At 43.8% G+C, this 144,179-nt stretch overlaps 5 protein-coding genes and 1 non-coding gene across 11 annotated transcripts in view; 2 read left to right on the forward strand and 4 right to left on the reverse strand.

Annotated features, from left to right (window-relative positions):
* Positions 1-872: 872 nt before the first annotated feature.
* rps15a (ribosomal protein S15a) lies at positions 873-5,924 on the reverse strand. 2 transcript variants are annotated; one of them, XM_063221562.1, is made up of 5 exons: positions 5,788-5,924; positions 4,950-5,087; positions 4,631-4,710; positions 4,393-4,478; positions 873-1,006 (listed from the first exon to the last, which is right to left on the reverse strand). In XM_063221562.1, exons 2-5 carry the CDS (start codon positions 5,080-5,082, stop codon positions 913-915), a joined length of 393 nt encoding a protein of 130 aa, XP_063077632.1. In that variant the 5' UTR covers positions 5,083-5,087; positions 5,788-5,924; the 3' UTR covers positions 873-912. The 2 variants fall into 2 exon arrangements, with proteins under 2 accessions (XP_063077632.1, XP_063077640.1); XM_063221570.1 differs by lacking the exon at positions 5,788-5,924 and adding an exon at positions 5,410-5,489.
* On the reverse strand, positions 1,314-1,449 carry LOC134443771 (small nucleolar RNA SNORA57). The gene has a single exon (XR_010033745.1). It is a non-coding gene; the product is annotated as a small nucleolar RNA SNORA57 (small nucleolar RNA).
* A 197-nt stretch (positions 5,925-6,121) lies between the features above and the next one.
* On the forward strand, positions 6,122-21,413 carry LOC134467682 (uncharacterized). The gene is made up of 4 exons (XM_063221539.1): positions 6,122-6,516; positions 12,790-12,951; positions 20,756-20,960; positions 21,245-21,413. The coding sequence occupies exons 1-4, from the start codon at positions 6,328-6,330 to the stop codon at positions 21,355-21,357; spliced, it is 669 nt and encodes a 222-aa protein (XP_063077609.1). The 5' UTR covers positions 6,122-6,327; the 3' UTR covers positions 21,358-21,413.
* A 1,806-nt stretch (positions 21,414-23,219) lies between these two features.
* Positions 23,220-31,489, reverse strand: arl6ip1 (ADP-ribosylation factor-like 6 interacting protein 1). The gene is made up of 6 exons (XM_063221550.1): positions 31,348-31,489; positions 29,686-29,819; positions 29,033-29,152; positions 27,289-27,406; positions 26,277-26,361; positions 23,220-24,340 (listed from the first exon to the last, which is right to left on the reverse strand). Exons 1-6 carry the CDS (start codon positions 31,381-31,383, stop codon positions 24,222-24,224), a joined length of 612 nt encoding a protein of 203 aa, XP_063077620.1. The 5' UTR covers positions 31,384-31,489; the 3' UTR covers positions 23,220-24,221.
* A 6,296-nt stretch (positions 31,490-37,785) lies between these two features.
* On the reverse strand, positions 37,786-101,329 carry smg1 (SMG1 nonsense mediated mRNA decay associated PI3K related kinase). 5 transcript variants are annotated; one of them, XM_063221617.1, is made up of 63 exons: positions 101,064-101,329; positions 96,998-97,209; positions 95,204-95,356; positions 94,621-94,757; positions 92,678-92,736; positions 91,607-91,820; positions 90,653-90,778; positions 89,775-89,847; positions 88,975-89,072; positions 88,363-88,536; positions 87,573-87,794; positions 87,211-87,312; positions 86,348-86,707; positions 86,086-86,216; positions 85,730-85,891; positions 85,198-85,316; positions 84,804-84,891; positions 83,925-84,026; positions 82,641-82,781; positions 81,707-81,906; positions 80,791-80,987; positions 80,137-80,298; positions 79,432-79,586; positions 78,828-78,979; positions 78,049-78,250; positions 76,267-76,376; positions 75,677-75,821; positions 75,041-75,197; positions 74,629-74,749; positions 73,892-74,140; positions 73,166-73,465; positions 72,575-72,719; positions 71,410-71,548; positions 70,676-70,897; positions 69,962-70,142; positions 69,247-69,408; positions 67,645-67,886; positions 66,512-66,666; positions 65,976-66,198; positions 64,056-64,302; positions 62,434-62,663; positions 61,828-62,076; positions 61,406-61,544; positions 61,088-61,197; positions 59,877-60,095; positions 59,329-59,522; positions 58,853-59,025; positions 58,267-58,546; positions 57,562-57,834; positions 56,525-56,759; positions 55,898-56,124; positions 54,684-54,840; positions 53,013-53,202; positions 51,668-51,897; positions 51,110-51,352; positions 50,670-50,807; positions 49,996-50,328; positions 46,526-46,753; positions 44,872-45,083; positions 43,694-43,791; positions 43,026-43,202; positions 40,034-40,140; positions 37,786-39,449 (listed from the first exon to the last, which is right to left on the reverse strand). In XM_063221617.1, the coding sequence occupies exons 1-63, from the start codon at positions 101,138-101,140 to the stop codon at positions 39,372-39,374; spliced, it is 11,136 nt and encodes a 3,711-aa protein (XP_063077687.1). In that variant the 5' UTR covers positions 101,141-101,329; the 3' UTR covers positions 37,786-39,371. The 5 variants fall into 5 exon arrangements, with proteins under 5 accessions (XP_063077687.1, XP_063077670.1, XP_063077660.1 ...); XM_063221600.1 differs by having other exon boundaries at positions 73,883-74,140; XM_063221590.1 differs by having other exon boundaries at positions 101,046-101,329.
* Positions 101,330-142,844: 41,515 nt separating this feature from the next.
* The window catches only part of LOC134443527 (interferon-induced protein 44-like), a 16,695-nt gene continuing 15,360 nt past the window's right edge, over positions 142,845-144,179 (forward strand). Inside the window, exon 1 of the mRNA XM_063193293.1 lies at positions 142,845-142,855. Within this exon, the coding sequence (XP_063049363.1) occupies positions 142,845-142,855 (11 nt within the window). The remainder of the gene's footprint in view (positions 142,856-144,179) is intronic.

Consider the following 144,179-nt stretch of genomic DNA (forward strand, 5'->3'; position numbering starts at 1 on the left):
ATTTGCTGTAGTTAAGTACTATTCATACATAGGAGCTTCCAAACCTCCAATAACTGTAGATGTATGGCAAATTCACACTCAAATTAAACACTATGTATTTACCACTTCATGTTGGGAAAAAAACCCCTGTTCCCATTCCCACCTTTTGACTGGAGAAAGAGACTACCAACATGCAGCGTTCAGTATCTGCCCCAAATTTGTTTGCTTTGGAATCATCAGTTAGAGCTTCAGCTCAAACCCCCCAGCCAACACCCACCCCTTCGAGGAGGCAATCCATTCTTCCACTCACACACCCCAACGTTAATTAAAGCAATTGTCCGACTGAATTGATTTCACAACTACTAGGATTTTAATTGCTGCTTTTCAAACGCCTCTCCAGCACCTTGCCAGAATGAGCCAAACTTTCTGCTTAATTAGCGTTTCCTCCTGCCTGCCCAGTGCTTGAGTTTAATGCTTTGGGGTGTGTGTGAGAGAGAGAGGGGCATCAGGTCTTTAAATATTCATGGCACTTGGCCTTTTCAGCCCCCGCTAACCAGCCACCTCTGCCCGTCCCTGAGGAGCCCTCTTGACTGAACATCCACCTTTCCAGAGCACATTGAGCCCCATTAGTGAGGCTCCCCCAAATTAGGGGAGTTGTAGGAGACACACCAGGATGCATGCACACTGAAGTGCTGAATCCTTTTTTGTTGGGGAGGCTGTTTTCGCTAAGGGAAAGACAGAAACGAATACAAATCTCTTTGTGCCAAGAGGCTTTTCTATTTAGAAAGTTATGGTAAATAAAACTGTTGAGAGCCTGTAGACAACCCTCGTCCATTCCTCGCCTCTGCGCACACACTCCAGTGGGGTCAAATGAATGCCAGACAACGGCAGGGTCCACTGAAACGGGCTTTATTTTTCACTGTCATTACATGGTTAGAAAAAGAAGCCGAGGATTTTGCCTCCTGTGTGTTTTCGTCTGGCCTCTTCGTGGTCCATGATGCCAGCTGAGGTCGTCAGGACGATGAACCTGCAGGAGGAAAGAAGCTTGGGTCAGAGACACAGCACGGACAAGACAGACACCAGCCCCACAAGAATATTACACATATACGGTGGGAGCACATGCACCGATAAAACAGCCACACACAACCAAATTGAATGTGAAACACTGCCACAATTTCAGACATTCGGCAGATGCCCCCCTCGACCCCTTGTCGGTTTGTAGCGCTACTGGGTCTTGATTGGGGGGCAATGAATCACTGGCTGTACCCGCCGTCATTCGCTATTGCTTAAGATGGTTAATTTTCATATTAGCAACTAATTCAAGCAGCTTGTTTGCGTGTCCCAGCGATTGAGGATAGAACCAGCAGACGATGAACACACTGGTACCGAAGACATAGCACTGGCACTCCTCTCCCTCCGTACATTACACACATGAGTACTGAAGAACCACATGCATGCCAAGAAAGGAGGTGGATGTTTGCATTTCTCAATGTTGATGTGAATGACGACAGAATAAACATGCATTACATGCAGATAGATGACGCTTGGAAACTAGGAATGACTGATTGATTTATGGATTCTTATTCAAAATCTATTCCCCCACCCCCTGCCATTACGGATCCAGTTCAAAGACGTGTTTGGAAAAACCTTTTCACATCACAACCAATTGCCGGCTGCAGTCTAGACCGCAACGTGCTCAACAGGGCTGTTCACTTCTGTTCCATCTGCACACACAGTAGCTGCTGTACTAGGCAAGGGCATCTTCTGCCATCTAGTGCAGGAACACAGACACTGACACACAGGTGCGAGCCATCAGCCTGCCGCAAATAAAAAGACCAAGACACAAAACACCTGCCTCAGTAGGCAGAAATGTACTGAAGCTGGATCCCCCTCAGCCCAAACATTCTTCATGTCCCTGCCCAGCCACCCACACACGCCCAACAAACCAACGTGAAAGATGTCACCGGCTCACCAACACCAGGTTCCAGGCAGGTTGAGTACGGGGTCACCCAGTGCGACCCAAGGCTGTCTGAGATCAGCCATTGTGGGGCATCGCTGCCACCCAGCCTTCGCTGCATATTTAACACCTGAGGGCATAACCCACCGACTGCTGACCAGACCAGTGGCACAACACTAAATACACAGCACAGGGGCTCAACATCCCTTTCACAGGCCCAGCACTGGCACAGCTCTATAAACACTCATTAATGTAAAACTTCTGGACAGACAAGAGAGACACTGAGGTCTGAAGGGCTTTCAAGCCAGAATACACACTGACTGACCTCAGATACCCTCAATTAATTACCTTATCAGATGAATACCTTAATATCCAGAAACTGAATGTGTGCATCCAGCTTTTTAAAATCCTACTGATCAAAAGTACTGTAACCAGCAGTGGGGATTCAATACACCAGTTTTACAAATTACTGCACTATGCATTAGTACAGCACTCAAATGACAATAGACTGATAACCAATTTTGCCACAAAATGGGAGCACCCGTGCTTGTACATAATGCCATTTCATCTCTGCCTCATCAAATAAATTAAAAAGCAAAACACAACAGGACGGACAACAAAGATGAACACCATTCTCCTGATATGGTTGGCTGCCATAACTCTATGCGAGTTCAGTTCAGAGTAGAAGCTCAGCAACAATCATACTTACAAATCAACGTTTCTAATATTTCAGGCACTTTCAAATCAAGCCACTCATACCGCAGAACTATGCAATAATTCATGATGCACTCCCAAAAACTTTCCTTTCTTTCTTGAACTTTTATCATTTACAAAACATCACAACCCATACTCCCAAAAACTTCAACTCAATGGATAACCCTTTGCCTGAAGAGCTTTTGTTTTATTTACTGCAATACTGCATTATCAGAATATGCGTAAGGGTATTTGAGTTCATCCCTGAGCCGCCATAGCCTGATGTGACAGACACCTTTGCATCACTTCATTTTGAACAAAGCCACTTAATACCCTCCACTGTCTGACACTCATTCACTGCATAGTGGGGAAATGCTCCAGCTTCAACCTAATGCAACAGTTTGGGAAATTAAACCTTTGCGAAAACACATCTTCGCCCCTCAATGACATACCATTCTTCAACGGCAGTTTTTGATTAAAAATCTTCCAATTGCACAAATTTATAGACTTTTCTCTCTCACCACCTTCCATTCAGTGCTTATCGATCAACAATGGACAAAAAGCATGGACTTGCCATTCGTCCTAGCCTGGTCCAGACCATCCCATAATACTACCATTTCCATTTCGTATTCATGGTGTGGACTTTGTTTGATCTGACGCGACTGCAGGAAGCAGGAAGGACATTTTCGGAAAAATCAGAATTTAACTTAGAACTTGTTCAACAAACATGTCTGACGTCTATCTATGGCGATTTAGGACCGTTTGACAGACAAGTCTGACAGAACATCCTACCTCTGTGATTCTCAAAGTGTGGTCCGGGGACCACTGGTGGTCCGCGACAGAGCTCAGGTGGTCCGCAAAGGGATTTCTACTTTTCCAAGACAAGCTAGCAGAATGCTATATTTGTAACATAATTACAAAGCCAAACATGCCTCTAGTCATATTTTCACCACAATAAGACAGGGTTGTAAATGGGAATAAAAAGTAAGTGATCTGCATCAATATTAACTGTCGAAATAGCACCCGTCAACTCTCAATTCAGTTGACAGGTGGTCCCTGAACATTTTTTGGGGGGACAAAGTGGTCCTCGGCCTGAAAAAGTTTGAGAATCACTGTCTACCTTAGGATAAAATTACAATGTAGGACCGTTTGTCAGAACACCGGTGAAAATCCTACCGGTCAACATCGCTCCACAGAAGACAGGTACCAGACGTAGTGCGGAGCCAAGTGTCTTGGCGGAAGTACGTAGGATGGCGCGCGAGGCTACATTCGTCCTGCATTCAGATGGATATTCAGACCAGGTGAGACTCATGTGCCCTGACAGAGTAACTGGAGGTGAATGATATGGGAGACAGCCTTCGCCTGCTAGTCCTACCCCAGAGCAACACCAAGAGCATATCAAGAGTACACCTCAATCCGGTTGGACCATTCTTTGCAACTAGGCATCACAACTTCAGACGGACTCCTGCAGTACTGTTGGTGAGAACCTGCTTGCAGCGAACAATGCATTCAGTACTTAAACCAGCATCAGTCAACACCAAATGGGTGCAAGAAAGTCAAAATTTCAAGCCCAGTGCACTCTGCTTTATGCCATTTTAACTGGAGATGTGCAATGAGATGTGCACGATTTGCCACATCTCTTCAATGCCCAATGCAGTCCGTAATCATCTATGGGCAGTCACAGTGCAGTCCTATTGGGGTGAAGGCAAGCTCCCAACTTGTATGAGAAAAGCGGCATAACGCTTGCCGCCATGAACACTCACCCAAACTGTCGTGAGGGCAGCAGGTTGTTCTGCCACTTCTCAAGGTCCTTCAGCTGGACATCGAATCGCGGGCTAATGACACCACACTGCCAAACACAAGTTCATGGTTAGACAATCGGGAGAACTGACGACTAGCAAACAAGTGAACAGACAGGGTGAAGCTGAACTGTTTACTCGTTCACAAGTTCATGTCCCAATGCAAGTTAACATATTGAACATTCCCATAATTACGACTCACCTTGTTCAGCCTGCCTGTGAGATTTACAACAATCTTGCCAGCTCTGTGATCATCGATGATCTCAAACTCGCCAATGTAACCTGGAAACACACAAAGCAAAAAGCACTTTATAAAACAGCAGTGCTCAAAACACCAACCCACAGTCTTCACACCAACAACATGAACACTGATCATCACTGGCTGCAACCAGGCCAACTCAGGCATTCAGGTAATCACCATACATGCTCGACACGGGTAGATGAGCGTTTCAATCGCACGTTTCTGCTCAGAATAATCAGTAGGATTTACAAGCAGCCTCAACAGAAGAGTCCACACTCACCATGCTTCATCATGACGGTGAGGAAGCGCACTATAACTTTGGAGCAGGGCCTGATGAGGACCTGGCGTTTCCCACGTTTCTCTGCATTGTTGATGCTTTTCAGCGCATCTGCGAGTACGTTCATACGCACCATGATGCCTGTGGAGAGAGAACCACACTTGTTATAAAGCCATAACCACACGCCAGGACATCGAAACAGGGAGAGAAAACTACTACTAGCATCGATGCTGTATTGGGGCCTGCATGCCTAAGCAAACTGTCAACAAGCGGACGGCTCCGATAACTACTGTATCATACAAAGTCAAATTGTCTTCCGCAAAATCATAATTCTTGATCGTTGAGGCGGCAAAAAACAAACGACACAGAAAAATGGATAAGAGGGGCACGAGCTCTTTGAATTACAACTTGCATACAGCTCGAGTTAGCGTTAGCCAGTTAGCTAATGGTCACATCTAGTTACCAGTTCTACGAATCGGTAACCTCTTTGACCAGCCTTGCTTGACTGCGTACAGCGTTTTCGCAACAGTTTTGCCTAAAATATTCACAATAGAGCCTCCGAAAGGTGTAATTTAAAGTAGTGGCATGCTTAACACGTTGTGAATATCACTGGAGCCGTATCACGAGCATTTGCCAGCCATACACAGGGCACCATAGGCTAGACCTCAGAGGTTCTCGGACATTTATTCAGAGATGAAGGGGCTCAATCAAACAAATCAACATATAGGTGGAATGTTCAAATGCTTGTTATTTATTTTCTGCCGAAAAACACATAATAATGTCAAGGATGGCGCCGATTTCACAAGGATTTTGAAGGGACCTAAGAACAGAAATGTCTTACCGGTTCTGCAATATGGCGGAAAGAGGAAGGAAGAGGAAATCGCGGTGCGATTTGGGAAATTTTAACTCTCGCGCGACTTATCATTGGACATTGAAGCTACGCGCGTACACTCAAAATTGTTTGTGGTGCACTCTTCTTGTGCGCAATATCTGAGATTGTTTGCGTTCATATCGAAGTCATAAACATCACCAAAAGAATAATAAAACATGAAGGCGATATTTGAAGATGGCAGGGACAATGGGCAAAATGTGGCCATAAGACATGTCAAAGTCTAGCCGTAGGCTATGTGTACTCAGTAACCATAACAATTGTAGTCGAGGATGATGTTGTGGAGAAACTTAGTGTGTGTAGCGTATCATGCTGTAAAATAATGTTGATAAACTTATGTAACACTTGTGAACTTGTTCTGACAGCCGACAGAATATACCGGTACGTAACAATAGTCTATGCATAGGCCGTTTACATTTCACAGTGTTCGAAGCTAGAGTTTGACAACAGTAACAGAAGAGGGCAGCCCTGTGCTCTGAAATATCCAGCATCATGTTTGATCAGCTGTATCTAGGAGCGACAGCGGGCCGAAAACAAATCAATCCAATACGAAACTGTCAGCTCGACGCGGTCGAAGATCCGTGCACATGGAAGCTAGGAGTAAACCGAACCATGCATGAGGGCAACCTGAACATGATAACAAACTCGCCTGAAACGAACTACACCACAGTCACGGCAGAGGTGAGGTGGGGAAAAAATGTCATGCTTGCTGATGGTTGGGTAGACCTACCGACAAAGACAGTCAGACAGACAGACATAGATAGGTATCGATAGATAGATAGATAGATAGATAGATAGATAGATAGATAGATAGATAGATAGATAGATAGATAGATAGATAGATAGATAGATAGATGTAGGCCTATAGATGGAGATGGATGGATACGTTGTGCCATCTATCTAGGTGATGATTGGAGAGGCCCGGGTTCAATTTGTTCTAGCTGGGCTTTAGGCTGGTTTATCAGGCTAACAGAGAGAGGCAAAATAAAACAAGACACAGGCACAGAAACAGATTGTAAAAATAAATAAATATATAGAAAATAAAATAAAACAAAACAGAGTTAAAGAATCATAAAGAATAGGCTAACTGAAACAGATGAGTTTTTAGTCTGGATTTGAACAGGGGTAAAGCGTCAATATTGTGGATGTCAGGGGGCAGCGCATTCCACAGCTGAGGAGCAGAGTGAAAGCTCTATTCCCCATGGTAGGCTAGACGGGCAGAGGGGACAGAGAAGAGAATGGAGGAAGAGGAACGGAGGGGGCGGGAGGGAATAGCAAGTGAATAAGATTAGATAGCAGGGCAAGATTGTGGATAGCCAAGGTGTGGAGAAGTATTTTAAAGTGACTGGGACCATTGCCTCTGTGGCCCCTGTGCAAAGCCAGTTGTCCCATCCAATAAATAAATGCACCCCTGGCCAAACAGTAAGGCAGTTGGGACCCAGTATTTGGGTGGTTGAGGTGACGCCTTGTTTTTTTCGTAACATTGGTTAAAAACCTACAAAACTGTTATTTTTCCTTTAAAAAACAAATGTCAATGAAAGAAGATGTGGTACATTATATTTCACATTAGTCTTAGATGAGAAGAAATATTTTTGATGAGAAGAAATATTTTTGTTAAGATTTATGTAAAGGTTTATATGTCAAATATCCTGCGGTGTGACTGTAACATTAATGAAACCTGGAATATGATATACCATAAAATGAACCTAAGCATTGCGTGACAGAAACATTGCAATATGAAGACATATTAAGAGGTTAATAGTCACCTTAAACTTCCACAGCACTCTCCAATAACTGAGGTACTGACTGGTTAGGAGCCAATCCTTTTTCTGTTACTTTGTTTATTGGTAGAATTGTTCACAAGGCTTACAGTTAATTTCAATATGACAAATTCATCATCATCATCATCACCATTTTTTTCTCTCTTCTTCTAGTTCACAATATATGCCCATACAAGACTTCAATTCTTTTCAATGACTTTTCAGCATACTACCAAATAAACTTTTTTTTTTTTTCCCCCCAAATACGTAAATGACAATAGACAGTTGACACAGACAAACATATAGACAAAAACAAACAAACCAACAAGGACAGAGAATAAATAAATAAAAATAAAAAAGCACTTCAACTCAAACCTTACGAGACAATGAGAGAGAGAGAGAGAGAGAGAGAGAGAGAGAGAGAGAGAGAGAGAGAGAGAGAGAGAAAGAGACATTCTATAGCTCACCTGTAGGTGTATGTGTGTGTGAAGTAGGTGTTGTATTGGCTGTATGTATGTGCTGATGTAGAGGGTGGGTGTGTGGGGGCATGCACAAGCTGTGAAAGATTTGGAAGCTTATGTTGTTCTATTTTCAAAGTAAAGGCACATATTATTGCAAAGATTTTCTGGATACATTTCTTCCCATTTGTGTGAGCACTTTCTAGAAAATAATATATTTTTTTCCATTTCCAAAACATTTTTTATTGTATTATACCATAGCTGGACATCTGGTTGTCTGCTTTGTTTCCATAGTTTTGTAATTTGCTTTAGTGCTGTAAGTCTTAGAATATGAAAAAAGTTACGGTGCGTTCTTTTTATCCTGTTCGGTAGGTCGATGCCTAATACATTTACTGGTGTTAGAGGTTGTTTGAGATCAAAAATGTATGTGACAGCTCGCCTTACCTCCTCCCAAAATGGTTTTATTATAGAACATGTATAGAATATATGTGTATGCGACCCTTCTTCTCCACATCCTCGCCAACATTTTATGTCAGCTCCTGAGATATGGGCACATTGTTTAGGTACCATAAAAAATCTTTGATTGACCTTCCAGCCAAACTCTTTCCAGCATTTGGACTGGGTTGTTTTGAAAGTCTCTTTCCATAATTCACTCCAGGAACTATCTGTAATAGTAACTAGTAATTCATTCTCCCATTTTTCTTTTGCCTTACACTTTGTTTTTGTCATCCTTTGTATTAGTTTATAGGCCTTCGCTAGAGCACCTCCCCTTCTACTTTTGTTTCTATTTTCTAACAAAAAAAAATAAAACTTCATTAGTTGCCTTTTCCGCCTTTTGTTGTATATAGCTCCTGACCTGTAAATACTTAAAAAAATGTTTTTGTGGTAGACTGTATCTCTCTGCAAGGGTTTGAAACGAAACTACTATATTTTCTTCAAAAAGTTGTGCAAATATGGTCAGTCCTGTACTTGCCCAAGCGTCCAAAATGTTGTCATCTTTTTGTGCTCTAAAATCTGGGTCGTGTCTCATTTTTCTTAGCCGTACGCTTTCACTATTGATTTTTAAATAAGAACATAACTGTTTCCAGGTCTTTAATGTGTTTCCAATGCAAAATGTTTGTAGATATTGCTTTTGTGACACTTTTTTAAGGAAAGGTAAAGAGCCAAGTATTCCATTTGACAATTCTCTTTCAGTATTGATCCATTTTATTTGTGATTCCTCTCCCATCCAATTCATTATTGTTTAAAATTTGTGATGCGAAGTAGTATTTTTGTATTTGTGGAGCCCCTAAACCTCCCTCTTCCTTTGGTTGAGTTAATGTCTCATATTTGATTCTGTGTTTTTTGCCATTCCAAATAAAATCTGCAAATTTTTTATTCCAAGTTCTAAAAAAAGTTGGAGGAAGTGAAATTGGAAGTGCTTGAAATAAAAAGAGAACCTGTGGGAGTACCATCATTTTAATTGTCTCTACCCTACTATAGATTCCATCAGGGATTAATTTCCACCTATTGATATCCTGATTTATCTTTAATTCTAAAGTACTATAATTGTTGTTATATAAATCACTCAAGTCCGAGCTAATATAGATACCTAAGTACTTTATTATTTGTGAGTCCCATCTAATATTATAATGTTGCTTTAGTTCTTGGTCCATTTCCCTGCCAATTGTTAAGGCTTCACATTTACTTTTATTAATTTTATATCCTGAAATTGTACTATAATTTTCAATTTCTCCCATCAGTTGGTGCAGTGATTCTTTTGGGGCTGTCAAGTAAAGTATTATATCATCAGCAAATAGTGCTAGCTTATGTGTTTCCTGTCCTATTGTAATCCCTTTAATATTTCTATTTTGTCTAATAGCTATTGCAAGAATTTCAATATAAAAGGTAAAAAGAAGTGGAGAGAGGGGGTCCCCTTGTCTCGTTCCCCTTTGAATTAAAAACCGTCTTGATAGTGTACCGTTTTTCTTTACAACTGATACCGGGTTTGCATATATTGCTTTAATCCATGTACAGAAATTTTCATCAAAACCAAAACTTAACATTACTTCAAACATGAAAGGCCATGAAACTAAATCAAACGCTTTTTCTGCATCCAAAGTCAATAAAATCAGATTTTCGTCATTTTTTTTGGAGTAATCAATTATGTTCAATGTTCGTCGTATATTGTCTGCCAGGATACGTCCTGAGATGAAGCCACGTTGATCTGTATTTATCAAATTAGGAATAATGTATTTTAGTCTTTTGGCAAGGATTGATGTTATTATTTTATGATCTGTATTTAATAGAGATATTGGTCTGTAGGATGAACAATTTTTCGGGTCTTTCCCTTCTTTATGTATCAAAGTGATAATAGATGAAGTCCATGTTGGAGCCCATCTGCCCGTGCCCAATGCGTGATTGTAGGCTCTTACCAATAAGCTACCAAGCTGATCTTTAAATGCTTTATAAAATTCATTTGGAAAACCATCATCTCCTGGTGTTTTTCCTTGCTGTAGACCTTGTATTTCCTCATTTACTTCTTCAAGTGTAATAGGCTTTGTTAATCCAATATTATCGTCTTGTGTTGCTTTTGGTATTTCAAGTTTTTTAAGATAATTCTGAATTAGTTCTTTATCATCTTTCAATTCTGTTTTATAGAGATCTTCATAATATTTAGCAAATTCTTCTGCAATTTCATCTTTATCCATTATAACTTTATTCTGACGGGTGTTTAGTTGTGTTATATGTGTCTTCTCTTGCTGTTTCTTTAATTTATACGCCAGTATCTTTAACGCCTTTGGTCCACCATCATACCGTTCCTGTTGTGTAAATTTCATTAGTTTCTCAATTTCCATCATGCGGAATTTATCTATTTTTTTTCCGTTTTTCTTCTAACTCAATCTTAACCTTTTTATCGTTTGTTGCACTATGCTGTTGTTCTAAACATTTTATTTCATAAAGTAGTTGTTTTTCTAATGCTTCTTTTGATCTTTTCCTTGCCAAGGAGTAGGATATTATTATACCTCTTAATACAGCCTTTACTGCTTCCCATAGTGTGATGGGATCTATATCTGGTGTGTCATTTATTTCTATATATAGTTGTAGTTCCTTTTTTATTTTTTCTACGAAGGTTATTTCCTCTAAAAGAGAATTGTTAAATGTCCACAGGGATTTACCTTTTTTACAATTAAGTTTTAGAGACAGAGAGATGGCAGCATGATCTGAAATATTTATAGAGCTAATTTGACATGAATTAACTAGTGTGAAATTGTGTTTATACATGAAAAAATAATCTAACCTATTATATACAGAATGTCTTCCTGAGTAGCAAGTGTATTCTTTTTTACTTGGGTGGAGTGCTCTCCATACGTCTACCAGTCCAAATTCTTGGCATGCCTTCCTTAATAAGTCAGCATTCTTTTCGGATTTATGCAGTCTCGTGCTTGTTGAATCTATTTTTGCATTCATGACAAGATTTAGATCCCCAGCTAATACAGCTATTCCTTTTGCTTTTGTCACTAATAAATCTATTAACTTAGTCATAAATTCTATACCAGTATCTGGTGGATAGTATATGTTTAAAAAAGAAAGTTGTATCCCTTCTATTTTACCTACTACAAGAACATATCGTCCATCTTTGTCTGTAAAAACTTCTTCCATTTCAAAAGCAATGTGATTCTTAATTATTATTATTACTCCCCTTTGCTTTGTGTTATATGAACTATAATATATTTTACTATTTGTTATTTTCTTTAATTTCTCATGTTCCTCTTTCTCCAAATGTGTTTCTTGTAATATATATTAACTTTATAATTAAGATGTGTGAATGTGAAAAAAAACTGAAGACAGTAATATTAACTACAAGTTCAATTTCGTAACACAAATTGCGTCCTGTGGGGTGACATAAGTCAATGTTTGTGAATGGGCAGCTGCAAGGCCAACTACAAGGGTCTTAAGGATTGGCTCCTAACCAGTCAGTACCTCAGTTATTGGAGAGTGCTGTGGAAGTTTAAGGTGACTATTAACCTCTTAATATGTCTTCATATTGCAATGTTTCTGTCACGCAATGCTTAGGTTCATTTTATGGTGTCCTGTGATGTGACTGCTCTTATAGAAGGAAAAAGTTTTTTTTATAAATGAAAACACATTAAGATTAAACACAATATCATTATCAAGTTAGCATGAGCTCAGATGTCAGTCATGTATACAAAAGGATTAAAATGGCCATAATGCAGTGAATTTCCTGTGGTGTGACTTCATTTTCCTGCAGTGTGACATGCCTATGCAATGTGTTGATGCAGGACACATTTTCCCAGAAATGGCAAAAATAAGGCGAAATTCCACGGACCACTAAGTGCTTTATTTTTTTTCTATATTTTTCAAATTTTTTCCATCATTTTTTTCAGGAATTGGAAAAAACTTTTTTTTTTTTTGCATTACGCCCTTAAACGTCAACCACCCATGTACATGTATATTGTTACTTTAAAAAAAGGTGCACTGGCACAGTGCACTAACCCGCCATGGGATTACATGCCCATGGCGACCCGGGTTTGAGAACCACCTGAATCCTTTGCCTGCCAGCCCTGCCCCATCTCTCTCTCCCACTCCTGTCATACTCAACTGTCCTATAAACATAACATAAGGCCACAAAAGCCCTTGAAATAATAAAATAGATAATGGATAATTAAATTCATAATCAAACATGGGCTGATAGTCTTCATTTTTAATATGCCTATGTCTTTCCTTGTTTTTAGGCCTTCAGTGGACGTGGGCGTAGAGGAGAGACACTGGTGTTCTTCCCCAGGGATGCTGAGTTTCCCTCTCAGCACAGCAGCTCACTGGACCTCAGCAACAGCCCCATCGCTTACATGGCAACACACAGCAGGGACGTCCATTCCCCAAAGGACATCACCCCGGTATGCATTTGAGGTCTTCTCCAATATCCTGAACGCCCGTCCTCGACCTATTGTAGGGCTTGTGGCCTCATGCTTCACGTGATGCCCCGTCTCTGTGGAGACTGGAGACACAACTTCATTTGGGGGACTTTTCCCCTTTCCCGATTGTAAATGAGAAAATTCAATTGTGCTTTTGTGAGAACTAAACTTCTGTCAATGATGTCATTACGAGGCCACAAGCACTTGGGGAGGATGGGAGTGGGTATTGTAAAGAACACATATCTGTAGCGCACATAATACTCTCCACACTCCACAAGCCAGACCTCCTCTGGTCATATGTAATCCCGGGGCTCCCAACCTTTTTTTTTTAAACTTGGGGCCCACTTAAAAATCTTGTAAAATATACACAGTCCACCTCTGACCCAATACACATGATTATCAATACAAATGAAGTAAATAGTCAACCACCAATGGGGGGTTGCTACGTTCAGGCTATCGCTCTGCTTTGAAAGTCGTATTCAGTAATAGCCTCGGCTTCAGTCCTCATGTCTGCAGATGGATACTGGACTTCCTCAGTAACAGACCTCAGTCTGTACGCTGGGGAAAACATAATTCGAGACCCATCACCCTAAATACAGGCGCGCCGCAGGGATGTGTGTTGAACCCTTTTTTGTACTCCCTCTTCACTCATGACTGTGATCCTAAGCACAGCACAAACACCATCATTAAATTTGCTGACGACACAACCGTGATTGGCCTGATCTCTGACAACAACGAGACGGCCTACAGAGAGGAGGTGGAGCAGCTGGCACGCTGGAGCCAAGACAACAACCTGGCCCTTAACTCCAAGAAGACAAAGGAGGTGATCCTGGACTTCAGGCGGTGTGGCCAGGGCAACCACTACCACCAACCCATTAACATCGGAGGGGAGCCAGTGGAGGTTGTACAGAGCTTCAGATTCCTGGGTGTGCACATCAGCGAGGACTTGTCATGGAGCGCCAACACCTCTGCAATGGCTAAAAAGGGATCCCAAAGACTATATTTCCTTCGGACTCTAAAGAAGGCCCAGCTACCACGAGATCTGCTCACTAACTTCTACAGGTGCACAATTGAATCAGTAATTACATACAGCATTACATCTTGGTACACCAGCTGCACACACGACAACAAGAAAATGTTACAGCGCATCATTAAAACAGCAGAGAGAATCATTGGATGCCAACTACCCACACTTGAGGAGATCCACCATACACGCTGCACAAACAGAGCATTAAACATCCTTAAAGACCACACACACCCTGGTCACAGGCTCTTTACCATGCTACCATCTGGCAGGCGCTTTAGGACTCTGCGTGCCCGCACTACGAGAATGAGGGACAGTTTTTATCCCACTGCCATTAGAGTTTTGAACTCAATACGTCACCTGCCCCCCCTCAATACTTCAGGACTATCGATACTGTGAGATGCACATGGATTTTTATGGATTTTTATGTATTATTTATTTCTGTGAATATATCTTTTATTTTGTGGGCATTTATGGGTTGCTACTAAACATAATCTCACTATATTTATATAGTGACAATAAAAGTCTACTCTACTCTACTCTACTCTAGCCTAGGCCTAATTCAGGGTAGAACTTTGCATTGAACGGAGAAGGGCTGAGCGCTCTTGTTCTCCAACTCTGTAGACTCCAAACTGTAGGTGCTCTTGAAGTAAGAAGACTAAAGTCTTTTCATTTAGAACTTGGTGGCGCTAGGGCCAATTTCAGCCAACTCCACAGGTCGACAAGGAAGTTATAATTTAAAACCCTTTATTTTATCTGGGGCATAGTAACACTGGTAAAAATGCCAACCGGTCATTATTCACACATCAGTGTTTTCCATACATTGAGGAAACTATGGCGCACTGCCATAGTTTAAATTTGGCCGGCATAGTTTCCGAAAATGTTATTTTAATTATTATTATTTTTTTTTTAACGATTTCCGTAAAAAAAAACAACAAGATTTTAAAAACGATTTCCTTCACATTTTCCTCCTGGAGTAAATACATCCTATACAAAAAACCATGATTGCTTGAAAGACAGAGGGATCAAAAGCCTAGTCAAGTTGTTGTAGTTAACTTGGGTTTGGGAGCAATAAAAAACCGTCAGAGAAGGGACAGTTGGGATGAGTTTACTGACCCTCCCCAGGCTTTGTTTTACAGTTGTATGATAATGAGTTAGGCGACAGGAATTCATTGACGCAGAGGAGACATCGGGCTGCATATTGAAATGATTGTGTAATGAATGTGAATATAGACATAAATGTGTAATATGTTGTTCAGCCCTGTTACTGGGAGGAATTTTGAAAAACTGGCCCTGTGACCAGCCCCCCTCATGTAGAATGTGTACGCCTATGTGTGTGGGGAAAAAGGCATAGCCTCTTAGACCCTTTTTGTCTATGCGTTAACAATTTCACAGTGCTCCTAAATTCTTATCTGTGCTCCTATTTTGTTTAAAAAAAAATTCAGACACCTGCATGAGGGACGAATGAAAAGTGTGTTGCAAACAGATGATTCACTGTACTGCATTTCTTATATAAATGACAATGTACTAAGTATATACATGTCATGGGTAAAATCTTATGTAATTTCTCAAAACATAAATGGCTGAAATGTAGGCCTATAGTTTCTCCATGCGCCAATGTCATACTTTACTCATAGTTTTGCCGTTTTGCATTTACGCCGCGTTCATTTCTACGCCGCATGAATTTCCACGGCACGCCACCCCCCCACCCCACAATGGCCCGCGTGAAATCCCAACCCCCCAAAGAAAAAAATCCCGGCTGCCCCCATAGTTTCCAAAACACTGCACACACACACACACACACACACACACACACACACACACACACACACACACACACACACACACACAGATCATTTAGATATTTAGGAAATTATTTCACGGCCCTCTAATGGGCTCCGACCCACATGTCTGGAATCATTGATCTAATAGATCTATGAATACAGTGTAGTGAGTGCACACAAAGTCTTTTCCCATATAGTGCCTCTGGTGCATACTTCTCAGGATTACATTTTCTGTATGTGGTCATGATTTTTAGCCACTAGGTGGCAGCATTTATTCATTTTGTTCAAAGCTGGGGTAGATTTTGTACACTGGTACAGGTAGAATTAGTGAACTCAGATTCTGTAAAGAGCTGCAACAGCTGTATGTTAGGCATGGATGAAGGGTCCCTATTTTGATTATAAGGACATTTGAGCTGGTATAGGAACAGGTAGAAACCATGTACTCTCATTGAGAACACATAGAGAGAAAACAATTGTTATGGTTAACACTAACAATTGTACCAAGAATAAAGTCAAAATGTATTTTATTGTAAAAAATCTATGTAACAAGGGTTAGCACAGAAGATTGAAATTGCGTTTGACCAGTCTCCAATGTGCCGTTAAACTAAACATAGACGTAGATAAGATATTGACAATCACACACACATAATGTGCAGTAAAAACTTATACTGATACATGAATTTACATTCTTTCTCTGACACATTCACTCACAAACACACACACACGCAAGTGCAAGTGGCATGGTGAATGGAATGTTCATGGAATGCTCTTCAGTGTCCTTGAAATGTTCACGTACAGTGCCTATAAAAAGTCTACACACCCCTGTTCAAATGCCAGTTTTATTGTGATATAAAAATGACATAAAAACAAATAATTTAACTTTTTTCCCATATTTAATATAAACTATTACGCAATGCAACTGAAAAATTAACTCAAAGCTTTAAAGGGAAACAAATAAAAAATAACAAAAACGTAAATGAACATGGTTGCACAAATATGCACTCTCTTAAACTAATAATTGTTGCAGCACCTTTGGCTGTTATTACAGCACTCAGACATCTTGACTGGGCGTCTATCAGTGTGGCACATGTTGATGTGGCAGTATTAGTCCACTCTCCTTTGCAAAGGCACTCCAAATCTGACAGACTGTCCTTCTCAGATCACCCAACAGATGTTTGATAGGATATCTGCACTCCATCTTGGCCATTCCAAAACCCCAATCTTATTCTGGTAAAGCAATTATTTTGTTGATTTAGGCGTGTGCTTGTGGTAATTGTCGTTCGGAAAGAATAACTTCCTCTGCATTTTCACCTATCTGACAGGGGTCAGAGCTAGGTTTTGTGCCACGTCTCCAGTTCCATCCGATGAAAAACAGTACAAAAGCATGATGCTGCCACTATCATGCTTCACTCTATATAGGCATGATATTATTTGGGTAATGTACAGTGTTGTTTTTGCGCCAAACTTCTGGAATTAAGTCCAAAACGTTCGACCTTGGTTTCATTAGGTTATAGGCCCTAACACATTTTCCCACATATATTTGGGAGATTACAGGTATCTTTTTTTGCAAAATTTACCCCAAGGTTCATCTTTTTGGACATAAGGTATGTTTGGTGCAAAACATCACCCAAATAACACCATACAGTACTTAAATTGAAGTATGGTGGTGGCAGGCAGCATTGTGCTTTTGTGCGTTTTTTTTCCAGCTGGAACTGTGGACTTAGTCAGGGAGGAGGGAATTACAAACAGCTCCAAATTCCAGTCTGTATTTACACGAAACCTTCAGCCCTCTGCTAGAAAATTGAAGATGAAGAGGAGCTTAATCTTTCAGAACGACATTTGACCTATGCATATGCCTAAATCAACAAAAGAATGGCTTCACCAGAATAAAATAGGCGAATCATGGTCCAGTCAGAATTCCGACCTGAATCCCATCAAACATCTGAGGGGTGATCTGAAGAGGACTGTGCACAGGAGATGTTCTTCTGTCAGATATGGAGCACTTTTGCAAAGAGGAGAGCACACATCACATGTGTCATGCTGATAGACTCTTACCCAGAAAGACTGAGTGCTGTAATAAAAGCCAAAGGGGCTGCAACAATCTATTAGTTTAACGGCGTGCATATTTATACAACCATATTAATTTAAAGCATTGAGTTTGTTTTTGTTATTTTATTATTTGTTTGTCATTTTTACATCTTTTACATGGGTGTGTAGAATTTTATAGCCACTGTATTGTACTCCAATTTCCAGTCACCAACCTCATTAATACAAATTTCCTGTTAAGAACTACGGCAGATATATAAGAGTAGATATTGTCAAGTTCTTTGACATTTTCAACCTATACTGGCTAGCATTCTCCTAAATGTATGGATTTGGCCTCATTAATACAACTTGTTGACTCAGTATATCTAGAGGCCCCAATACATCTAAAAGATACTCAAATCGGCCTGCATCACTGGCCTTGATCAGTGAAGATCAGAAAGAACCCTTAAGTCCTCCAGGGCCTCAATGTGGACAGATTTATTGTTGTTGGTCCACATCTGTGAATCTGCTCTCCTTGGACATTATTACATAGGTCTGCCCCCTCCATCCATCTCTGACTTTAAATAGGCTAAAAACTCACCTGCCCCTCACAAACTCTCCCGGCCCTCACCTTACTCGCTGTCCGTCATGACCCCGAAACTATACCGCGTTGTTTGTGTCTACATGGTGCACTGTTATCGCATGCCCACTCTTTTTGTACAAGGACTTGGCTGAATTGTTTATGTTGCATTGTGTTGCCATTTTACATGCAGCAGTTTGGTCTGTGTATGCTGTGTGGAAAGGTGTTGTATAGTAGGGTTCACGATACAATACATATTGCGATACATGTGCATCCCTATACATGGTCTTCACGGCGATATCGATATACTGTATGTATCCTGATATTTCAGATATTTTTTTACATTTTTAAGGAAACAGACATTTGTATAATAAAATGTTACTTTTTTGTATGTAAAACATGGCCTTCACAAAGCCGTTCAGCTACTGCATAGAAGGAGCTTACTGTCAGATGTAATTTCAGCAATTTACAGACATTTTGAACGATACTGTGAAGAGGCCCGCGATACTGTATCCCGATATTTTAACACACCCCTACTGCTTGCTGTAACTCAGTGTTTTCCAAACTGGGGGTAAGGACCCCTAAGGGGACCACAGAGGTACTGCAAGGGGGTCCCATACAGAAGGGACTGTCTGCATGAAACCTTGAATATACAGCATGAATATACTGTATGCTTTTATTACCTTTCCATACATTGATAGCAACAACATTCTATTGAATCGGTTACTTGTACAAAGCGGATTCCAAAAAAGTTGGGTCACTTGGTATTTTGCAAAATGCTGGTATTTTCAAAACATTCAATATGTTAATAAGGTAGAGCATTGTGTACAGACAACATATCAGTTGTTAAAGCCAAGCAGAATGATTGTTTTGGGGTAATTATGTGATCATTTAAAATTTCACCCTTGCAACAAATTCCAAAAAAGTTGGGACAGGGCCAATAAAATGCTTTTTATGTTGGATAAGACTAAACACAACACAAGGGAGGAGACTTAACATTTAAATACTTTGACTGATGGAATGTTTTGTTTAAAAAATAAATATTTTGATATGCGAGACATGATTTCAGCAGCTCAACTGATAGGTGTGTTCTTCAACTTGTTTACCTTCTTGTTATGCTTAATACATGGCATATCCTCACTGCAAGAAAACAATTTTGTCACCTATTTACTCTTATGATGGAACCACACTGTTAGAACATAGTAGAGATTGAAATTTGCCGTCATTATGGGGCAATATCTAAAGACTGTGCTCCAAAATATAATGCCTTGGTAGCTATGTATGCTGTTTAAAGTCTGAATATATCATTCAGCCCTCATTTTAATGCTCTACATGATTAAGAAGACCATAACCAAGGCATATCTGCACCCCTTTACCATCATATATGCTGTCTTTCAGACTGACCACTAAATCAAGCTGAAGTATTCATTTTCTTCATAACCTGGAGGGTGCATGACTCCATGATTTTAAAAAAGAATGAAATATTTTCCTTTCTGTAATCAGAGGACAGTTTCACATGTCTCCTAGGTCCATCTAGAATGAGCTTTGCCACTTGCAGCACTGTTTAATGTCTGCAACATGTGCCTTAATCAAGTGTTGTGTTTATGGTCATTTTTTTCAACAGCGGCCATTGTTGGAGTGTCATAGTTTGCTTATTGACGATGGGTATGTCATGATCTCATAACTCGTGCAATGATTTCACAGAACTCTACATTACAGAAATAGGCCTTATATGCCTGCAATTTTGAGAATTCAATATTTCTGTGTAATAGATCAGTAATTAGTCCCTCAAAATCTTCGCTTCTGAGTGCCACAGCCTCTCTGTGATGGTATTTTATCTGTGCATTCATGTTGGCAGTCAATATAGTTCCTTTCAAAATATTCCTCCTTGTGTTATTTTTTTTTAATTATTCAACTATTACAACATTTTTTGGCCCTGTCCCAACTTTTTTGAGATTTGTTGCATGGGTCGAATTTTACATGACCACATATTTCCCTCATAACAATGCTTTTGCCTCATTTTAACTGTTCCTATGTCAACCTTGTGCCATTGAGCATCTTATGCATGGATTGAATGTTTTGAAAATGCCAGCATTTTGATTTTATTCGCAAAATCAAAAAACAACTTTTTTGGAATCCGCTTTGTATTCAATTTTTCTGTGATTTACACAAAAGTTTAGCGAAAACGTTTTTGCAATTGGGAAATGGCAAAAATATTCTTAGATCCAAAACAGGGTCCAGCAGAAAAAGTTTGGGAACCGCTTCTGCTACAGAAGGCGGCCATCTTCACCTCGCTGCATTGTCGAGATGAGGAGAGGAGGGGACGGGGGAGCTATTTATAAACTCTGATTTTGATCCTTGATCCACACACAGCACACCGTCCTCCGCAGCTATGGTTTGAGGAACCTGACCCACAACCACCAGGGCTCGGCCATGAAGGAGGTGACCAATCCGCCTGGGTCCACTGTGTACCACAGCAGTTCCCACGATAGCCACCAGGGGGCCTACAGGAGCGACAGCCTCAGCATCACCACCATGGGCCACCCCACCACTTGGCACAGCCACAACATTCTCACAGGTCTGCATTGTACTGTATAGGGCCACCGTCTCCCACACAGTAGCAAAATACTTATAATCCCACTTAAATTGGGTCACAGTTGGAGCAGCTGCAACAAACATCTCATCTGTGCACAATTTGCCTACATCTTTACAGTTTTTTCCCCTCCCAGATACCTTAGTTTTAACCTTATTGTTGGTCAATTCACACAAGTAAAACTTTGGTGTAACATTTCTCCACCAATCCAGTCCATCTCCATTAGGCCTTATAGCCATACATGTGCGGGGTTTTTTTTTGTCTTATAGGAGAGGAAGTCAGACCAGCAGGCCCAGGCAAACCTCAGAGGGCCGGTAGGATTGAGGCACTCTGTCCACAGCCACGATGGGAGAAAGACTGCACTGCATTCAGACTCTACTAACCAACCTGGATCAGCACTGGATGAGGGGGATTGCCATTAAAGTTCTCCACAAGAGACTTAAGAATTTGTTTATGTAAAGCCATGGAACAAAATTGAGAGGCCTCTTTGAAATTCTTTTCTGATTTTACTGTTGATAGGTGTGTGTTTCAGTAAAACAAACATTGTTATTTCATTCTATAAACTGCAGACTACATCCCCTCCAAATATCGAAAGAAAATATTGTCATTTAGAGCATTTATTTGCAGACAATTACAAATGGTCAAAATAACACACATTTCCAGACCTCAAATATTAACCTAAAAACAACATAATAGCAATGCATTAACTTAGGAAGAGTTCAGAAATCAATATTTGGTGGAATAAGCCTGATTTTCAGTCAAAGCTTTCATGCATTTTGGTATGCTTTCCACTAGTCTCTCACATTGTTCATGGAAGACATTCCAGGCCTGGTGCAAGAATTCAAGTTGCTGGACTTGGGTTGATGGCTTGTGACCATTCCTCTTCCTTTTGATCACATCCCAGAGGTTTTCAAGGGTGTTCGGGCCTAGAGTTTGGGCTGTCAGTCCTCAGCATTAATGGACATTGTCAGAACAGAAAGAAACAAGTTAAGGCCCAAGACAGTGGTGTAGTCTACTTTTTTGAAGTGGGTATACTGTATATTTGAGCATTTTTTTGAAGTGGGTATATTGTATATATTTGCCCTATTCTAAATAATGGATCAATCAATTTTAAGTGGGTATACTGAAATCCCAGAAATTTAGAAGTGGGTATTCTCCGTATACCTGCGTTCTACGTAGACTACACCACTGGCCCAAGAGAACTGTGTATGGCTTCAGTGACGCCTTGTTCGCAAAGATGAATCTGCCCAATCCAAGCCGTGCTGATTGAAGCACCCTCAGATCACCCATCCTTGGCCAAATTTCAGATATAATCCAATAACTGGTCATCCAATGATTTGCTAGAAACCTGGAGAGGTCCACAAACCGCACCTGCTGTGAAATTCGGCAGAGGTGATGATCTGAGGGTGCTTCAGCAAGGCTGAAATCGAGCAATTTCATCTTTGCCAAGGGTGCGTTACTGAAGCCACACAAAGTTATTGGAATGAAGCTTTCTTACCTCTACACTGAGGATAGTCTTTTTCAGCAGGACAACGTTACAATTCTAAGCTGTCAATTAGTGGGATGACGGATCACCAGATCAGACCCTGTCATGGCCAGCCTGATTTCCAGGACCGAGTGCCATTGAAAACTCAAAAGCCATGAAATGAAACTCAGCAACTTGACTTTTTGCACAGGGAGGGAAATTAAGCCATCCAAGAGCAATGTGAAAGACCAGATAGAATGCCAAGGTGCATGAAAGATGTGATTAAAATCTAGGGTTATTCCAAATATTGATTTCCGAACTATTCCTACGTTCAAAAATTACTTAGTTCATAGCATGGTTCATTTGCCTTTAAGGTCTGACAATGTTGCATCTTGTTAGACCAGTTGTAATCTTTAGCCAAAAAAAGCTCCAAATGTCATTCATTTGAAATTGAGGAAATGTTGGTCGTTTATAGAATGAAACAACAATGTTCGTTTTACTCGAACACATGGTTCATGGTACAATCAGAAAAACAGAAAATTTGGAAGTGGTCTATATTTTTTTTCCCACGGCTGTGTAACACACACGACAAAAGTTGCATGGTGACAAATTACAGCTTCCATTTAAGTTGTTGTAGCCAGCAGTCACCTTTCCCCCTCTCATCAAGGACCCATCTCAAATGACCAAGTCTGATAAACGGACCACTAAACAGACATTAGCTCAAGAGCTGAGCTGTTACCAGGCACGCATCAGACGTCAACACTAAACAAACCACCAAGTTCCAATTTTAAACCAGACTTTATTAATTTCATAGTTGTCAAAAAAAGATTGAAAGAAAAGGGCAGGAAAACACACAGGACAGGAGGGCTCGAATGAGGTAAAACATGGATAAGACAAAGAGAAAAGAAAAGGTAAGAGGTTACATATTTACAAAAGTGACCTGAACGAGAGAGCGAATGAGCGCTGCAGAAGCATCACTGGGATGCTGAGCACAGGGCCTAACAGTGAACAGTACAGCAGTGATTCTCCACACACACACGGACAGCTTGGAACTCCAGTTTCATCTAGTGTCAGTGCAATCTTAAGTTTTTAAAAAACAATGATACCAAGCAACTACTGCTGTTGCAACCAACCCAAGTGGACTCTATATCAGCGTCACCGCCACCCAGAACACAGAAAAAAAAAAGCTAAGGCTACTGTCCATAGTTTAAAAACACACACGGGTCTTCTTAAAGGGCAATCTAAAGTATATTCCGGTTGTGGCTCTACACCATACTGCTATAGTAGTTGCCTCCCTTACTTTAAGAAATGGGAATGGCTTTGAAAAGAAAACACAAAACATTAACTTAGAAAAACAAAACAAAAAAAGAATTCAGACTTAGAAGTTACTTATAGCAACATGGGTCGATGTACATCAGATGCTGTAAAACCATAACCCGTGCCTAAGCTGACATGAGCAGAACTACGGTACTTGGATGGGGGTGAGACTGCTGCAGGCAGCAAAGAGAAACCCAGTGTGAATGCTGCATGCATATGCAAATCCTTTAAAAACCAAAAAAAAAGAGAAGTCAGCACACCCCACCTGCAGACTAGAGCAGGACTATGGGACTATAGTCTGGCTCTGGCAAGAGCTTTTCGAATTGGTCTTCATCTGAGCAAGGTGGTGTTGGGGAGAGGGTGGGGGGAGCGGCATTGGTTATCCATCTTCAAACTTTTTGCACAATTCCTTCTTCAAAAATCACCACAAAAATAACACCTCCACAGTTGAATCGACTTTTCCTCTACTCGTTCTTCTTCTCTTTCTGTTTGAGCAGTTTGTTGATCTCCCTCTTGGCCATGCCGGCGTACTTGGTGATGATGCCGTGCTGGTTGAGGCCAGGTAGAAGCAGCAGGAAACTCACTGCAGACACACAAAAGACAAGCTTCAGACAGGCACTGACGACATTACATTCAGGAAGGATATGTGCAGTATTGCACTTCCTTAACACTGCACCATGAACACAACCCAGTGATGCTGAGGAAATTTAGTCAATGTACACATTCAGCCAGAAAAATGATACAGCATTTTTACAGTTTACAGAATGCTGCCATTAGCAAAGCAAGTGGTATCTGATTTCTACACTTCAGCAGCCGCTTTCAAGAAACCTGTTTGATTAACACATCCTGCTGATTGCAGTAAATAAATGTTAAAGTAGGCACTAATGAGTGTGACGGGGGATCAATACTACCAAGTTGTATGTAAAAGGTGACCAAGACAAAAGGCATCAAGGTATGTTTACTGGAAGCAGGGAGAAGAAAAGCAGCCCGAAAGTGAAAATGCACACTACTCATGGCATGTAGGCCTTTCATTGCCTGAGGCCTTTTTAAACAAGCGGCCTGCTCACATTAAGCAACGAGGATTTACTTCCTTGTACCCTGTTAACACCCTAGAATGAATTTAAGCTCTGAAAAGCACCAACCGTCGATCTTAAGGAGCAGTTCAAAGAGGGAGACTTCGACTGAACACCACCAAGGCTAGCTCAACAGTCCATAACTACATTGCATTTCAATTATTTTTAGCATTCCATTTGTCCCTGCCTGTGCACAGCTTCAGGGTCAAATACAGGTGGCATGAATCATGGACTTAAGTCAACTCAAAGGGATCACAAATACTAGACCCTGTGCCTTGATCTTATCCTTAGCTGATAAGATATCTTATCCCTTGACTTTAACCAGATGCTCTTTCAAAAACCTGTTTTGTGCAGGACCACTGCATTTTTGATTAAATAACACAGGAGATGTTGTCTGTGAAACATAGGAAGAAGTCTTGATTGATCATTTCACAACTGCAGAAGTGTGCAGTGTTTACCCAAATTACTCCCCTGCAATCAAGGCATTCCAACAAGCCAACATTCCTTCTCTGGCATTCTAGCCTAGCCACATACTGACAAAACTTGCTATGGCAGAAATCCCAAAGACATTTCTCACAGGATGCATGAGCTAGTGCCCCATCAAATGTCCTTGTGCGAAACATCTGAAGATTCTGTCTCACAACTTGGGCCAACTTAGCCAAATCACACCAGTGTTTTCAATGACATCTGAGATCCTTTGTTTTCATGTCTTTGGAAAGGCTTAGACGGGCCGAGTTAAATGCAGACGTCTGTGCAGCATCAGTTGACCAGATTGTTCTGGTATTAAAATGAGCCCTACTTCGAACAATGCCCTGCGATTCACAAAGCTTCCACGTGCCAAGCGCGCACACACACACTGCACAGCCTTTGAAAGCCCTCTACCATGGGTGCTGCATGGCACTAATGAGAGGAAGGTAATAAGAAGTGTATTTTTGGAATCCAACTGTGACCTGTTTTTACGTCCTCATTATTGTGACCCGGTTTTCCTTCCACTTGGTTTTGTAGCATCAACACTTCAGGGCGTTTGAGAGAGAGGGAGAAGCAAATGGTGGCACTGTTCTCCCTCTCCCCTTCTCTCCATCCCAAGCAAACAACACACAAGCACATGACCAGCAGCATTAAGCACACTTGTTTCATTCAACTTAGTGCACAGCAGAGAACAGGATTTGCTTAGCACATTCCTGTCAAGCAGACATGGGCCAACTCACAGAACAACTTTCGCTGTCTCAGAGGGAGGAAGGGCAGAAGAAAACCATTAAAGGAATCCAGTTGACCGCCTATTCTTTACAGGTTTGCATAGACAGTTAGGAGATGGCGTCACTGACTCTGCCAACAATTGAACCCGTAACAATTCTGACTCGAGATATGCCACTTCATTTGCACATGCCAACTTCTCTGGTTGTAAAACATTGACAAGTCACACAAAAAGCTAGTTGAAATACTCACCGATCAGATAAGTGAGGAAGAGATTGTGGACCTGCTGTCCAATCCAGGCCACAACCACCAGGCTGCTGATGACCGACATGAAGTACTGGAGGAGAGAAACAGAATCAAGTCAGAGGACCAGAAATTCGACTAGAGGAAAGCAAAAGACAATCTAGTTACATCACTGATAGGAGAGGAGAATGAAGTGGTGACATTGAGGATAGGGGAGATGGAGAAAGGGGAAGGAGGGGAAAAAAAAGGAACCCAGGGCAACAGAAATATTCAGTCATGTGCACATCACTACCCTGCTTCCCACTAACTGCAAATTCTTGCATAGAAGCCAGATCAGCTGACTACTTTGCACAAGCCAAGCGAGGGGCAAAAGGCTGGGAAATCCCATTACACAAATTGGGCCTGATCAGAGCTGAAAATCGAATTTAACGTGAATAGCTCATAGTCATCATTTGAAAGTTGCGGAGAATAATGTTGAAATCAGTTACTCCATCTTTTCCTTAACAGACTAATGAAACTCATGTAAAAGGGGGTAGTGGCTCAGGGCATGCCAAAACTGTGGACCAATCAAATTGAGTAACATCACTAGAATGAGTATTCAACTCATGTACCATGTAGTGAGGGTAAACTAGGGTTCCCACTGCAAGCAAGACTTCAAATTCCATGAATTTCCCTGCCCAAAAAATGTCCATGACATTCCGTAAAAGAAAGTGCACAACATAGATTACATTTTTTGTGGGAGCCAAATGGAACCTGAGCCGAGAAGCTTCTTGAAGTGTTCAGCATTTTATAATGTTGCACATTTTAAAGCAGGAAGTGATTAATACAAAATTAAAACAAAGAGAGCTTGTATGTTTTGGTATTGCACTATATGCTACGAAATCCCATGATACACTGACTGCTCATGCACAAAATTTCAAATTCCATCTCTTGATATTTCATGATAACCAGGGTTCCCTCATGGATCGTGGCGTTCCTGGTACAACATTTTGGACGTGACCATAGCAAGCTATAGCTGTACCATTTTGGGCTTTTCCTCCTTGAGTGCGAACAGGCGCTTCCACCAGCCGAGCACACGGCGCTGGGTCTTCACCAGGTTGCTGCAGATCTCATGGAAGCGCTGCTGCTGCTCCGTCGTCCTGAAACGCACACACCACACATTTATATGCCTCTGGGGGAACACTCCTTACATACACAACAGCACCATTACTAAAGCAGCAATAGATACATTTCCTCACAAAAGCAATTCAAGGTTCAAGACCACTGTAACAAATCAGCGAAAATTACAATGTGTACCAAAATATACTTTGTAGTACAGCTGTTGGCTGACCTACATTTGTGTAGGTAGGGAAGGCGTACCTTAAGAGGAAAAGAATGTTCGAGGTGTGCTGTACGTGCAGACAGGTGTGACTTCAAGTCAGAGGAAAAATGTAGCAGAAGGGTGTCATTTATGGAAAAGGTTTTTTTTTGAAAGATGGGGAAACCAAAACGAGGGCCTCATTTTGCTCGACCTGGTTCTTACAGCGTGCAAGATAACATTTTTAGTATGGTTAGCAGCTGTGACAGCCAAATTTGGCAAGGTTCCAGACACTTGGATAAACCATATAACCAGATAACGATGCACAGAGCAGCCCTTTCACATGCCGGAAGAGCAATCAAGAAGGGGTTAACATTTAGCTGCAAAGCAATTGCATTGCCACGCTTCAAATGCAAAACTGATCTGCAAACATGATGCATCTGACTGGCAGATAAGTTAAATTGCATAGCCATACAATAAAACCAAAAACCTAGCCATGTTAAACACACATAGGATGACGCCACAGTACCCTGTGCATTATGGTGGCTGTAGGAAGATCACCATTTAAAGACATTTCCAAAACACACTACTATTATGACCAACATTTCTCCTCTTGCCAGTGTCTGCCTACTAGTCCAAGGGCTGGCAGTTGAAGGGGCAGGGAGTGTGGGCCCCTGGCCTTCAGCAGGGCTTGTAAGGGCTACACATCTTATTTAAGGACATGGAGTGCAACCATGCACCAACGCCAGCATCCATAGTTTGGCGGGGCAGAAACAAAAAAAGAACGAAAGCCATTCTAAAATAAGCCCGGAAGGTCAGGTCATCTCGCATGAGGGAGCACGAGGAGTGGCTGGACAGCAGAGACTGTCTGGGCCGTCTGCTGTTAGCCAGCGACAGGGGAAGGGGATTGTATGCGTGTGTGTGTGTCCCAGCTGAGCTGGTAACTGCCGAGTCAGGGCGAGCGTCCGGTCCCTGACACCAGACACAGAATACCAACTGCCCTCGTCACTGAATACAGGCTGGAGCTCTGGCTAGCAGAGCCATGGAGACAGGAGCCTGGAAGGCCAAGGAACTGACTATGCCAGCTGGACAGCACAGAGGAGAGGAGAGGAGGACACAGCTGACTAACATCTTCAGCCTACCAACTTATCTGCCGTCCTATACCAGTGCTTGAGGCAGAGAGAGAGAAAAAAAAAAAAAAAAAAGAGGGCTGAGGAAAGTATTGTTCAGACATGCCTCACTGCACACCAGGTTAGAGAAGGCCATTTAAGGCATGTCAATAAATTCTCAAAAGAATCAGACAGCGGGGTCGAGAAAAAACATGAAGGAGCAAACCATTCATCTGCGAACTCTATGAATTTCAGTCATGCAAGCGGTCTCCTTGACATGCCAGAACTGAAGTGTCCCAGCGCTGAGGTAATAATGGTCTTGACCTTTTCTCTCCCTCTCGCCATGCAACGCTACTCACCACTTGTTGGAGCCAAAGACCCGGGGAGCGAGAGTGGGCACCAAGTAGTCAGCCAGGCACATAATCATGACGGTGCAGGACAGCCCGGTCAGCACAGAGGGGTCCAAGTAGTAGACAAGCCTGCCAGTAAGACAGCACAGTCCATATCAGATCAAGCTGATCACATTACAACATGGGAAAGAGTGGGACATTTGATGTTATACCAAAGTGCATTGCAAATACATTACAAACATTTATACAGTTAGTTTGACTACAGGGAATTAGTGTGTATGCCTGATTTTCAATGCATGAATCAATAAATGCCAAATTATAGAGTTAACACCAAGTTGAATTTTACATAAAATGATGCATAACTGCTGAAGTTAGATTGTGTGCTGCTAAAATCCACAAACACTGACAGAGGAACCATTTAAAACATTAAAAATGAACTCTGCTGACTCGGCAGCCGAGTGTTTCAGATTTCAAAGAGTCTGGGCGAAGGGTCACGTGCAGGCACCAGTAAAATCTGTTTTTTTTTGTAAAGGCTTTTGAAGGTGGAACCTGACATGCTACTTTTCCACACCAACACCCCATGAGCTTACAAGACCACATGGTATTCTGGCATCATCACTAAAAGTGTTGCTCTAAGCAGCACATCTATGTGGTGAGCTCACGTGAAGAGGAGAGTGGTGACACCCATGAGGGCTCCAGGGAACCATGCCTTCTCCCAGCGCAGGACCTGGTCCCCGGCCAGGATCACCTCACCCCATCCCTGCAGCTGCTCCTCCAGCTGAGCTGTCTCCTGTGCCTGCAAGACAAAAACATGCACATTTAACACCATTTAAAGCCCTGTACATGATGGCAGCGTTCATAATCAGACATGTTTTGCCAGGAGACGCTGTGCTCCTTGTGGATGGCGCTTAGCCATGTCCCTACTCGGCTGCTTGAGTTTCTACGGGGGCTCAGTTTCTTGAGGTCGCCAGGGCAACATCATCATGCCTCAATTTAAAAGTTCGGCTTGGGTTTCCTGCGACTGAGCGGGCAAGATGGGGGCTTCGCTGCGGCGAGTAGTAGCCTAAAACCTGAGCGCGTTTGAAATGCGTCATAAGAAAATAAGGAAGCGAGTCATTACTGGGATGACATTGCACGATGAAACAGAAAAAAAACTTCACTGGGAAACAAAGGAGTTCATAAACACTGAGCATAACTCAGCCATACTCAAGCTTCCCTCCCACTCCCTCTATCCAAGCGAAAGCATTTCCTCCACGTTACGTTGTGCAACTGTCTCGAGAAACAATGCATCATTGTATTAGAATATCCCATGGCCAACTGTTTTCAGACCGTAACCCCCCGGACGAAACCGCTAATTTCGGCATATAAATCAACTGCATTGTTAAAGTAGGTTAATATACGTCGGAATGCTGGGACTGTATATTTGGAGTCACCAGATTGGATGGAGCCAATAAGGCAACGGCTAGCTAACTACAATGCAGCCAATTAAACGTCATGCAGAAACAGCTACTGCAGCTACTGCACGTCAACTCTTGTCCGGAACTAGTAACTAACTATTGACTTAATGTGGTGGCCAAATGACCAAGCTATTGATAACGAATCACTCTTAAATAGGACACACACATATTCGCATATACCCATATTATATGCAACGTGCAAAACAAACAATACAGGATTGTGTTTGTTTTACTAACGTCAAGTCACCTGTAGTCACCCAGTTATGCCAACAACCTTGATCTCTGCGTAGCAGGAAAAAAGGAACACACTGGTTAGAAGCTAAATTAGTTCTAGAGCTAGCGTTACTCTAAGCTAAGGTTGGAATTCGATGAGTGTTGGACGATAACCTTTTGTACGGCACCCACGAGGCCCAGGGGCCTATAAGTAAAAAAAGAAAGCACCTGGTTTGCGTCATGAACCCAAACTGGAATATCTGGCCAAATGACAGGCCTGGCGAATGGAGCAAATCTAGCTAGTTCCAGCTAATGATAACGGTGCGTAATTAGGTTACGGCTTTACGAGCCTCACTAATGCTAACGCCTTCACACTACACCCAGCCAACACTTCCCCTAGGCCGGGCAATCACCGGCAATATGAATATCTTGCAAAACTTAAACAGTTTCGAAGACACCGCCAGAAATGAATTGGCCATGGTTCACTCGACGTAAAATAGCTGGGCATCTGCACGCCCAAGCTGTCATCGAAAAAGCATTATCAGCTAACGTAGCTAGCATTACACACAAATTAGCTCCGGCATACAACGCACCTTGTTCACACAAAGCATCGCACAAAGGCTGAAATGAGCAGTTATTGAACTTGATACTTACCATGAGATTCGCACTTTTGTTGTCACCGTCTGCCATACTTCACGCTTGTATAGTCCCACACTTTGTGCTGTAACCCTTTTCTCTTCAGTTGCACTTGCACTGCTTGCACCCCCACCACTCTGCTGCTCCTTCAATTCGAAAAGCGCTAGCAACCGTTAACGGCAGGATGTTTTTATGCCAAACAGAGCGGCGCAGTGCTTCATGGGAATCGTAGTTCACACAGTTCAATTCTGGATTTTTTTTTTTCGGTGTGCTTTTGGTGTATCTGTTGTAATGATTATGTCGTTTGCATGACACTACAACCTCGATTTTAATAAAATATGTATTCATGGGCAGTTATATTATTTATACATACTAAAATTCGTGTATACAGGAGTTCAGTTCGTAGTCACATTAGACACGCCCCCATAGGCTTATACTGACAGGTGTAGCCCATCTTTAGAAAAAATATTGAGTCTGACCTCTGAGGAATTGACACCAACCCTGGCTACAGACAGAGAAAACCCTGTACGATATTTGATCAAACCAACTCTGAATCAGCTGATCAATATAATGGACATTTCAGACACTCAACTGTTCAGCAAAATCACCTGCGTTGAATGTCACACAGGTGTCTCTGACTGTCCACAGGAGCAGGCTATGTAAGGGTTAACGTTCGGCGAGAAGGTCGCTACCGTGGAATAGCAGCACGACAGAGAGAATCTTTAGACCCCGACGCGGAGCGGAGGGGTCTTGTTCTCTCTGAAGTGCTGCTATTCCACAAAGCGACCGACTCGCCGAAAGTTAACCCGCTTATTATATGGATATACTTAAATGATTCACACATGGCGGGGACATTTCTTTAGGCCTATTTAATGTGAAGTCTATTATAGTTTTTAATGTCAAAAGATTGTTGCTGCGCAAAACAAAACAGTGCCATTGAGGAACACCGCTAACAGCTAGGTAGCCAGGACAACAGGTGTTGTCTATCACAGCAGCAGATTAGAGTCTTGTTGAAAAGTCGCTTTAGCAGTGAAAAGTCTTGTTGCCATTGACAGCGGTCTGTTATAGACCAACCCGTCCGTTATCGAAAAATAACAGACGTGCGAACGTTGGGAAGCCCCGTTGAAATGAATGGAGCATTCGACCGATGACGTCACAACCATATAATAAAACCCATTAATATAGGCCTACCATTTCTTTCACTAGAATTTATGGCACGTGGGTGTTGGGAATCACAGGATGCTTTAAGACCTAAATTATGAACTTTAATTCTGATCTTTCTTCAATTCCCCTTCTGTATGCAGAATTTTAGGCCGGTTAAAAAAAAATATATTGAGTTTGGCCCTCGACTTTGTTCTAGATGTGTTGCGATTCTCCAGTTTTCTACCAATGAACGATTACATTGCTACACAAGCTTGACATAAAATTTAACAAACTCAAGACAAACATATCTATTGTGATACCTTACCGGACTATGTTGTATAATTATTTCATTTAACCCAAAGCAGTAAAAAAAAAAAAAGAACTTTATAGCAAAACGTTTATACCACCCCTGGCAAAAAGTAGGCCTATGGAATCACCTGTCGTGGAGGATGTTCACTGAGTTGTTTTAATTTATAAAAAATTGAAGGATGAATGATACGACACAAACCTCAAGTCATTTTTAAAGGGGAACTGTCTGGCTTTAAGAAACACCAAAAGAAATCAAGAAAAATAATTTCGTTAGTAAGTAATTGTTAATTTTTTAGAGCATGCATAGAGAAAAAAATATGGAATCACTCAACTCGGAGGAAAAAAATATGGAATCATGAAAAATAAACAGACAAAAGAACACTTCAAGACTTTTTTGCACCACCTCTGGGCTTCTAAACAACCCACAGACTCTGTGGAATGGCATTAGTGGATGAAAAACTGTACCCTTCATCTATTTTACTCACTCTTTCTCTGATTGCACCACATTGGCTTTACAGGTTGGAGCCTTGTCATGGACCATTTTCTTAAACGTCTACCTCAGATTTTCATTTTGGTTGAGGTCCAGACTGTTTGAAAGCTGACGATATGTTTTTCTTCAATGAATGACATCACTGATTTTACAGTATGACAAGTAAAGATCCATTAACATCCCAAGAAAAGATTTCATCATCTCCAAGCATCTCTTCAATTGATTGGATAAGAAACGTGTCCAAAACAACGTTAACTTGTGCATTTACTGAAAATGTAATGCTGTCATGTTCCCCCCAGTACCTTCACCTGACATGCAGCCCCATAGGCTATTGTCAATGACCGTGGACATTTGTACGTTTTCATTAGTCAGTCATCCTCATTTTCATTTTTCATCAATCCTATGTAATAAGTGCACCAGACAACACGTCCAGCATCAAATTGTTCAAAGAGGATTCATAATTAATCAATTAATTAGACTTCCATCCAGTCAAACTGTCTGAATGCTTTTTTTGGGGCCATTGCATTTTTGTTTTTCCAATTTGGGTGCATGTGTAAGTTCAGATATCCGTGAATGTTTCTGTATGTAAAGCCCATTTGCTTTAGGTGATTAGAGATGGTTGCCAATGCCTATTTAATAACTACTCAAGTTGATATTGACATTTTGACAATTTTCTGATCCAATCAGTTGAAAGGATGCTTCAGAATGAAAGAAATCATTTCTCGAAATGGTAATGTACACGATACCTGTCCACTGGCAAAACCTGTGAATACATTCTTTAAAGATAAACACATAAGGTCAAGTGTCATGGCCTACAAAAAGCCTGGAACTCAAATCCTAGACAATATCTGTGGTGGAAATTTGAGGAAAATGGTCAATGGCAAGGCTTCAATCCGTTAAAATGATCTGGCACTGTAATCAGAGAAAAAATGGAGCAAAAATGATGAAGGGAATGTTTTTTTCCTCATAAATGCCATGCCTCAGAGACTGTAAGTTGTTCTAAAATCCAAAAGTGGTATAAAAGCTTTTGGAGTGTTTTTTTGTTTGTTTTTCATGATTCCATATTTTTTTCCTCAGAGTTGAGTGATTCCATATTTTTTTCTCTGTGCATGATCTAAAAAAGTAACCATTCCATACTAACACAAATGTTTTTCGTGATTTCTTTTCGTGTTTCTTAAAGCCAGACAGTTGCACTTTGAAATGACTTGAGGTTTGTGTTGCATCTTTCATCCTTCTATTTTTTATTAAATAAAACGACTCAATGAACATTCTCCACGTCAGGTGATTCCATACTTTTTGCCAGGGGTTGTAGTGGTTTAACTTAATTTGTATAGCCTACTATTCAGATCCCGGCTACAGACTGCCTATGTATCAAGATACCCTTTGAGAATTTGTATAGCCTACTCTTCAGATACCGACTACAGACTGCCTGAGTGTGTCAAGATACCCTTTGAGAATCTGAGCTTCTCTTAGCACAGGGGTGCCCAACCAGTCGATCGCGAGCTACCAGTCGATCTCGAGGGGAGTGGCAGTCGATCGCGAGACATGTAATGTGACGGGGAAAATACTGTCTTTCAAAAGTAGGCTATGTAGCAAGCTGCTTGTACTGTATTGGTTAGATAATTAGTCCCACGGTAAAACAGAATGAGGGGAAAGCATTAGGAAGTGACCGTAAGGGTATTACAGTTGATTCATGTGTGCACACATGTAACATCGGGTGAGTAACAGAACATGATGTACGCAACGATGCGTTATGACGAGGCGATATGCGAGGATCTTCGTCCAAATCGTTAGTCGCATGCATCATCGCTAACTTCGGTTACATCGCGTGTCGCGTGTTAGGGAAATGTTAGTTGTTGACATATATGGAATTCACTTCAATTTGTGCTGTTTCTTGCTCCAGTTGTGGACAAAACGATTGGCCAAACTCACAACAGAAAGCCTTTGCTGTGGTACTGTCCCAGAGAGCTAAAAAAAAACCTTCATAGAAGAAGTAGAGTAGAGTAGAGTAGAGTAGAGTACTTTTATTAATCCCGAAGGAAATTAAGGTGTCTGTCAGCTTACATAAATACACAAATACAAAACATACACAAGACATTATACACATAATTGAACATTACAGGAAAAATATATCTTGAGTACTACCGCCACACATTATCTCACATACACACATGTTCTCTCTCTCACACACACACACTTCACACACACATTGTCCCACCCACACACACACACACACACAAACCCACCCACAACCCCCCTCCCACACCCACACCCACACCCACACCCACACCCACACACACACACTCATCCCTGCACAGACACAAGGTTCTGGTAGGGTGTCATGTTGCATACATTCACACTCACAGAAAAACAAAATAACCATGTTAAGTACACATACAAGAGCCAAAGAAGTTCTAATTATTGTCCATGCGGCAAAGCTGAGTAGTTCACGGCAGCTATTCCAGGGGTGAGGTAGGTGAGGTGGGGTGTAGTGGTTATTGTCCTGTATTGGGGCAACCCTTAAAGTGTCCAAGGTAGTGCAGGCGCTTGCTCCGGGGGGTGGGGGTAGGGGTAGGGGGTGGGGGTGGGATGAAGTGTAACTGTTCAGTAGAGAAAATAATCGGGAAGGGGGGGGGGGGGGTGTAGTGGCTGCAGTTTGAGTGTTTCCAGTGTGGGGGGCTAGTTTAAGCAGTCCAGTCACCAATGACAATCTCTTTAATTGTCTCTTTCTGTGTGGTGTTGAAGAGCTGGATGGCCCTGGGGACAAAAGACTTCCGTAGTCCGTGTCTGTCCGGCAGGGGGAAGGCCCCGGAGTCTGTAGCTGAACAGGCTCCTCTGGTTGGCCAGAAACGGGTGCAGGGGTGTCCTGTCATTTTTCAAGTATTGAGTCCAATCTGCTAAGGGTCCTTTTTTCGGCTGTGGTTGTGAGATCCTCCAGTTCCATACCCACCACAGACCTAGCTTTCCTCACCAGCCTGTCAAGGCGTCCAGCGTCCCTCTTCCTAACGCTACCTCCCCAACAGGCAATAGTGTAGGTGAGGACACTTGCCATGACAGACTGATAGAACATCAGCAGGAGCCTGTTGCAGACATTGAATGATCTGAGCTTCCGTAGCCTGCTCTGCCCTTTCTTGTAAAGAGCATCTGAATTGGCAGCCCAGTCCAGTTTGTTGTCCAGGTGTACTCCTAGGTACTTGTAGGTGTTGACAGTCTCCACTGTCTCTCCCTCGATAGAGACAGGCAACAGTGAGTGGGGTGGTCCCTCCTGAAGTCAACCACCATCTCCTTTGTTTTGGTGGCATTCAGCTGCAGCTGATTGTCCCGGCACCAACTGACAAAGTTCTCCACCAGTTCCCTGTACTCTCCTTCCTGTCCATCCTTGATGCATGCCACAATAGCAGTGTCATCAGAGAACTTCTGCATGTGACAGGTCTCTGTGTTGTAGCTGAAGTCAGAGGTGTACAGGGTGAACAACACGGGGGAGAGCACCGTTCCTTGTGGCGCACCTGTGTTACTGACAACAGTCTGGGATGTATGGTCACCAAGCCTGACGAACTGGGGCCTCCCAGTGAGGTAGTCAGTTATCCATGTCACCAGTCCTGTTCCCACTCCCATTCGCAGCAGTTTGTCCTTCAGCATGAGTGGCTGGATGGTGTTGAAGGCACTAGAGAAATCAAAGAACATGATTCTCACAGCCCTGTCTCTCTTGTCCAGGTGAGAATGCACCCTGTGTAGCAGATACAGGATAGCATCCTCGACTCCCACTTTCTCCTGATAGGCAAACTGCAGGGGATCTAGAGCATGTTGGACCTGGGGCTTCAGTAGGTTGATCAGCAGCACACGTTCAAAAGTCTTCATTATGTGAGAGGTGAGGGCAACTGGTCTGACATCGTTCAGTTCTTTGGGGTGTGGCTTTTTGGGAACTGGGATGAGACAGGATGTCTTCCACTGTGTAGGGACTCTTGACTCTTAAGTCACTCTTAACAGGGGTGTTAACCAATCGGTTCTCTCATTGCTCTCTCTCTCTCTCTCACCCACATAGTAAAGTGAACTTAACTAGCCTACTATTTACTCATAACAAATGGTGAATTTCTGAGCCCTTTTTTAATTTGTACCACTCAAGGCATGATAATGCTTCATCATATTTTAGAAATAGGGCATATGTGCCTATATGCCTTTTATATACCAAATGTTTTATCATTTTGAAATTGTTTCAGTTGTTTATGACTTGTGTAGGACTGAAATTATCTCTGCATACTATCAGTGCTGCATTGCTTTGTAAACATAGGCTATTCAGCAGACTTTGAAAACACACTGAAAAGATACGGCCATAGTAGCCTAAAAACATTTTGTTCATAATAATGGTGATTAATAAATGGTGATCTTAAATTTTCATACTGACATCCTTAAATTTGACTTCGTAGATCACGGCAGACCATCAATTTCAAAAGTAGATCTCGGTTAAAAAAAGGTTGGGCACCACAACCGTAGTAAATGATGGAAAATATACACAATTTGCATTTAGATTAATATTTATTTGGCAAACAAAAGCTGAATAAAATCTTCTAAGAATCAAAAATTATCACGACCACCACACATCACTATGTTTACTTGTTTCTCCCACTAAAAATGTAAAACTAAGTAAGGATCAATAAAAACAGGAAATGCTGCATCCAGGAAGACAGGTCTGTTGACATGACCAACTGGTCTTCCTTTAATCAAATGCAAAGAAAGGACAGGGAGAGTTCTTGCCACTACACACAACAAATACGTACTACAGATGCATATTATTAAGAAATTAGAAGTCTCAAGCACAGTTTTATACACATTTCATCATATTCTTTAGCCTTAAACATCCCTCAACAGTCCCCTTTAATATACTCTCACCCAGAATAAATTGAAAAGCAGACAAGTAGATAATTTTCTTAAATTTGAAGCATTACCTAACATTATGCTTCAACATCCAAAAAATAAGTGATGGTTAATTATGTTTTCTGCAATTTCCACCTCGACTTCGGAACAGCCTTTAATAGCGAAAAACCGTGAGATACATTGAAAGTGTTCAGTAAAACAAACAAAAAAAGCTTGCGAGTCATAAGTGTTCATGAAGAAGGAAAACAAAAAACAAAGCAGTCAGGATTTGAATGAATCTCTTGTTCTTCCAGACGAATTTCAGGCCCTCTGGAGTTTTGAGTCGTTCCGGTCGGCATTTCCCACTTCCCCCCTTTCACGCACTGCTCTCTGCCTTCTCTCCCGCTTGTAGACACATCGATGCTCGATCGCCGCTGGGCTGGGAAACTGCTGCACGACTCAAATCCAAGAGGCCGGGGAGAGGCCCGGAGAGGGCCCGAAAAGAAATAACAGCCCGTTCCCGTGCCCAAGGCCTCCAATAAATCTAGTCCGCAGACCTGCCGAGCTTAACCCCGAGCAGGACCTGACTCTGAATGAGGCCGAGGGAGTTGAGCCATCCTATCTGCCCCCCTCCTGCAGATACCCTGTAGCAAACCCCCTTTTGTAGTTTTTTTTTCTTGCTTTGATGAGTTGACATTTGGTAGTTGTTTTGTCCTCCACTTTTGTTTCATTTTTATTTTTTTGTTTTTCTGTTTGTTGTCGATTACAGGTGGAGGGGGGCGAGGGGGTGGGAGGGTAGTTCCAAATATGGCCACTGTAACCACAAGCAGGGTGGTTCCCCCCCTTCCCCCCAATACTTTACCAATTGCCCCCCTTTTCCCTCCCACCATGTCCCCAGAGAACTCCTCACAGACCCCCTGGAGGAGACACAGCAGGGGTGGGGTGGGTGCAGGCCCTTGTCGTGGTAGAGGTGCTGTATCGCCGCGGTGCAGCTGAGCTGAGCTGAGCTGAGCTGTGCAGAGCAGAGCAGGGTGCTACGGGAGGGCTTGAGGGTGAGGGGTGGGTTGTGCCCCTCATGTAGGGCGCCCCCTATGGGAGGGTCTCCATACCCACCATAACCCCTCTTCCCCGTGTGTTCCCCCGCATGGTGCACTGTGGCTCGGACGCCCCAGACCCCTTGGACTCTGGTGCATTGGTGCGCTTCTTTTTTATTTTTCCTCGCTGGACCAAAGTGATCTGTAGTCCTCGTTCACACCCAGGCGGTCCACCCTTCGTACAGCTGGGCCAGGTTGTCCACATGCGTCGCCTCCTTGATGACATAGTCCACCTAGGAAACGAGAGAGCGAGAGAGAGCGAGAGAGAGCGAGAGAGAGAGAGAGAAGTAAGGAAAGATAGCAATTGAAAAGCAGGGCCCTAAGGTCTACCCTACTGTCCAAAGCTGATTTTTGGCATCATAATTACCGTCTTTCACCCCCAGGAGACTACTCACAATAACCCAAGAATCTAAGCAAAGCAACGGATTCATCCTGTGTGGTTTAGAACAGTGTTTCTTAACTGGTGGGTCGGGACCCAAAAGTGGGACATGTAAGGGTCCCAGGTGGGTCGTAGAGCTGTGGCGTAATCATGTTAAATCCCCTTTTCATTGCCAGTCCCAAAATTGAGACAAGATGCACTGATGAATAGCTGACCATCATTGTTAATACTTCTTTCTGTTGATAGACATGTTAGCATAAAATGCAAATGTGGATGCAAATCATACTGTACGCCATCAATGCATACGTAGTTATCATAGTTTTTATAATAAATTGACCAATTCCTGACAGCGTGACAAAAAAATGGGTCACAATGTAATGTCTGTGTAAAATTGTGGGTTCTGGCAATGATGGAAAGGATGAATACTACAGCTCTTACCTGTTCAGTCACACTCATCCTCCGGTTGGGGTCAACATCTCTCCCCTCCAGTTTGGCCTTCACTCTCTTCCATACACTAACCGCGTACGAGTTCCTCTCTTGCACAGCTGTAGGGAGAAAAGGCACAAAAGGTTTCAAACCTTTCAATATCCGGTGACAATTCATAACTAGACATACACGTATATGCGTGCACAGTCTAAAAGGTTCAGGATGTAAAATTGTAGTATGTTTTTGGGTCTTGAAAGTATTTAACCTTTCCAAAGGCAAGTGCAGCCTTTCAATGACATTTCAGAATTGAAAAGAAGAAGCCTTCACATCAAAGGTGAACCATCCTTTAGGTGAAAGGTGAAACGCATTCAAGTTTCATAATAGGCTTGCTTATCTACCTTGCCCCCTTTGAACTGGGTGAGTAGAATCCAGCAGAGATGTGGATTTGTTACTTGAGTCAGACTTGAGTCACAACTCGACTTGGCTTGAGATTTGACTTGACACTATTAGAAATTACTTGTGACTTGACGACTATTGGCTCCAGACTTGACTTCACAGTTTTAGCTTGCAATGACATGTCAGGTCTACATACATTCAATTTCCTGCATTTCAGTATGACAATATTACATTGAAAACATTACAATTAAATGATTTGCCCTTAACCAGGACCAATAGGCCTTCTCATTGTTGTATTAGTCAAAATTGTGCATAGAATACATGGGGACTTTTAGTAATGGTGATTTGAAGCGTCATCAATTCACCGGAAGAAAAAATAACGACTGCAATGCCATTAGAACGTTGCTGGGTGATTTGATTGGACGCGTCATCAAATCACCTTGGCATGACAGGCGGCATGGAACGGAACAGAACAGCAGGCAGGCAGATAACACATCCGGACAATGTAAATATCTCCATCCTCGAAATAATAGGCCTACTTCAAGTAGGCCTATAGGTTACTGCACAGTGGTAAAAGCCTTGGTGCATTCAATCTAACTGCTTAAAAAAAAAGTTTTGTCCGCATTGTTAATATGCGCTCATTGTCATTACAAATCACCTACAGTATGATAGGCTATCGGAGCACACCAGTCCATGATGTCTACGCCTGCCAGGTGTAGCCTATTAGGCCTGCAAGTTGTAATAACACGTGGTAGGCCTTGCCTACCGTTTTTTGTTTTTGTTTTGCTTGGTTATTAATTTTAATATGCTATTCATATATTGTTTTAAAAGCTTGCTGAATTATTTGAGGTCCGGACCGGATCACGGTGCAGCGGCCACGGACACTCAGAGTCCTAATGGGCTAAACAATAGGCGCACGACAGTGAAGTTGTCTTTAACTGAATCTTGGCTTTATTTTAAGATTATTCAAAGTTATTTGATGGATTGCTGAAGGAGGCTGCGACCATTTCTATCCTCAAACGAGGCGTCCTCCTTGCACTGCTGGCGATGTTCGTGCTCCTCTTACGCAGGTTGCAAACAAGGTAGCCATAAATGCATGCGCTGGCTATCATTACTGCACTTGGACTTGATTGCATTTAAACAACACGAGCAAGAACAAGGCACACCCAGGCAGACTACTGAAATCTAGGCTACTGTCAAGTCATTGTAGATTTCAGCTCACTCCCCAGGCAGTCAGGGCCGCCTATTTTGCATACATTATAAACACAGAATTCCTCTCGAGGGACAGTTGAGACGCGAACGGACAAATCAAATTAAACACTTGACCAAAGTAAGCGACGATAGCCTACATCTTCAAAATGCAGGTCTAACCCAACACCTCCCTCAAACTGGCGAGATGGAGACGGTGGGGTGTCCTTCCCGATGCGCTATTTAGGCCTATGTGGGTTTGTAAGCTATGTTTCACGCAAGTCATTTCTCAACTTCTAAAAACAGAAAGCATAACCTGAACAGCTGAATGCCCAGAAATGCGTGTGCACGGTGCAACTTACCGAGGGGGCTATTTTCCTTTATGTTGCACATGCATTAGAGTCAATGAATGGGATGAAGACCATTTTTAAAAGGCAGCCAGCGCATTTGTTTTATTTAGGCCTATAATTAATCAACTCCTTCTGGCTTGTAGGCATATTTCTTAGGGACCAACAGCAGAGGTCCGGATGAAACGGCTTTTGGTCAAAGACGAGCACGAGAGAGAGCGGGTGAGAAAGCGTGCGCTCTTTGATAAAGTTGGTCGCCTCGCCTTTGGATTTCATGTGATTAAACAGATAGAACATGAGCAGAGATAGACAGGCTACTTCCTTCTTGAATGAGGATTACATTTATTTATTTATTTTCAAAAATAGGCTAAATGTAAGGTTAGGTTAGCCTACCTTCTCATTTTCCGTTTCAGCACTAATCTGAGGACAGCGACAGTTGCGACACGAGCTGCTCTCAACAGTTTGATTTTCCATTCGCTTTTTATTAGCTGTTAAGTAGCTATAGTTTGCGCAATGAGACCCAGGGAGGAAAATGTATGATTGTTATGTTTTTCAACAGTCTACATTAACAACATCAATATGTCTCGGATATCAGCCTACATTTGTCCTAAAACCAGCCACGACTGCTGGCAGCGAGCACTGAGCAGCCAGAGCGCAAGATTCCTTCGAATTCGGTGACGCGTTAACCTGGCAACGATTACTTAGTTTCCCGCAGAGAATTCTGGTTAACTGAGTACGTTAAAATAGCTTTGGCAATCGCGGTTCAGCACATAATTGTATTAAATTAAACGAAATAATGCAAATTACTTTATTTTTCTCATGTAAAATGCAAAATGAGGATAAAATACATGTGATAACAGCACACATTGCCCAGAGGTGAATTCCACTTTAAGGACTTGGGGGAAAAATGAGACTTGGTCTAGGACCTGACTTGGGTTCAACTTGGACTTGGTCAAATGCTTCTTAACTTGTGACTTGACTCGGACTTGATTGGAAGGACTTGAGACTTGGTACCATCTTTGGAATCCACATACACCCACCTACCCATCCCCAGTCCATCCTCCACCCCTCACCTTTGCCAGTCTTGGGGTCCCGTACAGCTCTCTTGGGGCTGGGGGCAAGGCCCTTGCTGGTGATCATGAGGGTGCTAGGTGGCGTGTCGGCGGGGGTGCCCAGGTGTCGGGGGAGCGCCTTCCGAGCGTTCTGAGACATTCCGTCCGTCTGGGTCTTAACGCCACTGCAACGCACTGCTGTGGGAATAGAGTGATGGCCAAGTTCAGCTCAAAGCGACACAAAGTACTGTGCGTTCATATTGTACTGTGCATGTATTTGATAGATAGATCATTTATTGTCTCCGCAGATACAAAAAGACAAAAACACCTCCCAGGACAAAAAGACAGGATGACGTAGGAAAAGACAAGACCCCCTCATATTTTCAAATGGAGTACAATGGTAAAGTGCAGTTATTCAAAGTCCAGGTGTAATGGGTGATTAAGGTACAATTTTACAGTTGGGTCCTTATTTAACAGGGATGCACTAGTGGGCATAAATGATCTACGGGCTCCGTCTGTCTGGAATGAAGGCAGCCTGAACCTCCTGCCTGAAGGCAACAACTCATATGCAAGATGTAAGAGGTGTGACGCATCATAGATAGTACTGCATGTGCCTTTTAATGTTTGCAATACAGATATTTCCTTGTCACCTCAAATCCAGAAACAAATAGACTGCCGGAGCAACCAACCTGCGGCAAAGCTGGTCTGAGCGTTGGAGGTAGGGCTTGCACAGTCACTTCGATCAGTCACCAGAGGAGAGGCGAATCCCACCAGCCCATTGTAAATGCTACATCATAGAAAACACAAGAATTAAAAAACGAACCTAAGAAAACACCACAATTTAAAAACAGAACCTCAAAATGACCTGATACAGAGAGAAAAACAAATGTATTCATCCTGCAGTAAGACAATAAACTAGACGAGCTAGGTTACTGGGGGAAAAAAAAACAGTGGCCTTCAATGTGGATGTGTATAAGTGACCTGCAATACTTTTACTGTTTAATATTTGTTCAACACACATAAAAGGGCAGCATGATTGCATGAGCTGTGCTGTCAAAACAGTAAAGCAGTTAGACCAAACATAAAGGAAAAGGAAAAAGGTCACAATATTTTTCAGAGCAGGATGTTATTTCGCAGTAAGAGGACATGGGTTAAGACAGGAATTTCAAACTCAGGCCCAGGGGCCAAATCTGGCCCATGATGTAATTTTATTTGGTGTACCGTACAATTGGCCCACGCACATCATTAATATACAGTACCATGACTAGAACATCACATTTGGTATGGCACAGGAATATGACTGAGTCCAGACCCGTGTAACATCCCCCACTCATTTACAACAGAATATGTGCAGGCGCATTTGAACTACCATATACAGCTGCGGCAAATATTGAGAGACCACGTCGAAATTTTCAGTTTTCTGATTTTTTTATGGATAGGTATGGGATTCAGTAAAACAGTCATTTAATTCTATAAACTACCGACAACATTTCCTCCTAAATGGCAATATTTTCTTTCGAAATTCGTTCAAAAATTTGCCTGTGAGTATTTAAGTGCAAGTATTTTATCCGCCTTCTCAATATTCCAAGAGTCCAGCCTGCGAGTTCATCCTAAATTTAGATTTTGACCCCCTTGTGAATTTCAGATTGGCTATGTTTACATGAGACATTTAATTCAGAATTAACTTACTTTAATTCTGAATAAAGCTTAATTCCGCGCTGAAAACATCACTGTAAACACTAACAATTCGGAATTAAATGAAAGATTAAAGTAAATTCGACTTAACTATTTAATTCTGAATTAAAAACATCATGTAAAAGTAGCATTTGATATCCCTGAGTTCAAGAAAGCAAACATGGTCCCCCACCTCTGGCTCTGCACTTTGAGCTCCTTGAGGGTGGCGGGGATCTCCTGCAGGAGGTCGGCCTGCTCGGGGCTGCGCGGCTGGCCCATGGCCTGCACCACCGTGAACAGCACAATCTGCAGGTTGTCCTGCCACGCCTTGTACTCCGACAGGAACTGCCTCACGCTGCCCTCGTACACCACCTCCTCTCCCTCCGCCAGCGCGTTCTCCTCATCCTTGACAAGCAGACACCAGAGAGAGAGAGAGAGAGAGAGAGAGAGAGAGAGAGAGAGAGAGAGAGAGAGAGAGAGAGAGAGAGAGAGAGAGAGAGAGAGAGAGAGAGAGAGAGAGAGATTTTAGCATTTTTTTCAAAGCATTTCCCAAAACCATTCATCAACTTTGTTAATGATGGTTAGTAAGTTGGCCAATAGCACTTCTAACTTCCTAGCAATGATGTGTTAGAAAACACTTCCATGTCCATGGTTTCCCAAAGAGTGCTATAGTACACTGCTACAGAGCTCCAACAAAGACTCTCACAGTGAGCAAGCTTCCATTCATTGACACTTACAGGAAATGAAGCCATAATCAGGTTCTGTTGGCTGGAGGCTGTCACTTTAGTAAACAAAAATAAAGGCCATTTCATCAACTTACTTAAAAGGGTACATGCATTTTTTGTGACTGACTATGTGAGAGGTACATATGTGGATTTACATGTAAAAAAAAAAGTGTAATCTAAGCAGTAAACCATGTTCACCCGGTACATGCTTGCTGCAAAATATTCGTGCGCAGGTATATTTTATGCACGCGGGTCAATCTCTGCATGTTGAGGTCACGGTAGAGTCAAACATGTGTAAAAATGTGGAAAACATTACCGAGAGCCCTGCTGCCTATCTAACCCCTGTATGATGACGGCAAGCAAGCAAGTACAGAGGCTTCAAAAAGTCTACACAACCCTCTTTAAATGTCAGGTTTTTGTGATGTAAAAAATGACAGAAAGACAAATACATTTACAGCTTTTTCCAGCTTCTATCTAAACTATTAACCTTTATAATGCAATTGAGAAACAAGCATAAAGCTTTAAAGGGAAACAATAGAAAATAACAAAACTTCAATTAATATGGTTGCAATTATTAATATAAGCGTGTGCTTGGAGAAATTGTCGTTCTGAAAGATTAGTTCCTCTGCATCTTCACCTTTCTACCAGGGGGGCGAAGGTTTTGTGCCACTACCACGGCCCCTGTGGAAATTTTCATAATTCCCTCCTCCCTAATGAAGGCCCCAGTTACAGCTGAAGAAAAACAGCACAAAATAACAATGCTGCCACCACCATACTTTACGTTAGGTATGGCGTTATTGGGGTGATGTTTTGCGCCAAATATACCCTTTGGAATTATGACCAAGTTCAATCTCTAAAGCTCTAAATCTGTAAAGTTTCATTCTTAAACTCGAATCTTCAACTCTGCCCTTAATTTCCTACAGTTTGCACTTACGGTGTGTGGATATTTATGAAAACACATCAGTTTTGGCCTCTCGTTTACACGTAAACTGAGTCTTGGAAATCTCCTATGAAAATTATGGTTTAAACAATATCAATGCGCACCTCTCACAATGGAATGTTTATTTGGAGTCACATTGTGCATACGTGAAATGAGCACCTAATGAAGTATCTCTATTCTACCTTTGCCATGGCACGCAGCAGGTGCTTGACATCAGCCAGCTGCCGGTTGTGATTGGACAGGATGCCCTTGATGGTGTCCACCAGCAGCTGCAGCGTCTCCGTGACGACGTCCAATTGCTGATCGCGCTCCTCCTGTACGGCCCTCTCATTGGACAGGTCCTGAGCCAGCTGCTTCTGGGCGAACGCCAGCCAATCAGAACTGCCTATGGACAGCTCCAGGGACGAGCTCTGCAGAGAGGAAACCAGAGGGGGTCAGATTCCACAAGAGGAACAGGAACATCAGGAACAAAAAACAGCCAAAGGGGAAAACACATTTAATACTTGATATATGCAGACAGTCCTATGTAGGAGATGACAAGAAAAACGAGAACAACAAGGGCAATGGAAACCATCTTGATGCTAATGAGAATTTCAGCTATTTGTGTTAGAACAACAGGTAGCAAAAACGAAAATACTTTCTGCCAAGTCAGAGCTCAAATGAAAATGAATTCCAACGAGAGTGAAGCTGATGGATGCTGACGGACCCAAAGGCGTGATAGCCACACAGCCACAGCAGGTACAGGAAGAGAACGCGGAAATCTGGTAGAAGGGAATTTCAGCCTAAGCCGGTGCCTTCTAGAATGCAACACAATGCTTGGGTACTTTTAGTCAATTGTTTGTGCACTCTGGTGCTGACATGCACTCTCTTCACTCTTCAAACTACTCTGTAACCATGACCATGGCTGTTGTAGCCTCAGGGCAAAGCAGACCTACAGCGCAAACACTATGATTGTCATAATGTACACACTGCTGTGGTCACATGCTGCACAAAATACAACATATGCACCATATACCGAATACTGAAGAAAAACATCCATCCTTTATTACATTTGAGAAGTCTGAGGGGAAATCATTGGCTTGAATGCAAAGACACAAAGGTTTGTTTTCTAGGCTTCCTATACAAAAGAAAATGGTCCCCATATGAAATGAAATAGCTGATAGAAAGATAGACAGGGTGTCTGCAGGTTTTAACAAGTGAAATTTTAGACTTTTTTAGACCTTTTTTAGACCATCATGGGCAAAATTTTAGACCTTCGCGGAGTATTAAAAAATGACATAAAGCCAGATTGTGGTCAATTGTGGTCAACACACACACACACACACACACACACACACACACACACACACACACACACACACACACACACACACACACACACACACACACACACACACACACACACACACACACACACACACACACACACACACACACACACACACGTGCATCTGAATGAATGCAATAGTGAATATTATAAGCATAAAGAGATCTGATCATAAATGACCAGTGAGAAGGTTCGCTTTCACAATTTCAAGTGATCAAAGCCAGCAATTGTCTTTACATTGCACTGACTGAGGTTTTTAAATGCGAATAAGAATGCCATATGTGCAAGCAAGAGGACCTAACCAAGATAGAAGAACAGAACATGAGCTAACACCACTGCTGCCATAAAATGACGTTTATTTGTTTCATCTATTGGAGGTGTCCAAGAGAACGTCTTATGGCAGTTAATACTAATAACAACATAGTTCGAAATTTTGACCAACTCAGCCCTTGTCACTCAATCCAAAGAGTCATGCCTCTTTCGTTTTAGGGGGGTTGTAGCAGAGGTCTCACGCAAGCTAGAGTGTAACCTGCATGGCAGCTCAAGAGAGCGTGACATGAGAAAGATTCTGCCATGGCATGAGAGTCTGTGTAATGCGCAGCTGGCTACGGTATTCAAAATCTAGCGCTCGTTTGATCTAGACGTAGCGTAGGCTTAACATATTTTAAGCAGCATAACGTGAACGCAAAACGGGGTTATAACAGCTAAATCATCCATCGACATAGCATATAGGCCTATCTTATCCATTGCACAATATCGTTTCATGTGCTTTGACTCCTGAGGTCTTTCAAAACATTGACGGACCTAGAGCTAATGAGAAGTGCATGTGACAGCACACACGAAACATTTGTGCGTGGACATGACCGTAACAGCTCAAATGCCCACCAGTTTGCAAATTGCTACCACAGAACCAGTACGATACCAAGGCATCAAACAGAATGGGCCTACAACAAAGGCACTTCCATGGGAATTCGACTGTTAACTCGCTCATAATTTCAGATTAGCCACACACACCGTCGCTACTCTCTTTCGCTCGCACAGACACAATCAAGCTTCGCCAACTTTGAGGCTAACGACTACGCTAGACTGCTAAGCCACGGCCAACACCTGACTATTCCATCACCACCGCAATACCTAAAAATCACTTCTTACCTGCAACGATTCACACTGGTGCTGGCATATTCCCTTGGCTTGCACTGTCACATTTGTCTTCTGTTTTAAATCGACACCTTTCCTTCCAAATAGAAATCCGTTCTTTTTCAATGAGGTGGTGACTGACTTCCCTCATTAGTTAACTTCTTCCAGGTCTTTAAGACAGTCAAGTAGCCTAGTTATCTAATGTATGGCCACCGCAACGCCAATATAGTTTTACAACGTCGTCTAGATATAAACAATGTCTAGATATAACACCACTAACATGGGCTAGTAGTCAGAATAGAGAATCTTGGTCAGACTGCGCGGTGGAAGGGGAGGAGGAGCTACAGTACATTTCCGTATCACATCTGTAGTTGTATTATTGTAAGTTGCAAACAGCAACATGTCATGTAGAACTACACAGACCATAACTGCCACAATACCAGGAAAAAAAGCGGTGTGGAAAAGGACGTAAAAACAAAGCAAAACAGAACAAATAAACATTAATCCTTTGTCGATATTTTGCATTGAAACGTAGGTCTTAAATTACTCAAACTCAATTTTAGACTAAAGTGCAAAAAATCCCTATATTTTAGACTTTTTTAGGCCTAAAATGGATAATGTGTAATTTTAGACTTTTTTAGACTTTTTTAGACTCCGCGGACACCCTGCATAGAAATGCTGGCACTGAAATGATTTTGAAAACATTATGTTCAGGTTGATTTAATGGCAAGTAGTTTTGAACGATGTAGACTGACGAGTTTGTGCGGTCATTTCATAGGTAGTGGTGGCATTCAAAGTGAATGCCAAAAAAACAAAATGTGACTGTGGCATCTCAGTCAGCTGGCGTTCAAAACATACACCAGAAATGTTGACAGCTCTGCACTATAGACAGGGCCGGATTAACGCATAGGCTTAATATCGCTACAGTCTAGGGTTCCCACTTGCCAGAGGGCCACTTGCCAGATTGACTGACCAAAAGTGGGAAAAAAAGGGGAATTGTGATAAGATGATGCAATATTGAAAAATTAGTTTGCCGTGCTGTGTACATATTTGAATCTCATTAATACTCCTCTCCGAAAGTAGCTCGTATATGTCCAGGGGGGCCGCAGAGCAATCTGTAGCCTAGGCGCCCCAGACCATCTTAATTCAGCTCTGCACTGTTAGACCAAACGGTGTGACGTGACGTACCAGCCTGTGCAGCAGCTGCAGCTCCAGCGGTGAGACGGAGGAGCTGAACTGGGCAGCGTAGGTGCAGGTGGCCTGGCAGCGCTTGAGCAGCTCGAAGAGGGCCGCGTCCATGCTGAGGGCCTCTGGGGTGCGCGTGCGCAGGCCCTCGAAGTTCAGGATGGTGCTGCACAGGAAGGTCACCTGGCTGCTGCGCTGGCTCTCCTTCACCACCAGGGTGCGCCGGTCTCCGATGGTCACCTCGAAGTCCTGCAGCACGGGCGCCAGGGCTGGGTTGGCGCCGCCCGCCCACTTCAGACGCTGCTCGATGCTGCCCTCTAGTGCCGCCAGCTTCTCCTGCAAGGCAACACAAGCACACAACAAACAAATGCAGATGAGGATTTTGGGGTGTTTTCTACATTACCCTTTTATAGCAACAGAACCAACCAGTGAAGATAGTTTTGCATTCTGTGCTTTAAGACTACTACCGTTAAGCAATTACATTTTACAGCACACAAGGCGAGAAAATGGATATCATGTTTCAGCAGGCCTATTTTACAGGAAAATGCACACTGCACAAGCTGAAAAAAAAAAGTTTTAAGGGTCACACACGCACAGTCTACAACAACCATTATTCAAAACCACACAAACGAAATCCAAACAAGTTCTTTCATAAATCTACGTATAGCACAACGGACCTGCACGGCGACGATGGCCGCCTCGTCCTGGCTGAGCTTGTAGAGCTTCTTCTTCATGTTGCTGAGGATGATGGAGCGGGGAGGGGGGGTGACCGTCATGGGCTGGCTACGAGTGCCCAACACATCCTCATGCTGCCACTGGAACACAGACAGAAAAACAGGACAAAAAAAGTCAGTTGGGGCTTACAAAAGCTTTCAATCAAAAACACACTACATAAACAAAAGGCATTCTTCCTGCACATAAGAATTAGTCAGAAATACCTGACTAGGGGCTTTTTTCTTCTATTTTTTTGCACTTTGCATAGAAAAATGTACAATATCAACATCAACTCCAAACTTTCAGAAATCCAGGACCTTAACATTACATTCACAAACTCACGAGTTATTCTGCAATGCAACATACAAAGGCAAAAAAGATGGGCTCTTCTAGCCGCACTGACCTGGAACATGGCGTTGTGCAGCTGCAGGCGCTGCAGGCTGACCTTGCAGGCCTCGATGCTGACCTCCAGCCTGCGCAGCAGGTCCAGCTTCTTCCAGGCCGAGTCGAAGGAGCTGGCCAGCACGGTGGCCCTGTTGAGGAGCAGCTGGCTCAGCCTGCCCGTCTGGACGCCTTGCTCCACGCTCTTCTTACACAGCTCGTCCAGGGACACCTTGCCCTCCGCACCAAAGTCCTTGGCCTCCACCTGGCAGGAGAATGACATTTTATAACACGCTGAAGACAGCTTCCCTTATAATAGTGGCTACTAACTACAAGTTTTGAGACGTAGAAATTAGACAGTCCTTGGTCTGTTGACAGACCTCTGCCAAGCCAGCACAGATCACCACCACAAAAGACTCAGTTTGAGCCACTCACCAACATGCAATGAAAAACTAGGTGTGAATACCGCATATTCTGTACATAACGCAATTCTGATTTGTGCAATTCTGACCAGATTCTTGACTGAACTTAGTTACTCTGCATCCTATATAAAGGCAATATAAAAAGGACACCATGTTACCTGTGCGATGAGGTCGGTGCCCAGTGCACTGATGGCGCTGCAGAGACACAGGCCGAGCGCCTGCGTAGGCAGACCAATCAGCATCTGCCGCACGAAGTCAGCTGTGAAGGCCTTGATGGGTCGCGTCATCTGGTCCTCGCTCACCACGGCAGAGCCACGGAACAGCGGCTTCACCAGCGGAACCGGGCCGTTGGTGGCAGGGGGGTCGTCGGTGGGAGGAGGGCAGGTGCCTACAGGGAGAAAAGAAGAAAACAGAATATTAAATTATATTATTATATGGTTGTGACGTCATCTGTCGAATGCTCCATTCATTTCAACGGGGCTCCCCAACGTTCGGACGTCTGTTATTTTTCGATAACGGACGGGTTGGTCTATAACAGACCGCTGTCAATGGCAACAAGACTTTTCACTGCTAAAGCGACTTTTCAACAAGACTCTAATCAGCTGCTGTGATAGACAGCACCCGTTGTCCTGGCTACCGCTGTCAATGGCAACAAGACGTTCACTGCTAAAGCCACTGGCTTGTATACAAGTCAGTGGCTAAAGCGAATGTTTCATATCACTCCGCAGGGGGTCCGGTACGTCTTTTGTCACTCTAATCAGCTGCTGTGATAGACAACACCTGTCCTGGCTAGCCTACCTAGCTGTTGCCTAGCGGTGTTCCACAACGGCTCTGTTTTGTTTTGCACAGCAACAATCTTACCATTAAATAGGTCTAAAGAAATGTCCCCGCATGTGTAAATCATTTAAGTATATCCATATAATAAGCGGGTTAACTTTCGGCGAGTCGGTCGCTTTGTGGAATAGCAGCACTTCAGAGAGAACAAGACCCCTCCGCTCCGCGTCGGGGTCTAAAGATTCTCTCTGTCGTGCTGCTATTCCACGGTAGCGACCTTCTCGCCGAACGTTAACCCTTACGTATTGTGTCAGTGTTACTGCTCTCCAACTCATGTCTGGCATCTTGGTAAAGCCGATAGCTGGTGTTCCTTACCCTCAATTCTTGAAGTTATACAGCCTCAAATTTATTTAGAGAATTGGCATAAAAAGTTGATTCAAAATAATTTCTAATCAGGCCTACTAAGATGGTCTCTTTAAAGTTAAAGGTACCTTTGAGGACCTTTGAGGACAAAAAATGGCAAAGCTGCATGCCTGCCAGGCACCCCTCCTAAACAAGGGTCAAGGGCTTAAGTTTAGGTTTAGTATTAGGGTTAAGGATTAAGTTAAGGTGGAGGGTTAAGGTAAGTGGTTACAATTACTTAATTGCAGCCTGGAGGGAGCCCCTACAGGCATAAAACGCTGTCCCAACTACTAAGAAGGCATGCCGTAAGCCACAAATCTGCCTCACCAGACAGGGTCTGTGAGAAGGAGCTGCAGAGTCGGAAGAAGTCGCGTATGGTCTGCAGCCTCTTGAGGAAGAAGATCTCCTCCAGCACCTGGCGGGTCTGCTGGCAGTCAAAGAAGTGCACTTGTGCTGCCCGCGCCTCCCGAATCACGTCCACCTTACGCCACGCAGCCGGCACGTCCAGCGAGTTCAGCTGTAGACACACACGGAGACGTCAGAGGTCAGAGGCGAGGGTCATAAAACGATACCATTTGTCGACATCGAACTACGTACATATACAAATATATACAGTAGCATTTACTTATACGGGGAAAACATTCATTGTTCAGTGTTTCCCACAGAATTTTTGGAAACTATGGGGGCAGCTGTTGGGGGGGGGGTATTTCACGCGGGGCAATTTGGGGGGTTCACGCGGCGTAAAAAAAAGAAATAGGAGCACAGATAAGAATTTAGGAGCACTGTGAAATTGTTAACGCACAGACAAAAATGGTCTAAGAGAGTAGGCTATACCTTTTCCTCAACACACATTCTACATGAGGGGTGCTGGTCACAGGGCCAGTTTTTCAAAATTCCTCCCATAAAAGTGTAAAAGGGCTGAACAACATATTACACATTTATGTCTATACACATTCATTACATACATATCATACAACTGTAAAACAAAGCCTGGGGAGTGTCAGTAAACTCATCCCAACTGTCCCTTCTCTCAAGGTTTTTTATTGCTCCCAAACCCGAGTTAACTACAACAACTTGGCTAGGCTTTTGATCCCTCTGTCTTTCAAGCACTCATGGTTTTCTCTATAGGATGTATTTACTCCAGGAGGAAAATGCGAAGGAAATCGTTTTTCAAATCGTTTAATAGAAAACGGAAATCGTTAAAAAAAAAAAAGTATAAAAAAATATATCTATTTTTTTTTTTACATTTTCGAAACTATGGCGGCCCAAATTAAACTATGTCGGTGCGCCATAGTTTCCTTAATGTATGGGAAACACTGTTGTTAAAAAAATATTCTCAGTTTCGTTATTTTGTAACCATGCTTACTGCTCCTCTAGACGTCTGTTACAATATAAGCGCATGGTCTGCAAATGCGTAGGGAGTACAAAATCAATTGTCTAGGTTTCTCAGCTGGTCAATGGGAGCTCTTGGAAATACAAACGCAAGCATATACAGACAGTGCTGTGCCCCCCATCTAAACAAACACAGGCAGATGTTTGCTGCCTACTTACTCCACAAACAAAGACAGGTGTGTTCGCTGCTTAACCTCGCCACACTAATACAAATACGCATCCACAGATCTGTCCGCAAGTGTACTGTGCTGCCAAAAGAGCTATCTAAAGGTTCGTTCCATTATCTAAACTTCCGTCTTCCCTTGAACATTGCAAGACTGCACTGACAACAGAAGTTCAATTCATTATCTCCTAAAAGCGCAATTCAAATGTCCTTTTTTTTCATTTGCCAATGTTGAATGGGGATAAGTCACCCAGAAGTTGTTGTGGCTCGGCTGACAGCAAGGGAAACGCAATCATTTTCTCCACGGAGGCGGGGCATGAGCAAAGCGCAAGGCCACAAGCACAGTTCGAGGACAGGAGTTTGGATAATGAAACGTACCCAAAGACATGTGTGCCCATTGTCTGCCATTACCACACAAACACCAGGTGTGCTGTGCTGCCTACCTTCTCCACAAGCAGGCCGAATGCGGTCTCCAGCTGGGCAAACATGCCATCGAAGGCCACCAGCAGCATCTGGCCTGCACTCATCTTGGGGGTCTCCTGCAGGGACGACTCCATGCTGCGCGGCTGGATCAGCTCAGAGTACTGCAGGCGCAACATCCTACACACGTACGCACAGACAATTACATAACACTTAATTAGTCCAATCGCTCAAGTGTTTGGAAAAATCACTCACACAATTATTATAATAATACCCATGTTAATCTCCCACCCACTTAGTTAAACATGGTGCTCAAGACTGTTCATATAATGTGATATGAAGTGTGCCTCTTTAAAGAGTCAATCACATTATATCATATTATCTGGATAACAAACTAGACTGGTCTGCCAATACAGATGCAGTATACAAAAAAGGACAGTCGGCTATACTTCCTGAGGAAGCTACGATCTTTCAATGTGTGCAACACACTCCTCACTATGTTCTATCAGTCTGTAGTTGCCAGTGTACTTTTTTATGCAGTGGTCTGCTGGGGTGGAAGCATAAGGAAGAGGGATGTTGCGCGGCTTGACAGACCGGTGAGGAAAGCTAGCTCTGTTGTGGAAGAGCTGGAGAACTTCACTTCAGTGTCAGATAGAAGATCTTTGAGCAAACTGCTCACCATCTTGGACAATAAGGCACACCCACTCTACAACACAATCATCCAACAAAAGAGTGTGTTCAGCATGAGGCTGAGAGCACTGAAATTCAGGACTGACAGACTGGGGAAATCATTTGTCCCTAGAGCCATGCAACTCTTGTCCATTAAGGACAAAGACAAACTCTTGGACTTTTCTGCATGATCACCTCATTATTTTTGTATCCACTTTATTTGTATTTTATTTTTTACTTATCTTTTTAATCTACAGAGCAAACTGGAAAAAGAATTTCCCCTTGGGAATAAATAAAGTTTAATATAATCTAATCTAATCTAATCTATATGAACAAATCTTATTGGTTTCAAGAAATGGACAAAACATCTTGTATATTGAATATATTGTACACACGTGTACAGACCCAAAGAGTAATCAAATTGCCTAGGCACGCCCTGGTGCATGGCTTCCAGAAACCCTTCATATTCATCCCTCTCTACTGATATGGGGCGGTCAGTAACTGATGTTGCCCAAATAATGTTGACCAGGTAGTGAGGGTATGAATCACCACGGGGCAAAAATCCTACCTGGTGATGTCCAGGTAGTGAGAGTCTGCGTCCTCGTTCAGCCCCATGGCGGCGTTGCGCAGGTGCGTCTGGAGGGCGTCGGCCAGCCCCTGCAAGGAGACCCCGTCTGCGCAGGTGTCTATGAGGGCGTCTAGCTCGACGAGCATGCTCTCCAGCGTGCTCTCGCCCTTCAGCATGCAGCGCAGGGCCTCCGGGAAGATGATCTGCCGGAAGTTAGTGTTCAGCTCCTGTGAAGGGACAAAAACACCCGATGGAAAATAGATTAATAGGCCAATTCATAGAAAAGCTCCATGTGGGAATAAGTAATTAAGTGGCATTGTCCACCCTTTGGGGCACGCGTTGGGCTGCCCACTTGTACGGGTGAGCCATAATTGCATTTTTGACATGACATGAGCTCACCTGTAGGCAGGTGTAGACTCCGTTGGCCAGGTAGACAGCCTGAGCTGTGTATGAAGCGAGGTGTATGTGAGGTATGATGTGCATGAGGTAATGTGAGAGTATACCTGTAGGCAGGTGTAGACCCCGTTGGCCAGGTAGACGGCCTGGCCGGTGTATGAGGTAAGGTATATGAGGTGCTGTGAGAGCCTGTATGGTGTAAGAGGTGAATGAGGTGTAGCATCAGCTCACCTGTAGGCAGGTGTAGACCCCGTTGGCCAGGTAGACGGCCTGGCCGGTGTCGGCGGGGCTGGGCAGGTCCAGGTCGTGTGAGATGAGCTGGCACTGCTGGAGCAGCTGCAGCAGGCAGGTGATGTTGCCGCTCATGCTGCACAGCTCCTCCAGGAACCAGTCGCCGTCACGAGACGTCAGCTCCACCAGCTGCTCACCCGCGCTCGACGCAGCGCCCTCCATCACCAGGTTACGCCTGAGGACGAAGCAACAGCAGTCATATTTATATGAAGTATACAGCACTGATCTAGCTCCATACATAACCAAGCTACGCCTAAGGATGAAGCAACAACAGGCACGTGTATGAAGTGTGAAGTATAAAGTATTGACATAGACCCCTCCATCACCAGGTTACACCAGAGGAAAAAGCAATGCCAGGCATGTTTATGGGTCAATTTCGTTTTAGGAGTAGCACACGTCAGGTGCTGCATATTCATTGCAGTATTGCAATAATTTATGGGCTTAAGCTGTAACATTATGGGCATTAGTTTGAGCCCAAAAAAGTGTGTATACAATATGTGATATACAGTAGTCCCCTCCATCACCAGGAGTGAAATTTAATTAACGTTAGTAGAAAAATGAACTACTAGCTAATTTGGTTAGAGGCGCTCGGCTGAAGCAAAGCAAGCTGCCTGTCCGGTGAAAGTAAAGACGGCAAGATTTCCTACATTACACTAGGGACACATGCAGGGGAAACGAGCAAAGTGAAGGGAGGCGAAATTCAGTGTTCCATTCTGACAGCTCAACTGTCAGGTCGTCGCGGCGAATCAAATTGAATGCAACATTATTTCTGTGGACTTGATTGGCTGCCGCAGGCGAAATTCGCTCCTAATTTGCATGATACGGAACTTGGTCAAATAATTTTGCTTTGCTTCGCTCCTGTTCGCTTGCCTTCACCTCCCTCATAGGAATGAATGGCAAAATTCATTTTGCTTGGACAATTGTGTAAAACGCGTGTATGTGTCCTAAGCATTTCAGTATGCTAGGTTAACACCCACCTGGTGAGGGCGCAGAGGGCTGACAGTATGATGCCGGCCATGCTGTACGCTCCGGGCTCGGCGTTCTCGCGCAGGAAGGCGGCGATGCAGCGCTCGATGTCCTGCAGCTGCTCCTCGCACTGGGTCACGCTCGCCCCCTCCGCCTTCAGACGCTCCGCCTGCCGCAGCAGACGCGTGTTGGTGTCAGCCGCGTGGTGCTGCAGAGCCAGCTCCACGCCCGACACAAACTGGCACACAGAGGCCGGCGGCTGAGGAGAGAACTGCAGCTCGTACCTGAGGGAGGGAGGGGTGGAGACGGAGCGAGGAAGGAGAAGGTTTTGGATATGTACCGTGAGAACAAGCCAGGTCGGTCACAAAACATATTTTCAGTCTGAGGACAACAAATGCCACTGTTGCGAAGCGCGCACGCACGCACACAGCTAGTCACTCGTGATGGCCTGAGAGTGATCATGTCCTACAGCTGCACATTATAAGAAACTCTCACTCGCGCATGCAACTCATTGGTAGTACATGCCCTGGCAGTGCTCTGTGGCCATGTCCTACAATATCCCCTCACTGACACAAACACACACACCCACACACACCCACGCACGCACGCTCCCTCAACTCACTGGTGGTAAATGGCCTGGCAGTGCTATATGCATTCCTATATGTTAAGTCCTCACTGGTGGTAATGGCCTGTATTTCCCATACTGTGCTACTTACTGGTGGTATATGGCCTGGCAGTGCTCGGTGGTCATGTCCTGCATGAGCTCCTCCAGCCAGTGTTTCCAGGCGTGCGTGCGGTGTCGGCGGTGCGCGGCGCGGGGGTAGAGCAGGGCCACGGTGGCGTAGCTGTGCAGGTGCTCCAGGCAGCCGCGCAGGACCAGCCGCCGCTGCTGCAGCAGAGCCCCCACCTCCGCCTCCAGAGCCTCGCACTGGCTGATCAGGTGGGCCTGGCCCGCGTTCTGGAGGAAGGCCGTGGCCGGCACGTAGCTGGGGGGACCTGGAGGAGGAGGAGGAGGAGGACAAGAGAGGAGAGGAGACGATGGAGACGAGGAGAGGATGGAGGGGGAGGAGAGAATATATGGGGGCATCATGGGAGAGAATGAAAAGGTGAATGATGGGAAAGGAGAGGAAAGAAAAAATGAGAGGAGAGGGGAATAAAGAAAAGTTTTTGGTCTATTGTACATATGGGGTTGCTGGAGCTTACCCAGGTCTCTAATGCCTTCACCAGGCAATATTTCTTACCCAGGACTATAACACTTAATTTAACCAGGTCTATTGTACTTTGGGGGTTGTTGGAGCTTACCCAGGTCTATGGGGCTGCTGATCTCCTGCAGCAGGCTGGCCAGCTGCGTGGCCTCCAGGCTGGCGAAGGCTGCTTGGTACTGGGAGATCCAGTGGTCCAGGTCCGTCAGCTTGCTCTGGATGGCGTCCTGCACCGTGCGCTGCCGGGACTGCAGCTGGGTGTGCTCAGAGTATCTGAGTGGAGGAGGGGCGTGACGGGGAAATACACGTATGAGCAGCAGTAAGGACATTCCATGTCATTCCATGATGTCTTTCTGTCCATTATTTCATTCTGATGTCTCCTCATCTGCTATCTATGGTGTTCGTATATACAGTAGATATAATCCAGGGCTGTAGTCCAATTGTACTTCAGGGTGCACATTTCCCTCTTCAACTGAGCTATAGTATGTGTATGAGGCGGTCTGCTACGTATGTAGTGTGTGTGTGTGTGTGTGTGTGTGTGTGTGTGTGTGTGTGTGTGTGTGTGTGTGTCCTTACCTGTGCTCTAGTGTGTGTATGAGGTGGTCTGCCCTGCTGTCGGCCCCCTCCAGGAAGTCCATCTCCTGCAGCAGCTTGGTGTGCTGGCTCTCCCCCCGCGTCAGGGCCTCCAGCAGGGACAGGTGCTCCTCCACCGCCACCTCCACCTGGGGCAACGCCACCAGCATCTCCTCCCGGTTCTTGAACCAGTTCACCTGTACAACACACACACACGCACGCACACACACACAAGTTCAGGACACCCAGTAGCACAAACCGGAGTAAGTCAGGTTTACAGGAAAGTTTGTTTGAAAACGTACAATAACCTCAATCTACAGTTTATTTTGGGTTGCTGCCTTTTTTTAGATGCCGTTTGCTGTTTAGTGAGAACATGACTGCTCTGCACAAAACATTTTCATCTGTAACATTAATATTCTTTAACATTACAACAGGATCTCAGGATTATGCTCTCCAACACACAGCCTCTAAACAACATTAATTCTCCAATCATTGCATCAAAGCAGAGCCAAGGTCAGCCCGTTGTCCAAGGAACAGCAGCCTGATCTCACCTTGATCTCGGCGACGCGCGAGGAGAAGAGGCTGCGCGTGATGTCCCGCTCCATCTCCCTCTTGCTCTGCTTGCTCTCGGCCTGCTGTCCGCCTCCTCCGTACACGGCCCCCGCGAAGCCCACCTCTCCGCCTGCCGTCCAGTCCACCAGAGGGTCGTACACAAACGCCTCCAGCAGCGTCAGCAGCGTCTCGCGCCCGCGACGCATCATCTGCACCACCTGCGGACGGAAACACACGCACATGGTCACACAAGGGTGCCGCACAAAGGAAAAGTGCAGTAACTACATTTTTTTTGTCAACATTTAGTTATTACTGAAAATTGTCTTCGTAACCTCCTTCCAAATGCCCAAATGTGTCCTGTTTTACAGACATTTCTATGCCAAATTTGTAGTAATACAGTATCAAACCAGTACAGTATCAATGCCAAAGCCTCGAAGGCATTTTTCTTAGTTTCAATGTTGGCATAGTAGTCACTGCACTTTGCCTCTGTAGGGCAGAAGGGTGCTCACCCATGTAACATTGTCTTTGCCTGGTGTGCCTTTGTATTGCACATTTTGACAAAGACATCTTTACATACTGCTTTACATGTGTGGTTTGGGACATATTAGATAATCACGATGATAAAGTGTGAGCTAGTCATATTGAGATGAAAAGAGAAGTCCGCGACACTGCTTGTCTATTTATTATTTAATCGAGCAACGTTTCGACCTTCAGGTCTTCATCAGGCAAAGTGTGAGACTTTGCCTGATGAAGACCTGAAGGTCGAAACGTTGCTCGATTAAATAATAAATAGACAAGCAGTGTCGCGGACTTCTCTTTTCATCTCAATATGACTAGCTCACTCTTTTCACTTGGATTTACTCTCATTGTCCTGCACCTGGCCTATCGGGTGGGATGTGCACACATTTACTCCTCTGAACTAGTCATATTGAGACCATTTATATTTTCTTTGTGCAACAACTTCAGAAGGTTTGAGCCATCATATTTTTTGTACAAACAAATGTGCCTTCACCTAATAAAGTTGCATAAATAGTACTGAAAGACAATAGGAGATCAATAACTTTCTTGCAATGCGACTGAGAAGCCTGAGAAGCCAGTTTATTTCAAAGACAAATACGTTCACATGGCTGAAACAAACGAAAGCTAATGACTTTCAAGGGGAATCCAACAGTGATCATGTGGTGTTTGAGTTCCTCATGCCTGGCCATACCTGTTCACAGGAGAGTCTGAAGATGCCCTCCACTCCTGTCACGCCCAGGGCCGTCTCAATATTGTGAGTCATGCGGAATGGAACCTTCTCTGGAACCCTCAGGCTCTTCCCTGTGGGAGAAACCAAGAAGTTCAAGATACCACACTGGATTCCTTTTCAGTCGACGCATCAAGGTGTAAATACTTTCAGTTTCACACTGCTCAGAATTACACTGCCATGTTACACTTCAATTTCGGTTTCATGAAGACAGAGAAAAATCATGAAATTTCCACATTTGCTCGCTTGAAAAATGAAAGAAGCATGTTATGAAGGACGGACCTTTCTCAAAGCAGACGTTGTAGTCGATGTGCACCACCTCTCCTGTGGTCATGTCTATCAGCACGTTGTCCAGATGTCTGTCCCCCAGTCCGATGATGTATCCCACCATTGACATGACTGCAGTAGACCTGGCATAGGACTGGGAGAGAAAACGGAACAGTTACATACAGCCACTAGTTAAAGGCAAGTTACGGTTAAATAAGTTCACTCCCCAATGTGAAATGTAGAAACTTTTCGAATCAGACTACAACACTTGATCATAAGTGACTTTATTTATTATTATTTATACGCATGCACGCGCACACACAACCCTCCCCACTCACTGAGAGTAATGCATGAGCACCAAAGCTCCTTGATCAAAACACCCACACCTGTACAACACACGCACGCACACACACACGCACACACCCTCCGAAACACACCTGTGTGACCCTCCACCACTCGCTGGGGGTGGTGCATGAGCACCACAGCTCCTTGGCCAGCAGGTTAGGGGGCGTGGCCTCCATGAGTTCCTTCAGCACGTCGCGCATCACGCTGATGGGCCAATCACGTCGTGACACGTCCAGGCTGAGACCCACGGCCTTCAGCGCCGGCCCGATCTTGCTGTAGTAGAGCTCGCTCGGACGCGGAACCATGGGCACGTTCTGGGCCTGCTGGAATGAGTCCTGGGCCTGGAGAGAGGAAAGGAAGAGAGAGGAGGGACGGGAGAGGAATATGATGAGGTCAGAAGAGTTGTAAATAACAAATTGTTGTGTCGTAGAACATTCAGACTAGGACCTGATAAGGAGGGAGGACGTGAGTGGAGAGGAAGGCGATGGGTCTGACAAGCGGTCAATTGTTGATAAAATACTCATAGCAGATCAAAACTCGATATCCAATTGCTCAATACATCTTTCCGTCTCTTTATATTTGTGTCTTGTTAGTGACTGTAGAACAGCCTCCCTCTGCTGGCAGCCCTTGTGGAGGCCAAGAAGCGGTCTGTGTCTGTACGCGTGTGTGCGTGCGTGCGTACGTGTCCTCTGCCTCACCTTCTGTGACTGTAGCACAGCCTCCCTCTGCTGCCAGCGCTTGTAGAGGCCGAATAAGGGCGTGGCGCCGTCCACCCACTGGATGAGGCCGGAGCGGGTGCCCAGCGGCGTGACTGAGTAGTGGCGTGCGTGGAAGCGCGGGCTCTCCTGCTGGTTGACCTTGGTGAACATGGTGTTGACGATGGACAGGAACTGCATGATGCGCTCGTCCAGGTGCAAGTCCTCCAGGCCTGGGGGCACACAGACACAGGAAGGTTTATTTTAGGGATGTCGAAACATAAGACTTAATTTGACAAAAAGGGGGAAAAAAAACACAATTAATCGCCAACTCTACTGGCGAGCGACAGAGGTGAAATGGGCATGACCAAGTGCATGTGAAGAGGGATGTAAAGAGTGGGAACATTTCAGTCACTTTTGGATGAAAAAATATAAAAAGGAATTGATTTAAATGTAGCATTTTATACATCATTATTTTTAGATTTCATCATTTTTTGAAGAAACATTGAGATCTGGGGGGAAAAACACTGCTTGTCAGTGAATCATGAATCAATCGATAACCTCAATCAACTAACAATGAATTAATCAATATTTGCATGCGTAGATGGCTTATAGTCAATTAAGAACCTTAAAAACAAACAAACAGACAAACAAACAAACGCTGCACGAGCCAGATCAATATAAACAACAACTTGCTTTATTCAAATTGGACAGACCACCAGAATATTGTAAGTATGTCGCAAAAGGCTAGAGAGCTTCTTTTGTTCTTTATTCTCGGCGGACTTACAAAACCACGTCTCACTGCATGATCTCCTTAATGTGTTCTGATGAAATGATTGGCCCAATGAGGCTACTTAAAGCGCTCTGAAAGTATGAGCAGCTGAGGCCTCAGCAGGAAGACAGACACACAGTGTGTGCTTGGGGACGCCTTGCTCGAGACAAAAGTCCAGTTTATCATCAGCCTGAATATCATCGACTTACAAATCTCAAGACTTGGTCTGACCAAGAACATAACAATTAACATTTCCCAAATGCTAATGGTTGCACGCTTCCTGACAAAGTTGGAGGGAGGAGCTCAGAAAGGATAATTGCATTGCTCTTGGCCTCACTAGAAGCAATGCTGAAGGTGTTGCATCACTAGGAGGGCACAGCCTGGCTAGTTTAACACGGGTAAGAGCTTAACGTTCACAATGCACCCAGAAGAGAAATCTGGTGGCAATCTGTCAATCCCTCAGCCAACAGGTTCATGCTGTTCAGAAACTAGACATGACAGGCACATGAAAGTCGTTACACCTTTGAACACCTTACACCTTTGAGGTAAGCTTAGCCTTTATGGACATGCATGTCTCACCTTTGAACAGGTAGGGGTAGTTCTGTGTTAAACTGTGATTAACTAGTTTCGCAACATCATCTCTGGTTGAAGAGCTTTCCAAGTGACTGACAAGGCAGGCAAACACAGGCCTAACCTTTGAAGAGGTGGGGGTACTTCTTACAAAACTAGTAAATCACAGTTAAAGTTGTGGCTGACAAGGCAGTCATATCCAGGCCTTACCTTTAAACAGGTAGGGGTAAGTTCTGTGTTACACTTTTATTTTGTAGTTTTGTCAACATCGTCACTGCCTTACCTTTGAAGAGGTAGGGGTAGTTCTTGCCGTCGGAGCCGAGGAAGTGTAGCTTCTTGGGCTTGGTCTTGGTGGGCAGGATGGTGATGGTGTTGCCCACGCTCTGGATGGTGACGGCGTCGGTGGCGGACACCTCGCCTGGCAGAGCCATCTCCGTGCTGCTCATGGAGGCCAGCCGAGGGCTGATCTCGTCCAGGCGCAGCAGGTAGCTCGCACGCTTCTGGGCACGCTGCTGCAGGCTCAGCATGATCTGGTGGACACAGACACGGATGGACACAGACACGGATGGACACACACACCGCCAAACAGACACCGAGACAGACAGACAGACAGACAGACAGAGAGCGAGAGAGAGAGAGATCAGATGAGGTGACACTACAACAGTGTTTCTTAAATGATGTTCTGCAGCAAACTGTTGTGACTGCATGATTTGCAGGTGGATGGTGGACAGAGAACATTTTGCCATGCTTTGCATGAAGAGTTTAAATGCCACACTAACCATGACAAACAGTCTTTAAGTGACTGATGGCAAACATCAGTAGATATGTAGATAAGTAGATATGCAAATTCTACTTATGCATGAGTTAACTTTCTTCTTTAAGCCATACATGCCAATGCATGTGTGCAACAGTTGCATTTCCTCATCTCCAAACATCTCGTTGCAGGTGAAGCCTGACTACAGCTTAGATTGAAAAAAGACTGACTAAACCTCTAAAACGCTAAATACGTGCTTAGGAGGGCACAAATGTGGGCTGTAATTGCGATAGCTAATGACCATAAATGCAGGACAAGCCGAACACAAGCACAACAACTGGACCACTCGGCTGCTTTAAAAGCCCATAATCTCACTGACATTTCTTCATTGTTTTTCGGATGACTCATTTGTTGTCTGTCATGATTGATTAAATAAGCAAAGCGGGGGTGGGCATTGCCATATGGCTGCCATGGTAAATGCATGCTTGGCTCAAACTAATACGAGGCTCTAGCACCCAATTACAATAGGGAGCATGGCTACTGGGGTTAAAATGCAAAACAAAGCCCATCATCCACAGCATTAAACCTGCAAACTGTTTTGTCTGTTTGTTGTTTTTTTTCTCTATTGTGGACTCAAAAGGAAAAATAAAGCAGATTAGGTTGGCAATTCCATCGACGATGGTTAGACTTGTTTTAAACAAACTTCCAAAAAGAGGGCATTGGCTTCCTAAAGAGACACAAAAAACTATTAGAAATGAAGAATGTATGGTATGGTGGGGTTTACCAGTGCTCCACAACAAGCTGTGCTAGATGGCAGTACTTTGTCTGAAAGGTTTTTGAAGAGCTAAACCCCTGTGTTCACTCTGGAAAACGCACTGTCCACTCGACTGCTTGAAAGACTTACAAAATCCCACTAAAGCTGTGCATCTTGTGCCTCTCAACCAATGACGCTATGGAGAAGACGGCTTGCTGTGCCATAAGAGCATAGTGGAGCATAGTCGCGAGTAAAGTCACTTTCTTTTTCTACGGTCAGTACTGGCGGCATGGTTAAGTGCAATTCCACTACCGCTGGGCCTGGAGTGTGCAACAGTTCATAGGACACCGTGAATTTTTGACAGCTGTCATCAATTATCCCGCGCGATCAACACTGTCCGACAGCTGTATTTAATATGGCCACAAACTGAACACTGACAACCGTACATCCTACTTCGACCGGGCCGGAACTCACAGCAGCCGCTAGCACCCACAATGCAATGCAAATTCCGGATATCCAGAGTGATTTTGCAGTTTCCGGTGTCACGGTGTCGCACCAACTGACTATGCACACCGGAGTTACTTTTCCATTGATCCGTGTCCTCGGGCCACGCCCCTGTACTACACCGTGGCCAATGCATTTCCCAGCCAGTAATAGTTCCTTTTCCAATATACATTCCTTGCTCCCAAACTGACCTGTTTAAAGGGTGCCCAACTGCTGGCAGGGTTGGCGGGGTTCTGCGGGCAGCGCAGACGCTCCAGGGCGGACTGGATGGCGTCTCCGTAGGTGTTCTGGAACCAGGTCTCGTGAGGGGTCTCTGCCGCCGCCGCTGTGATGCTCCGCACGTGCTCCAGCGCAAACACCACCGGCCGCATCAGAGCAGAGTGCTTCTCGCGCATGATGGCCACCTTCTCGTCTCTGGGGATGCACACACAGGCGCAACAGGCACATACACAAACACAGGCAACGAGACACAAACACACACAGGAGGGTTGGAAAAATGTGACAAACTAAACGCATGCATCCAACTAATAATGACCTAATTCAGCAGCAAAAGGGGAACATTTCACTGAAAGGTTTGATTAAAGGGTGCTGCTGCTGGTGTGTGTGTGTGTGTGTGTGGTGTCTTATTTCCGCAGGGTGGTGTTGTTCTGCACCCTCTTGACCTAGTGTGTGTGTGTGTGTGTGTGTGTGTGTGTGTGTGTGTGTGTACCCGTATGTGTGTTCTTACTTGCGCAAGGTGTTGTTGTTCTGCACCCTCTTGACCTCGTCCTCCAGCTGCTGTATGCGTCGCAGCACGTGCATGTGTTGCTGCTGCAGCACGCCCAGCCACAGCTCGTCCCACAGCAGGGTCACACGACGCAGCTCACCCACCAGCATCTGCACCTGATGACACACACACACACACACACACACACACAGTTAGCAAAATGCACTGAAAACCATGCAGAATCCAGTTTCTCAGCAACAACTTACAGAAACTCCTGTGATTGCCTGATGAAGGTCTAGTACCGAAACGTCATTATTAAAGAAAGAACAGCGAAATGGTCAGTGTGCGGGAGTTTCTTTAAGTTGTTGCTGAGTGACCATGGGCCATCTCCGACGCACCTGCCAGGTGTGCGAAAAAAGTCGAAGTTTAACATAGAATCCAGTTTCTCGAAAGTGTAGAAGCTACCCAGTTAACAACTTAGTAGACTGCCTATGGGGAAATGCATTACAGTAAAACAAAGTAAGTTGCTAACCAAGTTAGCAATGACGCTATTGAAAAACGCACCCAGCACAGTTCATCAACGATCTGTTTGTCTAATCTGGGCTGGTTGTTCACCTTATTACCCCACTCACTAACCCCACCCATTTCTATGTTAACCAAGCTCACACAGCATGTCCAGTTAGCTAGTTCCTGTAATGGTGTCCATCATCCTTCTGAGTGATTTAGCACTAGCGGCAGCAACACACAATAGCAGCTGCATTACTATTTGAGGTTGATACAGTAGCAGTCTTCCTACAGTGATGAGCTTTTCAATATTCGTTTTGGGTCGGGTGCGAACATCCAAAGTCACACTTGTTGCAGGTACCAGACAAATGTCCGTTAAAAAAGGTAAGTCTGCACACAGTAAAATAAGCTCCAAAAAAATATACTTTTTAAAATGATAATGGCAAACTTTTGATTACCCTTGGATCTTCGTCAGGCATCATTGCCTGAGAAAGATCCAGGGTGATCGAAAAGTGTCTTGTGTGTAATGTCTTCTGTATTTAGGCATGCATGTTACTTGACACCTTCATTTCCTCTCTGGTATTAATAAATTATACTCTACTTTACTCTACGTTGCAGATGCACTTCAGAGCCAACTCCAGTAATCTCACCTGCAGCACCATGGTGGGGTTGGCGTTGGACAGCTTGTCCACGATCTTGCTGTAGCAGTCCTGCATCATGGCCTGGTCCTCGCTGGAGCAGAGCACCAGTTCCTCCCCGCGTCCTCCTGCTCCCCCACCCCCGCTGCTCTCCTGGGAGGCCGGGGCACTGCCCGCCTCGCTGCCCCCGCCACACAGACCCTCGCCCTGGATGTTGCCCAGGAACGTGGGTAGGGCCGACGGCAGCTTGTTACCTGGAAGACAAATGGTCAAATCTAGATGTGACCGATCATTACCTTGATATGGCGTCGCCAAACACACACACACACAAAAATAGGTGGAAAAAAAGAGTTTAAATAAGAGTTCCCTCACCTCCAAGGGAGATGTGGATGAGCCTCTATAATCTACCTCTTAGCAAACATAGTAGTGGCCTAATTTCTATAACCTAGTTATGCAGTGAACCAGCCTGCAGTGAAAATTATGACCTGGTCTGCGGCCTGTGGTTCTCCACCGAGGGAGAGGGATCCGACAATGGCGGGGTAGAAGATAAAGCTTTTTATTCCATCCATTCACACAATCACGCTTTAATGTGAGAGGCATATTTAATACAAATGCTGGTGAAATTTCAGTTTGGCTGGTATAAAAGACCAATTTACAAGCCACTTTGAACCATTAGTGAGTGTTTGTGTTTGGATAGTAAGATTAATATCTACTAGCCATTTTGGCAAGTGATGGAAAAAAAAAAGTTAATTTAGGGCCCTGGCTATAGGGCATATATTAATTTCATAAGCAGGTGTTAGCTGCGGCTCTCCTCCGAGGGATATGGATCCGACAATGGCGGGGTAGAAGAGGAACCTTTTTATTCTATCCTTGTACAGTATCGTGCTTACTGCTTACTGTGTAAGGCAGGATTATTTAACAGGGTTCCCACATCTTTTTCATGAACAAATTCAAGCACTTTTCAAGCACCTTGAAGCACCAAATTTCCAGTTTTCCAGCACCTGTAAATAGGTCGTGGGAAGGGGGTGTGGGGGTCCTCCCCCAGAAAATGTTGTGTTTTTAAGATGCAATTTCCTGCATTCTCATCAATTTTAGGGTGTTGAATGGCAAATCCCATCTTACATCTCACTCCCTCAGATTGTTTCTATTATTTGGCTTACAGAGTTTGACTTGACACAAATGTCAAGCATTTTCAAGCACCTCACCAAAAATTCAAGCATTTTCACAACCTTGAAAACACTTTTTGAAATTCAAGCATTTTCAAGGAATTCAAGCACCAGTGGGAACCCTGAATATAATAGGCAGGTTTTCAGTTTGTGGAGTATGGCGTGCTCTTATCCAGATAGTTTGTTGGCTTCTTGGGTTTGGGTGCTCTTTAGTCCAAGGTATAGTACTTCCAGGATCAAAAAATGAGAATAAATTCTCTGACTAAGGCACTCCAAATTAAAATGTCTTTATTGATACGACAGGTCCTACATGGACATATTAAAAACAAGGCCTTGTTTTTAATATGTCCATGAAGGACCTGTCGTATCAATAAAGACATTTTAATTTGGAGTGCCTTAGTCAGAGAATTTATTCTCATTTTTTGATCCTATAATAGGCAGGTGTTACCTGCAGCCTGCGCCTCTCCTCCGAGGGAGATGGATCCCACGATGGCAGGGTAGAGGATGAGGTGTGGGGAGTCGTGGGCCACGCGGCACAGCAGGCTGCAGATGCTCTGGCGGATGTAGGCCTCGGGGTGGTTCAGGCGGGAGAACAGCTGCGGGATGATGCCTGCAGGGCGGGGGAACGAGAGAAAAACAGCAGCTCAAGATGGATGACAGGACAAGTGGAGAGCGCCCTCATTGGAAATTAACTGGTTGGTGGTTGAACAGCTGGTGGATGGTGCTATGAGGCTGAGGGAAGGACCCAGGATGTCCAGGATACACAACAACAAAGGGGTCTTGTTTGAAATGACTTACTATCTAGGTAGATTGCGCAAAGCAATGCATTTCGAATCTTTCGAAAGGAAATATTTTTGACAATCTCAAACAGGAAGAAGAGAAGAGAACGGAGTACAGTTCAGAGTTTTAATTCAGCACCCCCCCCCCTCCCCTCCCCCCCCAGGAGTTGTATACTATATCTCTCTCTATACCTTGGCTCTTGCAGATGTCAAAGCACATACTGAGGACATCTGTATTAGAGTAGGCAGTGACCAAACAAGTCAAATCTGTAAACTGTATTACAATTTGAAAAACAAATGAATTTCAACAAACGTGTACTTAACAGTGAATTAAAATGTGCATTCCTCTATTCATTACACCCTGCATAATATAGTGGACATCACCTCTCCATGGAGCAGTAGGCGTGGATGCCAGCCCCAGCTCCAGCTCCTCTCGCAGCTCTCCCGCGTGCTTGACCAGCAACCGCAGCAGACGCAGCGTTGCCATGACGATCACGTCGTCGTTACTCTGCTTGCTGCTCTGGTTGCTTAGCAGCAGCTTGGGATCGTCCTCGTTTATCGGCACCTGGAATATGACGCCGGAAAACAAAGAGTCAAAGCTGAGCCAGAAGTAAATGCAGCTGATCCATCAAACCAGGATCTAACGCCACATTTCTCACACCAGATACTCAATACAGTATCCAATATCTCATCTTCACATGATGAGTCTCAAATTTCCACCTCAACAATGCAGATTTAAAATATTAGCCTGATTATCATCGACTTTCAAATCTCTTCGAGACTTGGTCTGACCAAGAGCACAACAATTAATGTTTGCCAAACGGCATGGTTGACCCGCCTCCCAAGGTTTGCTACTGGTTGACTGGTTTCCGACAAAGTGGTTGGAGTTCCCAATTTTTCTAGAGATCAGAAACAATATTTACATTGCTCTTGGCCTGACTAGAAGCAACGCCAAAGGTGTTGCGTCAATAGGAGGGCGTGGCCTGGCTATATAGCACAGAGGCGCATTGCAATTAACAAGCCGTGGCATTCCAGAGTGTCTAGCAGAGGTAGCAGTTGGAACCTCCTCTTCACATCCTGTGCGGTGTTCCTTCCTACCTGTCCGGCGTTGAGCTTGAGGAAGGTGAAGTAGGCTCGGCAGGAGACCCTGTAGAGGCTGAAGATGCGGTCCACCACCGTCCTCCAGACGCGGATCAGGCCCTCTGTGACCGTCTCCTCCACCTCGGCCAGCCAGGGGCACGCGGCCAGCAGCTGACGCCAGATCACATCCACCATGTCGTCCTCATCGTCATCCTCATTCTGCAGGGCCATGTCCTCATCCTAAACAGAATTTAACAAAGAAAAAAACATGCCAATCCATCTGAAAAATGGGTGCTGGACTAGCAAAAATGAAGAGAAACGTGGGCTTGGTGTTGCGGATGTCCTTTTTTGTCATTACGGTACTCATCCTAAACACGAAAGGCTCAAAGATTTTCATATTTTCATACACAAACACAAAATATATAACTCAGTCGTCAGGGCTATGCTGGTGGTGTGATTTCTGGGGTGCCCAATCATTGAAGAGGTACCTTTATGTTTGAATCTAGCCTCTCCAACCAATCTTCCTTTTCTAAAATCACTCCCTGTCAAAATGTTCCAGACTTCACCAAAATAATAATGATAAAAAACACTGCTTTAAAATGATCTATTATGAAATCAGTAGTAGGCAGTGAGTATACAATGAGTTTCAGTTTGGTAAGAATACACGACACCACTTATGTAGTATATAGACAGTCAAGGCTAGATCTACCCCATCCTTTTTTCATCTATTGTGAAGAGCTTCCTCCTCTCACCTGAATGCCAGCAGGGCGACACATGGCCTGCCCGAGGATGCTGAAGATAGTCTCCTTGTCCTCCTCACTGGTGCCCGACGGGAGCAGCTCCTCAATCTCCTTCTTCTCAGCCGGGAGGAGAGGCACGCCCTCACCTTGGCTGCAGACACAAGCAACAGCAAAGTCTGAGTCAATTTCATTGGCAGTTTCCTTCACATGCACTGGACATAAAAATGAATTAAAATTACGTTTCTCACTTTTCCATGAATTCACAGACAGTAGAGACATTCAAATACAGGACAGGATACGTATAGTAGTCAGAGGAGATTGTGATGAGAAAAGAGAAGCTGGAGAGCCTGCACAAGCCTTAAAAAAATACTAAAGTAGTTTTCATCTCTGACCACCATTCTCCTTCTAATGTCAAGGCTGAGCAGTCATTGACAAGTACACAGAAAGGTTCCAAAATTGCTTAGTGTGGCTTGGTGTATAACCCGTGGAGAGCAGCTAAGAGAAACACACTTAAAAACTTTGCATCGAACAACTAATTTGCATTGCTTTAAAAGGACCACAGAACGTAGTGACAAGATAACTCTGAGCAATTTAGCAATTTTCGCCACTTCCCCATTGATCTAAGCCAGCCTGTGTTTTTCGAGAGTACTCGCAGTCAGGTTCTTACAATCACTGATACAAAACATCACAAGCCCAACGTGTTGTTGCCAGGCAACACGGCTCTGAAAAGTCGTCCTTGAATCACCGCAATCAAAGCCTAATGCAGTTAGATAAGGGTCATGTAAGGAGCATCACAGAGGCTTAAAACCAGTAGCAGTGACAAAAAAATGGAGCCCACCATAACAAGATGACTTATGACCATGTGATGGCTGCTGTCAAAATGGGCCTCTGTTGTGTGTGTGTGTGTGTGCGTGTGCGTGTGTGTGTGCGTGTGTGTGTTGCATTTTGAGAGGCATTTTAAAATATATATTTTTGCAGTGGTAAACAGAGCTCTTTCAGGTTCCACAGAAAATTAAGTTCAGCAAAAATGGAACAAAACAAGACGCTAGAAAAGGTCACGTTAGATTATACTCCCATACAGTTGAGATCCATTATTGACACTTGTGAAAAGTGGCTGGTGTTAGAGTGGCTGGTGTTAGGAGAGGCTGGTGTTAGGAGTGGTCGTTGGGAACCATACCTGGCGTTGTCCACAACCTTCCTGCCCCAGCGGTAGGCCCAGCTTGCCAGGGCAGCCCAGGACTTGGCCACGTCGGGGGCCTGAGAGGTGGACACCTGGTACAGCTGGCCCAGCACAAAGTCTGGCTCGCCCACTCCCACACTCACTAGACACAGGACAAAGGGAAAATGTCAGAGACACTCATTTCACATCGTGAAATACACAAGAGACATGGGAACTGATGAACTGACAATAAATCAAATAACTGATAATAGCACAAATATAAACAATGATTCAGTCATGCGAGTTCATATTTTTAAAAAAATCTTTATTTTCTAACATGTCACCATACGAGAAAATTGTCTGATTGAAGGCTGTTTTGCCGTTCGTGTGGTGTGGGTGTCATTTGAGAAATGAATGCTCTGTGTGAATATAGCAATAAGGATGAAGGAATTTTTGTATATTGCTTTTTTGGCCAAATGCACCCTGAAGCTTCTGCTAGAATGAAGCAGCTCAAAACAAGGATGGAATGAGAGGGAGGGGAGAGATCCAGGAGGATGGAATTGGGTATTCCTTTCCACTGCCTGTTGTGTGTTATATCCATCATCGTACCAGTGATCTCGGGTGTGATGCGAGGCACCCCCTGGTCCTCCAGCGGCAGGTCCAGCAGGGCAGCGATGTTGCGGCTGAGGGGGGTCAGGTTGGGCGGCTGCTGCCCTCCTCCTCCTGCGGTTGCTGGGCAGACTCCCCTCTTGGCGGCCTGCTTCAGCTGGGCGGTCAGGTCCTTCCAGTCGGCCAGTAGCCACTTGCAGAGCGTCAGCACCGAGCGGCACGCGGCACGCTCGCACTTACCAGAGCGGCAGTAGGAGAGCGCGCACGAGCTCAGCATCTCCATCGCACCAGACGACTGGCCTGCGTGGACACACAATAAAGCAGAATACATTTTTAAAACATTTTGCAGACATGGCGGAACGGCCTACAAAAGTTTACGCTTTCACTTCTCCAATTCGCTCACGTGTTCTTGTTTCATTTTTACTACTATTGCACCAAAAGGATGTAGTGTAGACTCGACCTGTGCAGTAGTGCGTGCTAAGGACAAAAAAAAGGAGCCTCAACCTCGATAATCTATAAAAGCAAAGTTGCCTTTACAAAACACATACTGGCATTGTTTACATGAGACATTTAAATAAGAATTAACTCAATTTATTACAAATATTAAAATTTTAATATTAATATCATTCATAATAAAGTGAAAGTGCAATGTAAACTCGACCGAACTATTTAATTCTGAAATATTTTATCAGATTTTTTAAAACACGACACACATACGGTACTGACCTGCGGTGAAGAGCACTTTGGCCTTCTCGATCTCCAGTTCTGGCCCCCACTTCTCCTTGACGGGGCCGTCCAGCGAGAGCATCCTGAAGGCCAGCAGCAGGTCCCCTCCCCCCTCGGGGTGCTCCGTATGGGGCTCGCAGCACTGGCCCAGCAGACGCGACGCCAGCGCGATGTTGCCCTGCTTACGAGCAAACTTCACCGCCGTCACGCACAGCTCCATCAGGTGTGAATCCACCGCGCCGGATGAACCTGGTGGCACAAAGAGGGACACAGACTATCATACGGAATACAGATAAGAGGGAGCGCGTACACCATTTAGGTGGGGAGTGGGCAGTCCAGGACAAACCTAGTGGCAAGGCCAGACTAGGAGTTCTTACTCATATCCTAACTCCTGTCCTCCCTTGTGCTTGTGGCCTCATGTTGACATCGAAATGAGTCACTGACAACAGAAGTTTAACTGAATGTCTCGCAAAATCATGATTCAAAGTTCATTTTCTCATTGAAACAGAGGCAAGGCATCAGTGAAACGCAAGTCCACAAGCACAGGTGGAGGACAGAAGTTAGGCTAATGGAATGTACCCAGGTCTTTTAAAAGGATATCAAACCTGTCAGCTTACGTTTCAATTGATGCCTGAAAAACTACCTGCATAGCCTTCCAGACATACCAGAACTGACAGGCATGTAAATTCATGCTCTGACTATCTAGCGTGTGCGATCTCGCTTGGCTGAGCCCATACCTTTCTGCTTGAGGAGGAGCTGCCGCTGGAACGTGGTGTATCGGAGTGCGTGTAGCCAGGGCTGCACATCCTGTTGCTTGCAGGAGCTCAGGGCTTCACTGAACAGGGGGATCAGGCAGTCCTGCAGAGGGAAGGAGGGAGAAAAGGACCGGGGTTTGATTATTCGTTGGCATGGAGCACATGGGATGAGCATCAGAATCACAAGGTTGAGTTTGCCATTGTCCACGATTATTTTTTTTTATTTTTTTTCTTGCAACACTTCACGTTGATGTTAACACTCAACTTTGCAAGCAATGAAACACAACTTTGCAGAATTCACATTAGTTGTGAAAAGTTGTGTAATCTACACAAGGAACACTCCTGTTCACACGCCAAGAAAACCAACTGACAGACACACGCACACAGCTGTTACCTCTGGGGGCAGCTGGTTGGCGAGGGAGGCCTCCAGCGCGTTGGCACAGTGCAGCTGCATGGTGCCCATGGTGGGCAGGGAGCCCGACAGCGTCAGTGTGGAGAGACGCAGGGCACCCAGAGAGATGCGGCCCGTCTGCTTCAGGTACTTCACCAGGCTACAGGAGAAGGGAGAGAGAGCGCAAGGAACACACATACACAGTCAGTCACACACGGGAAACTGTAGGAGCGAAAGACGAACACAGACAAGGGAAGCAAAAAGCAGAGTTCTCAACCGAGAAACAGACATTATGTAGAATAAAACAGGCAGCAAAAGGCAAAAATAGAGTGTAGAGTAAGTGACGAGAAGTGTGGTAGTGTGCTGCTTTTGTGAACAACACCGTGTTGGGTATGAAAACTGTGTGTAGAGAGAACTCTGAGGAGGGTAATGCTTTAAGTTCCTGCTCTTGACTGGCTGAGATTATGGTGTGCGTTTACTACTGTACTCACTGTGATGAGACATGGGCATGGTCTTGTATTCTTGCTAGTGTGTGTGTGTGTGTGTGTGTGTGTGTGTGTGTGTGTGTGTGTGTGTGTGTGTGTGTGTGTGTGTGTGTGTGTGTGTGTGTGTGTGTGTGTGTGTGTGTGTGTGTCTTACTCTGAGTTTGGCATGGTCTTGTGCTCCTGTTCGTGGTTGGCTGCGGTGATGGCTCCTACAGCGCTCCGCAGTAGCTGCACCTCCACAGCCTTCTGCAGCTCTACAGGGTCCGGACTCAGCACCGCCGGCAGCAGACGCTTCAGATCTGAGACACACACGCACGCACGCACACACGCACACACACAGTATGAGACAAAAAAATAATAACAAATTGCTGGTCAAGACATACATCTCCTACATCTCCAACATCTACGCATGATTCTTGGCAAGTCTGATGATGCAGTGGCTCTCTATGGGACATCATTAGGAGGAGCATGCTTAGTCTTTCTATTTAGCAGCAATACATGAATGGACATAACATGGTGCTCATGCAAGAATGTTGCAATGTTTAACCAAAAAGGTCTAACATGGCAAAGTTCAACATCCCTGGCATGCAAATTCCGCAAAACCGAAACATGAAGCATTTAAATGCAGATAAGAAAAATGAGTTATACTATAAATTCCTCTAGATGTATATAAACGTAAAGCAGCTGAGAGACTGTATCATTTCCAAGCAATAGCATCATGCATGGTATTCATCAACTGCCTACCTAGTTTGTCTTTGGTGCTGGAGTTGAGCAGGCCGTAGTCTTCCCCTGGCAACAGCTCCAGCTGAGAACGGCACTCTGGGAAATCTCCATCTTCAAACCTGGTCAGAGCTCTGCTCAACACACACACACACGTAAGAGAACATCCGCTTTCGTCTTTACAACCATTTTAATAATTCATAATGGATGGTCATTACATTAATCATTAGCAATTGTTATTACCAAGTGATACCGTCACAGCTCCTTCACTCCAGTACAGCCTCTCACACATACCAGATCAAAGGCGCACACACACACACACACACACGCACACGCGCACACGCACACGCGCACACGCGCACACCAGTGCTTGACACTAACTTTTTCGCTTACCAGCCATTTTGGCTAGTGGTTTTCCTGACTCACTAGCCATTGGGCCTTTTCACTAGCCATAATTTTCTTAACCATCATAGCAGCTTTGAAGAATTATATAATAGGCTGTAATAATGTGATGTAGGCTAACATAATATAATATGATATAATATAATATAATATAATATAATATAATATAATATAATATAATATAATATAGGGCTTAATAATTAGCCTATAATTGTTAGGCCTATTAACTGGTCCATGCATGCATGCTATGGAAAGAACAGATATGATCTGAGGAATGGCATAGGCTATATTGACCATGCAGAAACACCAAGCACGGTGTTGTGGAAGGGCACAAATGTAAGCTACACGAGAGCAAAATATTTGCGCCTTTGATCTGAAAGGCACTTTCTTCATATCATATAGGCCAATCTGTGGAGGTTGCCGTCCAAATTGATGCGCTAAGTAGATAGCAAAAGTCATTGCCAAGTTCGCCTCTCCTCGGTCATGGATGTGGAATAACACCTATTCTGGAATATTTTCTTTTAGTGTCCATTAAAAAGCGCACACAGATGCGGTAACTAGGCCTACAGAAGGGGCTACGACTTCCTTTCATTTCGTTTAATATTGAGTTGTTTAAATAAACGGACGCAAGGCGAAACGGGCAAGGGACGTGCTTAATGCAGTCTGGAAGGCTGCAGTAGGCTACTGCTCGTTGTTTAAGCCCGGTTTGACAGTCGGGAACAACAGCACAAGAAACATGGAGGAATATTAAGGTATGAAGACATACAGGCGAATCAGAAAATAATTGAAACCGAACATTATTAATGCCGCATGTGTCCTTATTTTATCACTGCGCTTATAGTCTCGAGACTTTCACAAGACAGGCTGGCGTGTTTTCCTCTCGCCTTGGTCATTTTAATGTAGGCCTACACTACTACTAAGTATTGAACTAATGACAGATCGCAAAACACGTCAGTTGAGATGAACTTGGCTACTTTATTTTCACGACAAGGTTTTCAGTGACATTTCCAAACGCACGCTGATATGCCGGTAGCTCGTTGCCACTCCTCTTCGCAAGACTAGTCGCTCCATAGAGGTGTTATTTTCTACCTCTATGAGTCGCTCTATCAGATTCTTGGCATGCGTTACACACAGGTGACACGTGACACAGGTGCTTCATGGGTATTGTAGGCTCGCGAAAGCGCATTGTATTGCTTTTGTAGCAAAGACGGTCCGAGGAAAAAAACTACAAAATGCGGTGCCTCATCATTCAGAATAGTAACGGACCCGCCAGAATGGCTAGTGAACCTTCGGTATCTACTAGCCAACGCCGATATTCACCCGCATTTGGCTACCTGGCGTGTGTTAGTGTTAAGCCCTGGCGCACACACGCTCACGCTCACGCTCACGCTCACGCTCACTCACCTGATGTAGTTGAAGTCTGTCTTGAGGTTGACTGTGGTGGCGCTGTTGTTCTTCTTGAGGGTGTGCATGCTGGCCTGCCACTCCTGCACCGAGGCCCAGTCGCTCAGGGACACGTAGCACTCGCACGCCTTGTTGGCCAGGAAGTTCACCACCTCCGGGGAGCACTCGCTCGATTTCAGCAGCACCGTCTTCCTGCCGTCTCCTGAGGATAGGGGGTCGCAAAACATGGAATCAGAATCGTTTTTTCATGGCAAACTAATGAATTTGAACATGTCATGTACCAGCACTCTGGGTAGTCTGGGTAGGTGTTCAACAGACTTATTAGAATTGACCCAAGTTCAGTTTTCCGTGCTAAAGAAAGGTAGAAAAGATTCTGGGGCTAAGCCAAAGGAGTATCCCATGTATTGCTGCCGGCAGGGCACTAAATTTGGGCTAGAATTGCGACAAATGATCTCTTAACGAAAGAGCAGTTGTTTACTGGATGAAGCTGTGCTTCTGTGGCAGCTACTGCTGCCAGACCAACAGGTGTGAACCCAGGGACGGTTTACGATTCTATGGGCCCCGCGGCCAGACAACAAGAAAAGGCCCCCCTCCATGGGTGTTAGTTTCCAGGGGTTTTAGAAACTATGAGAAACTAACTTGGGTTTAAGGGGGTTTCTCCAAATATACAGTTGTTACAAGTGCAATTTTAACACATTATGGCTTTAGGGCCCCCTTGGCTCTCGGGCCACTGGGTCTGGGCCCGGTAGGCACGTGCAGTATCCCATCCTTGTACGTACCGCTGCTGCTGCTGTGCTTGGGGCTAGCGGTGTTGCCGCTGCTGTTGGAGTTGGTGAGCTTGAGGAGAGAGCGGTCGAAGACCTTGATGGAGCAGTCCATCCCAGTCACCGCACACAGCTGCTCCTGGTACTCTAGAGCCGCCTTCTCAAACCTGACAACATGGAGGACACAAAAATGAATGGTGTTGGATACCAAAACCTTAGACATAATACTGTTTTGCCAGCTAATATAGGGGAATCTTCTAAATGTAACCCACCAGAAATACTGTTTTGCAAGCTAATTTTAGGAATCTTTTAAATTTAACACACCAAAACAAAGATATAAAATGCTGCTTATGCATTTGTACTCTTTGCTTGTGTTATAATGACATGCCTTCCACAACAGCATATTTTTAACCGTTTCAGCAAGATAAGTACAGCGATACAAAGCATTTCAAAAGCAAGCAACTGATAACACTCAACTCTTAGCACACAATGTAGACAAGAAAGACAAAATCAAGTGGACACACACAATGTAGACAAGACAGACAAAATCAGGTGGACACACACAAACCAAGATGTAGGCATCAGAATAAACATTCTACAGCATGTGTGAGACACGCACCTTCCTTCAGCCTGCAGTGCCACAGAGCCCACCCATGCCAGGCTCTTGCCAGTGTTGGCCAGGCTCCACGCTGCCAGGCCCTGGATGGCCTCTGGGCACCGCAGCTCACACAGCGCCTCCACCAGCATCATCAGGGGCACCTCCAGCTCTGGACCCTGCATGGCACAGCACATTACACTTAGCAGACTCTTACATCGATTGCATTACATTAAAATACACTAAACCGAAGATATTTTCATCCGTTACATTCTAATTATACATATTCGGACAATGAAGATTATAGAATTATAGAATGTGGGAGAGACCTGCACATCACAGCTGTTGTATGGAGACAGGTTTTGGACTGGTTCTCATTTTTCAGTTCATCTAAACAGCCAACTGTAAATTTCTGAGAACATCACCAGTTCTGGGCTAAGTAAAGATTAAAGCACACAGGACCCGGCCATGGCTCAATAGGGAATTGACTGTTACGCCGGCGGCCCGGGTATTATGTCTCTCTCCTACTCGCTTCCTGTCACCATCTCACACCGTCCTATGAAATAAAGGCATAAAATACCCTTAAAAAACAGTGGCGTGCACTATGCTATTGCACTTGTACCACTGTATGGACAAATTCCCGATGAGGACCTATGTTCAAAGTCGGGCCTTGGTCAGGGTCCCAACCCTAAACATTCTCCCCCTCCCACTCATGTCCAGTCATCTCACCTGGGCGCTGCTGTTCTTGATCTCGGTGAGCAGGTCAAAGCCGTGACGCACGGTGACCGCCGGCTGGCCAGACATCAGTCCCACACGCATCAGTGCCAGGCGGATACGCGTCAGCCAATCCTGACATGTCTGCCGGTTGGTGTAGAAGAATGTTCGAATACCCTGGAGGAGGAGAAGAGGCAGGAGAGAAGATACTGAGCAGGGGAGCTCAAAACCAAAGACATGCTTCCTTTTCAGACAATACTCTTTGACTTGGCAAAAAAACCCCGTATATCTCAGGGTCAACGTATTCATGAAATAATAATACAATACATATGAAGTACTTTGACTTCACTGCACCAGAGTGTTTGACCTTCGATTGTATGTAAAAACAAAAAAAAAAAGATATGGCATACATGTCGGAAAAACACAGAAAATATTACAAGAGCATAAAATAGGAACAATCTATTGTGGTGTTTACAATAGTGCTCCCCTGCAGTAGTACTCATGATGCCCACCTTGGATGGCGCGGTGAGTGGGCGTTGTGCATTAATAATGTATGTCTACTAGTATGTATAATGGATAATAGTACTTGGATGGCGAGTGGGCGTTGTAAATGAATACTGTATATGTCTACTACTATGTATAATGGATAATCATGGTTCTGATGCCCACCTTGGGTGGCGCGGTGAGTGCGTTGGCACAGCCCTCGTAGGCGTTGTACATGAGCTTCTCCAGGTTCTCCAGGAACTGCAGCAGCAGGGCCAGCCTCAGCTGGTTGGTGTGGTGGCCCTCGTCACTCTCCGCCGCGCTCCACGCACTCAGCTCCTGCTCAGCGTTCAGACTGTGGGCCGCCAGGCTGCGGATCATACCTGAGGAGAGGGAGGAGGAGGGGGAGGAAGAGGAGGACGAGATGATAGAGGAGGAGGAGGAGCAAGAGGAGGAGTAAGAGGGAGGAGGGGAAGGAGGGACGAGGACGAGATGATCGAGGAGGAGCAAGAGGGGGGAGGGGAAGGAAGGATGAGGACGAGATGATAGAGGAGGAGGAGGAGGAGCAAGATTAGGGGGATGAGGAAGAGATCATAGAAGAGGAGGCAGGAGGAGCAAGAGGAGGGGGATGAGGAAGAGATCATAGAAGAGGAGGCAGAAGAGGAAGAAAGGGGAGGGGAAAGAAGTATGAGAGAAGGAGGAGGAGGGAGGGGGGAGAGGACGAGGATGATGCCAAAAAGGGAGTTGGTGGAGGAGAGGGATGAGAAGGATGAGGAGTGGGGTGGTAAAGGGGGGGCGGTAAAACAGGAGACGGAGAAGGATCATGAGGTGGACAAAAGGTGTAGGACAAAAAAGAAATGAAAAGAGAGTGAATGAGGAAGTGGTGGAAAATGGCCGGAGGAGGAGGAAGTGGAAGATAACAGGTAGAGGAAGCATAAATAATTGGCTAAGTCACAGACACTCTGTTGAAAGACTCAGTGATGAAAATGTGCCATGTGTTTGGTTGTTGCAAAGTATCAGAGCTTGTTTCGCTTCACCCAATTCTTTTCCATAGGTCAACCCTGCAAGTTTAACATGGCCAGACCACAGCGACCTCACTCACCCTCTATGGTCTGGAAAGTGTCCTGGGCGCGTCCGAGCGGCGTGCGCAGCTTGGAGAGCACGGTGAACTGGGCGGCCTCCCAGACGGCCCACTGCCACAGCGCCGCCTCCGTCTTCAGCAGGGCGCGCGGCACACACTGGGTCTCACGCTTCTCCACGCGCTGACAACTGTGGTACAGACGCTCCAGCCACGGCTCCTTACTGCAGGCACACACACATACAGAAACAAACACACACACGCGGAAACACACACACACACACGGAAACACACACACGGAAACACACACACGCGGAAACACACACACTTAAGATTTCCAGGAGGACATGACCTAAATATTTTGATTTAATACTCAAGTAGATAAGAGTATCATTATAGGTATGAGTCATTCTCACTGTAAATAATTTACATAACAATATTCCTAGAGCTTTAGTCACCTTGAAGAGGCCAAAGACAAACAAAAAAAGTCAACCTAGACACAGCAGAAGGAGCTCTTGGTGCAAACTTGTGTGTGTGCGCACATGCTGTGCAGGGTGTTTGCGAGTGTGCACAAACGTGAAAAAGCATCAGCAAGTGGCATGTCCTTGTGCTCACCCCCAACAGTGCACTGAGTGTGTGAGTGTGTGTTGTCCTTGTACTTCACCCATCCCCACGCAGTGCACACACACAGAGACAGAGAAAGCATGGGAGAGCGAGAGCGAGAGCGAAAGAAAGAGAGAAAGAAAGAGCGAAAGAAAGAGAGAAAGAAAGAGAGAAAGAAAGAGAGAAAGAAAGAAAGAAAGAGAGAAAGAAAGAAAGAAAGAAAGAGAGGACGTGAGAGAGAACGCGCACACGAGAGACAACGCGCGCGTGAGAGAGAACGTGCACACGAGAGACAACGCGCGCGCGAGAGAGAGAGAGAGACCGAAAGCCAGAGAGACCCTTGCGTTGCACTCACCCCCCGCGGTGCACGGTGCCATAGAGTATGAAGCTGATGACGTCGGAGAAGTCCTGGGGGTGGAAGGTGCTGCTGGGAGCCTTGGCCATGTGCCGACGCACCGCCAGCGACAGCTCATGCACCTCCACATGCGCCTGGTTACTGCAGGAGAGACAGAACAGAGAAAAAGATGCATTATTCTAAGCACAGCGAAGAATGTCTAGAAAGAGGACTGAGCCATTGTGGTCAGTTCATGGATCTCTGCATGACTGGCTACTGCAGAGAATAGATGGAGACCAAGTCAGCTCTATTGTCTATAAAGAGGCCAAGGAAAGCTCAAGCACCTCGTTACTGTAGAACAGAGCACAAAAGTTAGGGTCGCACACGCGTGCGCACGCACGCACGCACACGCACACAATCATGTCAAAAATGAATGGGCTATTACAGCCAGATATCTCCACATGCTTTTGGTTGCTGCAGGGACAGTAGTCTATGCAGGAGATAAGGGAATGGGCAATTATCGTCCGAGTAACCTCCTGGGTCTCTGTCAACAGATAGAGACCACGACAGTAGGAGGGTGTGAGGAAAACGGCACTGGTAATTATTTTAACTCCTGAAAGTCCAGGGGATAAGGGAATGGCACATTATTCAGAGAGAAACCTCATAGATGTCCGCATGGGTGAGCGGTTAGGGCGTCAGACTTGCATCCCAGAGGTTGCCGGTTCGACTCCCGACCCACCAGGTTGTTGGGGGGAGTAATCAACCAGTGCTCTCCCCCATGCTCCTCCATGACTGAGGTACACTGAGCATGGTACCGTCCCACCGCACTGCTCCCCATGGGGCGCCACTGAGGGCTGCCCCCTTGCACGGGTGAGGCATAAATGCAATTTCGTTGTGTGCAGTGTGCAGTGTTCACTTGTGTGCTGTGGAGTGCTGTGTCACAATGACAATGGGAGTTGGAGTTTCCCAATGGGCTTTCACTTTTCACTTTCATGTGTCTGGTTTCTGCCGGGAGAATAGAGGGCACGCCAGAAGGAGGACAGATTTATAATTCCACAAAAATGTACTAGACCCACTTGCCCATCCTTTTCATAGAGAGGGTGTGGACAAGAGTTTCTCAACGGAGTCTGTACAGGTGGCATTAGCCCATTCCATTTTTTAATACTAAGGGAGACGTTTACAGGGTTATGATGAAGTCAGGGGGCCGTTTGTCCAAAAAAAATTTGAGAACCACGGATGTAAAAAAAACACAAAAAACAGCAGGACAGACACAGGCAGGCAAGCCTTCAAAGCGACTGTGCTTACCTCAGAGCTACCGCCAGGGGGATGGACCTTAAGAGCCTCCCATAGGCCTGCCGCACCCTCACGGCCGAGTGCACCAGCTGCACCCTGCACACGTCCACACACCTGGACAGGTAAGGAGGAGGAGGAGGAGGACAGACAGAAAAGTGGTGGTTAAGCGTAGGGTAGACCAAGAGTAGGAAAGACCACACATTCATATCTTGTGGAGATTCAAACTACTTCAGATGGAAACAAAAAAAGAGCATATCATTTTGAGAACCATCACTGCCAAAATAATGAATAAAAAAAACACTAGGAGATATGATAAGACCTTCCGTCACTAGATGCCATCACCACCGCGTAACAGGACTCTACATCATTACATGTGAGGCCGAGAACATTTCCAACAAAGCTTGTAGAGTATTTAAGCAGGTATAAATACACAAAGATGATTTTCTGATGAGTTTTCCCTCCAGTAGCTAGCAGCAGCACCACAGCATGGGCACAAGCAGCACCAGATGCTGAGGAGCAAGTAGCCAAGGCCACGCCCTGCTAATGACGCAACACCATCGGCGTCGCTTCTATTCAGGCCAGGAGCAATACAAATATCGCTTCTGAAGTCAGAAGAAATGGGGAACTCCACCCACTTTGTCGGGAATCAATGTTCAAAGGCAGTGACGTGGTTTAAGCGGAGACGTTCTCTTGGGACTAAGAAAGTGTTTGGTTTAAACTTCGGCACAGCCTTTTCTGGCCTTGACCAGACTCAAACCAAGGGAGGCGGGTTAACCAGGCCGTTTGGGAAACGTTATTCATTATCTTCTTAGTCAGACCAACATCTCGGTATGAGATTTGAATGCAGCAGATGATGATAATCAGGCAAAGGAGCGAGTGCAGCATGCTCACCTCTGCAGCAGCTCTGAGGAGAGGGATGAGGAGAGCACCTGCAGACTGTTGCACGTCTGGAGGCTTATGGACGGGTCTTCATTCAGGGCTAAACACAAACCATCACATACACAGTCAGTTAACAGACATAGAAATTCACGCTTGAGAAAAAAAATCGCAAGCAGTCTTGCTCGGTTACTGCAATTAAGAATGAGACAACACATGTAACTGCAATTAAGAATGAGACAACACATGTAACTGCAGTGAATTTTTTCAGAAATCTCACAGAGGATGATGCTCGTTCTACACATTTGAAGTCTAGCACTTCTCTTAACAACCCAAGTGGAGGAAGACACCTGACACCAATAGTGACTGTGTGCATGGCCAAATCAGCAAAGATCTCCCTGCAGCTCACCGTTTGCCAGTAGTCCTTTGCAGAGTTTGTGAAAGGAGGGAAGGGAGAAGAGGGGGGAGTAGGTCTCAGACTTTTTCATCATTAGGGAAATCTCCAGGGACCAAGTGAGCAGTAGCTTCCTGCAGAGAGAAGGGAAAAGAAACAAAAACCCTGACCATTTTGAACACATAAATGATGGCGGAGATGATCTTTAAAATAATATGGGGGGTTTATACTTGCACACTGAGAATGGAAATTAAAGATTGCGAAAATGTGAACCTTTATCAGCTTTTATCGGTGTATCAACCATGCATTTATACTGAATGTTCATAACCAGCCTATAGAACGGTGGCAAGTTGCATAATAATGTTAGCTAATCGCCAAAACATTTCTCACACATATACAATGCAGGAAGCTTACAGAAAGAGTCTGCATGAAGAATCAGTCTAACCCAGTTGAAATCAAGCTTAATGGAAAAACAGAGGCCCTAGAGCACGCGGCTGTGTGTGTGCGTGCGTGTGCGGATGGGATGGAGAGCTGTGATTGGGTGTACCTGGCCTCGGGGTTGAGGTGCTCTCTGCTTAGCAACATGCCCAGCAGACTCAGCAGCGTGCTGAAATGCTTCTTGGTTGCCGTGGTGACCGTGCTGATGACAGCGCCGTCGAAGAGTGAGGGAGAGGAGGAGCTCAGGCTGCTGGAGATGAAGTGATCATGTCTAGAGAGAGCGAGAGAGCGAGAAATCATTAAAAAGGTAAAAGGGAAAGGAGATGAAATTTTTAAAAAAAATGGTATACAATTAAATCATCCTGCAAGCTAGGTATTAACAGTTTTTTTGTATGTGCTCATGATTATATTTAATTGAGTGGTATTGCAATCTCTTGCTTAAATATCATTTGAGGCTGTGGTTACCTGGTGCAGTGGGAGTATAGCGTGTAGAGCACAGCGTACTGGATAGCTGGGTGATGGACCGCCAGCTCAGAGTGGACCAGAACCAGGTCCTGACTGAGCAGTGCAAACACGGTTGGAGACAGCGCCCACATCTACACACACACACACACACACACACAGACAAATGCATTTGTATGACTAATCCATGACCACTTATGTCCAACACACACACACGGCCAAAAAAAAAAAAAACAACCACACACACACATCTGTCACTCCTTACCCCGATGAGCGAGTTCTTGGTGTTTCCGATGGTGGTGAGGGCGCTGAGGTTGAAGATGAGGATGAATTCGGCACGGTCGGGCTCGAACTGGAGCTGGGGAGGCGGGGTCGGGGTGGGGTTGGGGGTAGCTGACGGCTCGGGCCCGGGGCCCGGGGCAGTGTCAGTGGCGGGGGGTGGCTGGGCAAGGTTGAAGGCGGGGTGCTGGATGTGAGGGCAGGCGGGGGGCAGGCCTAAGGGAGACAGCAGGCTGTTGAAGGCACAGCCCATCTCCCCCAGCACCAGCTTGTAGGCCGCCTCCAGCGTGGGGATGTTCTTCAGGCTCATCAGGGCCTGGTACACGACCAGCGCTCCCGACATCACCTGAGGACCAGGAGGAGGAGGTCATAGGTCAGTGGATAGAAAATATAATAATTCGATAGGTCATTAGATAGATAATATATTCAGGGCTCTAAATTAACTTTCTTCATCACTAGCTAAAATGACTAGCAGATTCTTCAGATCTTCAGATCTTACTAGCCAAGCACACACTCACTCATGAGTCAAAGTGGCTTTTCTACCTGCCAAATTAGAATTTCACCAGCATTTGGCAAGTTGGCTGGTGTTAATGTTGAGCCCTGAATATATTACTGTTAATGATGACTGGTACAGGGTCAGGCATTTTTTTTACACTTGTTTAAACAGAAAAGTATGCCAATTAAGACCAATTACTGTACAGTTGTCGACCTTGCACAGACTTCAGAGATAGCCAAGTAACCATCAATCGCCATTCGCCAACCACATTACTAGATTCCGTATTTTTTTCCTACCACATAGGAAGGCAGTAGGGACTTTGGGATCCAGCCGAGGTGTGGCATGCCATTTACCTCTTTCTCCCTGTGGAAGCGCAGCTCCAGAAGCTGCGATGTTGGAGCCAGCAGCTTCTCCACAAACGAGGCAGGCAGCTTGGTGTTGATCTGGTCCACAATCTGAAATATAAACGGACATCTATTAAGTTAGCGCCAGGGACACAAACAGTAGCACACGCCTACATACTACTAACCCACACACACCTACACTGATATCACTGGTGAGGAACACACACCGTAAACATGAATACACATACACACAGTGTGAGCAGGTTGAGAACGGCCATGCAGTACTCTGGTCCGCAGCCCTGGCAGCTGTGTGTGTGTGTCTGTGTGTGTGTGTGTGTGTGTGTGTGTGTGTGTGCGTGTGTGTTCCTCACCAGTGTGAGCAGGTTGAGAACGGCCATGCAGTATTCTGGTCCGCAGCCCTGGCAGCTGTGCAGCTGCTCCAGGCTGTAGGCCATGACTGTATCCGTCAGGGAGCTGTTGGAGTCCAGGCTGAGCAGCAGCACGCACACACACTCGTTACCCGCTGTCACCACCGCCTCTGAGAAGAACACCTGCCGCGCCGTCGTCACGCACGACAGCACGCGGTTCAACACCTGAAGGAGAGTGGAGTGGAGGGAGAGCGGAGAGGTGAGAGGAGAGGAGAGGAGAGGAGAGCAGAGAGGAGAGGAGAGAGCAGAGAGGAGAGAGGAAAGCAGAGAGGAAAGCAGAGAGGAAAGCGGAGAGGAGAGGAGAGGAGAGGAGAGGAGAGAGGAAAGAGGAAAGAGGAGAGAGGAGAGGAGAGGAGAGGGGAGGAGAGCAGAGAGGAGAGCAGAGAGGAGAGGAGAGAGAGGAGAGAAGAAGGAGAGAAGAGAGGAGAGCAGAGAGGAGAGGAGAGTGAGGACAGGATGAGTCTATTAGTGAATGAAGGGTCTATGGTGCAAGTGCTTTTGGGGGCAGAGAAGTATTGGAATGCAATGTTGGCGTGCTGATCATCAGTACACGGCTTTATGCAAAAGGTGAGAGTTCCATTTGTTAGGCTACAGTAGTTAGGCTACAGTTTTAACCACAAGGACAACTTGGCACTGCAATACCGAACCACAGGTAATGAGGCTCTTAATTGTTTTTTTTCTTTAATTACTTTATTTTAAACAAAAACAAAAACACAACACAGCGACGACTCACATCTGTGACGTAGGCTTCTGTGATGGGCGGTCCGCGCGTGGGGTTGAACCTCTCCCCGATGCTGCGCACCACGGTGCTGAAAACGCGCAGCAGGGCCGCCAGCTTGGGCAGAGACACCGTGGGAGGGGGAATGTCCTCGTCCATCGTCTCCCCCGAGATCACGTGACTCAAGTCCTGCAGGGCACACGACGAAAGGAGGGATAAACACGGAGACATGGAGGACAAACACACAGACACAGACACACACATGGTCGGCAAGGGATTGCTGACAGCAGACTAACTTTTCATTTCTTTAAAAAGCCAATTGCACATGTAATTGACTGGGAAATCTAAAATCCTATACAAATGTTGTCATATGCATTTCCTTCAGTTTTTTTCATTCAAAGCTTGCACATAAATGTGTTGTGAAAGGCCATAAAAATCACAGTAAAATATTCACATGCAGTAAATGTGGGCTTACAAGTTATCTTTCCGGCCCAAGACTATACCTCTACATACCGTTAACCCACACACACTGATATTCCAAGTACAACGAGCAGTATGCATACAGGTGGCACTAAAACTCTGAGGGTTTTTTTTCCTTCCATGAGAGACCACCAGTGTGTTTGCTACCTCAGCGTAGGCTTCCATGTCCTCCAGAAACTGTCCCAGCAGGGTGGTGGAAAAGGCCAGGTCGGCCACCCAGAATTGCTCCAAACTCTGCAGCCAGCCTGGTGAGACAATAAAGACTCATGACTTCTCTTGTAGCGGATAAAGACAATGAGTGAGACTCTTTAAGGGACACTGTGTGAGATTTTTAGTTGTTTATTTCCAGAATTCATGCTGCCTATTCACTAATGTTACCTTTGTCATGAATACTTACCACCACCATCAAATTCTAAATATTCATTATGACTGGAAAAATTGCACTTGTCATACATGAAAAGGGGGATCTTCTCCATGGTCCGTCATTTTGAATTTCCAAAAATGGCCATTTTTAGCTGCAAAAATGACTCTACTTGGACCACACTAGAAAATATTTGTTTATTACTTAGTAAACTTTCATGTAAAGATCAAATTTGGCAACAGGCAGCCCAGTTTCAATGAGCAGCATAGTTGCAGTACCTTTTTTGACCATTTCCTGCACAGTGTCCCTTTAAGGCCCTACATTTGTATTCTCATTGCAAATCCACAAAGACAGGGTGTGTATTGTATTGCATTGCAATGTTATGTTTCATATGGATGATCACTGATTTGTATGTGTAATTCTACTGAAACACACTGCTAAAAAGTGTAAGCAGCTTGACAAGAGCTCAGTTTGCAAAGTTGGAGTGAGGACTTCTCTTCACCACTGAAGCTCAAACGGACAAAAGAAGTAAGCAAGCAAACAAACAAACAAACAAGCAAACAGCCAAACTCTTCTCTCTCCTTACCGGACACCTGCTGGGTGAGCGACTGCTTCTGTGTGTGATCAATATGCCAGCCAACCAGGATGTCAACCGTGTCCTGCCAAGGGGAAACAGAAAACACACACGCACACGCACACACCATACGCACACGCACACACCATACACACACCCACACACACACACACCCCACACACACAGCAGCTGTTAACAATAAAGCTTGGATAGAACATCAGATTGAAAGACCACCACTTACACCCCCCCACACACACAAGCACACACACACGCACGCACTCTCACACAAAGTATGAGAAGACGGTGGGGGGTTTTTCTTGAAATAAGGCTAGTTTTATGAGCCGAAATGCTTTCCCTCCAACACAAACACACAGACTGCTCAGCAGTTGGGAATTGCTTCTTTCCTCTGAAGTTGAGATCCAAAGCTGCTGGATGCCATGTTCACAGCTCTTGTTAACTCTGACCAGACCATCACCTACCACCGCAGTCCACTGCCTATCCAGGGCGCACACGCGCACACACACACACTAGAGCATGTTCTCCAGTGTGGCAGTGTGTGTTGGACTCACCCTGAAGAACTCATACGCCCAGCACAGACCCAGGTGACAAAGAACCTCGAGTTTGGTGCTCTCCCTTACGTTAGTGCTGAAGATGAGTGGTGAATAGCAGCAGGCAAATACACTCACTTCTACAATACACACACACACACACACCTCTGTGATCTAATGAGTGTGGTGGGTGCTGAAGAGATGTGTGGGTAGCAGTGGGCAGGTACACTCTCTCCACAGACAAGACAGCCAAAAAGACAGACAGGCAGACCCATCACCACCACCAGTTAGAAGTGTGTGTGTGTGTGTGTGTGTGTGTGTGTGTGTGTGTGTGGCGCTCACCCTGAAGTTGGTGCTGAAGATGTGTGGGTAGCAGCGGGCTACCAGCAGGATGCACTTAACACTCTGGCACAGCAGCTCTGGGGTGTCCAGATTCTCCAGGATGGACTGCAGACTACTCATCACCAGCTAGAGAGAGAGAGAGAGAGAGAGAGAGAGAGAGAGAGAGAGAGAGAGAGAGAGAGAGAGAGAGAGAGAGAGAGAGAGAGAGAGAGAGAGAGAGAGAGAGAGAGAGAGAGAGAGAGAGAGAGGGAGAGGGAGAGGGAGAGAGAGAGAGGGAGAGAGAGAGAGAGACAAAGAGAGACCATCATTGACACAAAAGAAGTGCATCTCCTTGACAAATATTGACATAGATAAATAAATAAATGGGTGCATAGATAAATAAATAGATTCATACATAAATACATAAACTAAATAGCTGACAACAACCACGGACATGATCGCAAGCACCATAACAGTTCTATCCATTATCTCATTAGGCAGGCTAATGAATATGATCTTCCTCATGCATATTCAGTGAGCACTTGCGCAATCAATGATCATCTCTGAACTCATGAATAAACAACATAATACCCCAAAAATGAGAAAAGGTGTTAAAAAATATAAATACTAAATTTCATGCATGAAAAATATTCAAGCCTCTATGGCACTGTAAGGATAAAAATGACATCTATGACGGTACTGCTTGAAGGATAAGCTTATGCTTCTGAAAGGTTGGGCTTTGGGTAAAAACCCACAAGAAAGAAAGAAAGAAAGAAAGAAAGAAAGAAAGAAAGAAAGAAAGAAAGAAAGAAAGAAAGAAAGAAAGAAAGAAAGAAAGAAAGAAAGAAAGAAAGAAAGAAAGAAGCTGGCCTCAGAGACCAGCAGTCCATTCAATAAAGTAAAATTCAAGCTCTTAACTAATTCCTGTTATGGGATGACCGGTTCTAAATTGATACGTTTGACCTGAAGCATTACCTGCATGACAGGTGAGAAGGCCTTCTTCTCGCCCACGGTCTCCAGGGCGCGGTAGGTGGCCACCAGGTACAGCTGCTTCACCTCGTCCTTGGTGCAGCCGCTGAACTTCAGGAAGATCCACTTGAAGATGCGCTCCGCCTCGTAGCTCAGCGCCGCACACAGCAGCCCCAGGCAGCCAGCCGCTTCCAGACGCAGCTCCGCTAACAGCTTACTACTGCAGGGACACAGAGGACAGGAGTAGGGTTAGGTAGGTAGCTCTGCACAGGTGAGTGTGTGTGAGATGCAAACAGCAGACCCAGGCAGCCAGCCACTTCCATGAGCAGCTCCACTAGCTGAGGAGAGAGACAGAGAGACAGAGAGACAGAGAGAGAGAGAGAGAGAGAGAGAGAGAGAGAGAGAGAGAGAGAGAGAGAGAGAGAGAGAGAGAAAGAGACAGAGAGAGAGAGAGAGAGAGAGAGAGAGAGAGAGACAGAGAGACAGAGAGACAGAGAGACAGAGAGACAGAGACACATAGCAGGTGACTACAGGCTGCTTCCATATGTAGCTCCGCTAGGAGGGCACACAAAAGGAGTAGGAAGAGGTAAGCAAGCGAGGATGCGTGTAAGAGTTAGCAGCTTACTGCTGCAGGGACAGACAGAATGGGTTGTAAGGTCAGGTGTGTGTGTGTGTGTGTGTGTGTGTGTGTGTGTGTGTGTGTGTGTGTGTGTGTGTGTGTGTGTGTGTGTGCACCTCACAGCAGGCCCAGGCACCTCCTGTCGCAGAGTTAGGAGTGTGTGTGTGTGTGTGTGTGTGTGTGTGTGTGTGTGTGTGTGTGTGTGTGTGTGTGTGTGTGTGTGTGTGTGTGTGTGTGTGTGTGTGTGTGTGTGTGTGTGTGTGTGTGTACACAATAAGGGGAGATGGACTTCAAACATCAACAACTAACCATGGGGTGAGGAGTACAACAACCATCAGAATAAGTTATTTATGGGCAGTTAATATGGGCAGTGTGATTACTTCACCGCCTACCACCTAAGCAGGCCAGAAGAGATGATGGATTTGAAAAGAGCATGGACTTTGGGACTTGACCCTTACCTCTCATTCAAAATGTCATTCAATGTGCTCAAGATCGCATCCAACTGTTTCACAAGGACCTGTGACAAAGGAACAGAAGACAGATTTGATCAAACACACTCATACACACACACACGCTCACATTCCGTCACACAAACTGGTGTTGCACCAATACCATTTTTTGGTACCGATTCCTATACCTGATATCCGCCTGTGCATTATCGGCCGATACCGATACTACTCTGTTTGAAATTTATATACAGTACATCAAGTACTGCATAGGCTACTACTTGAATGTAACATCATTTATATCATGGCTTTGTCAGGCTGCTGCCTACCTTTATGAAACAGGAAAAATACAAATACTGTACAAAGTGAATCCAGTAGAGCTTTTTATAGTTTTTAAATACCCCTGATATAAAATAACTAAGTTCAAGGCTGCGTTCAAGTGTAATACGAGCAATGGTAAATGGCATCGGTGCCCTATTTGTTGGTACTCGCCAATACAGATACCACCATTTCAGTGCAGTATCGGGGCCCCTGGCCGATACCGGTATCGGTGCAACACTAACACAAACATATGAAGACAATGGCACATGTGCACGCACACAAACACACACAGTACGTTGTGCAGATCGAGACCTAAACTGCCCACCGATTGCTATGATGAACCCGGAAGTACACATATTTTGTCTTTAAAAAAATAATCAAGACAGCAGAAGCATCTTCTGTGTTTGCACGATGCAAGGTCACATACACTGATGCACTGCGCACACATCAATCCTTCATTAAAATGCTGCAGCCAAGCAGATCAGTCAGGTTCAAAAGTGGCTTACTTCATGCATAAAAAATGAAGCCCAGAACACAGAAAAAGGAAGTGGGTGCGTCTTGTCAACTTAAAGAGATGTGCTCTGTGTGACTAACACGTCTTTAACAGCTGCAATGTAATTCACAACAGGATGGAGGGTTTGCAACCCTCTGTCCATCTGTCACACACTAGGGGTGTAAATAATAATCGAAATGTATCGATGCATCAATGTATCGGCCGGCGATTTAATCGAATAGCATCGCATCGTGGGGCCTTCTTCCGTATAGAAAATAATAAAATCAAATCCTGTTCAATGCCCTATCTCCATAACACAATAGTAGTGGAAAAGTAATTGGGAAAAAATCCAATCGAATCGTATCGTGGGGAATTCTTAAGTATCGAAAATAATCGAATCCCTGCTTTAAGACATCGATACCATATCGTATCGTCATGGAGGCTGTGATTTACACCCCTCTCACACACACGGACAGCAGAGCAGTGTGAAAAGGGGAGTGGCAGGAACAGCAGGGTCTCTATATAAGAAAATGAACTCTGCATGCTGGTAACAAGTCTTGAACAGAAGCAATAGGCAATGTAATTACCAACTGATGCCCATAGCTCTACATCTATACATCAGTGTCTGGCTCCCACGCACGCACGCACGCACGCACGCACACGCACGTAAATGGTCATCTCTGCCTCTCTCTACTACATTATACATTGCTGTCTCAGTCTGTCTCCATCCCTCACTGTGTTATCTGTGGGCATGTGGTCTTTATGCAAGAGAAACAGACAGACGCACACAGAAAAACACACACGCATATGCACGCACACACACATACTAGTCCTACTAGTGCATGGCTGGGCCCCCCGCTTCAACCGCAACAGACTTAAACATGCCTTCATACATCAATCTATTCTTTTGCTGAATCAGTCCTAAGACTGCATAATGTCATCACTCCACGTCGGTAATATCTTCAAGCTATGCGGGTTGTATGTAATGTATGTATGCATGTATGTCTGTATATAGGCCAGTGTCCTTTGTTCTTGTCAATTGTGCAATAGTCTTGTGATGTGAGGTTATGTGCATGTCCCGTCTTAAACAAGTCTTGCTCAATAAAGTATACTCGTATCGTATCATATGTGCTCTGCTCACCACTTTGTTGTCTGAGTGCATGATGAAGTCCCTCATCTGCTTGAGCGTGGCCAGCCGGCGGTCCCTGTCGTCCTCTCGAGACACCCGCCGCAGGAGGTTAGCCAGCCGCGACTCATCCGAGTGAGCCATCGGTCGGTCTGCAGGCCAGGGACACCGAGAACAGCCACATTATACATTATACACACAGGCACAAGCTCAAATATTCAAACACTCACACATGGGCAGACACAAATACTCAAACACGTGTGCACACACACGCACGCACGCACACACACACACACACACACACACAGTTACAAACACATCAGACACATAATCATGGAGACAATGTTGGAGGCAGACAAGACAATCAGTATAAAAAACAACACATAAACAGGCACAGACACCACATCATAATCATTATACAACATTATAAAAAGAGCGGAATTTGAAAGTTGTGTAGCGAGATTTGCAATTTCTATCAAGTCTATTCTATCCAGGTCCGTTTAAGCAGCGCAACATAGGCAAACACACAAAGAAGAGCACCAAAAAATGTGACTTGACATTGCGGCTTTGAGGAAAGACAGTCAGTCTGTGCACTCACCCTGTGATCTCCTCATATCCTTTGTAGCTAAAGCACGGGTTCCATGCTGAAAACTGGGCAAATCCGCTGTCACATCATTGATCCTCAACTCTTGCCCCAGCGACTTCCAACCATATGTAGTTTCACAGAGACCTCCGTCAGCATCATATCCACCTGTGAACAACAGTGCAAACCATTAACCACTCTCTCAAAGCTTTAGGTAGGTCCACTGAGGATAAATGTCTACAGTTCAGATTCATTTGACGAGGGAACAGTTTTCGATCAGTTTCCTCATTTAAATCGGTTTACTGTATATGAACATGTCTAAACCATTTAATATAATCGGTATTAGATTTATAATCAGTTATATTTAAGGACATTATTTGACTGTGTACATGAGGCTTATTCCAATCACCTTATACGATTAAAACAGATTAAAAGTGTACATGTAAACGTGGCTATTGTGAGGCCATCAAACCACTTTAATTCACCAAAATATTTGACAATTAAAAGAGTTATATAATAGCATTAACAGTGTAATTAACTACATCAATGACAAAAGAAACACAAAAAAGTGTACAAAAAAATAAAATCATTTCAACAGTTCAAAGACATGGCTGAAAGTACTCAGGACAGAAACAGCATTAATTCTCTAGCCTTGTGAACTGACAAACGTATGAGGCCTCTTGTCCATTCATTCCATTGATCCCCTACCCTACACGTCTGTTTGTGATAAGTTTCAAAAATGTGTTACCAGAAAGAGGGAAAGTCTGTAATGAGCACTGAGAAATTCCTGGAATCACTGGTACTTTTTCATACAGCTGGCAGCTTAGCTCACTTTCAGTTTCTGTTCATACGCAAAACACGCCCAATCACGCAGGCAGCCAATAGCCTACAACTACGAATGCCCAAACGTACCATGAGCTATTTTTTTCCCCTCTTTCTTTCAACTGGCAAGCCATTATCCAAAAGACCAATTTATCAAAGCAACCTGTACCCTTGTTTGCGAAAACACTGATAAAACATGATGCAACAGACTGATGGAATAAAACTAATTGAAGGAGTACATAGTATTAGCAGGTCATATCAGGGCTCAATAAATTCCCTTGAGGGCCGATGCCAATGGGCTGTGGACTGGCCAACTCAGGCCACGTGGTCATCAGGTCAACAGCTGAAACGCTGCAAGGTCACACAGGGAGCCACAGGAAGCGAGAGCAGGGAGCCGTGTGTATTTGGGTGTGTTCCAGGCACACAACTGCCAGAGACTGCACTGTTGTCGTCGTTGTTGTTGTTGTTGTTGTTGTTGTTTTTTGTAACACATTTCGGCACTACGCCATTTTCAGCATAAACTGCCTCGTAGTCTGCATGTTGTTGTTTGAACAGGTTGAGGTCATGGGTCAGCCTGACCTACCTGCCATACTGCAATACAGGAGCTAGCATACACAGCTTTCTGCTTGTACATGTGTGGGCGTAGAAGTAAAAATTCCTTCCCCTAGAGTATGTTAATGATTGTGTGCGTGCACATCCGTACGAGTGTGCTAGAGTGACCCAGTAACTCCTTCGTCCAGAACGTGTGTGTGTGTGTGTGTGTGTGTGTGTGTGTGTGTGTGTGTGTGTGTGTGTGTGTGTGTGTGTGTGTGTGTGTGTGTGTGCAAGAGTGCCCTGCCGTCAAGGGTGTGGATTGAGTGGGTGTGTGAGCGTATGTGTATGTTTGCATTTGCCAGTTCGCCGTAGCTACGTCGGCCAGAGCGTGGGGTGGGGCGTGTGTGCCTGAGTGCGTGAATGCATGTATGTGCCTGTGCCAGTGAGTCCTACCTCCTTCGTCCAGAGCGTGGGGGTCTGCGTAGGCATCATCGTGCAGCGTAGGTGGGGTGCCAGGCCGGTCGGAGGGCACGGTGTCGAAGAAGGGGGTGGCAGTGGCGGCGGCTGGGTCTGTGGCGGCCGAGGGGGCTGCTGCAGTAGCGGAGCCGTGGTCTCGTGGAACGCTGCACTTCACGCCGTCCTGGCAAGCGGACACGCTGTCGCCTCTGAAACATCAAACATTATTACGTTACATTACACTTAGCTTGACATTACACTTATACACTTAAATCCAAAGTGACTTAGTTATTAGAGTGTAATGGTTATGGTCCCTGGAGCAGTATGGGGTTAGGTGCCTTGCTCAAGGGCACCTAACCCATGGAGAGCTATAGGAAATGGAAGGGTAGGATTCAAACCCTCTGATCTAAAGCACATCTCCTTAACCATTAGGCCACATGTGCCCAAACACACACACATTCACATCAGGGTAATTGGTTAAAGTACATCAGGGTACATCAGGGTACATCAGGGTAATTGGTTAAAGTTAAGACATGCCTAAGACATATATAAAATAATGTAACCTGCACAATGCATTATACAAATGCATTATCCAAAACGCCTCATGTTTCCAGGACAGATATTTGTAATAGGCCATGCAAGCGTACACAATCTGAAATACCAATGTAAAGTGGCAATCCTACATTGATTAACTCCCTCCCTCCCAACCTCCCTCCAACACCACCACCAGCACAAGTATGCATTTTCACAGGTTTTAGAACTGAGTATACATGTTTTGTTTGTTTGTTTATAAACACGGTGTTGTGAAGAGGGGCAAGACACTGGCAGCCAACCATGTGAGCTAGTGGTTTCCAACAATGAGAGGTTGAGTTGTGCGCATTCAGAGTCGCGCAGCCAGGGGAAAGCAACAATTTAGAACCATCTATAGTGAGGTTCATCTGACTTTGGGACTTGCACCTTCTCAGACATCTGTCATTTTTCAGTTAAAGCACCGTTATCACTGAACAACATACGGCCGTCATACTACCAAAGTGACAATTAAATTTTACGCTCTGTTAAGGTACCACAGTGTGCTTACCGTGGTTAACTCTTACTAATAATTCTTTCCATTATCCTAACTCCCTAGCCTTGCGCACCATCCTACGTACTTCTGCCAAGAGACTGGCTCCGCACTACGTCTGGTACCTGATTTCTGTGGAGCGATGTTGAGCGGCAGGATTTGGCTGGCGTTCTGACAAACGGTCCTACGTTGTAATTTTCATCCTACGGTAGGATGTTCTGTCAGACATGTCTGTTAAACGGTCCTACATCGCCAAAGATAGATGTCAGACATGTTTGTTCAACAACTTTGAGACTGTATTCTGATTTTCACGAAAATGTCCTTCCCGCTTCCTGCAATCGCGTCAGATCAAACAACCTCCAGACCATGAATACGAAATGAAATGGTAGTATTATGGGATGGTCAGGACCAGGCTACTAACTCCGATGCTCGACTTGTGCTTGTGCCCTCGCACTTTGCTGACTCCCCACCTCTGTGGAGAAGAATAAATACATTTTCTCAACTTTCAGCCTAGCCAAAACAACTTTTGTGGGACTTTTCCCCATTCAACTTCCCGATTGCAAATGAGAAAATGACCTTGTGAATTGCGCTTTTGCAAGATATTGAATGAAACTTCAGTCATAAATGACAAGTCATCACAAGGCCACAAGCACAAGGGAGGACTGGAGTTACAATAATGGAAAGAACCCTTCCTGTTCACCACCACACCGATATCTAACCAACCTTTGCCCAACCTGTACTTCTCAACCTGGACTACTGTTGCATCAGCTGACTCAGCATACTACATCTCCAGCCTTCACGTCGTGTTGTGGAAACTGTAGACTGGCTCTGCGGTATCTCAGTGTCGATTTTTGAAACCTGGTCAATTAACTGAAAGGGTCTGGCAGGCTCTAAACCTAGTGCTACATGTATAGGAATTTGATAAGCATATTCAGTTGCACTGGTTTCACATTCATGAGCTTATTTACTTCATGAATGAAGAAATTTGACAAATGAACCACATTGAATATGAATACTAGGAGGAAGAAACTGGACTTGCACCAAATAACATGTGATTTTAATTCCATACACAGCTACCCCTAACTGTAAGTCCACATCATTTTTTTGAGGCACACATAAATACAACGAAATACAAGAGCTACTGGATAGTATGATGGCCAGCCCTAACAAACCAATGGGATCTAGAAGTTAGAACACACAGGTGTGACAAGTCAACACTTTTAGTGACATAAGTTTGTTGTGACAGCCTCATAACCACCAAGAAAAGAATGCCAAGAATTTCGAAAACCACTCTCTTTTTCTTGTTGGTCACCCCTAGCATGCATCATAATCATTAACTCCTGAAAAGAATTTAGTTGAGTAGGCTAGCTCTATATGCATACAAATGCACTGTAGCCAACCAGAATCAACCTGTACCTGAAAATGTTACATGGCAGGGTGTTTGAAAGGCTTGGGCTGGTATGTTAGACATTGCTGTCAAGGAAGGACCTTTTGGCCTGCTGAACACATGCTCACATGGATTTCTCTAACTTTACTCTGATGACAACTTCATGCTACTGGAACTCTCGTGGTATCGTGTATCGTTATAGGTCACACTCAGAGTTGTTTAAACGTTTCATGTTGTGGCAGAGTCGTTGGTTTAATTTGCGTTCAGCAAGGTCGAAGATGCCAACGTTTTGGAAATCGAGACACACCTTCCCCGTTCAAAACTGACACACGAGGAGCCAACATGTACTCAGAAACGAAAACAATGTTAGAATCATACCCCACTATTTCAAGAAGATCTAATAATGTACCAGACACTAGGAATACAACATAAACCTGAATTACCAACAGTACGTGTGTGTTTCATGCGAATGTTTGAGCAATAACATGGACAGGAATAGGTTTATGACTGACTAGCAATGTTAGATTAGCTTACTAGCCAACAATCCTTTGTAGTTACACCCCACACGTATGCTAACGTGAGAATGAACCCTAGGTGCCCTGTAACCTGTATTCGTGTGTCAAATGTTTGACCATGTCAACAACACCGTGTCAAAAACAACCTTTCACCATGTGTAGAGCTCTACTTCAAATGTGAATCGGACGCAGAAATCAGTTTGTACGACACAATTACTAAACGCATTGCCAAACACTAGCCACGTTCGCGCTGGCTAAATGGTTCAACATCAGCTAGTTAGCCAGCAGTTGTGCCCTGCCTTGCTGCTACCAACAAAGTCATAGGTCAGCCAAGTTAGTCATAGTTGGGTTGGCCTTTGAGTACTCAATGACCAGTCTACTCACTGTAATTGAACAATGTATAAACATGTAAACGTGTGAGACCTACGAGCACACTGACCGAACACCATGACACAAGGCATTGCTGACCAAATGGCTAAGTGTTTCCAAGAACACAGCCTGGTTACTGAATGTAGTATCTGGGCTAGTTAGCCATCTAGCTAGCTGGATGGCAAGGAAATGCATACAATTGACTGGGCATGGATACGTTAATATGAGAAGACTTAGTTTCACAAAATAGCTACCTCTGCCGTGGCATTGCATCTACAAACATCTTCTGATGTCAACATCCTGGATATGAAGAATCGCGGGCATTTCCACTGTATATGATGTAACGGTACCCAATAATGAGATTCGTGTTTACAGCAAAGAAGCACAGCTGGTCAGCACTAGCTACGAGCTAAACATAGCCAAACAATTGATCTAACTAGCAAAGACACTGCTCAGCGTGTTAGCAGTCCAAGACAGGTACCACCACAACTGGTACCTTGCAAGCTAATATTGGCGGTTACCTAGCATCTATAAAATGCCACTAGCCAGAAATATGGTGCCACATTGTTCGGCCATTGATAATAGCTATGCACGTTTACCGTAGCAATAGTCTCACTCTCACGTGGGGTAACCAACGCTACAGAGCTGCTATGTAAAGTATCACTATCTGTGACTAGGCCTGTCGAATCCTCGTTCTATTTTGGACAGACTCACCCATGGCGCGATACCAACCTGGGCTGCCAATCATTCCAGTTTCGCTGCAGTTTGTGGGCGCTGCTAAGCCGAGACCCGAGGGCTTTGCGGCTCATTACCTTTGCGAGGACAGCATGACCCGCACTCAACGGGCAAAGTCAGGCTCACACTTATTTTACGGTCTGTCTTACTTCTTGTCCATTAATGAATTGGGAAAGCTATAACGCACAGTTCTAGCAATGTATGGGAATACCAGGTGTCGGCCTCGCACTCCCTCTCTATTTCGGTGGACCTGTGAGCGAGAGTGTTTCATTAGCCTTCGGGAGTCTCGCCAGTGCCATCTACAGGCTTCTTATGGCCTTTTTGATACCTGGCTACCAGCATTTATTTGAAAATTTCCCCAGCTTGTGCTTTGTGCATCTCTAATGCCAGCGGCACACCAATTATTGTGTTATGCATGCTGCTGTTCATTTTATATTATGAAAGTGTGTGACATCAAACATAGGCCTACCCGAACATGAATAGGCCTATCAAGTTGTGCATAAGCATAGGCCTGCACAAATGATTAACCCATGTGTAGGCTATCATGAATTCTAAAATAACAAATGATAAGAACACCAACCCTAAATTCTGAACGAGCCCATCATCAGACAGTCACATAGGGAAAAGCTCCTCCCTCGGTCAGTAGCCCTGGCTTTCTTTGCCTTGTTCCAGTGTCTAGTCCTCCTGTTCATCAGTGGCTACTCTGCTTTCCATGGGTGGTTGCCTAGAGACAGCAGGATGAGAGAGTGGGAGGCATTGACAGTATGGAGGGGATGTACAGAGAGGCAGCAGCAGCAGGTGGCAGTTGAAATTATGAGCAAGTTTTCAGTGTGAAATTCACTTACTGCATAGGCCCATGGCATGAGAGAGTATTATGGCTAATGAGGTATGGTATAAAATGTAAAACGGATCATTACCAAAGGCAAACCACAATATCACAACACAGACAGCGTTTCACTGTTCTCCACGGCCAGGTATTGATATGGGAGATGTACAGCTTCTAGGGCTAGGCCTCTGGTAATCGTCATTAACTTTGGTGCTGCATCAAGTTCAGTTCAAGCATTCCATGTAAGTTTATTTTTATTGGGGAAAAACAGTTTTGGTAGCCTAGGGTACAGATAAGTACATTAAGGGAAAACACAAAAAAATGAACAGAAAAGTGTATTCTTTTCATACCTCTAATTGGACTGGTTAAAGCAGCATATGACTTCATGTCAAGACATGTGATAGGCATATGGATGAGAGAGAGAGAGAGAGAGAGAGAGAGAGAGAGAGAGAGAGAGAGAGAGAGAGAGAGAGAGAGAGAGAGAGAGAGAGAGAGAGAGAGAGACCACACCCAAATGCATGCTGCATTGCATTTTCCCTCCATCAGATGGCAGCAAAGAGCTGAACAGGACTGTGCAGGGCACTCTCCAATAAGTAAGGCTAAAAAGGATAAATCATTTTGGTCCAGAATGTTTGTTTAAATGTTTAGACTGTTTGATCATGGTGAATGGTAATTTAGATAACACAAATTCATCCGAAACTATGGTTCTTCAGTCAAGCTGATTCACGATTGGTGTTCGATGTAGTCAGCTGTTTATCCTTGCACAACCACACAGCCTTGCTTGCTTGGCCTCTCTAACTTACTTATGAAGTTGCCAAGCAACAGGGCAGTACAATAAACAATGGCGGAGTCGAGAGGCAGTGTTCTGAAAAGGGAGAAGGGAGATGACAACTGATGCCTTTGATTTTATTGCTTCAGTGCAAGGCCAAGCTGACAATGATGCTGATAAGAGAACTGCGGACATGTAATTTTACATCGTTTAGAAGGGGATGTGGATTTCAAAAAACGAAATAAATAAAAAATATAGGCCTAATTAGAGGATGGGGTTCACATTTTAATGTTTAAATTGATAGCACCAAGTCGTATTATAGGCATCTTTTAAATGGGGCAGGCTATTACACACAACCCGCAGCCAAAATGGCCCATGCAGTGCCCTGAGCAGATTGGGTTCAAGGCAGTAACAATGCTAAATGAGAGGGAAAATGAAGACAGACAGGGAGCAGGACACAACAGAGGGAGTTCTTCAGCGGAAGCGGAAGCATGTAGTAGATTGTAGTCTTTCATGTTAGCATTTAAGGACGTCCTGGTTCCTATCGGCTTCCGGCCTCCATTGGGAATGAATAGGGGTAAATTTCAAATAAGCTCCGAGTGCAAGCACGCGCTTAGCGAACCCCCGCAAACTGTCGAGGGTGTTAAAAATAGGCTGTAGGTATGACATGGTTGATCATTTTGTGTCAAACTTCGACATAAATACGATGTTGCGTCCATATGCTAAACCCGGAAGCTTTTGGCGACTACAGAAACGGCGCCAGTATCTAACGGCATGTACGTGCGGAAGGTTGTACCCATGGCAACCAAAGGAAAGTATGTAGTTCGGAAGTTTTAATGATCAGAAAGGGGTTAGCAATATTGAATTATAATCGTCATGATTTAACATGTGAATACACCAACATGATGATACGATCCGTTCCACTAATGAGAAAGGGATGCGGGGACACGCTAATGTTCGTTGTTGCCGTGCAACTTATATTTTTGCCAAACCTGAATCTCTATGGCGTTTTGCAATGTAAAAAATCGCCAGGGAACCGGTAGTCCAAACGCCGCATACAAGTTGACGTCAACGCTGAAGAGCTCAGTGGTGTAGTCTACGTAGAACGCGGGTATACGGAGTATACCCACTTCTAAATTTCAGGGATCTCAGTATACCCACTTAAAATGGATTGATCCATTGTTTTGAATAGCACAAATATATACAGTATACCCACTTCAAAAAATGCTCAGATATACAGTATACCCACCATAAAAACGTAGACTACACCACTGACTGAGTACAGTTGAGTACAGGGTACAATTGAGACAAACCAAATATCTGTGGGTAACAACGTAACTCTGGTCTAAATTTTGCTGTGGACATGCGCATCGATGTCCTCTTAGATCATGGGAACTTTGAAACCAGCACAGAACGCAGATCCAAAGATATTGGGAAAATGCTGTTTTCGACAGGTCAGATTTACTTCACCAGGGTCCTTCAACATTGAATATCTAATGACCAGTAGTTATCCTCTTGATATAAGTTACATGATTGCAAGCCATGATATGTGCTCTAAAAGCAGACATATTTCCTGACATCATAACAGTTAAAACCATTTTAAAATCTTTATAAATGTGTGATCTGGCCAGAAGGGGACAGTTTAGACGCTAGCCTGTAATGCTAATTTCACTATGTAAAACCAATGTAAAGATGCTAACGGGTACAGTTGAGTGCAGTATTTTGCTATCAGCCATGCTATTAGCTCCCATGGCTATTACATCCCATTAATTAGAAATGCATTCAGAGAACGCAGACCTCCGCCAAGGAAGTTCAGTTAGTTTTGGACATAGGTATAGAGTCATGATGTGGTTTCATGTATTTCTGCCTATAGGCTACATAGCATTTGTGTTCAGGTAATTGAACCGTCAAGTTGTAACCAAATTACAGTTCTCTCTGTCTCTTTTATCATTTCCATGTCCTCTAGCTGTGGACTGTTTAGTTCACCTTTGATTATTTTATATTGGCAAAGTGATTGTTCATGCTATAGCCTATGCCTTCTGTGATTTGCCAATGCTCATTGCTACATATTAGTCACATTGTTGATGATTGGCAGCATGCCTTTCATTAGGCTACCATCTAAAACAAAATAAAAAAAATAAAAGCACAATTTTCATTGGCCAACACCCATAGTAGGCTACATATTCTACAGCAGTGCAGCGGTCCCCAACCCAACAAGACAACATACTGTAGGCTAGGGCTACTTTGAGCCGTTCACCTAATTATTGAATCAGAAATGTCCAAGAATCCCCTTATCCAGTGGCAGTGCATGGATGGTTGTGGAGTGTCAGTTATTGTTTTGGGCTATTTTGTAAAGCTAAACAAACTTTTGAGATAAATCCACTTGTATCATTGCTAGCTGTTTCAATATTGTGACACCAACGTTGTGCTACAAACGCAAATGCTTAGCGAGAGACATGTCGACTCGACTGGTCGCAGCTAGCGGAATCATGCCTACCCCGACACTACACTTGTTGGAGAAGTTCCTCCTACCTGGGAATCCGTTCATGAGGGCGAGTTGGTCTTGGCGCTGCGGGCAGATGATCGGCACCCGGGCCTGCTCGCTATTTCGTATTGAAAATCACTGTTCGCCGCATCTCCAGCGTTCATTCGTTATGAAGTCTAGGAACTAGTCTATGGAATGTTTTGTAGTGCTGATGGCTTCAGTGCGCGGGGATTGGGGAAGCAGCAAATCACCGCGGACTAACGCAATTCGCGCGCGCCTTTCTGTGAGCTTAATTTCATATGAATGTTTTGTGACAGCATTGTGCACTTAAACGATCTGCGAGGCTGTAGCTAAGGCTGCTTTTTGATAGCGATTTTGACTGCGGTAAGAATTTCACTTCAATGCTCTGCCCCGGTGTGGCTGCGTGAAGGTACGCCAGCTCAGGGCTCCTCCTCACAGAGCCGTCCTCAGTGGTCCTTGCGCGCCCTGCGCGCCCTGTGGCAGGCCATGTAATAGCAGCGTGACGAACACACAGGCCATGTAATAGCAGCGTGACGAACACACACAAATTCGGGCGATCACATAACCTCCTGGCGGAGGTAATAATTAGAATGGTGTCTCAACTGTACTCTGCTATGTCTCAACTGTACCCCACCCTTTTTCAGCTAGGGTACAGTTTGGACAAAAGTGCACCTTTTTTGTTTGATTAATTACATAAACATTAAACATCCTAGAGATATAATTCATTGATTATATATTTGCCCACATCCTGAAAATATGTGCTGTTCAAAACAACTTTCTTTTTAGGACCTTTTAATAGTCTAATTTCTGCGTGGAAGGGGACAAAAATAAAAGTGTACCCAACTGTACTCAATCTACGCAAGAGAGCCGGCCATTTGTCAACGTACGATCAATTAGCTGGGATCTGCTTTGTACAGTACATGGCAAGGGCAAACATGGCCATCCTCTTCGCTGATTCTGGGGTTCAGGTATAAGGCAAGCCATCTTGGCGGGTCAGTTGTCCATGCCCAGTAAGGGGGGGGGGCAGAATTGGATCCTTATTACATGTTACTGTATGTGTTCACTAGTGGGGCTGTATAAGATGATGACCAGCCTGATCTCCAAAATTCCGTGCTCCTGGACACGGATGTTAACCCTGTGAAACCTGAACCATGAAAGCAATGAGAGAAAATTCAATTTTTTTGGAATTTGCTTCAATATTGGTCCCTTATAAGAAATGTAAAAAAAAAAAATCAAAATTTTGTTAAGGTCACTGAGATATTTAATGCATCATATATGATGCATCGGGCTTTTAATGAATGAAAATTCCAATTTCATGACCATTGAAAAATGACTTTTAATGCATTTACAACTTTTTTTCAATTTAAAAAAGTTGTCAGACAATTTAATTTGAGGATTATCTTTAAATATTTAGTGAGATCCTGCCATTTTTTTAAGCCTATCCTTGTTTTAGCAGGACCATATTTTACATTTCCCACAGCCTGGTTGGGTAATTTTTTAAAATCTATGTAAAAACATAGCTGATCGAATGCTTAACAACCTATTTATGAGTGTAATATAGATCATTATTCATTTTTGATGTGTAATTTGAATATATGGGTCCATTACTACAATTGGACCATTTCTCCATTCACTTCAATGCATTTTTTACGAGATCATAATTTCAACATTTTGCATTACATTTTCAAAATTGCAAGTAAAACCTGTTTCTTAAGGCAATATCTTTGTCTTGAAGTAAAACAACTTGTGTGTTTTGTTAAACGATCGTCGTGGTATGCTTTGTAAGTTTCCCTATGGAGCAAATGCATTGATGGCTGACTTCCTGCCACCGCCGGATGGTGCTTATACAAACCCCAACTCCGGTGAAGTTGGGACGTTTGGTAAACAGTGAATAAGATCAAAATGCTATCATTTTCAAAACATTCAATCTATTCATTAGATGGATAATAGTGAAAAGACAACATATTAAGTGTTAAAACCGAGAAAAAATATTGTTTTGGGGGACATATGTACTCATTTCTAATTTGATAAATCCAACACATCTCAAATAAGTTGGGACGGGGATCAGTGAAATTTAGTAAACATCCAAATAAGATAAAACAACAAAGAAGAACATTTCAAAATGAATTGTACTGACGGACAATATAGATGTCCAGGTATAAGATCATCACAGAGAGGCTGAGTCACTCAGAATTAAAGATGCAAAGGGAATAATTACCATAGTTATTACATACATTTTTGAATTCCCTTTGATTTACCACGATTGAGTGTATATAAGACATATTTTTCTTACTAAAATCATTGTATAGGTTCATGACATCATGAAATATATATTGGCTGTAGTCTCACTCTAATTCCTGGAGTGCTAGAGCTATTGAAAATTGACCATATTAAGAATGCTTAATGCGTGCAAATGATACAGGGGTGTAACATTCTCCTAAGCACCTGAGCTCACTTGAAATAAACCCAGAAGACATGGGAAAGTGTCCTTTGCTTACAGAAGTCAGCAGAAGTTGTAGAATTCCATTCTTTTTGACAATAATAGAGCATCGCACATCCTGTGCTACAGTGAAAATGGACCATCCAACTTGTGTTAGTGCTAACTTCAAAAGTCAGCCTCCATGATGGCATGCGGGTGCAGTAGTGCATTGGTTAAGATGTTCTCACTCATCTGTAGAGTTAAATACAGTGCTGAATGGTATAAATGGGTTTTAAACAGCATGAAAAGCCACTCGTGCATTATATTTTGAAGGGAGATCTTCGATTACTGCCACATAGTAAGGTCAAATTGCATTCTCTACTATGTTTTAACAGTTTGGCTCCATCATAAGGACCAGCAGGTGATAAAATGGTGGGCTTTTGGTCAAGACCTGTCACACTGTAAGCACTACAGAAAGGAAAACATTGCAAAACATGACAAGGAATACACCCACCATTTATGAAATGAAATAATGTCCAAGATAGGAATTAACACTGTTTTTTATATAAAATCATCTCATCGGTTAAAGTATTTAACTGTTAAGTGTTGTCTTTTGTTTTGTTTTTAGTCTTCCTCGACATTTGCTGCCATTTATTGTCCCCGTCCCAACTCTTTTGAGACGTGTTGGATTTATTAAATTAGAAATGAGTACATATGTCCCCCAAAACAATATTTTTTCTCGGTTTTAACACTTAATATGTTGTCTTCTCACTAGTATTATCCATCTAATGAATAGATTGAATGTTTTGAAAATGATAGCATTTTGATTTTATTCACTGTTTACCAAACGTCCCAACTTCACCGGAGTTGGGGTTTGTATGTTTCATCAGTTTTAGCATGATCTCTCTGCAACACGGTGTAAAAATATAAACTCTTCCTTGATTAATTGCACAAAGCAAGTGTTCAAATTAAAGGATGTAGAGTTATATTTCGGAAATTTGTACACAAACCTTTTGCAATTTGACTTGTTGTTGACCGCTGCTCTCTTGTGGCGGTTTCCGTGTACTGCAGGACGTTTGGAAATGACACGCAGGATGTTTTTGAGATGGATTTTTTTTTGTGTCAGCGTGGAGAGGGCTTTGAATTTGATGCATCATAGATGATATATCCGGCGCGATAGGGTTAAGGACACAAAATTCCGTGCTCCTGGAGGACACGGAATTGTTTTCCGTGCTCCTGGACACAGAATTGTTTTCCTTGATGGGCACACGGAAGTGCTTTCTATAGGCTATTACCACAGCACTGTGTAACTCTATCATTAGAAAATAGGCCTACATAACACATGCTAATCCTAAACAAAATAATGCTATAGCAATTTAAGTTGTGCCCTGACCAAAACATTCCCTAACCTTAACCTGTCATTAAAGACAGGTTTGAGAAATACCTTTTCCAGTTGGTTGATAGGCTATCAAATTCATATAATGAATGAAAGAAAACTAGCTGTGCCCAGACCAAAACAATCCCTAACCCTAACCTGTCAGTAGGAAAAAAAAAATTGAGAAAAAATATTTGAAATTAGAAAAATGTGGAAACATAGAGCTGTGGGAGTAGCCTATAGAGAGAGCACTTCTCTGTGTCCATGACGGAAAACAATTCCGTGTCCAGGAGCACGGAAAACAATTCCGTGTCCAGGAGCACGGAATTTTGGCAAAATCTGTGCTCCTGGACACGGATTTTGTGCCCTTAACATCCATGTCCAGGAGCACGGAATTTATGGAGATCATGTTGCAGCCACTGTAGTCACTGACCTTCCCTCAGAGGGTCATATTTGAGGGTCATTAGTCATTTGTACAGATATTTTATCTAAGGCTTGGTCCAGTCGGCCTCGTGTGGAAGAGTGCTGTGGTGGCATCATGGGTGGGCAGTTGACTTTACAATAAAGCTGAGATGGTAGCTCTTCCACATTTCTTACAGTAAAAAGACATCAGTTTAGAAAGTATGTGTGCTGGCATTTCCTGTATCTATCTATCTATCTATCTAGGCTATCTATCTATCTATCTCCCTATAACATGTGCAACGTGAGACAGTTATTTTGATGTGTCAACCTGCTCTGCAGAAAGTTGCCTTTCACCTTGAAAGTGAAAGCTAGCACACGAAGGTTGGCTCCAGGAGCTGCAAGTTCCTCTGAGATAAGAAACCACCTATCTGCTAGAATCTCATCATTAAATTCCAAAAGATCATAAAATGCAGATTCCTTTAACCCTCTTGTCAGAAACCTTCCCACCCTAACCCCCAGAGAGAAATGAAATAGGCTACCTCTAGCTGGAGTAATGCCAATCAAATATTTTATGGTGTTGTTGTGTTTATAGTTTGACCGCGACTGGGACCTAAGAATTTATGCGACTGAGTCTGTGAAAATCTCTGTACAATCTATTACAAAGATTTTAGGCAAATGCTTTATGTAGCCTACTTGGACATTTAATCAGTGGCCTGAGTACTATGGCCATTGCAGGTATCCATCTCTGACAAATAATGTAGGCCTAGTTGTTGATACTTTTTTTTAAAAAAGTATTTTTGGGGGGCTTTTCAGCCTTTATTAGTTTTTGTGAGACAGGATAGTGGATGAGCGACAGGAAATGAGCTGGGAGAGAGAGAGATGGGGAAGGACCGGCAAAGGACCCGGAATGGGAATCGAACCCGGGTCGGCCGAGTGGTAAATTTGTGCCCTTAGTGGGGTCGTAGGCATGTGCATTTTTTCTCAGTCATTTCAAATTTGTGTTAAAGTTTGGTTTTCACTCCCAAGTTGAAATTTAGGGTCTATAGAACAATTTGGGTTCGAGTGTCGAACACACAGATAACAAAATGGCCTGCGGGGGGTGCTCTAAAATATATAAACTGCTACAACTTTTTATTAGTTTAACCAAATTTAATATATGAGGTATGCATGGATTCAGCATTAAGAGGAGGAGCTGTTGAGCTAAGTATTTGGTTACCAGATTAAAGACACACTATGTCATAAACACACTTTTAGCCCATGGACAGCAAAATTCAGGGTTTTTTTTAAAGATAAAGGGTGGAAATGCCCTCCAAGTTGCAATGAAACATCATTTATTGTTACAAGTTTTGTTCAAAATATCCCTGAAGCACAAAGATACCTAGGATACCTATACGCAAATATGGCTGCATAAAGCCTATGTGATATTTAGGACCCAACTTGCAACTTTGAGTTAATGAATTTAGGATCACGAGTATCAACTTTGTTCGATGAAGCCATATTCTATTCACACATAAAATCACAAAAAAACGTTATATCTGGAAGAAAATAAATCAATAATAACAATAATAATAATAATAATAATAATAATAATAATAAGACCGCATTTCCGGAGAAACAATGCTATTGGTATGCTTGCGGATTATGCACACACACACACAGAGCTGTTGTATACACACACAGAAACACGAGGGAAAGAGATAGAGGTGTGTGTGTGTGTGTCTCTGTGCGAGAGAGAGAGAGAGATGTGAGTGTGTGCGTGTGCGTGTGCGTGCATGTATGGAAATGCTTCAGGTGCCTTTCAGCAATGGGTGGGTAGGGAGAGGTAAGGGTGGGATTCGAACCTGCAACCCTCTGACAGACCAACACCCTACCCAGTAGGCCACTGCCACTTACTGACAGCAGAGGTACTCTAAAGTTCTACAAGGCTGCATGTGTGTGTGTGTGTATGACTGAAGATTCTAAAGGTGACAGTTTGGCAGTCAATAGCTGAGTAATATGTGCAGCCTTATTTTTACGCTGTCATATCTCCAAAAGTTTTGCAAGTTGTCAGATGATATTGACACACAAATGGCACAAACCTGCTCTTCATGTCAAAGCTGAGATCACTTTTCTTGGCCAAATGGTTCAGTCAAAAAATGACATATTCAGGCCTATGCACTGAGCTGTTCACACATTTTTTGTAAGTGAATTAGGTCACATCATAGGGATTTTAAAACTGCTCTCTTTGAAACATTTTTAAGAGTTGGCTTATGATCTTCACACAGTTTGTATTCAGAGCCAATACCTCTCTGACAATGCCTTTACCTAGTTGATAAAAAACCCCAGGACAGGTCACCTCTCACTCTAACTGCCACAGTTTGTGACATTATCATCTTGACCATTCTACCATTCATTTCAATGAGGGGGAAAACAGAGAGAAAACTGAGGAAAAACAAGTCTGGTGAACGAATGAAAGGGGGTAGGCCAGCAAAAAATACTCCACCCTGAGACCTTTTCGAGCCGTTCGTTTTGGCACTCGAACCATGTCTCTATCTCGAACGCTGCAACGATTCAAAGCCACCGTACTAATGAATGGCGATTCCCATATGCCGAGGTGAATGGAAAAATGTAGAATAATAATAAACTGTTGATGCTTTCCCGCAAGCATACTAAATAAACTGTTGGAGAACAATTAGTATGCTTGCTGGGGGCAAGCAGAGGCCTTTGGAAAGCATACTACATAATACTATAGGACTATTTCATACATGGTAGACACAATCATCTGCTCTGGGAACTGTCCATTTGTTACCAGCGTAGTTGACAGGAATGAAAACCGTTCTTATTATCTGCATTTGCCAGAAATGCCTGCCAATCTGGTAACAAATGAACAGTTCCCAGATTTGGACTACACTACCAAAGCAATGCAGTTGCCAAAGATGTTTTCCAACTAGAGGTGAAGTGCAGCTGTACTAGTACTTGTACAAATAGACCTGCCAGATCTCGGTGCAAGTGCATGAAGGCAGAGTTAAAGTGCACACGTCTGTGCAAGTGCACATACAATTTCTAAGACTGACCACTGACTGTTTTTGCATCTGTTCTCTGTCATAGTTATTGTACAGTGGAGTATTGGAATAAATGTTAGCCCTATGGTCTTCTGTTTACTTTTTGAATGCAAGAAAAAATTATGTTCCCCATAGTATTTATCATCATCATCATCATCATCATCATTATTACTATTATTATTATTATTATTGATTTACTTTCTTCCAGATATAAAGTGTTTAAGTTGTGAATAAAATGATGGCTTGATTGAAAAAAAGCTGGTACTCATGATCCTAAATTCATAAACTCAAAGTTGCAAGTTGGGTCCTAAATATCACATAGGCTTTATGCAGCTATATTTGTGTATATGTATCCTAAGTATCTGTGTGCTTCAGGGATATTCTGAACAAATCAAGTTAAGTGATAACCCAGGCTTTATTTACAATAAATTGTAACAATAAATTATGTTTCATTGCAACTTGGAGGGCATTTCCACCCTTTATCTTAAAAAAGCCCGGATTTAGCTGTCCATTGGCTAAAAGTGTGTTTATTACATAGTGTGTCTTTAATCTGGTAACAAACTATTTAGCCCACCGGTTTCTCTTCTACATGCTGAATCCATACATACCTCATATGTTAAATTTGGTTTAACTAATCAAAGGTTATAGCAGTTTATATATTTCAGAGCGCCCCCCCGCAGGCCATTTTGTTATCTGTGTGTTTGACACTCGAACTCAAATTGTTCTATAGACCCTAAACTTCAACTTGGAAGTGAAAACCAAACTTTAACATCAATTTGAAATGACTGAGCCTATTACGACCCCACTACTACCATATCAGCCACGGTAGGGCCTGTTGATACTTTTATAAATAAATAAATATAAATGTATAGACTAAATCACTGTTGGTTAGGCCCAGCTTTATGTCTTTGGATAAAATGAATGAGGATCTTTACCAAAGGATAGAAATAAACTACTTAAATCAATCATCATCCTTATTATGCTTACATTTGGACAGCCACCAGCAAAATATTTTCAAAGATGGAATGACTCCTAAGTGATTTGCTTGGAGTTTCTGCGTACATACACATGTTATCAACTCAATGCTTTAGAGCAGTGAGTGCAAGACCTGCCAAAATGGCAACTCAGAAGCTACAATCCAGTGCCACAGATTCCACATGACCTGGTTTTACCTGTTTATAAGTTTGTTCTCACCTCAACATTGTATGCACACTATTACTGAAACAAACTGCGACAGACCTTAAACCTGTGGAAGTTTACCATTAATAAGTTTAGCAATACAAGAAGACAAAGAACACTGACAACATACACCCTCACCCCTCATCCTGGCAAACTCACGGCTTACAGTAACCCCTCAATGTTACAGCTGAACAAGTTTGAGGGGCACTCAAGCGGCTAAAACTGAAGGCCACTGGGCCTGATGGTGTGTGCCAGAGTCCTGAAAATGTGCTGAGGAGCTAGCTGCACTACAACTAATTTTCAATAAAAGCCTACAGGAAGGAAAAGTTCCCACACAGTGGAAGACATCATGCCTCATTCCAGTTCCCAAAAAGCCACACCCCAAAGAACTGATTGATTATAGACTGGTTGCCTTCACCTCTCACATAATGAAGACATTCGACATGCTATTGCTCAACATACTCAAGCCCCAAATTCGTCATGAACTGGATCCCCTGCAGTTTGCTTATCAGGAGGAGTCGAGGATGCTATCCTGTATCTGCTACACAGGGTGCATTCTCACCTCGACAAGGGAGGCAACGCTGTGAGCAGCCTGATCTCCAAAAATTCTGTGCTCCTGGACACGGATGTTATGGACACGAAATCTGTGTCCAGGAGCACGGATTTTGCCAAAATTCTGTGCTCCTGGACACGGAATTGTTTTCCGTGCTCCAGGACAAGGAATTGTTTTCCGTGATGGGCACACGGAAGTGCTTTCTATAGGCTATTACCACAGCACTGTGTTAACTCTATCATTAGAAAATACATACCAAATGCTAATCCTAAACAAAATAATGATATAGCAATTTAAGTTGTGCCCTGACCAAAACATTCCCTAACCTTAACCTGACATTCAAGGCATATTTTGAGAAATACCTTTTCCAGTTGGTTGCTAGGCTATCAAACTCATATAATGAATGAAAGAAAAATAGCGGTGCTCAGACCAAAACAATGCCTAACCCTAACCTGTCAGTAAGAAATGTTTTTTTTTAGAAAAATCCTGAGAAAACACAAGACTGTGGAAATGGACTATAGAAAGCACTTCAAACAATTCTGTGTCCAGGAGCACGGAAAACAATTCCGTGTCCAGGAGCACGGAATTTTTGCAAAATCCGTGCTCCTGGACACAGATTTTGTGTCCTTGACATCCGTGTCCAGGAGCACAGAATTTTTGGAGATCATGTTGCAGCGAGAATCATGTTCTTTGATTTCTCCAGTGCCTTCAACACCATTCAGCCACTCCTGCTGAGTGACAAACTGCTGCAGTGACCTGGATAACTGACTACGTCACTGGGAGGCCCCAGTTCGTCAGGCTGGGGGACCATAAATCACAGACTGTGGTCAGCAGCACAGGAGTGCCACAGGGAACGGTGCTCTCCCCAGTACTGTTCACTCTATACACTACTGACTTCAATTACAACACGGAGACCTGTCTCAGGCAAAAGTTCTCTGATGACACGGCTATAGTGGGGTGCATCAAGGATGGCCAGGAAGGAGAGCACAGGGGACTGGTGGAGAACTTCATCAAATGATGTCGGAATAACCAGCTGCAGCTGAATATCACCAAAGCCAAGGAGATGGTGACTGACTTCAGAAAGACCACCCCACCATTGGTGCCTGTCTCTATCAAGGGGGAGACAGTGGAGATAGTCTGTACCTACATGTACCTAGGGGTGCACCTGGACAATAAACTGGACTGGGCTGCTAATTCAGACGCACTCTACAGGAAAGGACGAAGAAGGCTGTTCTTCCTCAGGAAGCTGAGATCCTTCAATGTCTGCAACAGACTTCTGCTGATGTTTTACCAGTCTGTCATGGCTAGTGTCCTGTCCTATACTATTGCCTGCTGGGGTATGTGGTGGGCATGGAACTGGAGGATCTCAGTACAACAGCTGAGAAGAGGACCCTGCAGATTGGACTACATTCTTGACAATGACAGTCAACTCCTGCACCCGTTTCTGTCCAGTCAGAGGAGTCTGTTCAGCCACAGATTCTATGACATCCCCTGCCGGACAGACAGACTGTGGAAGTCCTTTATCCATAGGGCCATTCAGCTCTTCAACACCACACACAAGAATAAGAAAGATACACTGGAAGAGATCATCATTGGTGACTGGACTCATGAACCAATTCATGGATCTAATTCAGAGAGATTTCAAGTGCATCAGTAATGAAACTGCTCTCTCTTCACTGGGTCTATACAGTGCATTCCCAGGCTGATTTAGGCTACTCCCCGGGTTGAGACACCCTTATACATAATTATCAAAGTCTTCATGCAGATAGGCCTACAGTATTGGCTCTTTGCTGAAATCACTCTGCTACATCATATGCCAATGATATGACAATTTCCCCATTAGACAGGTCATCAGCTGGGAAAATTAGGCCTTTCGTCCTACCGCACTTTTCTCTGTGGATTACTGACCAGAAGGCCTATTGGAAGAAATTAAAACATGGGGCCACGTCAATTTTTGCTCAGAATTCAATATGGCCGCCATTTTCCAAAATGACTTGTTTTCATGCATTATTACATTGTACTATAAGGTGATATTCATGAACAATTAATTACATTCAGCACTTTTCTGTCCTATTTCCTTACATACATGTTTAGAAAGGTTGACTAAACTAAAACAAATGAAAATAAAGTTGGCCACCTTGCAATATCCAAAGGAAAGTGCTGAAAATAATGATTGAAATGCACATACAGTCTATGGCTGGGAAAATTAGGCCTATTGTCCTGTCAGGGTTTTCACAGTGGTTTACAGACCAGAAAGCCTATTGAAAAAGATTCACCAGCTGGTTGCCATCTCAAATGTGCCCTAAAATTCAAAATGTTCTCTGTTTTTCGGAATGGCAGACTTTCATACATTTTTCTCAATACTGTAAGGCCAGAATTATCAATAAAGATTACCTATTTTTCAGTTAAATTGTCCTATGTCCTTACAGACGTGAGTATAAAGGTTGTCTAGAAAAAGGCATGAATATATATATCTTGCCACTTTTAAATATCCAAAGCAATGTCAAATGATTGAATTTCACAAACACAGTGGACTGCTGAAAAAAGGCATATTGTCCTGACAAACGTTCTCTTTGTGTGTGTGTGTGTGTGTGTGTGTGTGTGTGTGTGTGTGTGTGTGTGTGTGTGTGTGTGTGTGTGCGCGCATGAGTGTGTGTGTGTGTGTGTGTGTGTGTGTGTGTGTGTGTGTGTGTGTGTGTGTGTGTGTGTGTGTGTGTGTGTGTGTGCGTGCGTTTACGTGTATATGTGTGTGTGTGTGTGTGTGTGTGTCTGAGTGCGCTTTTCTCAAGTGTGTGTGGTCAGTGTGCTTCTTTACATACACTGACATAGACACAGTAGACCGTTGTGTGTGTGTTGGGGTTGGGGGGTTTTGGGTAAGGTCGGGGGTAGGGGTGACCGAATGATGTGGAGGAGCAGGGGGATGAATGAGGGGGTGAGCGGGGGTAGGGGGCAGGTTGGGGGGTGGGGGGGCTAATAGTGTGGGGGGTTCAGGGGGGCAGAATAGTGTGTGTGTGTGGGGGGGGGGTGTAAGTTGAGTCGGGGGGGGCAGAATAGTGGGGGGTGAGTGAGGGGTGGGGGGGCAGAGTAGCATGGGGGGGATGAGTGAGGGGGTTGGGGGGCAGAATAGTGTGTGGGGAGGTGGGTGGGGCAGAATAGTGTGTGGGAGGCAGAATAGTGTGTGGGGGAAAGACACTGTAGAGCAGGTTAAAGATGAGTGGGGGATACGCGCGGGCACACACGCACGCACACACGCACGCACACTCACCCTTGCTTCATGTAAAAAAATGTAGTGGGGGTGTGGGGGCAGAATGAGTCAGGGGGGGGTGAGCGTGGAGGGCAGAATAGTGGGGGGTGAGTGAGGGGTGAGGTGGGCGGGTTAGAGTAGCATGGGGGGGATGAGTGAGGGGGTTGGGGGGCAGAATAGTGTGTGGGGAGGTGGGTGGGGCAGAATAGTGTGTGGGAGGCAGAATAGTGTGTGGAATAAAGACACTGTAGAGCAGGTTAAAGATGAGTGGGGGATACGCGCGGGCACACACGCACGCACACTCACCCTTGCTTTATGTAAAAAAATGTAGGCCTGAAAAACTTTAGGTCAGTAATGTAATGTGAAAAGTTTGGCAGGTCAATAGTCTTTTTTCAGCAGTCAACTGTGTATGTGTAATTCAATCATTTTCTGACAACAATCCTTAGGATATTTCAAAGGGGCAAGATATATATTTACATCATTCTGTTGCCAACCTTTGTGCTCACGTCTGTAGATAGGAGATAGGACAGAATTTAACTGAAAATAGGTTGTCTTTATTGATAATGATGGCCTTACAGTCTGCCATTCTGAAAAACAGAGAACATTTTGAATTTTGGGGCACACTTGAGATTGCAACCAGCTGGTGAATCTTTTTCAATAGGCCTTCTGGTCTGCAAACCACTGTGAAAACCCTGACAGGACAATAGGCCTAATTTTACCAGCCATAGACTCTCTATGTGCATTTCAATAATTATTTTCAGCACTTTCCTTTGGATATTGCAAGGTGGCCAACTTAATTTTCATTTGTTTTAGTTTAGTCAACCTTTGTAAACATGTATGTAAGGAAATAGGACAGAAAAGTGCTGAAAGTAATTAATCGTTCATGAATATCACCTTATAGTCCAATGTAATAATGCATGAAAACAAGTCATTTTGGAAAATGGCGGCCATATTGAATTCTGAGCAAAAATTGACGTGGCCCCATGTTTTAATTTCTTCCAATAGGCCTTCTGGTCAGTAATCCACAGAGAAAAGTGCGGTAGGACGAAAGGCCTAATTTTCCCAGCTGATGACCTGTCTATTTCCCAGAAGGAAAGAAGGCTCTTCTGTTTCTTCCCTGACATTCAACAACAGCCTGTTACTCTCGTGTAGAAAAAACGTATAGAGCTCGAAAGTCCCGCCCCTTAGTTCCGCGTTTCACGGGACCTAAGCTGACCATCTAACAACGTGGTAGCGAGTAAATATCTTCTGATCTCAGTCATGATATGCGCTGGGCTACAAATATGCTGTTTAAGATGATAGATAAAGATTATTCATGCAGAAGTATCAATGTTTTGTTCCGAGGCCGTCGGCATGGAAAATGTGAAGAAACACAGCTTTCTAAAAACTGTGGGGGTTCGTACGAAAAATTAAGCAAAAATATCAGAAACAACATATATGGAGCTCGTGGCACAACTCGAAGGGGATCGAAATGCCATTTTAATACCGCCATTGGATTACATGCTACGATTTTCGGCTAAAAACGCCGTTGAGGTCCCATGAAATTGGGGGAAGTGACGTCACTTTCGAGCTCTATGCCTATCTGATCACAAAACCACATCCGGTCGATCGACCACTTCCTGGTTTATCTGAATGTTTTATCCCTGTATTTTAGATATCAGAGATTTCTAAAACCAATGAAAACCATAGTTACAAAGTTAATTATATTTGCTGCTGGTTATTTTCTGTTATTTTGACGGAGAATAATGATCATGATCGAGCAGTATTTTTGCCGCGACTTCAAAGTTGCGTCATTCCAACAGCATTCGGTCAAAGTAAACAAAATATTAAAACACGTTTTTAAAAACAATGTCTCTGTTAGTTGTATAGCAGATACCCACACCAATGAGGTATCAAAATGATGGTTGAGATGTCTAGTTTAAAAACATGGGTTGGACTTCCAGTTATGTGATGTTTTTGTTTTAATTACGTCAATGTTCAACATGTCAAAAGCGGCACAGAGTTCTGAGGGTTAATGTTTGTCACTCACCACGAGTAACACTACAGCCTAACTAATGGAATATATTTGTATTTTTTTTACCTGCCGGTCCGAAGTCTTGGGAAGGCCAATCCAATTCCCTTGTCTGTCACAGCTGTGCCGTTCTCCAGAAAAGTCAGAAAAGTTTCGAATCTGACAGTTGTTCGCGCGCTTAGCCGTCACCCTAGCGGAAACTCCACCCTCTTTGACTAGGTCTGCGCAACAATCTATTATTCTGATTGGCTCAACGACAGTGCTGTGTCTGTTACTTCCTGAAACTGAGCACGCTGGGAGTGGGTTATGCTTATTAATGTTTATGGTTTAAAAGTGTGTTTGTGAATGTTCAATGTACTGGGGGTGTAAATATACTGGGGATATTGTTAAATGTAACGCTCTTATTATGACATGGAATGTTGTACACTGTATAGATGGTTCAGCCAATCAATCACCTGCGTGTGATATAGGGTGTGACGTGATCACGCATACTGGTCAGTTCGGGTCCAGCATGAACAGACAGAAGTCATGCTGAAGTTCAGCTCCGTGTTTATTGAATAAATAACAAAACTGTGAATCTCCGCTCCGCTCATTATTCGTCACGTAGGTTAAATCTGCTGCTGCCGGATGAACACCTCAACAGGTTATGGGCCCAGGGCCGAAGAACAGCGAGCGTGAGTAGTTTTAGTTAAGTGCGACGAATTACGCGATAACGTTCAGTTTGGAGCTGAGGAGAATTTGGCGGGCTCGTGGTGAAGATGGGTAACCGAGCCACTGGAGTTCCAGCACCACAGCTGCTGTTCGACGGGTCGGAGGAAAAATACGACCTATGGGAAACGAGGTTTTTGAGCTGCCTACACATCCTAAAGTTAAAAGGGACAATATTAGCAGATGAACCGGAGGAGCCGAACGACGACGATCGACAAAAGAATGCCGAATGATACGCCGAGCTGGTAAGGAAAGTCGATGACAAGAGCCTGTCGCTAATCAGGCATGAGGCTGCTGATGATGGCAGAAAAGCATTGAAGATACTGCGTGAACATTATGCTGGTAAAAGCAAGCCCAGAATCATTAACATGTATACATCGCTGACTAAGTTGCGGATAGTAGAAAAAGAGACTGTTATTGATTATCTGATAAGGGCAGAGAACATTATCACAGCTTTGAGAGAAGCAGGGGAAACCCTCAGTGATGGACTGATCGTGGCCATGGTGCTAGGCGGGCTACCAGAGGCATTCAAGCCGTTAGCGGTGCATGTGACACAGAATGAAGATAATGTCACGTTCGCCGACTTCAAAAGAAGGCTGCGAGTTTATGAAGAATCGGAAAAGATGAAGATGACAGACGAACAAAGTACAGACAACGTGATGAAGACATACGCGAGACAGAACAAAGGGCAAAGCAGAGCAGAAAATAGCAGAAAAGACGACGACGCTGACATGACGTGCTACAAGTGTGGAACAAAGGGACACAGGGCGCGAAAATGCTACAGGCGAGTCTGGTGCGGCCATTGCAAGAACTCCACGCACGCAGAGTCCATCTGCAAGAACAAGCGAGAGCAGGATGGCGCCAGAAAATTCGCGGAGAAGCAAGATGGAGCCGAGCGAGATGGAGCAGATGGAGCCGACGATGCCCTCTTCATGGCCAACTACGTCCAGCGAGAGAGACCACCGGGCAACGTGAAGAAGAAGGGGATCATGGTGGACGCAGGGGCGACTTCCCACATCGTCAACGACATCAGCAAGTTCGAGAGCTTCGACCACTCGTTCCAGCCGAGCACCCATTCGGTGGAGTTGGCGGATGGAAGCAAGTGCAACGGGATGGCGCAACGCAGAGGAACCGCGTGATCCACCTGCTGGACAGCAGGGGACATCAACGCAGGGCGCAGCTGAGGGATGCGCTCTACATGCCGACATACCCACACGACATCTTTTCAGGTTCGAGGGCTGCCAACGGAGGTGCGACGGTGATCTTCGAGAAAGGGGACAGTCGCATAATCGGCAGTGATGGTCGCAGGTTTGACATACATGAGAGTGGTAACTTGTATTACTTGCCTACTGTTGAGAATGATGCTGACCATGTAAAAGTGTGTCATGATGTGCAAACCTGGCATCAGATATTAGGTCACTGTAATTTTGAGGATGTGAAACATTTACAAGGTGTGGTGAAGGGCATGGAGATTAAGGGAGGTTCTTCTGGGGTGAAAATGTCATGTGAGGTGTGCACACAAGGGAAATTCACACAGACACGAAATAGAGTTCTTCAGTAACGCGGAAGCATATAGTAGATTGTAGTCTTTCATGTTAGCATTTAAGGACTTCCTGGTTCGTATCGGCTTCCGGCCTCCATTGGGAATGAATTGGGGCCAGTTTCAAATAAGCTCCGAGTGCAAGCACGCGCTTAGCGAACCCCCGCAAACTGTCGATGGTGTTAAAAATAGGCTGTAGGTATGACATGGTTGATCATTTTGTGTCAAACTTCGACATAAATACGATGTTGCGTCCATATGCTAAACCCGGAAGCTTGTGGCGACTACAGAAGCGGCGCCTGTATCTAACGTCATGTACGTGCGGAGGGTTGTACCCATGGCAACCAAAGGAAAGTATGTAGTTCGGAAGTTTTAATGATCAGAAAGGGGTTAGCAATATTGAATTATAATCGTCATGATTTAACATGTGAATACACCAACATGATGATACGATCCGTTCCACTAATGAGAAAGGGATGCGGGGACACGCTAATGTTCGTTGTTGGCGTGCAACTTATATTTTTGCCAAACCTGAATCTCTATGGCGTTTTGCAATGTAAAAAATCGCCATGGAACCGGAAGTCCAAACGCCGCATACAAGTTGACGTCAACGCTGAAGAGCTCTATAGGGAGCCAGATAGGAAGGCAAAAGGGCCCCTAGAGTTAGTACACACTGATTTAGCAGGCCCCATGCGTACCCCGAGCATGGAAGGGCACCGATATGTGCAGTCATTTACAGATGATTACTCAGGCACTGTGTTTGTGTACTTTCTCAAGTCCAAGAGTGACACAGTTAAGGCCACAGAGAAGTTCTTGGCGAATGGCCCCTACGGGCAAGTCAAGTGTGTCCGTTCCGATAACGGCACTGAATTTACAGGGCACGAGTTCCAGACACTCCTAAGGAAAAATAGGACTAGACATGAGACGTCGGCGCCTTACTCGCCCCACCAAAACGGCACTGCAGAAAGAGGTTGGCGCACACTCTATGAAATGAGCAGATGCCTACTGATCGAAAGCGGGTTACCTGATAACTTGTGGAACTACGCTGTTCAGACCTCAGCCTATGTGAGAAATAGGTGTTACAATAGGCGCACAAAGAAGACGGCATACGAGCTGTTCACAGGCAATGTACCTAACCTGTCCAAATTGCAAAAGTTTGGATCTGCGTGTTTTGCTTACAAGCAAGAGAAAGGCAAAATGGAATCGCGATGTGACGAAGGTGTTTTCGTAGGCTTAGACAAAAACAGCCCGGCATACCTAGTGTACTACCCAGACAAAGAGAAGGTACAGAAACACAGGTTGGTGAAATTCACAACAAAAACGACAAACGAGATGGGTACACAAACAGAGCAGTCACACACAGGTTATGGGGACATACATACCATGGTTGACACCACTGATGATGATGAGAGGGTTGATGAGAAACCTGAAAATGCAGGTCAGTGTGTCCAGAGTGGTGGTGTTCGTGCTTCACCTGAAAAGACTGAACGTACCCAGCCAGGTGAAGTCACAGAGACTGGTTACAGAAAGAACCCACCACGGGCCAAAAGGAGGCCGGCTCACCTGCAGGACTATGACACAGGTGACACAGAGGAGGACAATCTCAACACTTGCGTGGACTGTTGTTACAGGGCAGTGTGTGATATACCTCGTACTTACCAGGACGCCATTGCGTCAAACAAAGCAAGGCAGTGGAAAGCTGCAATGAGAGAGGAGATGCAATCTCTCGAGGAGAACGAAGCCTTCACCCTGACCCAGTTGCCACCGGGCAAACAGACAGTGGGGGGTAGATGGGTTTATGCATTGAAAAAGGAGATTGATGGGTCTGACAAATACAAAGCACGGTACGTAGCAAAAGGCTACAGTCAGAAACTAGGTACAGATTACGACGAAACATTCTCACCCACAGCTGACATGACAAGTGTAAGGGTTGTGATGCAAAAAGCAGTACAGGAGAATTTAGTCTTACACCAGATGGATGTTAAGACAGCTTATTTGCATGCACCAATTGATTGTGAGCTCTACATGGAGCAACCTGAGGGGTTTGAAAAGAAATCAGACAGGGGTGAGAAGCTAGTGTGCAAGCTACAGAAATCCATTTACGGGTTAAAGCAATCTGGGAGAAATTGGAATGCAATGCTACACACATGCCTGGTTGAGAATGGTTTCGTCCAAAATTCTGCAGACACATGTGTTTACACACAAGAAAGAAATGGTGAAAAGGTGATCATTATAGCTTGGGTTGATGATCTCATCATTGCTGCCAGCTATGAGAATGTGCTGGAAAAGGTGAAGCGGACGCTCACCGAAAGGTTCAAAATGAAAGACATCGGTAAACTGAAGCATTTCTTAGGGATTGATCTTGAACAAACAGATGGTGTTGTTACAATGTCACAGGAGAAATTTGTGAACAAGGTTTTAGACAGATTTGGCATGCAGGACTGCAAGCCTAGAGAAACACCATGTGAACCTAAACTTGAATACACAGAAGATGCAGAAAAAATGCAAGAGCCGAGAAAGTACAGGGAGGCTGTAGGAAGCTTAATTTACTTGTCCACATGCACTAGGCCTGACATTAGTTTCGTGGTCAGTAAACTCTCCCAGCACTTTGCTGAACCAACTTTAGAGCACTGGAACACAGTTAAACACGTGTTCAGATACCTCAAAGGTACAAAAGAGAAGAAATTGTACTTCAGAAGAAGCGACACAGAAAAACTAGGCCTAAGAGTCTACAGTGATGCTGACTGGGCATCAGATTCGGTCAACAGGAGAAGCACATCAGGGTATTGTGCCAGTTTAAATGAGGGAAGCTCTTTAATATCCTGGAAAACAAGGAAACAACCAACAGCGTTATCAACGTGTGAGGCAGAATACATGGCCTTAGCATCTGCCATACAAGAGGGCATTTACTTAGAGCAACTGTTAGGTGGTGTTGACAATTACCAATATGCACAGATCACAGTGTACGAAGATAACCAATGTGCCATTGCACTGGCTAAAAATCCTGTGAATAGACAGAGAAGCAAGCATATTGACATAAAGTACCACAGAGAAAATGTAAATAATGGAAGGTTTACTTTGGAGTACTGTCCTACAGAGCAAATGGTTGCTGATGTTTTGACCAAGCCAGCTACTAAGCTGAAGCTGAGAGGTTTCGCAAGACACATGTTTGGTAATGGAATGTAATGAGTTGTGTTTTCAGATTTAATGAGTTGTATTCTATGTGATTTTGTTTCCTATGTGATGTAATGGAATAAGAGCGAGTGGGGGTGTTAAATGTAACGCTCTTATTATGACATGGAATGTTGTACACTGTATAGATGGTTCAGCCAATCAATCACCTGCGTGTGATATAGGGTGTGACGTGATCACGCATACTGGTCAGTTCGGGTCCAGCATGAACAGACAGAAGTCATGCTGAAGTTCAGCTCCGTGTTTATTGAATAAATAACAAAACTGTGAATCTCCGCTCCGCTCATTATTCGTCACGTAGGTTAAATCTGCTGCTGCCGGATGAACACCTCAACAGATATTATTGTGAACATTTTATGATCGCGATGTTGGGGTGGATGGGTTTATTTTATATTTTAAAGAGTTGTCACCATTGTTATGCAAGCTGGTGCACAACACCTGTAGGTTGATGCATGTCACGTCCCTCTCGCACGCCTGTAGGGCTTCACCTCCACCCAAAGCAAAGCCCTAAAAACTGCCAGGAGGAAAGTTGACTCAGGCGAGTTTCATGGGCGGGCGTGTGAAAACGCATGTGTGGCGTGTGAGAGTGTGAAAACACTCTGAAGAGTGTGTCACACGCTCAGTGCACGAGACTTGAGAGCCCTGGTATTCGTGGTCACGTTTGACTTCTAAATGAACTTCATTTATTACTAGAAAATTACCTGGCTGGTTCAGAAGAACACACCCTGTCTGAAATGCTGATTGCGCTGTGTGTTTGTGTTTATTCTTGAATGCCAATGTGAGTTGTTGCTGTAATGGTATTACAACGCAAACATTTCGTGGAGTGAATGATGCAATACGAAATGCAGCGTGCAAGAAAAATGACTGAGTAGGAGGAAGGTTGTCTGAATTCTCGTCTTGGGGAGACCCACTACAGAATTCTTGCTTCACATCCCCAAACCCTCCACTGTGCCAGGTGCCTGTAACCGTAACCTTGGGCTTTTGGACTGTTCTGCTGTTTTATGAGTCAATAGTTCTTTTCAGAAATGGTGCACCCTCTGTTGGATTTTAAAAGTGGTTGGAAAGATTAGACCTAATTCTTCATTTGTTATTGGCAATGCAGATCATGATGTTGGTGGTCAGGTCAAAAAATCTGATTGGGCCATATGCTCTCATGTGATGTTAAGATGGCACCGTAGGCCTAAACAACAGAACATTGCTTCATGAAATCATGAGACTATTGAATTGAATGGGCTATATTTGGCCAGGTCTTTATTCATGAAGTTTCATAAAATGAACTGATGTAGGGATATTATAATAACTAGATTGGATTCCATTAGGTTTACATGGATTCTGTGACATTATGTTGTAATGGTATTTGACAATGACTGAAGTGCCACACAAAAATAGTCCCATGCGCCGTGGCTGACCAGACAACCCTCCCCCCACCGCCGGGCTCCCAACAACCCCTTTGCCTAGGCCCAAAATTCTAGAAACGGGCCTGCTTGGCAGACTTCAATGTTTGGCAGATTTCTTAATAACACACACCACACCGTTGAAATTGATGTCTTTTGAGATGACATTTTATTCTTTAGAAGTCTTATAGTGGTTTACCTTATTACAGTGTGTCATAGACAGAGTACACAGTGTACTGTCACCCCTCACATTTCTGCAGATTTGCAGTCCTATAACATTTTATGGGACAACAAAGAATACACATAAACATTCTATTGACTTCTCTCGCTCAGCGAATAACTGTGTGTGAATGAAACTTAAATCTAATCAGATCACATTTTATGACCACATTCCACTGTATGCTGCAGGTCCTTCAGTGTAGACACAATAATGTACTATCCAATCAAAAAGGCTGCCCCGCCTTTCCTCTTTTAGCTATGTAGGCCTATAAGGTTACATTGCCTGTGCATGCCAATTTCCATACAGTGTCGACGTAGAGAAGTTATCTTCAGACTTTGGTGAACTACAGCCTTCTGACAGGTGATATGGAGAACTTTTTTGGAATGTGTTAAGGAAAGGGTTATTATTATTATGGTATAAAAATGATTACCGGTACATTATGAATTTATTATGAGAATATTACAGATGTTGTGATATTGGTTTAATTGTGTTTAAAGGTAGAGTATACTTTCAGTTTATTTCCAGAATTTATGCTGCCCATAGACAAATCGTTTCTTTTTTATGAATATTCATCACCACCATCAATTTATAAGTAATCATTACAGTAGGCTATTAGATGTAATTTGCACTTTTCATGCATGAATAGTACCATTTTGAATTATAGTTATGGACATCTTTGACAGCAAAACATACTGTAGATCAGTGAGTATTTGTAAAATAAAATAAAAAAGGTGTAAAATTGGCACATATTGGAAATAAATGTACAAAACTACCCTTAAAGGACCAAAATGTAATTTTTACATTTTACTGGTCCGACCAAAGAACAGAAAGTTTTGTAGACAAGGATGTCCTTGGCTGTTAATTCAAAAATGATGTACATGCACTGTAAAAAAAATGACAAAAGTTACAAAAGTTATTGTCTGGGCTGAATCGCTTTGGTAATGTTGACAAAACTTAAAATAATAAGTTGTGGGAATGTCAAATAACAACAGTAAATTTGGTCAATTTACAAAAGTCAGGCAGCCCAGACAATAACGTTTGTAAGTTTAAACCATTTTATATTTCATTACATTACGTTACATTTAGCAGACACTTTTGACCAAAGTGTCTTACAAGGAGGACATTCAAGCAAGTACAGAGTGAGAGGTCAGTACAGAGAACAGCATTATACAAGGTATACGGTAAAGTAATGTAGAACAGATAGCGTGCAGACAAATAGTGGAGGGCGAGGACCTATGAAATGTAGTGCAGCTTAGTACCCATGATTAGAGGTGAGTACCATGCTTTTCACTAATCATGCTTTATTTTTTACAATGCTCACATTCATGTATGAGGAGTGTAAATTGTGTAATAATGAATGTAGACTAATCACAATAGTCTACTTGCCATGAGAGGGGACCCGGAAATATTTGGTAGCCCAAAGTTTTTTGATGGAAATGTATAGTATAGGTCCCCAGTACATAGAAACTGCCGGATGCTACTTTGTAAATGTTGAGCAATTTTTTTTATTAGCATAATTAGCATAAATTTGCATAATCGCCTTTATGGCCTTATTAAAGGATCAGTTTGACCAATCTACGCAATCTTGGTGTGGTTTTGGGGGTTTTGGAGGATGCTGAAGTCATTTGTGACATTTATAAATACCTATCAGATTCAAAATTCCTTTTAGTGTCAAGGGTAGACACATTCTATGCCTTGATGAGCTGATTTTAGCAAGGTTTCTGGGTAATTTACATACCATAAACCTGACCTATTTCAATTATTTCTACCCATGGCCCTACTATATGAAGTAGATGAGCTACATCTATTGCCAAAGACATAGAATTAACCCTCCTGTTATCCTTGGGGTGTATTTGACCCCAATCAATGTTTAACGTCTGAAAAATACGTTAAGTACAGTTCTTTTGCTTCATATTTGATGACTTTTCCTAAATAGATGGGGTAAATGTGATGAAAGGGAAATTTCCACAAAAATACTTTTCTTAAATGCTGTGCGCATTTTGGGTACATCCGTGTTCCTTGGGGTCAATTTGACCCCCCATTGTGTTAGGTGTATAAAACATAAATGGAACATCCATATTTTCCAAATATTTGTTCTAGTCTGTTTAAATAATGTGAAATACATGAAAATAAGCGATTTATTAGCTATGTTTTTATGTTTGTTTGTTTTTTTTTTTTTAGAACATTTTGCTCTATTTAGGGCCCTGAACACTAACAATTCTAATGATGTGGGCAAAGGCCAAAACTAATTAAAGGCAAACTTTTGGGTGATGGTTGCTACTACAGCAATAGAATGTTGACACAATCCACCAACTGCATCCTATTATATTATATAAGCACTTATGGCCCCACAAGGTAGGCCTATCAAAATTTGCACAATCTATAGTCGCATTGTGCATTAACTGATCATTTGGGCTGCCTCTTGTAGTATAACCATCCACACAACTATGGTAGATGAATAGGCTATTGTGACTCCAATCACGAAAAAAAAACTTGGATGACAGTGCACCGGGGTGACAAGACAGCTTTGGTTCAAAAACAAACACAGTACCATGCTATGAATCATTTTCACAGAGGGAATGTCAGCAAGTGCCCTTAGGATCAACATGTACAGAATGCATGAGATCCACATGAGGCCACCTCACCTGTCAGATGTTAATCATCAGGCAAAGGTCATAGGAACAACATACCATAAAATACCAACAAAAAAAAAAAAAATAAGTCGCAAAATCACCTCAGGCCAAGTATGTGGGAGGAACATACCGCATAAGTGGCATGTGTTCTGTACACGCTATTCTATAGTTTTAATTAAGGGTTACTGTATTTCATTGTTTTGACCCTCATGTAGATGAACATGGCAAATGAGAGAAAGGAGTAGTACTTCATCCAATATACACAACCAATCAAAAGTTTTAGAACAGTACACTTTCCCAACTATACGTTTTACTGACAATTTCAGTTCTATTTCAAATTCAGTGAATTACATGTGCCATTGACCTCTGAAAAAGTAGAGTAGATAGAGTAGTATCATTTATTAATCCCAAGGGAAATTAAGGTGTCCAGTCCAGCATATATACATAAATACAGAAAAAAACACAGACATTACACACATCATTGCACATGTACAGTATATTCACCATACAGAGCACACACTTACATTTAACCAAAGTCAGATTTCTCTCTCTCTCTCTCTCTCTCTCTCTCTCTCTCTCTCTCTCTCTCTCCAACAAAATGAGCAATTGAAAAAAAAGTCAGCATGGAAAGAATGAATGAACAATACATTACACCATATACACCCAAACCTGTTCCATGGGAGCTACATAAACCTTTTCTTCGTTGTGTGCATAATACTTCAAGCATAGTTGAAATCCTATGATGTTCCTATGATCCAATGATATTCTATGATATTCCAAAAGATCTTTTGATTGACAATGTATCTCTGCTGGTACCAAACTAATACGTGTATGTTATACAGTCCTAAACATTCAAGCAAAGCTAATTTTGAATAGCCTATACAACTCTTTCTGTATGTTTGGGAATATGTTTATTTCTTCTTCTATTACCATGAATAGATAATAACTGATAATGCAGGTCAAGTGCCATTCAAAATGCCCAAAGCCACTGTACAGAAAAAAAATAATCACAATAGAGAAAAAGCAAATTAAACTAAGATAATAAACTAGCAATAAACAAAGTACAGTAATAATAGTAATACAATTTCTTAGAGCATACATTACCAATTTTATTGGAACAACATGTGTCAAGGGTGCAATTATGGCAAATTGTTCTCTATCAAATAGGTGCTAGCCAGCATCCGTAACTATTACACTGTATAGCAGCTTCTCTACAGAGCCATCATCATCATCATTGTCACTGTCTTCATCTGCTATAGTCTCTTCTTCACCATCATCCCCTTGATTCTTGGAACCTTTTGTTATTGGGTGGGTATATTGCAACACATAAGGATGAGGTGAGGATAGGTGAGAAGAACACCAATACGCTGGACAATGGTAGACTTGTTGCCTTTCCTTAGGGATCCATTTTCATCAATGATTGAAGACTGTAGACAACTCTACTTTTCTCTGGGTTCATGCCATCAGCTGAGCAAACCATGCATATATGATCTTTCTGTCGACTTTAAACCCTCTTGTCTTTACTTTCATCATCGCAACTTTATTTGAGGTGGTTGCATGAAATCCCACCAGGGAATGAAGAAGAAAAAAACGTGTTCATGTCTTTGTCCAATTTCCACTGCATCTTGCAGATTGACCTTTTCATCTGCCACCTGCCCACTGATAATGTGGTGGAGGGTTGTGGAGTCTGTAGTGAGTGGGTGAGAGTTTTCTCATACTCAACACTCACAATTTGAGCCCAGTCTTGTCAGCATCCAACTTCCATTGTCCCTCCCCATCCTCTTTGTGTATCTTGGGCTTCATTGTTTTATCCAGTGTTTCTGTATACATCTCACTCAGTGACTGGGACAAATGGGAACTACAGATTACACATGACTGAGTCCACACAGAAAACCTGATCAGAGGTTGTTGAGATACCTTTTTATCTCCAACTCCGTTATCTCGCCTTATGCATGTCTGGTCTCCATATCTGCACTCAGTGTTGCCGCACCATGAGTGACGTTAAACATCATTCCAGCAAGAAAATCCTCCATGGCAGCATCAGGGATATGCTGCATTTCAAACAGGTGTGATCCAACTTGCATAAAGGTGATGACCAGAAGCATCTGGTAGCATCTGTTGAAGACAATGTATTTGAATGAGCCAATTCTGTGAGCTATGAAAGCTGGGGTGATAAAGCAATCTGTCCATAGACGGTCCGTGAGCCGGTCCATTTAAGATTGAGCTAATACCTCCATATGCAGCTACTATGAGCTCCTCCAGGCCAGTTGACCTAATGAGCTAATGCATGACATGAGGGTCTGCATCATCCCAGGTCTCAGTATGACTGATGACCATTGTTGTGGATCACGGCATTTGATCTGACAATCATGTACAGCTGCATTTCAAAAGCATGTCACTGTACCTCATGCCAAGGTTCTTAAGTGAGTGTCTAGGTATAAAATGGTACTAATAACTGTATGTCCTTGCTGACTTGAAATGTCCTGATTTTACTGAGTAGGTGAAGGTGTTGCTGTGCTTTTTTTAAATATTGAGTCCACGTGCTGTGAGAAAGACAGGGAGCTGTCCATTTTGGTGCCTAGGTACCTAAAAATGTCCACTTACTCTACTGTATGCCCTTGGATGGAGAGTGGCTGGAACAGAGTTGATGTCTTGTCTCTGCCCCGGCTCCTTTGCCTTTGAGACATTCAGCTCAAAGGAAAGTTCTACAAAAGTTTCGCTCAGGTTGCAGTTGGAGCATCAGGGTCAGACTTATGTGCCACTAAGGCAATGTCATGAGCACATTTAAAAAGTGTCATAGCTTCCCTATGACACACAATGAAGTTTGTGTACACACACAAAGAATCGGATTGGTGATAAAACACAACCTTGAGGAAGTCCAGAGTTCAAGGCGATTTTTGAAGACGCGCCATTGAAAAATACCTGCTTGTGGTCTGTCCAGCAGAAAACATTTAATCCACTGGGTAAGTGCTGAGTGGATCTGAAGGTTGGAGAGCTGCTGGAGGAGTGTGTCAATATGCACTGTGTTGAATGCAACAGGATCCTGGTGTGTGGGTTTATTGAGTCCAGTTTCCTGGCTACTGTGTCCAGAAGTAAGAGGCTTGGATTCTCCACACCACAGCATTCCCTGTAGGCGAACTGGTGTGGGTCCAGCTGGTCTGATACCATACAGGAAAGAAGGTCACACATCACTCTCTCCAATACACTTGCACAGCACAGATGTTAATCCCACTGGTCTGTAGTCCTGGATATCTTTAGCAGTTGACTTCTTTGGGATGGGGATGATGGTGGATTCCCTCCATTGGTCAGGGGCACAGCCAGAGTCCAGGAGATGCTGAAAAAGCCTGGTGAGAATACCACTTAGCTAGCCTGGGAACTCCCATACTGCCTTTAGTTCTACACAATTGTTTCGATCTGAAAGACACTTGTGATTAGGTCTGGTGTTAACCAGGCAACCACTTAGCTGGATGGAGCATTCTTTCAACACTCTCCCACCCTGTCCGGGCCAGAGGCCTTGTATGGGTTGACTATACGCAGTATGGGGGTCAATAGCTGCATTAGCTTACACATCTCTCAACGGAGCAGACATTGTTTTGAATATTGGAACCCTGCTGTTGGTGGTCAAACATTTAATTTTCCTACCTGGCTATGACCTGACTCTGACTTTCGTTTTTGTACATTATGAGATGTAGAGGTAGGCTATACAATTGTGACATGTTGCGGAGGTTGATGCTGCACCACGTTTGGCAGTAATACTCAACAAGGTCTTGATTAGAGCTGTGTCACCAGACTCTTTGCTGTTTTTGAATATGATAGCTATACCCGTGGGTCCAGTTATTTAAAAGTCGTCATCTTTGCCATGGCAGTTAGCAAAGTGACATTTCTTCCCCATTTAAAATTCAATCAGATGACATACAATAGTGCCCCACCCCCCTCCAAAAAAGTGAGAAAAAAACTAAGTGATCCTCAAACTAAAATACCTAACTGAAGTTAGCACAAACCACACATATGATTGCATAAAGTAAAGTCCTGAAAATAAGAACCTCACTCACTTTCCACATATGCTGTACTACAGCACCTCAAGTCTCTACCTTAATTCTGTGTCTTTGGCAATAGATGTATCTCATGTACTTCATATAGCAGGGCCATGGGTAGAAATAATTGAAATAGATAAGGTTTATGGTATGTAAATTACCCAAAATGTTGCTAAAATCAGCTCATCAAGGCATAAAATGTGTCTACCCTTGACACTAAGAGGAATTTTGAATCTGATATGCATTTATAAATGTCACAAATGACTTCAGCATCCTCCAAAACCCCCAAAACCACACCAAGATTGAGTAGATTGGTCAAACTGATCCTTTAATAAGGCCATAAAGGCGATTATGCAAATGTATGCTAATTATGCTAATAAAAAAAATGCTCAACATTTACAAAGTAGCATCCGGCAGTTTCTATGTACTGGGGACCTATACTATACATTTCCATCAAAAAACTTTGGGGTACCAAACATTTCCGGGTTCACTATGGGGCCCTATGGGCTGGCAAGTAGACTACAAGTTTTACATTTGTCACACTTTATCTGTAGACAATGAGGATGTGAATCAGCTTGTGTCAGGAAACATGCATATGATGTGATGTGATGTGATTGCAGCATATCAACCACCAATTACTTATTAATTTAGTGGCATTAGATGCCATGGCGCCACGTGACATCTGAACACAAAAAACATATTTGACCCATACTCATGGAGACTGACCAGTAGCAGGCCAACCGATTTATATTTTATAATGATGAAAATAGGGCCTACGACAATACAAAAAATAGTGGAAATACAGGGTTTCTGCTGGACATCCCTGCCTGATTGACGAGACAACTCTTGAGGAAACGCCAAAGGACGAATCGACCTGTATCCTGGGGTCCATCTCATTATCTAACCTCCTGTCCTCACCTTGTGCTTGTGCCCTTGCCATGTGAGGCAAGACGTCATTGACCATAGTTCATAGACCAAGTTTTAGTCAATATCTCACAACTGGTAGTAGCTGACAGTCTTTCTAGAATGCCATCAGCTGATATGGAAATAATGAAGCACAGAAGAATTATCATTTGCGGCTGTGAAAGTACAAAAACATACTTTGAATAACGGTTTGAGGAAGTACGGTCAAAGTGCAGGCCATATCACTGATCAGAAATCGTTTCTGGCCATTAAGACTGTCAAACAATATAGGAATGTTTGATTAATAACTACCATTCAGAGTGGATTTCCTGAAATAATAAGTGAATTTGGTAACATCTTTTTAGTTCAACAATCATGGTTTGATAAGTTCCTGCAAGTTCCTACTCATAATTGCGCCAAGGTGTGAGGTCACAGGTAGGGACTTGCAGAAACACCAGAGGTATAAATCTGTCATCAAATTCACTTCTTTATGATGTACATATTTAATCAGGAAATTCAATCTGAAGGGTATAGTTGTTAAAACATTCCTCAACTGTTTTGGCAGGGTTAATGGCTTATTTTCAATCAGATAAGTGTTTGAAATTGAAAGTGAAAGTTCAAAAGTGAAAGCATCATTACTGATCTAATAGGCCATCTTGGCCCCATTGTATAAAGTAGCCACATTAGTCATTTGATCTAAAAACGCTGCATGTGAATATGAATCAGTGTTGTAGACTAACAACATTATTTTCAACCGCATGAGCTCTTTAAATTGAAAGTGAAATTACTGAAATACAGTTGGCCAGCATGGCCAAGCAGCCGCGATGAGTGACGTTCAGTGAAGTGCGTAAGACTGAGATTTGATCCATCAGAAATTGAATATGCAAAATACTGTATGTATTTGAATGAATACTGTGCTTCTCTTCTTTTTCATAGTTCTCCTTTCTTTACACTCTCCTTTCCAATTCCTGTTTTCATCTATTCTCTTCATGTCTGCATATATCTCTGGTGAGCAACCGTGGCTATGCCCATCCAGGAGGTAAAAAGGAGAAAAACCTGTGACCTCACCTCACCTCACCATGTGCAATTAACTGCTTGTGAATGTACGAACATGGAGGAACTTATCACATCACATTGGTCAACTTTAAGCTATCAAACCTGTCATTAAATTCACTTACTGCTGGTGTAAGTATATTTGCTCAGCAAATCTGATTAGAAGGATATTATTATTAATAAAACATTCCCTCTGATTTGGCAGGTTCAATCGCTTATTTTCAATCAGATACAGTAAGTGTTTGAAATCGAAAGTGAAAGTTCAAAAACGAAAGCATAATTACTGATAGGGCCTACAATAGACCATCTTGGCCCCATTGTATAAAGCAGCCCCATTAGTGTTGCCCAGTAAATTGTTGAGGCTGAGATTTGAGCCAGCCCACATTAATTAAATGTGAATTAATTTGATCTAAAAACGCTGTATGTGAATATGAATCAGTGTTGTAGACTAACAACATTATTTTCAACCACATGGGCAGAGGCGGTTCTAGTATCAGTGGGGGCCCCAAGCAAAACCCTGAAGGAATGAGCGTTTGAAACAAATCGCCACTATTATAGTTTAAAGTTGAGCTGTTGTTAACCATCTACACTGTGTGCAGAATTATTAGGCAAACAAGTTTTTGGACAATATTGTCTATTTCATGCATATTGTCCACCACCACCCTTTATGGACATGAACACCTATTGGATTTAAGCATTCCAGGTCATTCATATTGGTATAATAAGAGACGGTGTGAACGAAGGAGCCCAAATACCCTATATCAGGGCAAAATTAGTGTGCATAATTATTAGGCAACTTTGTTTTCCTCTGGGAAAATGAGCTACAAAAGAGATCTAACAAACTCTGTAAAGACTATAAACAATTTTGAAGTCTTCTAGAGGGGTGTGGCTGACTTTAAATATTGGTCACATCCATCTAATGCACCGTTACAAGCCATCAGTGTCACATGACATGTGCTCACACAGTAATTGCCAGATTGAGGAGATTTGAAGATGAAACTACCACAAAACTATTACCCTGCAGTGCTGTTATATTCCAGAACTGAAACCTACATTGAGTGTCCACAATAACATTGTATTCAGCACTCAGAGACATGACCAAGGTAAAACAGGCTGAAACCTGAAGACCACTCAACAAGAAATTTAAGTGAAGACTGGGTAAAGAAATGTCTTTGGACATTTTTTTCAATGATTTTATGAACTAGTGAAAGTGACTGTTAATGGACCAGTTAGATGAGCCTATGTCTAGATCAGTAATGTACACACTCGGATCAGTTCCTGAGTTCCACTCAAATACCAGATTACTGCATGAATACCATTGTCTTCGTAAAAGATGCAATTTTCACCCTCTAAAACAGGGGTCAGGAACCTATGGCTCTAGAGCCGCATGTGGCTCTTTTGTGAACTGTATATGGCTCTTACTTATCCAGGGATAGTTGCCAACCATCCCTTGAAATATGGAATCGTCCAGTATTCATAAATGTAAGTGCGGGTTCCATATGGAGTTGAAACAGGACAAGGGAGGTTAAAAAGTGTTAAAATGCAGGAAATTACATCTAAAAAAAAAAAAAAATCCTCCCAGACCTTCACCATAATGAAGTTGACAGTTGGCAACCCTTATCTTTTACTTACCTGTTATCAATAAAAGCAATAACTTGAAAGTACACTCTAAAATTGTTGGGCTTAATTGAAATACATGCTTTTGATTTAGTGTTTTTAAAATGGTATGGCTCTCATGAAAATGTCTTTTTAAAAAATGTGGCGTTTATGGCTCTCTCCACCAAAAAGGTTCCTGACCCCTGCTCTAAAAGATCCAGCCATGGGTTCATCCACCCTGTCTGTCAAGAGTCACTTTCCCAAGTCCATAATACCTTTGGAAACTCTGTCCCCAGGTATTTTTGACCCAGTCTTGACTTAATTAACTTTTTGAATGGTTGTCTGGTGTCATCCCTTCTTACCTTGGCCATGTCTCTGAGTGCTCAATACCCTGTTCTTCTGGACACTCAGTGTTGGTTTCTGTTCTGGAATATGATAGGACTGCTGGGTAATATTATTTTTGTAGTTTCACATTAAATTCTTCTCAATGTTTGGCAGTGACATTTCTTAAGAGACCGATGACTTTGTAATGGTGCATCTGATAGTTCTATACAAACATGACCAACATCTTGCTAATTTCAAGACAGCCACATCCCTCTAGAACACTTCATAATTGTTTATAGACATTTCAGAGCATGTTAGATCTATTTTGTGGCCCATTTTCCCAGAAGAAAACAAATGTGCCTAATAATTATGCACACCTAATATAAGGTGTCGGGCACCTTCGACCACACCCCCTTCTTTTTATACAAATATGCATGACCTGGAAAGCTTAAATCCAATAGGTTTTCATGTTCATGTAGATTGTTGTTGGAAAATATGCATAAAAAAGAGAATATGGTCAAAAAACATGTTTGCCTAATAATTCAGCACACAGTGTAATGGCATGGGGGCCCCAAGTGGCTGGCTGCCTAGCCTGGTGACAAGATGCGCCTCTGCGCATGAGCTCTTTAAATTGAAAGTTAAATTACTGAGATACAGTTGGTCAACATGGCCAAGCAGCCGCAATGAGTGACGTTCAGTGAAGTGCGTAAGACTGAGATTTGATCCATCAGAAATTGAATACGCAAAGTACTGCATGTATTTGAATGAGTAGTGTGCTTCTCTTCTTTTCTATGGTTGTTCTTTCTTTATACCCTCCTTTGCAATTCCCGTTTTTATCTGTACTCTCCATGCATATTTCCCTGGTGAGCAAATGTGGCTACGCCCATTCAGGAGGTGAAAAGAAAGAATTAAAGTCTGTGACCTCACCTCACCTGTGCCGTTATACAACAGCCTGTGAGTGTAGGAACACATGCAGGAACCTATGAGATGACATTGGTCAACTTTAAGCTTAAAACCTGTTATCAAATTCACTTCCTGGTATACAGTATACATATTTGCTTAAGAAATCTGATTTGAAAGGTATAGTTGTTAATAAATCATTTCTCTACTGTTTTGGTTGGCTTAATAGATAAGTGAAACAAAAGATACGTGTTTGAGATTGAAAGTGAAAGTATCATTACTGATCTACAGTAGGCTTGCATGGTCCCATTGTGACAAAGCGCATTAGCGTTGCTCAGTTAAGTGAGCCTGTGTGAATATATTTGAATTTGAATGGTGTGCTTCTCAGCCTTTTCTCAAAGCTATTCTTTCCTTACACCCTCTTTTGCCATTTCCTCTTTCATTCGCTCTTCTCGTCTCAGGGAATGCATGTATTCCTGATGAGCAACCAACTGTGGCGTGGGAAATACACTACAGTATATTGCCAAAAGCATTCGCGAACTTGCCTTGACTCACGTATGAACTTAACTGCCATCCCAATAGGGTTCAATAACATATGGGTTCACCTTTTAGAACTTCAACTCATGATTGCTATTGGAAACATTAATTTGAATAAAGTTGCGCAATGGGCATTAATAAATGTTCATTTTGCAGAATATTTCACTCTATCTTCGAGGAATTTGCTTCCAAACAAGGTAAGGCAAGGCAAGGCAATTTTATTTCTAAAGCGCATTTCATACACGGAGTAATTCAATGTACATTTATGAAAACCATGCAAAAAATCAGAAAACAAGAGAGAAGAGAGAAAAACAAAATCATAACAGCATAAAAACAATAGCAATGTGCATTAAAGATAATAAAAGCACAAGGCAAGGTAAATAAAAACAAGATAAAAGAGCATAAAAACTAAAAGCAGCCTCCCCACGCTTAGTGTTGATTCTGGGTAGAACCAGGAGGTTATGCTCTAAGGATTCCAGATCCTGTATAGACATAAGACCCCTAATTTTAGAAACAATGTGAGAAGGGAGGAGAAATTAGGTAGACAATTAGAAGACGACAAAGTGGAGAAATGAGACTGGGCAAGTAGGATGACAGCTGTTGGCTATCAAGCCTTCCAATCTCTCGAAAGGCACTTCTCTAACTTGTTTTACAAATGTCAAAATCCGCTTGAATTTTTAATCAGGGTACAGTACAAAGTATCACCAATTACATGAGTGTTCTGTATGTTTCTGCTCATTCACTGCAGGAACAATGGGGGCTCACTTTGCAAAGTCTGATCCTAGTGCATCATTGCCTGAGGAACCAAAGCCTGATCCTTGTAAGTCTGCTGGACATACACAATGTACTTCAATTTACATGTAACAGGTTGCTTCATTGCTTGTCTTGTCATAGCAGTCACCCAAACATATATTGTTGTCCTTTTTGCTTAGTCATTAAATCACCACAATTGACATCTTAAGCTTAGAGGCTATTGTTGGGGATGTTTTAGTCTACTTAAATGGTTCCTATGTCCACATACTAACACATAGTTAGTGCTGTTCAAACACAGTCTACAACCTGTTGTGTGACTTCTCGAGGCAACCGCTTTCTCGACTAAAATCCTCTGGCCTCTATGTCCGAATATAAGAGACTGATATACTTGTACTAGAAGTGGACTTAATTACTACAGGTGGCGGTGATACAACAGATTGTGTTTAATCCTACATTTATTGTAACCCTTCTAGAAGGAATTTCTTGATTGAGAGATTCTCAGTAATCAAGACCTCTGTGGGTTCAACTTGTGGTGCCCTATCGGCGAAGCTGTGCAAAACTAAGAGCCTGGCTATAATAGGATAGGTTGTCGTTGTCATTTCATTATATCCACAGCTTTGATTTCAGTGTTTTATGTTCAGATTGTAGTGTGACAATAACATCACTATCTCCTCTATTCTCCCCTTTTTTGTGTGGTGTATGCTGTAATGGTAGTGTTGCCACAAAACTGGAGACCTTTTGACTTTGATGCATCGTAAGTAGGCCTACATAAGAATATTACAATTCTGTTGTTAATAATTATGAAAGGTATACTGTACTTCCTATACATCTGGCTGAACATTTTCTTTACAGTTTCTTTCTCAATTTAAAATGTTGACTATTCCTAATTCCAGTTTTTACATGTGCCCATTTCACCAAGGGTCAATTTAAAAAAAAAAAAAACTGTATATGGGGCGTGCTGGCATACAGTAAGTCAGCATCACTGCATAGACTTGTAATTATTTAGGGATATTTAGCAAAAATGTTTTTGAACTTCTAACTTTGATGACAAGCACTGCTTTCTGTGAAAACAACCTGGAACTAATGTAATGCTATATTGGTTGTGTAGATTAATAGCTGAAGAGTACAGACTGCATGTCAAATTTGTTTGGATGAAGCAAGCCATGATTAGGCCTATCAAACAAGCTTTAAACACTTACACGTTCTTATTTTCAATACTTGTTGACTTGATTAAGTATCAGTTTAACATTGTAGATATAGATTGGGCTTGAAACTAAAGATATTTCATGAGATTAATGTGTTTTAACCATAGTCTGCAGATGATATGAAGTCTTGTGACAAGTTATTTTCAACTTTCACTATTTTCATCCTAAATGTAAACAGAAATGGTTTTCATTAGAAATAAAGGAGCATGATGTAGAGTTCTTTTTCGTAAGACTCGGTTCGCCATCTCTGTGGGAGACGCTCATTGGCAGTTGACCTAGACGAAGCTGTGTAAAATCAATCCTGATAGGGCCAGCTGCGATGGGGGCGGGGACGCCCACTTGCCTAAGACAGCGCTCAGAAGGCGCGAAGCCCTATTTTCAGTCTCTTCGGATGGCTGACTATTGTTTGACAGAAGTGCTCTATGTGCAGCTTCGCTGGGCGCCTGCTCTTGAAAACAGAGGACTGTCTCAACCGAGGAAAGCAGATTCTACTATACTGGAGTATTCGAGGAAAATCGAAGGATCTAGAAGGAATCCTCGAAGAAACGCCAAGTCACTGATTAGCCGATATTCCTGCTAAGTCTTGCAAGCTTGTCAATGTTAGCCACGTAGCTTGCTGGCCACGCCGCAAGCTAACATGTGCTCCAGGACTAAATGAATGACCGCATGGCTGAGAACGAACCAACAGTATAGGACCAAGACCGACATCCGTCCCCGACACCCTCACACCGAACTAGAAGCTCGAATGATTCTTCGGGGCCCCATCTTGCTGAACCCTGACTGCAACTCTGGACACATCTCCGCTCCCTCATCGACGAAGGAGCTAGACAAAGGGAAGGATTTCTAGGTGGTTATACCTACTGAGCATCCTGCGTAATTAGTACACAACTGGACAACACCATGTGGATGTGACTACTGAATCACCACAATAACTGTAGCCCCACTCTTTTGAAGGGCTGCCTTGACTGTCTCTAGTAGCGTTCACATCGTGTCTCTTGTAATTCAACTAACCATGGCGGTGCACCATAGTGGTCCTCCCGGCATTTTCGTTGAATCCGGTACCCTGCACTATATTCTTATAATACGCATTATCCCAATGCATTTTTTAATGCAGTCGGTCCCAGTGTTCACGCTAGAATTCTTACTGGCCGGACAAGTGGCCGGCTGCATTGCAGAATAGCGGACATTTAGACTATCTAACGGACCTTCCCTCATATAGCCAAACACACACTCCCTAATTGGTCAAAGTGGCTACTAAATTGGTCTTTTCTACCAGCAAAACTTACATTTCACTAGCATTGGGCCAGCACGGGGAGCAAACGCGCACTCTCTTTCACATATCAGAGAGCTTGAATGAACTGAAAGAAAAAAAAACAGCCAGCCAACGTGCTGCGTGCATAGGCATAGGGCCTATCTAGACGAGTTATCGACTGAAAACATTGTGTTTTATCAGCAAACCCGAAGAGGATTCCCCTACTCAAATTGGGTAACGATGTGATGACTGTAATGGTTGTGCAGCAACGGTAACAACGCTACTGAAATTTGAACTGTATTGCGTTGTGTCCCTGCGCTCTAAAGGGAATTGACACGTTCCGTACGGCGCTCTATATATGTGGGCGTGTGAGATACATCCACCACTAGCCATTTTGGCCGGTGATGAAAAAAGTGATAAAGCCCTGCATGCACTTTTACTGGGACTTCTCATGAGCATATAGTTCTCTGAAATGTTTCATTTGACCCTCGACTGTAGCCTAGCCTACATGGAGATCCACCACCACATTTTTCAGCAGAGGTAAAAGTGAAAGTGATTTGATGCTGCGATGCTGCCATCGCATTGGGTCCCAGGCTTGACTTGGCAACTGGGCATGAAACTGTTTTGCAAGCGCAATGCCCTTTGTGTTAACTGATAAAATACAAAAAAAACCTGAATTGTTCCTCGACATCAGCCAGCGTGAGTCAAGTGATAGGGAAGCAACTTGATTTGGGAGAACGCCGTGGGGGACGAGAGCGCAAGCAACACTATTGCGTGCGTGCTGTTTATGACACGTTCATTTCCATAGGCTATTCATAACTATTTTCGTCTTTGTTCAGTTTCATATCACTGGTGTTTTGTGTAGCATTCAGTATTTAAAATGAGCTGGTATTATTTACTGAATAATTTTAGTCATTTTTTGTCGGACATTTTGGCCGGTCACATTATATTTTGCCGGTCATTCATGATGCAAAACGGCCAATGTCCGGCCACAGCCGGCTAACGTGAACCCTGGTCGGTCCTATTCCCGACTCGGGTGAGCCGGCTATATCGATGCGGAATCCTGGTGATGCCGCACCCTCCCTCATCGCAGGTCTGTGCGCCTGGCACAAAAGGGTACACCTTCTCCAATCGCGGCATGCCCGGTGTCTCCAGCTGTGCCCCATAGTGTGTCACGGTTACTTTTGGAGTCTTCAACGGTTACGCGTAATGCGTCTCGGGTACGCGTGGAGTTGCCAAACGTACCGCATAATGTGCTCTCAGGCAAGGCCAGAGATGGTTCTGGACCAGTGGGAGGTAGACCCTCCAGCTCTGCAGCCTGGGGCTTCCATGGGCTTGGCAAGGGAGTGCATGATTCTGAATGCGTCCAGTCTTCCGGATAATGTCTTAAAGACTATCCAGGGAGCTTAGGCGGATTTCACTAGATCATTGTATGACCTCGGGTGGTCTGTTTTCGTACGGTGGTGTGACCAACGTGACGGTCTACCCAAAAATACTGAATCAGAGGAAGATATCGCAAAACACGCCCACTCAATGCAAAAACGTGTGCTCAAGTTGGGTCTCCTAAGGGGGCGTTGTCTCCTACTTCTTCTCTTTTTGAGGTGTTTGCGCAAGACGTGCGCTACCGCCATCTACAGCGCTAAGGGGACATCATTGATTCTCAACCTCAGGACTTCGAAGGTCTCCTAACCGAAGTTCTCCTAAAGGGGCGTTCACCTGACATAAAGTGGATACCGGAAAATAAACAAAATGGTGCTTCTTGTTAGATCCACCTTCTTTGGTATGTGCCATTGGCTACCTACAAGAGCAGTTGGACGAAGGCAAAGCCTTCTCTGCTGTTATGATTTACCTGGCCGTGATTTCAGTGCGCCATGTGCATTCGGTTCTGACATTCTGGGTAGTCACCCGCTAGTGTTACAATTCATGTCAGGCGCACGGTTTTCACATCCTGGGCCCTCTATTGAGGTGCCGCTTCTCGGACGTGCGTAGGGCGGCTGGTTGGGCTAGCCCCTGCACCTTTGCCCTGTTCTACCGACTTGATGTGACCGCTACACCTATGTCTGGGCACGTCCACCACACGCGTAGGGCAATGGGAGTGCCGTCCATTCAGGGGACCTTATGGAATGTCCTGCTTAAGTGCTCGTCATGCAATCCGGGAGTGATTGTATGCTCCCATAGAGATGATGAACAGAGTCTTACGAAAAAGAACAATAAGACATGAATATACCCTCGGGTCTTTGAGTGAGATGAGGGAGCCATCTCTCTACAACACCCTTCTCACGCCATCCGAAGAGTGCGTGACTCGAAAAGTGGGCTTCACGCTTTCGGACCGCTATCTTAGGCAAGTGGGCGTCCCTGCCCCATCGTAGCTAGCCCTATCAGGAGTGATTTTACACAGCTTCGTCTAGGTCGACAGCCAATTACTGTCTCCCATAGAGATGGCTCCCTCATCTCACTCAAAGAACCGGGGACATATTAATATCCTATTGTTTTCCAACTTAATAATGATCACCTTCAACTAATGATTAACAGTTGACTTTGGGT

The sequence above is a fragment of the Engraulis encrasicolus genome, chromosome 2, assembly GCF_034702125.1.
Source record: "Engraulis encrasicolus isolate BLACKSEA-1 chromosome 2, IST_EnEncr_1.0, whole genome shotgun sequence".
NCBI classification, from domain to species: Eukaryota; Metazoa; Chordata; class Actinopteri; order Clupeiformes; family Engraulidae; genus Engraulis; species Engraulis encrasicolus.

What these genes read in the sequence shown, in the direction of transcription:
- rps15a (XM_063221562.1), bottom strand. Translation starts at nt 5,082, where the DNA reads ATGGTGCGTATGAACGTACTCGCAGATGCGCTGAAAAGCATCAACAAT. An exon ending in TCACAGGCAGGCTGAACAAG is followed by an intron (nt 4,479 to 4,630) that starts GTGAGTCGTAAT and finishes TGTGTTTGGCAG; the next exon opens with TGTGGTGTCATTAGCCCGCG. An exon ending in CTGCCCTCACGACAGTTTGG is followed by an intron (nt 1,007 to 4,392) that starts GTGAGTGTTCAT and finishes TTCCTCCTGCAG; the next exon opens with GTTCATCGTCCTGACGACCT.
- LOC134467682 (XM_063221539.1), top strand. Translation starts at nt 6,328, where the DNA reads ATGTTTGATCAGCTGTATCTAGGAGCGACAGCGGGCCGAAAACAAATC. An exon ending in ACACCACAGTCACGGCAGAG is followed by an intron (nt 6,517 to 12,789) that starts GTGAGGTGGGGA and finishes CCTTGTTTTTAG; the next exon opens with GCCTTCAGTGGACGTGGGCG. An exon ending in CAGCCACAACATTCTCACAG is followed by an intron (nt 20,961 to 21,244) that starts GTCTGCATTGTA and finishes TTTGTCTTATAG; the next exon opens with GAGAGGAAGTCAGACCAGCA.
- arl6ip1 (XM_063221550.1), bottom strand. Translation starts at nt 31,383, where the DNA reads ATGGCAGACGGTGACAACAAAAGTGCGAATCTCATG. An exon ending in GTCACCACTCTCCTCTTCAC is followed by an intron (nt 29,153 to 29,685) that starts GTGAGCTCACCA and finishes TCTTACTGGCAG; the next exon opens with GCTTGTCTACTACTTGGACC. An exon ending in CTTCCTCACTTATCTGATCG is followed by an intron (nt 24,341 to 26,276) that starts GTGAGTATTTCA and finishes GTGTGTCTGCAG; the next exon opens with TGAGTTTCCTGCTGCTTCTA.
- smg1 (XM_063221581.1), bottom strand. Translation starts at nt 101,140, where the DNA reads ATGAGCCGCAAAGCCCTCGGGTCTCGGCTTAGCAGCGCCCACAAACTG. An exon ending in CAAGCACAGCAGCAGCAGCG is followed by an intron (nt 78,251 to 78,827) that starts GTACGTACAAGG and finishes CCCTATCCTCAG; the next exon opens with GAGACGGCAGGAAGACGGTG. An exon ending in GTCGCCCTGCTGGCATTCAG is followed by an intron (nt 70,898 to 71,409) that starts GTGAGAGGAGGA and finishes AATTCTGTTTAG; the next exon opens with GATGAGGACATGGCCCTGCA.